Source organism: Mauremys mutica, chromosome 24, assembly GCF_020497125.1.
Source record: "Mauremys mutica isolate MM-2020 ecotype Southern chromosome 24, ASM2049712v1, whole genome shotgun sequence".
Taxonomy (NCBI): Eukaryota; Metazoa; Chordata; order Testudines; family Geoemydidae; genus Mauremys; species Mauremys mutica.
Genome location: NC_059095.1, coordinates 17,496,099 through 17,640,277, shown reverse-complemented (window position 1 = coordinate 17,640,277; position 144,179 = coordinate 17,496,099). Strand labels below are relative to the sequence as shown.

Genomic DNA, 144,179 nt, shown 5'->3' with positions numbered 1-144,179 from the left:
TTTTTCCATTTGCAGACCCCTAAAAAAATTTGAATGGAGGTGTGGACTCCTTTGGAAATCTTTTAGACAGAGTCTGCGGAGCACAGGGTTGAAAACCACTGCCCTCAGTAATACTGATCTCCTGGGGAAGAACAATACTGAGGAGGTAAAGTAGGGGGAGATTTCTAGGTCTGCAGCCAGCATGGTCACTCCCAAGCAGGAAGGTGCTCCTGTGAATGCAGCATCCAGCTGCTCCAAGGGCCGTGGGCTCTAACCCACTCTGCTGTGGCTAGAGGCAGGACAAATCCACCCAAGCAGGGTTTAATTGCTGTGTGGGTTCTGCAGTCCCTCCCTCTGCCAAAGCAAGAGACTGAGTTTCTATGTTCAGATCTGACAAAGATTAATTCCCGCCCCCACTCCCCATGAGTTCTGCAGTGAGTGTCAGAGGAGCTAAGGCTGTACTTCAGCTCCAGATAGTGATAGCGCTCGTCCTTCACAACTCACTCTAGCCAGAGGAAGAAATGAGGGGAGGCCTAGCAGCCAAATGGAAACTCTCAGGGGCTGGATACGTTCTCTATTTGCAGTCCCCACAGCTAGGGAACGCTGTCTCTTAAGGGTAAAGCCCTTAAGCCTCTCTGTGGCTACACAGCTGAGCCACATAGACAGCTTCAAAGGATTTAAATGATGGCTTACAAAGCAGATTTTCTGGCAGAAACACATCTAAGCAAAGCCTACTTCTGCAATTGCAGGCTTCCCAGGTACAGGAAATTGCTACAGCTCTCTTGGCAAGGCCACATTATTAGTGGAGGGTAATAGTGTGTGCCCAGGTTTTTTAACTATGATCATGAGGACAGTTGTTTATTTTGTAAGGTCTCTCTGAGTGAAAAGCTTATTTGCATAGATGATAGCTGGTATGAAGCAGAGTTAGAGGTCTCAGGACTGAATATCACAGCCCCATTCCAGCTGTTAAGGGCAGTGGAACTTAGAAATATCATAATGTCCTTCTTGTTGCTGAGAATCTCTGTGAATCCCAGATGCCACGTCTTTGATCCTAACAGTTCTTGGGCCCAAAAGGGAATTCATAGCAAACTTGTCAGGAAGGGCTGTTTGCCGTGTCTGTCACCTGGTGGTATTTAGCAAAGCTGCTGGGCTCTGGGATTGTCTGGCCTTTCCTATGGCCATGCTCTATTACAGAGACATTCATAAGTTCTCACTGGATGTAAGGAAAAAGGCAAACAACCGAGGAGCAAATTTGTGCCTGTGGCAGGCTGTGTAGTTAGAGCTAATGCCACAGATGAGGAACTTAAGAGTTTCAGAGCTACCCTTTCTTGTCTGATCTGCCTGTTGAAGAGATTATAGATAGATACATTGAAGCCAGGCAGTTGCACATCTTTGCTGACCAGAGCATAATGTGGCTGTGGAACTCGTCAGAGGGCTTGGCTACACTTAAAAATTTGCAGCGCTGCAGCAGGGTGTGAAAACACACCCTCTCCAGCGCTGCAAATTGCGGCGCTGCAAAGCGCCAGTGTGGTCAAAGCACCAGCGCTGGGAGCGCGGCTCCCAGCGCTGTACGTTATTCCCCACAGGGAGGTGGAGTACGGACAGCGCTGGGAGAGCTTTCTCCCAGCGCTGGCGCTTTGACTACACTTAGCGCTTCAAAGCGCTGCCGTGGCAGCGGTACCGCAGCAGCGCTTTGAAGTGCTAAGTGTAGCCACAGCTAGAGTAAATGTCTCTGTAGAGCTGTTCACAGTCTGCAGAGCTCTGAACAGGTTAAGAGCCCTCAGGGCACCATGTGCAGGTTGTGTCAAGTGGCACTGTAGAGAGAAGCAAGGAGAAGTATGTGGCCTGGCTGGCCATAAAAACCTGGACTTTTTGACAGCTGGAAACTCTGACAACTCAACAGATCCTAGGGTCAGAGAAGCCTGAAGGAAGAGCATGTGTTTGGACCCAGCGCAATCTCTAGAGCTGTCTCTTTGGAGGGCTCTTTACCGGCCCGCCAAGTCATAAGACAGACTCTCTCTGAGAGCTCCATGCAGAGTTGCAGCAGGGGAAGCTGCACTCTCTGTTCCCTGGACAGGGTCATCATTTCTTTGTCTGTTTTTCCCCTTCACATTCCTCCAGAAAGTACCAGCACAGGAAGTAATGGTCAGGCTGAGAGGATGATTCTTGACCCTCTCCTGCCACATAAGAACGGCTGTACTGGGTCAGACCAAAGGTCCATCCAGCCCAGTATCCTCTCTACCGACAGTGGCCAATGCCAGGTGCCCCAGAGGGAGTGAACCTAACAGGCAATGATCAAGTGATCTCTCTCCTGCCATCCATCTCCATCCTCTGACAAACAGAGGCTAGGGATACCATTCCTTACCCATCCTGGATAATAGCCAGGGCCGGCTCCAGGGGTTTTGCCGCCCCAAGCAGCGCACACACACACACAAAAAAAGCCGCGATCGCGATCTGTGGCAATTCAACGGGAAGTCCTTCACTCCAACCGGGAGTGAGGGACCCGCTGCCGAATACCTGGACCTGCCACCTCTCTCCGGAGTGGCCGCCCCAAGCACCTGCTTGATAAGCTGGTGCCTGGAGCCGGCCCTGCTAATAGCCATTTATGGACTTAACCACCATGAATTTATCCAGTTCTCTTTTAAACACTGTTATAGTCCTATCCTTCACAACGTCCTCAGGCAAGGAGTTCCACCAGTTGACTGTGCGCTGCGTGAAGAAGAACTTCCTTTTATTTGTTTTAAACCTGCTGCCTATTAATTTCATTTGGTGACCTATAGTTCTTATATTATGGGAATAAGTAAATAACTTTTCCTTATCCACTTTCTCCTCATCACTCATGATTTTATATACCTCTGTCATATCCCCCCTTAGTCTCCTCTTTTCCAAGCTGAAGAGTCCTAGCCTCTTTAATCTTTCCTCATATGGGACCCTCTCCAAACCCCTAATCATTTTAGTTGCCATTTTCTGAACCTTTTCTAGTGCCAGTATATCTTTTTTGAGCTGAGGAGACCACATGTGTACACAGTATTCGAGATGTGGGCGTACCATGGATTTATATAAGGGCAATAAGATATTCTCAGTCTTATTCTCTATCCCCTGTCTGAACTGTGGTTTTGCTCTGTTCCTGATTGTTTACCAGGACCATGGGGAAGCCTGAGAGCAGAAGAGGTACTATATTGCCATGGATCTGCTGGTGCTTGCATGGCTGCTGATGGAGCGCGCATGTTAAAGCAGAATTTCATGAACATGCTACCAAACTCCTGCTTTAAAATGGAAAATCAGTTATTATTTCAGAAGTTGTTATTGCTTATTATTTAGTGCCTAAGCTGTGCTAAGCACCTTTGAAAACAGACAGAAGAGATGATCCCTCCCCTGAGTACCTTGCAAACTGAATTGGACATAATGTGACAAAGGAGGAACAGACAGCAGCGGGGTAGTTCGGTAAGAAAGGGGGTGCTGGGGATATGATATCAGGGAGAGCTCACACTCAGGGAAGAGTAGCATGTGGCATGAGGCAGCGCTGAAAAGTATGTTTTGTTGAGGGGTGAGTAGATGTTTTATTTGGCTGGTTTCTTGTAGGCCTTGTGGCAGAAGCGGAGGAACTTGAGTGAGGAACATCTGGGGCCTTGCTGATCAGCTCAGAGAGGTTGCTGCACGTGTAGTGGGTGGGCTGGGAGAAAGTGCCACCATGTATGTAGGAGAAGCAGATAAATGGAGATCTACGGTGGTACCGAGAGCAGAGCGGGTGGGAGGGCAGTGTGAAAGGAGATGAGATTAGCTAAATATGGGGGTCAGAGTTGTGGGAAACCTTGACAGTGCGGACAGAAAACGTATACCTGAGGTAGTGGAGAAGGTAGGGGGTCAATAGAGTAGTTCAGAGGAGTGATCTGACCAGAGCAGTAGGCAAGGAATATTGTCTTGGCAGCAGTACTGTGAGTGGGTGGAAAGGAGGGTGCATGTTGGGGGTGTTGGGGTGAGGAGGTAACAATAACCAAGGTAAGAGATCCGGGGGCCTGCAGAACAGTGTTCGCACAGAAGGTCGAATCATTTTTAATAGTGAGAGTAATTAACAATTTACCAACTGTCATAGTGGATTCTCCATCACTGGCCATTTTTAAATCAAGACTGGATGCTTTTTTAAAAGATCTGTGGTAGTTCAAGAGGAATTATTGGGGAGAAGTTCTCTGGCCTGTGTAATAGAAGAGATGCGACTAGATGATCACAAGGGTCCCATCTGGCTTTGAAATCTCTAAATCATGGAGATGCGGTGGATGAAGTGGCAGGATCTGGTCACAGCCTGGATAAGGGGAATGAAGGAGAAAGAGGGGTCAGGGTGACTCTTAGGTTATAGCAGGAGTCGGCAATCTTTCAGAAGTACCGTGCCGAGTCTTCATTTATTCACTCTAATTTAAGGTTTCGCGTGCCAGTAATACATTTTAATATTTTTAGAAGGTCTCTTTCTATAAGTCTATAATATATAACTAAACTATTGTTGTATGTAAAGTAAACAAGGTTTTTAAAAATGTTTAAGAAGCTTAATTTAAAATTAAATTAAAATGCAGAGCCCCTCAGACCCGTGGCCAGGACCTGGGCAGTGTGAGTGCCACTGAAAAACAGCTTGCGTGCCGCCTTCGGCACACGTGCCATAGGTTGCCTACCCCTGGGTTATAGGCTTGATGGACAGGGGAATAGCAGTGGGGTTCATAGGAACAGAAAATGATGGGGCAGGCATGGGAGAGAAGATCAGTTTGTTTTTGGCCATGTTATGTTGATGGTGAGATATCCAGAAGGAGACATCAGAGGGCAGGACAAGATTTGGAAATGAATGAAGGGAGGCTGTAGGGGAGAGGTTCATCTGTGATCTTGATTCCCTGATATGAGTGATTTCCCAGAGGGATGCACTCTAGGATGGCTTCATTGAACCACAAAGTACCAATATCATTTAACAGAGAGGAAAAAGCATGTGTTATCTGCTGTGTGCTGAATGCCCACTGCAGCATGGTTTGCAGGGATGTCCTGCACACAAATCCATCTTCATCATGTTGCATTCACATCTGCCATCAAGCAGAGAGGGGGATTGTTTAGTGCGGCCCAGGAAGGGGAAACAGGAAGTTAGGAAAGGAAAATTAGGCTGAAGATCTGCATACGTTTCACAGCAATGTGACTCATTCAGCTGCAGATTAATCTCCCAAGGGAAGTGATGGAAGCCTTATAGCTTGAGACTTCTAAAGCTGTACTGGACAAGGCACTAAAACGCATGCAATGAAATGGCACAGAATTTGATTAATGCAAGTTGAGGTTGCCAGGTGATAAGTATCAGAGAGGTAGCCGTGTTAGTCTGGATCTGTAAAAGCAGTAAAGAATCCTGTGGCACCTTATAGACTAACAGACGTTTTGCAGCATGAGCTTTCGTGGGTGAATACCCACTTCGTCGGATGCAAGTAGTGGAAATTTCCACCACCCACGAAAGCTCATGCTGCAAAACGTCTGTTAGTCTATAAGGTGCCACAGGATTCTTTACTGCTTTTGCCAGGTGATAGCTCTTACCCTTCCAGAAGGTCAGTTTGGCAAAACTCAGACTTCTGATACCAGGAAATACAGAGTTAAGGTATTTAACCACTTTAACTCTGCCCTATCTGAGCAATGCCCAGAAAACCTGTACTCCCATTCCTTTTCACTGTAATGGGCAGGGGCGGCACCAGCGCTCCAAGCGCGTGCCTGGGGCGGCAAGCCGCGGGGGGCGCGCTGCCGGTCGCCGCTAGGGCGGCAGGCAGGCTGCCTTTGGCGGCTTGCCTGCGGGAGGTCCGCCGAAGCCGCAAGACCAGCGGAGCCTCCCTGCTTGGGGCGGCAAAATGTCTAGCGCCGCCCCTGGTAATGGACCTGCACCTGCCCTGTGCTTAAGCCCTGAGCCTACTCCCCCAAAAGAAATACCATGTTTGTAAAATTTAACAGTTACTTCATTCTGTTTACAGTCCCTTCACACCTGCACCCAGGATACCACCTAACCCTGTACTTTCCCCTACCCATCATCAAACCCACAGCTTGCTCTTCTATCCCACCTCACTACTGACAATACCCCAGCACCCTGCTACTGACAAAATCTATGCAAGTCTGTATTGAAGCGGGCACTGAAGACCCCACTGCCCTGCTACTGACAGAGTTCTTTATTGAAACAGATATTGTCCATAGTGAGGTGGGATCTTCAGCTGGGATTCCTGCCCCGCTTCAGCCAGGCTTCCTCAGCCATGCCCAGGTCCGCCCAGTCCACCCCTCCTTCAAACCGGGCCTCTCCCCACACACTTAGGCTAGTCCCGCCTCCCCGCTGGGGTTACTTTATTTATCTTCTGAATTTCAGGTGTTTAAAATTGCAGTACTTTCAGCCCCCCATCCAGATCCTAGCTCACATGGGGGACAAGGAGAGGGGCTCAGACAGCCCAGAAGGAACAGGGTCCCCCCCAGATTCCAGAACATGCAGCGGGCAGGGAGACAGGCCCAGACCCCTGCAGTGGGGTAGGGCTTCCTTAGATTCCAGCACACACACGGAAGGAGAGAATTCAGGCCCCTCCCCCCAACTTCCTCTTCTACCTCTTACATTCTCCAACCCTTCCTGTCCTCTCCCTTCCCACTCCCCCTTACCTGAGCCTCTAACCCCTCTTCCTTCCCCTACTACGCATTCCCATTTATCCCCTTCCCCGCTCTACCCCCATCTCCCACTGCAGACCCACACCCCTCTCTCGCTGTCCCCACCTACGCTATCCTCCCAGTGAGCATTTGCATGTGTCATTTATTTTCTTTTCAAAAATAGTTTGAGAGCCTTCTTACTTATCTGCTGTACTTGCATTCCATTTTTAAAAATACTCACCAAACAAACAAAAAACCCAACACATCTCACCTTGACAGAGGCAAATTTTCCCCAGATGTTTATAATTCAGTCTCAGATTGCTGCCCAGGGTGGGCTTCAAACTTCAAAGTTGCTAGAATCTGTGAACTTAATGAAATGCTGTTTTTTTTCCCCTGGGGGCTGTGTCTTGGGAACCCCTTGCTCAAATGACCCCACATTTGGATCACTAACCCTACCCTATGCTCCCACGAGGCAAAGCAAATGTCAAGCCAATCTGTATAAGCAGGTGGATTGTAGAGTAAGTGCTCTAAAATCCACATGCTTACACAGATTGTCCTGAATAATCATCCTTTAAATAGGAAGGGCTCGCGAACCTTAGCTGGAGAGCAGAGCTGGTGCTCCGCTCTAATATTTTATGACTCTAGAGGAAGAATGGAGGGTTCTACTCATCCATGAGCCGCAGAGCAGGCTCAGAGAGATGTGAAGTGGCCCATTCATCTCAATAAGATGTTCTCAGCTGAAATATACTAACCAGTGGTGCTGAATATAGCCTGAAACCCTAGCGCTGAGATGTGAGTGGAGGTTCAGTTCCTCCCCCCCCCCAGTGCAGGAGAGTTTCTGAATTCTGCCAGTTCTCAGCTCCTCACCCCAGGCTCAGCAGTGTGTTCTTGGTGCAGACTCTGAGATGCTGGTTTTATGCTCCCCCCAGAGGGGCAGGGCTTCCCAGAGCCCCCCAGAGGGGCAGAGGCAAGTCCCCTAGATCCTGGCTCACATGAAGAGGGGCATGGAGGGGCTTAGATGGGCAGGGGGCCCCAGATACTGGCACACACACGGGGGGCTGGGATTAGGGCTCAGATACCCCTAGAGAGGCAAGGCCCCCATGTCCCAGCTCATATGGGAACACAGGAAGAGGTGCTCAGATTCCCTTCGCAGGGTAGGGCCTCCCAGATCATGGCACACACACAGAAAGGAAAAATGTGGGGCTGACAGATGGCCATGCCACTCACCCCTATGTCCCCCCCACCCCCCCTCAGTCCCTCTGGCCTCCTCTGTCACCCATCTCCATGATCCTCTCTGCAGCCCAAAGCCCTCTCATCCCTATTCCCCCTACTCCTAGAGGCACAGAATGCCCCTCCCTTGTTAGCAAGCATTCCCCTCTAATCTTTTTACAAAAATAATTTGATTACGTTCCCCCCAAATAAAAATAATAAATAATACAAAAGGAACCCAATAGTGACAGATTTCAGCAGTATGCCACCTGGCCTTTCCAGATTTTTGCCCAAGGTGGGACTTAAACATCATTGTCTGGGTGAATTGGGCAGCAAAGGCTTACCGCTTATTCCCCTGAGCTCTCCAGCTGCAGTGAACGCTTTCCACCTACAGATCCTTCTAGCCTCACTCTCTGCACATGCTCCCTGTGATCTGTTCGGTGCGTGACCCTCACTGGAGAGCCAAACTAGTGCTAATAACATTCTGAATTTTGCTCCCCGAAAGGGCTTGCTGGTGCCAGGTACTCTCTGCGGGCAGCCCTCAAGTGAGTGAGACTCTTGTGCCTGGATCAGAGTGGTGGTTTGTTTGATCTCTTGGTCTGAGCAAAATATCTTGACCAGAATATCCCTTTAGAAAGCTGTTTATTGCAGGGGTGGAGGGTGTATCTCAGAAACCCCTAGGTCAAATGACCCCAAATTTGGATCACACCAGATTTCAAGGCAATCTGATAAGCATGCAGATTTTAGAGCATTAAGAGTCTCATCCTTTAAACAGAAAGGGATTCTCAGCCTTAACTCCTAGTAGAGCTAGTTCTCTATTATTACAGACAGCAGCCCTGCATTGGCTGGGAGGTCAACTGACTGCTTTATTCGGTCTTTTCTCTTCTCATTCCTCTGTGATTGTCTGTGCCAGAAGATCCTGTCATAGGGTTTATGTGTGTTTTGCTTTGCAGGCAGAATCAAATTGGAAAAAAAAAATCCCACTTGTGAAATGATTCTAGTAATTGGTTATTTAGAAAATAAAGTGGCAGATGGTAAGTCTACAGCCATTATCCAAACACATGCCTCTGTGCTTTGCATCTGTTTCTCTTGGGGTAGCTAGAATCCGTTTTGCTGATCAGAGCTGCCTTCTTAGCCAACCCAAGGGAGCTCGTTTTGTGACATCAGTGCTTTGCTAAATGACTTTGCAGCATCCGATCATTAGCTGATAGACTGGCACGTCTCTTTCTCCTGTGATGACTTGTCAGGGTGTTGGAACTGGCACTCTTTAAAACCAAAGATCTCTGGAGGAATTACAATCCTAACGGGCATGCATTTCTCACCTAGAGTTTCACAGGTCACAGATGAGCAAGACTCACGGTAGGTCACACTGCAGCTGGGAGGTGCGATTCCTGCATGGGTAGACGTAGACATAGACATGCTAGCTCTACTCGAGCTAGTGTGGCCCTTCGGCTAGCCACTCCTGTACAATCCCACCTGACCCTCAGGTAGCTCGAGCAGAGCTAGTGTGTGTAACCGTGGGAATCACACTTCCTGACTGCTGCGTCTTAGCTCACACAAGGCCAAAGCCTAGTCTGGGCAAGGCAGTTAGCATGTCTAGGTAACGATAGAGAGGAGCCTAATGAAGACAAGGCCTTACTGGAATTCCCAGTTTTCTGCTATTTATTGCATTGTGTCTATTATCTGCTGCTTGCTCAGTAAGATCTAGGGGAGACAGCTTCCCTCCCCACATACTTTAACTCAAGTTAAAGGCTTGCTTCACGGTTCTGTAGGACCCTGGCACCCTGCTTACAAGCCTTTCAGTTCTTTGCATCTTTATATTTCATTCCAAAACGGCTCCCCTTAGAACAGTGGTTCTCAAACTTTTGTACTGGTGAACGCTTTCACATAGCAAGCCTCTGAGTGCGACCCTCCCTTATAAAGTAAAAACACATTTTTATACATTAAACACCATTATAAATGCTGGAGGAAAAATGGGGTTTGGGGTGGAGGCTGACAGCTTGCGACCCCCCATGTAGTAACCTCGCGACCCCCTGAAGGGTCCCGACCCCCAGTTTGAGAACCCCTGCCTTAGGAGAAATATTTATCCTAGAGAAGAGCACAAGGGACTAAGAGCCCTCACCTGATGCTAGGATTTACATGTGAAGTGGTAGGTTCTTACTCAAGGGCAACAGTGGCATTCTCCTCTAACCTGAATGACCCGTCATTCTTAAATCTGAATCAGAGATGCCGGAGTTGGGCTGCAGATTATGTGGTTCAGGCTCCTATCCAAAGACTGTCTGGGGCCTGCAGTTGTTCAGGTGATACAGTCTTTTGGAAGACATCCATGGCACTGTGTCATCTTTGGAGGGAGCTTGTAGTTTTTATCATGTAGTGGCAGCCAGAAGTGGGTTTGGGTGATGGTGTCAGTTTGCAAGGCGAGGAGCTCGAGTTAGGCTGTTTCAGGCAGAGCTCTCCACGAATCCCCTCTTAGCTGTTCTTCACTCAAGGGCTGCATTGGGGGTGGGTGGGGGGAAGCGTAGTGGTACTCTGTTAGGCCCTGCTCACTTGGGATGCCACGCACTGGAGATTGAGCAGCCTCTGTAATGTGATCTTCTGTCTTCTTTCATGGGTGGTCCTAGAAACAGGCAACGATGTTGGTACTCAGATGATTTTGAGATGGGTTGGGGCAGTTTACACCGTCTCTGAGCTGTTGTTCCAGGCTGCCTACACACTCAGTCAGACTTTGCTCACGGTTTGAAGGTACCTTCTTGCTATAGGGAGTAGAGCCCATGGTGTTGTCTAGGCCAGTGGTCTCCAAAGTGGGGTGTGCAAGACGATCCACTGGGGGGCGCGGCAGGAGGAGCACTGCCGGGGGCGGGGGGAGGAAGGGTGGCCGGAGGAGGGAGGGAACAGGCGAGCGGGGAAGCTGGCCCCCTTCCCCGCAGGCAGGGCCACCCAGAACGCAGGGGCTTTAGAGGCTGCAGGGCCCTGGGCTAAGGGGGCCCCAGGGCCCTGGCCTGCAGCTCTAAAGCCCCTTTCGGAATGCGGCCCTGAGTCCTCCGGCCCGTGGAGGAGCAGGGCAGCCGCACGGCCAGTGGCTGGAGAGAAGCGGCGCTTTCCCCTTCAAAGCCGGCTGGAGAGAAGTGGCACTTGGAAAGGGAAAGCGGCGCTTCTCTCTGGCCGCTGGCTGCGCGGCTGCCCCTGCTCCTCCTGAGTCCTCCGGCCCGTGCTCGCAGGGCTGCCTTCTGAAAGGGGCTTTAGAGCTGCAGGCCAGGGCCCCGGGACCCCCTTAGCCCAGGGCCCTGCAGCCCCTAAAGTCCCTGTGTTCCAGGTGGCGCTGCCTGGGGGTGGGGGGAAGGGCAGCTCCCAGACTCATGGCTCCCAGAATCGTGACCATGGGGGCGGTGCCGCGCTGCACAGAGCCCCTGCACACTTCCTGCACCAAACAGGAGCTACCTCAGGTAAGTGCTCTGCACCTCCTGTCTGCCCCAGCCCTGAGCCTCCTCCTGCACCCCCACCCTGAGCGCCCTCCAGCACGCACCCTAACTCCCTCCCAGATCCCGCACCTCCACCCTGAGCCCCCTCCCGCACCCTAACCCAGACCTTCGAATCGCTGTATCACAAAGTATCAAACCAAGATTTTTAGAAATAATGAAGCATATTCAATCACATTGCTCTCACTAAAAATATTATTAATTATTTTTGTACCATTAATAATTAAATGCAATAAACAATATTTTTTAAATAATTTTTATTTCATCTTTATCTCATCCTTTTTTAATTTCTATTTTTTGTATGTTTTATAATGCACATAATATATTAGTATAGTAGTACATGTATATAATTTATACATAAATAAATATACATATATTGGGGGTGCGTGCTCAGAAATTTTTTACTGATAGGGGTGCACAATCAAAGAAGTTTGGAGACCACTGGTGTAGGCTTGGGAACAGCACCATGTCAGCAGTCGGTTCTAGCAATCCATGCAGCTGCATTGGTTCTGAGCCATGTTTGTCCTTACAGCTAACCCATGGCCAGCACTGCTTCAGCTCCAGTGATCGCTGGAAGTGTGTGCAGAAACAGAACCATTAAGTGCTGACAGGGCCTTCATTTTATTCTTTTTTAAAAGAAAGCTTCGATTCTGGAGTATAAGATGGCAGCTCTAGAAAAGAGGCTCGGCTGGGAAGTTGCTCCCTAACCTCACTGCTGGGTCCTCTGTCCTCCCCACTGTGTGCTCTGTTGAGTAGGGCCTGGGCGGCAGTGTTGCACCTGTGCTCAGCACAGCAGCTGGGGAAGGGGTCTGGGATACTTATCCCCAAAGCCTGAAATATAGGCACTGACACACACACACAACTGGAGATGCTCTAGAATTTTGGCCACACTCCAGTTTTCTGAAGTTTACTGCAGCTCCCTGTCCCGTGTATAAAAGCAGTTCACAAATAATTTTGTCCTTGGCTTCCTCCTCTAGAGCGAGGGATTTTACTTTGCCATATGGCTGTATTAGGGGATTTCTCTACAGATGCCTCAGGTGCAGTCAGGTCACAGGCAAGTAGCCAGGGAATATCTTAAAGATAAAGGGAAGCATCATCATTGAGTGACACACTCGACCATGAGTCTGGACTGCCTTCCCCCAGCTCTCTTCTGCTTATGAAATCCCCTCTTGAGCGAGGCCTTTCAAGAATGACCTCTTCCTGAACTTCTCTGGTTGTGCACCCAGTCAGTGTTGCTTTAGCATGAGCTCAGCTATTTCAGATTTGCTTATCTCCATCTTCCGTGAAACTGGAAGAATCTGCACTTTGCTCAAGTTCCACTCCAAAGAATGAGGTAGGTTCATTTTAGTAATGGCTTAAACCCACCCAGGAGCAAAGGTCCACTGGTACATCCCCTCCCCCAGTGCCCTCCTCCAGAGGACAGGCACCACAGCACTGTTCAGATCAGGAACTGGCAGTGTGGGTTTCACTTTAAGGGCTTTATTTCCTGGGCTTGTAGGTTTACACTCGACCTGTAATTCAAAAGAAAATTAACTTTCTTCTCGCATGTTTAGAATCCGTTGCTTGCTGTTCGCCCCTTACAGAGTCGGCTCCATACTCTCTGTAACGTCAGCTGGGTGTAGGAATGTTACCTTACAGTGTAACTGACAAATGGGTAAATGTGGACAGATTGCGAAGGAGGAGCACAAAAGAATAGCAAAGGTGTGTAAGGAAAAAATCAGAAAGGCTAAGGCACCAATGAGTTTCACATAGCAAGGAACATAAAAAGAGAATAAGATGAGGTTCTATAAATACATTAGGAGCAAGAGAAAGACAAAAGAAGGAATAGTCCACTACTTAGCAGAGAAGGAGAGTAATAACAGACAACTCCAAAAAGCCTGTGGTGTTTAATGCCTATTTTGTTTCAGTCTTCACTAAGAAAGTTAATTGTGACAGGATGCATAATGCAGATAACAACAAGAGGGAAGGAACACAGGCCAGAAAAGGGAAATAATGTGTTAGAGACTATTTAGATAAGTTAGATATATTCTAGTAAGCAGGTCCTGACAGAATGCACTCTAGGATACTTTAAGAACTAGCTGAGCAATCTCGGAACCAGTGGTAATTATCCTGGAGAATATATGGAGGATGGGTGAGGTCCCGGAGGACTGGAGAAGGGCAAACATAGTACCTATTTTTAAAAAGGAGAACAGAGGATGTGGGGAATTATAGGCCCGTTGGCCTAACTTTGATAACTGGAAAGTTTCTGGAACATATTATTAAACAATTAATTTGTAAACACCTAGAGGCTAATAGAGTGATAAATAATAGCCAGCATGGATTTGTCAAGAACAAACCATGCCAAATAACCAAATTTCCTTCTTTGACATGGTTACTGGCCTAGTGCATAGGGGGAAGTAGTAGGCATGATGTATCTTGATTTTAGCAAGGCTTTTGACACAGTGCCACATGACAGTCTCATAAGCAAACTAGGGCAATTACTATAAGATAGATGCATGTCTGGTCGGAGACCTATACTCAGAGAATAGTTATCCATGATTTGCTGCCAAACTGGGAGGACATCTCTAGTGGCATCCTATATGGGCCAGTCCTGAGTCCGGTACTATTCAACATTTTCAAGGTGGGAGGGGTTGCAAGCACTTTGGAGGACAGAATTAGAATTCAAAATGACCTTGATAAATTGGAGAATTAGTCTGAAGTCAACAAGATGAAATTCAATAAAGGCAAGTGCAAAGTATTGCACATAGGAAGAAAAAATCCAAGGCACAAATACAAATTGAGGAGTAACTAGCTAGGTGGAAGTACTGCTGAAAAGGATCTGGGGTTATAGTGGATCACAAACTGAATATGAATAAACAATTTGATGCAGTTGTGGAAAAGGGTAAAATTGTTCTGAGGTTTATTAATAGGAGTGTGATATGTAAGACCTAGGGAGGTAACTGTTCGGCTCTCCTTAGCACTGGTGAAGCCTCAGCTGAGGTACTGTGTGCAGGTCTGGGCGCTACACTTTAAGAAAGCTGTGGACAAAATGGAGAGTCCAGAAGAGAGCATTTCGAAAACCTGGCCTATGAGAGAGGCTAAAAAACTAGGCAAGTTTAGCCCGAGAAGAGTACACTGAGGGGAGACCTGAGCGTCTTTAAATATGTGAGGTAGGTAAGTAATGTTTACAGATGGGTAAATCCAGATATAATTCACCCCAGGTCACACATTGAGTCAGCGGCATAGTTGGGTATAGACCCCTGGAGTCCTGATTATTATTATTTATTATTTACATCCTACTCACACTACATTGGTGCACAGGGCTTCCATCCCTCTCTTTCATTAAGTAGGAGACCTGAGTCTCCAGTTCTAACCACTAGAAGATACTTCTCTTGATAAGCTTTAACTTCAGTTACTATAATTTATTTGTAAGTTATTTTAGTTGAAATAAACAGAAAATGGGTTCTGTGATTTGATATGATTTAAGTTAGTTTCTAGAAAATGGAGTGATTCGACTTCAGAGAGGTGTTGGGATTTTTTATATGTTGAGTCGTGGGTTTATTAGGCCCACTTCTAAAACATGAGGAAATTCTTCTTCCTTTTTGCCTTGCAGAGTTATTGTACTTCCTCAGTAAAGAAATGACCAGACACAGGAACGGCATGTGCCTTGCAGATTAAGTAGTCTCCATGCACCCAGTCAGAATAATAAATGACAAAACTAGTTCTGAAAGAGGGGGTTGTTGGCTGGACTCAGGATGTAGCACTACCTTCCCCAGCCAGGGCCCTGGCAGACTTTTCCTTTGGGAACTGCCTCTTGATTGTCTGGCTATCTCTTCCAGCTGCCTTTCTCCATGTATATGAAAACTGCCCTTTCAGAAGGGCTCAGAGGCTGTGAAGTCAGAGGCTGTGTTTAATGTCCTTAAGGGAAAGATGGATACAATTTCAGCATTGTCTTCAAACTGCAAAGTAGAAATGTGAAAGTAGAGTTCCCACAATAATCACTGGGCACGTGATAAAGATTTTCTCATAATGTTATTTTGCCCTGGTAATTGAATCAGTTTGCGGCGAATTGATGTGAGGAGAAAGTGTCCCTCAGCTGCCTCAGTAGCTGTGTTTTAAAAATAAACTGTGAGCTCAGCCAGCATGAATCAGGGATGTGCTGTGAGAACGAGGGATCGGAGCTTTGTATATGGAGATTCAAATGGTTGTGGCTGACATTGTGGCTTGTGTTCAAGGGTGGTTCCTCTCCTGTTCATAAATTATTATAGGTGTAATGGTCTTATCTCAGGCAACAATGGACAGGTAATCCCCCACTTCGAGTGTGTCAAGGTTCCTCCCCCACTCTGAACTTTAGGGTACAGATGTGGGGACCTGCATAAACAATTCTAAGCTTAACTACCAGCCTAGATCTGGGTTCGCTACCACCATCCAGATTCCTCAGTGTCTGGAACACCCTCTTTCCCCCCAAAACCTTCCCCTCCCTGGGTAGCCTTGAGAGGCTTTTTCACCAAGTTCCTGGTGAACACCGATCCAACCCCTTGGATCTTAACACAAGGAGAATTTAACCATCCCCCCTCCTTTCCCCCACCAATTCCGGGTGAGTCCAGATCCAATCCCCTTGGATCTTAAAACAAGGAAAAAATCAATCAGGTTCTTAAAAATAAAGCTTTTAATTAAAGAAAGAAAGGTAAAAATCATCTCTGTAAAATCAGGATGGAAAATACTTTACAGGGTAATCAGATTCATATAGCCCAGAGGAACCCCCACTAGCCTTAGGTTCAAAGTTACAGCAAACAGAGGTAAAATCCTCTCAGCAAAAAGGAACATTTACAAGTTGAGAAAACAAAAATAAGACTAACACGCCTTGCCTGGCTGTTACGTACAACTTTGAAATATGAGAGACTGGTTCAGAAAGATTTGGAGAGCCTGGATTGATGTCTGGTCCCTCTTAGTCCCAAGAGCGAACAACCCCCAAAAAAAGAGCACAAACAAAAGACTTCCCCCCACCAAGATTTGAAAGTATCTTGTTCCCTTATTGGTCCTTTGGGTCAGTTGTCAGCCTGGTTACCTGAGCTTCTTAACCCTTTACAGGTAAAAGGATTTTGGTGTCTCTGGCCATGAGGGATTTTGTAGTATTGTACACAGGAGAGCTGTTCCCTTCCCTTTATAGTTATGACAGAGTGTAAACAGACTGGCTCCATGCGGAAGCTTCAGGTGTATAGTGGAATTCTGGGTTGGTTGTGTAGGGACAGAAAAGACTCCCTGGTTCAGTGAGTCTGACCCACACATACACCCTCCCCGGGCTGTACTCTGCAGGGCTGCTCACTAACATCCTAGATGAAATGCAGTGCTAAGGCTGCAGGATGGTGTGTATGGACACATACGGATTGGTTTGGCACTATGCTATTTAATGTTTTTATCAATGACCTGGAAGAAAACATAAAGTCATCACTGATAAAGTTTGCAGATGACACAACAGTTGGGAGGTGGTAAATAATAAAGAGGACAGGTCACTGCTACTGAGCGAGCTGGATCACTAGGAAACTGGGCAGAAGCGAACAATACATATTTGAATACAGCTACATGTAAATGTATCCATCTAGGGACAAAGCATGTAGGCCACACTTACAGGATGAGAGACTGTATCCTGGGAAGCAGTGACTAGATTTGGGGGTTGTCATGGAGAATCAGCTGAACCGGAGTTGTGGCGCAAAAGAGCCAATGTGAACCTGAGATGCATAAACGGGAATCTTGAGTAGGAGCAGAGAGGTTATTTTATCTCTGTATTTGGCACTGGTGTGACCACTGCAGGAATCCTGTGTCCAGTTCTGTTGCCTGCAATTCAAGAAGGGTGTTGATAAATTGGAGAGGATTGAGAGATGAGCCATGAGAATGAATGAAGGATTAGAAAACCTGTCGTCTTGTGACAGACTCAAGGAGCTCCATCTGTTTAGTTTAACAAAGAGAAAGTTAGTGACTATGTGGGGTACAAATATTGAATAACAGGCTTTTCAGTCTAGCAGAGAAAGGTCTAACAGTGGCTGAAAGTTGAAGCTAGAAAATTCAGACTGGAAATAAGGGGTAAACTATTAACAATGAGGATAATGAACCACTGGAACAGTTTACCCTGGGTTGTGGTAGATTCTCCATCATGGACAATTTTTAAATCAAGATTGGATGGTTTTCTAACAGGAATTATTTTGGGGAAGTGCTCTGGGCTGTTACATAGGAGCTCAGAGTAGGTGATCACAATGGTTCCTTCTGGCCTTGGAATCTAGGGAATGATGGGACTGTTCGCAGTAATAAGTACTGTGACTAATGCTTAATGTTTCAGGGATAGTCCCAGTGTCAATAATATATTGGGCCATAATGATGATGATATTTACTACTATGGTAGTGCCTAGGGACCCCAATCTTGGACAAGGACCTCATTGTGCTGGATTCTGTACAAACAGAGAACAAAAAGAGCTGCAAAGAGCTGGCAGTCTAATTGTTTTGCCCATCCATATCCTTTCGAGATATTCTTAAGTTACCGGCACCTCATTAAGAATTAATTCAAATACTTTCAGCCCTACATTTCTATGATTCTATGATCACATTCAAAGTATTGATCATGACTTTTTTACATAAATTTCCTCACATCGCAAATTACACCAGTAATTAAACAGGAATAATTTTAAAAAGCTAATTGAGTCCTGGTCTACTCTAGAAAATTAGGTGGGTTTACCTGAGCAGTAGTTAAGCCAACCTAAGTCCCTGTGTAGACAGTGCTAAGTCAGTGGAAGAATTCTTCCATCGATCTAGCTACCACCTCTCTGGGAGATGGATTCCCTACACCAACAGAAGAAGTGTCTACACTGAAGTGCTGCTGCTGTACCGCTGCACTATTTCAAGTGAAGACAAGTCCTCACTTTCCAGTCTCCTGATTTATGCTGTTTTCATTTTTCTCAGCTTGGACAGTGAAAATTTAGTAGCCAGTTTCTTTTGTTTCTGGTCCTTTTCACTTTGTCATGAGGCTAAACGACCAAGGGGAGCTAGCGAACAGGGCTGTTTGAGAGGGAGTTTGTGGGAGGGAGATGTAATATAGTTGCTATGGTTAGGAAGGGCCGCATCACCAGTGCCAGTGCTGCTCCTGTCTCCTCCACCTGCACCTGTATCCAGACAGAGAACCTAACCATGGATGCCTCTACCCAGATCCTGCTGTGGATTTGCGGACTGTGGCCTGCATTTCCCACTCACAGAAAGCCAGGCTGGGGCGGACCATCCAGTGTGAGAAGTGCCTGCTGGTGGAATCTCTCAGGAAGCAGGTGGGAGAGCTACAGGAGGAGGTGGCTAGGCTGAGGAGCATCCGTGCACGTGAGGAATTCATTGACAGTTTTCATATGGAGACATCCAAGGCTGAGGAGGCTATCAAGCTACAGATGACTGCTGTCATGTCCCTGGGGGAGGAGGACATGGCTCTGTCACAGGGAGGACTCTGGCAGCTGGTTACTTCTGGCAGCAAGCAGTGCTCCACCGCTACTCCCAACCCACCCACCATGGTGATGAAGAACCATTATGCTGCCCTGGCAATGAGCGATGAGGGATTACCTCCAAAGGAGGAGGTGGAGAAGCCAAGTACCCCCAAGGCTGGGGGGATCACAGACATCACTCCCAGGAGGAATCGTAGTATGGTGGTGGTTGGTGACTCTCTTCTGAGGGGGATGGAGGGACCCATCTGTCACCCTGACATGGCATCCCAAGAGGTACACTGCCTGCCAGGGGCCATATCTGAGACGTTACGGCGGGATTCTCGTGGCTCATCAGGCCCTCTGACTACTACCCCCTGCTACTCATCCATGTGGGCACTAAAGATACTGTGAGGTATGACCCTCAGCAGATCAGAAGTGACTGCAGGGCTCTGGGGGTAAAGGTGAGGGAGTTGGGAGTACAGGTGGTGTTCTTTTCGATCCTTCTTGTCAAGGGTAGGGGCCCTGGCAGAGACAGTTGCCTCCTGGAGGTGAATGCCTGGCTGCAAAGATGGCGTCACCAGGAAGGCTTCGGCTTCCTTGACCATGGGATGCTGTTCCAGGAAGGACTGGTAAGCAGAAATGGGGTCCACCTATTGAGGAAGTGGAAGAACATAAATGGATACAGACTGGCTAACCTAGTGAGGAGGGCTTTAAACTAGGTTCGAAGGGAGCAGGTGACCAAAGACCACAGGAAAGTAAAAAACATGGAGACTTGGGAGAAGGGTTGGAATTTGGGGGGAGCATGTGCTGTTATAGCCAGGATAAGGGAGAGACAAGACAGAACTGGGGAGAGGGGGGAATCAAATCAGTATCTTAGATGTCTGTATACTAATGCGAGAAGTATGGGGAATAAGCAGGAAGAATGAGTAATGCTAGTAAATAAACACAACTATGACATACTTGGCATCACAGAGACTTAGTGGGATAATACGCATGACTGGAATATTGATATAGAAGGATACAGCTTGCTCAGGAAGAACAGGCAGGAAAAAAGGGAGGAGGTGTTGCCTTCTATATTAAAAAATGTATACACTTGGACTGAGGTTGAGATGGAAATAGGAGACAGATTTCTTGAAAGTCTCTGGGTAATGATAAAAGGAGTAAAAACAAGGGTGATGTCATGGTGATGTCATGTCCACTACAGACCACCTAACCAGGAAGAAGAGGTGGATGAGGCTTTTTTTAAACAGCTAACAAAATCATCCAAAGCACAGGACTTGGTGGTGATGGGAGACTTCAACTACCCAGACATCTGTTGAGAAAATAACACAGCAGCAGGGCACACATTATCCAAAAAGTTCTTGGAATGTATTGGAGACCAATTTTATTTCACAAGGTTGAGAAAGCCACTAGGGGGGAGGCTGTTCTAGATTTGATTTTGACAAATAGGGAGGAACTGGTTGAGGATTTGAAAGTGGAAGGCAGCTTGATTGAAAGTGGTCATGAAATGGTAGAGTTCATGATTCTAAGGAATGGTAGGAGAGAGAACAGCACAATAAAGACAATGGATTTCAAGGAGGCAGACTTTAGCAAACTCAGGCAGATGGTAGGTAAGATCCCATAGGAAGCAAGTCTAAGGGGGAAAACAACTGAAGACTGTTGGCAGTTTTTCAAAGAGACATTATTAAGGGCACAAGAGCAAACTATCCCACTGTGTAGGAAAGATAGGCAGTATGGCAAGAATCATAGAATCTCAGGGTTGGAAGGGACCTCAGGAGGTCATCTAGTCCAACCCCCTGCTCAAAGCAGGACCAAACCCAACTAAATCATCCCAGCCAGGGCTTTGTCAAGCCTGACCTTAAAAACCTCTAAGGAAGGAGATTCCACCACCTCCCTAGGTAACCCATTCCAGTGCTTCACCACCCTACTACTGAAAAAGTTTTTCCTAATGTCCAACCTAAACCTCCCCTTCTGCAACTTGAGACCATTACTCCTTGTTCTGTCATCTTCTACCACTGAGAACAGTCTAGATCCATCCTCTTTGGAACCCCCTTTCAGGTAGTTGAAAGCAGCTATCAAATCCCCCCTCATTCTTCTCTTCTGCAGGCTAAACAATCCCAGTTCCCTCAGCCTCTCCTCATAAGTCATGTGCTCCAGCCCCCTAATCATTTTTGTTGCCCTCCGCTGGACTCTCTCCAATTTATCCACATCCTTCTTGTAGTGTGGGGCCCAAAACTGGACACAGTACTCCAGATGATGCCTCACCAGTACTGAATAGAGGGGAATGATCACGTCCCTCGATCTGCTGGAAATGCCCCTATTTATACAACCCAAAATGCCATTAGCCTTCTTGGCAACAAGGGCACACTGTTGACTCATATTCAGCTTTTTGTCCACCGTAACCCCTAGGTCCTTTTCTGCAGAACTGCTGCCCAGCCATTCGGTCCCTAGTCTGTAGCAGTGCATGGGATTCCTCCGTCCTAAGTGCAGGACTCTGCACTTGTCCTTGTTGAACCTCATCATATTTCTTTTGGCCCAATCCTCTAATTTGTCTAGGTCCCTCTGTATCCTATCCCTACCCTCCAGCGTATCAACCACTCCTCCCAGTTTAGTGTCATCTGCAAACTTGCTAAGGGTGCAGTCCACACCATCCTCCAGATCGTTAATGAAGATATTGAACAAAACCGGCCCCAGCACCGACCCTTGGGGCACTCCACTTGATACCGGCTGCCAACTAGACATGGAACCATTGATCACTACCCGTTGAGCCCGACCATCTAGCCAGTTTTCTATCCACCTTACCGTCCATTCATCCAGCCCATACTTCTTTAACTTGCTGGCAAGAATACTGTGGGAGACTGTATCAAAAGCTTTGCTAAAGTCCAGAAATAGCACATCCACTGCTTTCCCCTCATCCACAGAGCCGATTATCTCATCATAGAAGGCAATTAGGTTAGTCAGGCATGATTTGCCCTTGGTGAATCCATGCTGACTGTTCCTGATCACTTTCCCCTCCTTTAAGTGGTTCAGAATTGATTCCTTGAGGACCTGTTCCATGATTTAAGCCAAGAGACCACCTTGGCTTAACTAGGAGATCTTCAGCAAACATTCCACAAATACACTAAAAGCAAGAGGAAGACTGGAGGACAGGATAGGCTCGCTACTCAATAAGAGGTGGGGATAGGGTGACCAGTTGAGAGGAGAAAAATATCGGGACACATGGTGGGGGGGACACCGAGTGCTGCCGGTGGAGGAAAAAAACACCGAGTGCTGCTGGCGGAGCAAACTATCAGGACAAACACCTAAATATTGGGACGGTCCCTATTTTATCGGGACGTCTGGTCACCCTAGGCGGGGGAAACATTAACAGAAAATGTGGAAATGGCATAGGTGCTTAATGACTTTGTAGTGAGGCGGCCTGGCTCCCGGCGGCCCCTGAGAGAGAGGAACCAGAGCAGCCACCCCAGTGGGCGGGGCTGCTGCCACCTGTTCCCGCCCCCCGGAAGTCAAGGGGCGGGACAGGAAGTATAAAAGCCTGGCCCCAGCGCTCAGTTGGAGCCCAGCGGCCGGAGAGGACAGACGCTCCTACTCGGGCTCCTGCCGGACCGAGCCTGCCCCGAGCCAGGTACCCTGACACAGACGGACCGAGCCTCCCTCGAGCCAGGTATCCGGACGTGGACCGCCCAAGCCTCCCTCGAGCCAGGTACCCCGAGGTGGACTGGCCGAGCTTGCCCCGAGCCCGGTACCCCGAGGAGCGGCCCGAGCGGCCCCTTGACCCGAGTCCGGAGGAGCGGCCCGACCAAGACAGCCCTCAGCACGCCGAGGAGCCCATGGTGTGGGACCCCGCTGCCGAGCCCCGCGATGAGCAGGTACCCATGGAGGGGGAGACGGGAAGTAGCCCGGGGGTAGCTGACCCCAGTCTGGCTACGACAGAGGAAGAGCCGATGTCGGTGTGTTTCGGTCAGGACCCCACCGACACAGCAGCAGACTGACTGCCGCTGGTAGGGCCCCGGGCTGGGACACAGTGGAGTGGGTGGGCCTGTGTCCCCCCTGCCACCCCACTTACGGGTGGCAGTCTCCCCTTCACACCAGCGTTCAGGCATAGAAGCCTGCACGCACCTGCTGTTGCTCAGCTCCTGCCCGAGGACCTGAGCCCCTTGAACTATTGGTTGCTGCCCCGCCCTGACCTAGGGCTTGGGTTTACAGATTATCATTGCTGCTCAGCCCCTGCTGTAAGGGCCTGAGCCCTGAACTATCATTGCTGCTCAGTCCCTGCTGTAAGGACCTGAGCCCTGAACTATCATTGCTGCTCAGCCCCTGCTGTAAGGGCCTGAGCCCTGAACTATCATTGCTGCTCAGCCCCTGCTGTAAGGACCTGAGCCTAGAACTGCTGTGTTGCTGCCCCGCCCTGACTAAGGGCCTGGGCTTCCTGACTTTGTTAGGGCTCAGCTCCTGCTGCAAGGACCTGAGCCCCCTGGACTCTTGTGTGTTGCCCCGCCCTGACTAAGGGCCTGGGCTTCCTGACTTGGTTATTACTGCTCAGCTCCTAAAGTAAGGACCTGAGCTCTGAGACTAGTGCTACTGCCCCGCCCCTGGGGCAAGGACCGGAGCCCTAAACCTAGCACTAAGTGTTTGGTGCCCCGCCCTGATTGAGGGCCGGGGCTTAGCGTATTGACTGTATGGGTGCTCAGCCTGCAGACAGGATCTGAGCCCCTGGACTCTTGTGTGTTGCCCCGCCCGGAGCTAGGGTTAGGGCTTATTGACTTGGTGTTTGCTCAGCTCCGGCTGCAAGAACCGGAGCTTAGAACTGGTTTGCTGCCCAGCCCTGACCGAGGGCTGGGGCATTGCAGTGACCGTGTGCCTTTTGTTTAGCCCCTGCCTGAGGGGCAGAACCCGAGACCTTCAGAACCCGAGGACTGATTTGGGGCCGTGTAGTGAGGCGGCCTGGCTCCCGGCGGCCCCTGAGAGGGCACGGCCCCCGTACCGGACTATTACAGACTTCTTTTGTTTCGGTTTTCACCAAGAAGGTTGGTAGTGATTGGACGTCTAACACAGTGAATGCCAGTGAAAATGAAGTAGGATCAGAGGCTAAAATAGGGAAAGAACAAGTTAAAAATTACTTAGACAAGCTAGATGTCTTCAAGTCACCAGGGCCTGATGAAATACATCCTAGAATACTCAAGGAGCTGACTGAGGAGATATCTGAGCCATTAGCAATTATCTTTGAAAAGTCATGGAAGATGGGAGAGATTCCAGAAGACTGGAAAAGGGCAAATATAGTGCCAAGCTATAAAAAGGGAAATAAGGACAAGCCAGGGAATTACAGACCAGTCAGCGTAACTTCTGTATCTGGAAAGATAATGGAGCAAATAATTAAGCAATCAATTTGCAAACATCTAGAAGATATGGTGATAAGTAACAGTCAGCATGGATTTGTCAAGAACAGATCTTGTCAAACCAACCTGATAACTTTCTTTGACAGGATAACAAGCTTTGTGGATGGGGGGGGGGGGGGGAAGTGGTAGATGTGATACATCTTGACTTTAGTAAAGCTTTAGGTCTTTCTCTAGTAAAGGTCTTTCATGACCTTCTCATAAACAAATTAGGGACAGGCAACCTAGATGGAGCCACTACAAAGTGGGTGCATAACTGGTTGGAAAACCATTCCCAGAGAGTAGTTATCAATGGTTCACATTCATGCTGGAAGGGCATAACGAGTGTGGTCCCGCAGGGATCAGTTCTGGTTCCGGTTCTATTCAATATCTTCATCAATGATTTAGATAATGGTATAGAGAGTACACTGAGCTGCCCCAGAACCTTCATGGGGCATAATAATAAGCAAAAACTTCCTCTGCAAACCCCGTAACCGGCATCCAGCGTCTGCAACTCCACCGGAGCAGGCTGGCCTATTATACCCGCCATCTGGTCTAATCCCCTGCTAAAAGTCAGGGTTTGTTGTGTCTAACCCATCCCAGACAGATGGCTCCAGCCTCCGGCAAAGGAGCTTCCACAGCCTCCCTAGCCAGTCTGTTCCATTGTCCTGCTGTTCTTACAGTTAATAAGTTTTTCCTGAGATTTAATCTAAATCTGCTGGGCTGTAGTTTGAACCCACTGCCTCTTGTCCTGCCCTGTGTGGCAAGAGAGAACAATTTTTCTCCATCTTTTTTATGGCAGCCTTTCAAGTATTTGAAGACCGCTACCATGCCCCCCCTCAATTACCTCTTTCCTAAACTAAACATATCCACTTCCTTCAGCCTTTGCTCATATGGCTGCATTCCATCCCTTTGATTGTCTTTGTCACTCACCTCTGGATCCTTTCCAATGTCTCCACATCCTTTCTATACATTGGTGACCAAAATTCGACACAGTATTCCAGCTGAGATCTAACCAGCCCCAAGTAGAACGGTACGATCACCTCCTCTGCTTTCATGCTATGCTTCTGTTCAAGCAACCTAAAATTTCATTTGCTTTTTTTGCAACAGCATCTCATTGCTGACTCATCATGAGGTAGTGATCTACCACAACTCCCAGATCCTTCTCAACAGTACTGCTGCCAAGCCAGTTATCCCCCACTCTGTATTTGGGCATTTGTTTTTTCTTCCCTAAGTGTAGCATGTTACATTTGTCTTTGCTGAATTTCATTCTGTTGCCTAAAGCCCAGTTCTCCAATTTATCAAGATTGCGCTGAATCTTAGATCTATCCTCCAAAGTGTTGGCAGCCCTCCTAGCTTTGTGTCATCCGCAAATCTGATAGTATGCTCTCTATTCCTACATCCAGGTCGTTAATAAATATGTTAAACATCACCAGAGCCAGAACAGATCCCTGTAGAGCCCCACTTGAGACCTTGCTCCAATCTGATTCCATTAATAGTTGCTCTTTGTTTTAGGTTAACTAATTATGTATCCACTTAATGTTACTTCTGTCGAGCCTGCCTTTCTCCAGCTTACCTATCAGAATGTCAGGTGGGACTGTGTCAAAGGCTGAATTCCAGGTGTATTATATTCATCTGTCCCTTTGAACTTTGGAAATGCCTGTGGAGTTGCTGGAGCTAAATACCTAGAAAGCCTCCTAAAGCCATCAACATTATAATTCAAAAAAGGCAGCTGGTGCAAGCTTGCCAAAGCCTTTCTGCTCCATGCTCAGCATCAGGGCCGACGAGGAGGGGGAAGCCGGTACAAATTACTGGGGTCCGGCAGTCCAGAAGGGGGCCTGGCTTCGTCGGCCCTGTTTAGCCAGTCCGCCTGTAATGACTGTCTCAGCTTAATGCAAGCAACTCGAAGGCCTGTGGGAAGCAGTTTCCTGGGATGCTTGGGGGCTCCCACTTATTCCTCCTCCACCTCCTTTTTCCTACCTTCAAGATGCTCCATTTCCATTTCTGTGCCATGTATTTGCTGTATCTTTAGAGTGCAAGTCATGCATGCCTGCTCCTTCGTGTTCCTGTTGTCTCACTCACCAGGGTTCATTCTCTCCTTCTCATTTAAGGTTAGCAATTCAGGAATCTGCTGCTTCACTTAACTGGCATTGCCCTGATTTTCAGCTGATGGACGTTTTCAGCATCTGAGTTTGGTATTGCCAACTCTCATTTATTGTGAGTGACACAATATTTGGGTTTTCCTGAAAAGCGCAGCACCTATAGTCACATGATTGTATGAAAGTCTCAGCTTTCACCTTAACAAAAAACTAAATTTCTAGCCCTTGTGGTTGCAGAGAAAAGCTTGAACATTTGCCCCAAGGACAATGTAAAGGCTCAGAAACAAGGGGAAAAGAACCCCCCTCCAGGCCCCAATATTTGATTAAAAAATCTAATGATTTTTGAGGCCTGACTCCTGTTTTTTGAATACTAGAGTTGGTGATACTGAGTACCCTCCTCCCCCATCCAGATGTGGGCACAGAAGAGGCTTCTGTGTCTTTGCTCCTGCTCTCTGTTTCCTAGGCCTCAGCATAGTCTGCTGCGCTAAGGACAGAACTTGCCTTTAGAAGAGGCATCAGTGTCTCAGGCAGTTGTTGTGCCAAGGACTAAAGTTCTGATCCCTGCTCTTCCAGTGCCTGGTCATTATAGTGCTTTGTGGACCTGCCTCCCCTCCCCACAATCTCTGAACAAACTTCCCCATCAATGTGGCAGAGAGCTTCTGAGTTGGTCTTAGTCAAATTCCATGTGGACAGTATTCACATGCCATTTCACATTATTCAGCCCCTGTGATGGGGCTACCCCACAAGGCAGATCAGGTTAAATGTAGGCCAGTTAACCTGAAAGGCTGCACCTGCGGGATGATGAAGCCCAACTGGACAGGGATAGGTTGAGCTTGTGTAAAGCCAGCAAGCTGAGAGCAGAAGGGCGCTGCAGGAGAAGTAGTTTGCGGTCACTCCGTGTGGGAAGGGTGTGTGTTTGGGGCTACAGAGCTAAGTAGTCTGCAGTTACTCCCTGGAAGGAGGGAGTTGGGGCTGGTAAACCCCCGGGGTGGAGGGGCGGAAGATAGAGCAGAGAAGTAGGAAGGAAGGAAGTAGCAACAGGGTCTGGGAGCAAGCAGACCGTTGTTTCTGGACATAGGATCCCTAAACTGGAATCTGGAATAGTGGACAGGCAGGCGGGCGGGAGGGCCCGGGTTCCCCTACTAGCCACTGGAAAGTGGCCCAGGACCTAGTCTTGGGTTGGAAGCCTGTCTGGAGTAGATGAGTTCAGCTTATCGAGTGGGACTTCGATACCTCAGAAGGGAAGGACTACATAGTGACCTGGCTGGAGGGCTGAGTCATGAAGGAGCACTGCTAGTCCTGGAGAGTGAGAGGGCCCGCTGTGAGCAACCAGTGGAAGGGGGCATCGGCTGTAGCCACAAGGAAGTGCCCCATCAGTGAGCGAACACGGTGACCGCCCTATTGTTGGCAGTGTCAGTAGAGGCCATTGGTCTCCTTGGGCCCATTCTATCGACTCAGTGCTAGAGGTGGCCCTGCTGTGGCAGGGTGTTGGGATATAGGTCAGGGGCCTTTCCCGAGTAAGGGAGGCTGGTACTGCAGCTGCTCGGGGATAAATAGTGCAGTTTATAGGGATGTCAGTTTGGCAGATTTCACTGGCTCTAAATTCACTGTAAAGAAAAAGTCTTGCAAAGAGCTGCTGGGCTGCTGCTGCTTTGTTCAGTAGTGAGGAGCTGGGAGGCACGGAGAGCAGCAGCCAAATACAGAGCCATGAAACACAAGGCATTAACCAAGGAAGTAATTACCGTATTTTCCGGCGTATAAGACGACTTTTGAAACTAAAAAACAACCCCCAAAAATTGGGGGTCGTCTTATACGCCGGGTATAAACGGGCTTCGGCTGAGCCAATCCTGGAAGGCGTCTCTCTGGTGTATGCCATTAATGCATACAAAGCCTGCTCGGATTGGCAAAGGTTGTAATAGCCTGCCTCTCTGACCCAGCCAGTCCGAGCAGGCTTAATAGATGACACCGCTCCCCTGAACGCTCCGCCCTCCTTCTCCTCCCCTTCCCCGGCTTCCCGCGAATCAGATGTTCGCGGCGCCGGTCCCGGTGTCAGCCCGGGGAGCCGGGCCCCGCGGCTGCGGCTCCGGTGTCGGCCGGGCCTGGGGAGCCGGGCCCCACGGCTGCGGCTCCAGTGTCGGCCGGGCCCGGGGAGCCGGGCCCCGCGGCTGCGGCTCCATCTCCGGTGTCGGCCCGGGGAGCCGGGCCCCGCGGCTGCGGCTCCATCTCCGGTGTCGGCCCGGGGAGCCGGGCCCCGCGGCTGCGGCTCCGTCTCCGGTGTCGGCTCGGGGAGCCGGGCCCCGCGGCTGCGGCTCCGTCTCCGGTGTCGGCCCGGGGAGCCGGGCGCTGCGGCTCCGTCTCCGGTGTCGGCCCGGGGAGCCGGGCCCCGCGGCTGCGGCGCCGTCTCCGGTGTCGGCCCGGGGAGCCGGGCCCCGCGGCTGCGGCGCCGGCTCCGGTGTCGGCCCGGGGAGCCGGGCCCCGCGGCTGCGGCGCCGGCTCCGGTGTCGGCCCGGGGAGCCGGGCCCCGCGGCTGCGGCGCCGGCTCCGGTGTCGGCCGGGCCCGGGGAGCCGGGCCCCGCGGCTGCGGCGCCGGCTCCGGTGTCGGCCGGGCCCGGGGAGCCGGGCCCCGCGGCTGCGGCGCCGGCTCCGGTGTCGGCCGGGCCCGGGGAGCCGGGCCCCGCGGCTGCGGCGCCGGCTCCGGTGTCGGCCCGGGGAGCCGGGCCCCGCGGCTGCGGCGCCGGTGTCGGCCCGGGGAGCCGGGCCCCGCGGCTGCGGCTGCGGCTCCGGTGTCGGCCCGGGGAGCCGGGCCCCGCGGCTGCGGCTCCGTCTACGGTGTCGGCCCGGGGAGCCGGGCCCCGCGGCTGCGGAGCCGTCTCCGGCGCCGGCCCGGGCACCCGCGCCCCGCGCCGGCGTCTACATCTCCCGCGTCGGCCCGGGGACCCGGGCCCCGCGTCTGCGGCTCCGGTGTCGGCCCGGGGAGCCGGGCCCCGCGGCTGCGGCTGCGGCTCCGGTGTCGGCCCGGGGAGCCGGGCCCCGCGGCTGAGGCTGCGGCTCCGGTGTCGGCCCGGGGAGCCGGGCCCCGCGGCTGTGGCTCCGGTGTCGGCCCGGGGAGCCGGGCCCCGCGGCTGCGGAAGCGGCACCGGAGTCGTCCAGGGGAGACCCGCCCCGCGGCTGCGGCTCCGTCTCAGGTGTCGGCCCGGGGAGCCGGGCCCCGCGGCTGCGGCTCCGTCTCCGGTGTCGGCCCGGGGAGCCGGGCCCCGCGGCTGCGGCTCCGTATCCGGTGTCGGCCCGGGGAGCCGGGCCCCGCGGCTGCGGCGCCGGCTCCGGTGTCGGCCCGGGAAGCCGGGCCCCGCGGCTGCGGCGCCGGCTCCGGTGTCGGCCCGGGGAGCCGGGCCCCGCGGCTGCGGCGCCGGCTCCGGTGTCGGCCCGGGGAGCCGGGCCCCGCGGCTGCGGCGCCGGCTCCGGTGTCGGCCGGGCCCGGGGAGCCGGGCCCCGCGGCTGCGGCGCCGGCTCCGGTGTCGGCCGGGCCCGGGGAGCCGGGCCCCGCGGCTGCGGCGCCGGCTCCGGTGTCGGCCGGGCCCGGGGAGCCGGGCCCCGTGGCTGCGGCGCCGGCTCCGGTGTCGGCCCGGGGAGCCGGGCCCCGCGGCTGCGGCTCCGGTGTCGGCCCGGGGAGCCGGGCCCCGCGGCTGCGGCTGCGGCTCCGGTGTCGGCCCGGGGAGCCGGGCCCCGCGGCTGCGGCTCCGTCTCCGGTGTCGGCCCGGGGAGCCGGGCCCCGCGGCTGCGGAGCCGTCTCCGGTGTCGGCCCGGGGAGCCGGGCCCCGCGCCTGCGGCTCCATCTCCGGTGTCGGCCCGGGGAGCCGGGCCCCGCGCCTGCGGCTCCGGTGTCGGCCCGGGGAGCCGGGCCCCGCGCCTGCGGCTCCGGTGTCGGCCCGGGGAGCCGGGCCCCGCGCCTGCGGCTGCGGCTCCGGTGTCGGCCCGGGGAGCCGGGCCCCGCGGCTGCGGCTCCGTCTCCGGTGTCGGCCCGGGGAGCCGGGCCCGCGGCTGTGGCTCCGGTGTCGGCCCGGGGAGCCGGGCCCCGCGGCTGCGGCTGCGGCTCCGGTGTCGGCCCGGGGAGCCGGGCTCCGCGGCTGCGGCTCCGTCTCCGGTGTCGGCCCGGGGAGCCGGGCCCTGCGGCTCCGTCTCCGGTGTCGGCCCGGGGAGCCGGGCCCCGCGGCTGCGGCTCCGTCTCCGGTGTCGGCCCGGGGAACCGGGCCCCGCGGCTGCGGCGCCGTCTCCGGTGTCGGCCCGGGGAGCCGGGCCCCGCGGCTGCGGCGCCGGCTCCGGTGTCGGCCCGGGGAGCCGGGCCCCGCGGCTGCGGCGCCGGCTCCGGTGTCGGCCGGGCCCGGGGAGCCGGGCCCCGCGGCTGCGGCGCCGGCTCCGGTGTCGGCCGGGCCCGGGGAGCCGGGCCCCGCGGCTGCGGCGCCGGCTCCGGTGTCGGCCCGGGGAGCCGGGCCCCGCGGCTGCGGCGCCGGCTCCGGTGTCGGCCGGGCCCGGGGAGCCGGGCCCCGCGGCTGCGGCGCCGGCTCCGGTGTCGGCCCGGGGAGCCGGGCCCCGCGGCTGCGGCGCCGGCTCCGGTGTCGGCCCGGGGAGCCGGGCCCCGCGGCTGCGGCTCCGTCTCCGGTGTCGGCCCGGGGAGCCGGGCCCCGCGGCTGCGGCTGCGGCTCCGGTGTCGGCCCGGGGAGCCGGGCCCCGCGGCTGCGGCTCCGTCTCCGGTGTCGGCCCGGGGAGCCGGGCCCCGCGGCTGCGGCGCCGTCTCCGGTGTCGGCCCGGGGAGCCGGGCCCCGCGCCTGCGGCGCCGGCTCTGGTGTCGGCCCGGGGAGCCGGGCCCCGCGCCTGCGGCGCCGGCTCCGGTGTCGGCCGGGCCCGGGGTGCCGGGTCCCGCGGCTGCGGCGCCGGCTCCGGTGTCGGCCGGCCCGGGGAGCCGGGCCCCGCGGCTGCGGCTCCGGCTCCGGCCGGGCCCGGGGAGCCGGGCCCCGCGGCTGCGGCGCCGGCTCCGGGGACGGCCGGGCCCGGGGAGCCAGGCCCCGCGGCTGCGGCTCCAGTGTCGGCCCGGCCCGGGGAGTCGGGCCCCGCGGCTGCGGCGCCGGCTCCCGGTGTCGGCCGGGCCCGGGGAGCCGGGCCCCGTGGCTGCGGCTCCGGCTCCGGTGTCGTCCGGGCCCGGGGAGCCGGGCCCCGCGGCTGCGGCTGCGGCTCCGACCCTGGCCCCCGGCAGGGGTAAGAGGCCAGGGCTGGGACTTGGGCGGGGGAGGCGGGGTTGGATCGGGCAGAGGTTCTGGGGGGGCAGACAGGGGATGGCGATGGGGAAGGGGGGGTTGGGTAGGCACCGCGTGGGAATTCCTGGGGTCTGTTGGGATGGTGGTGGATGGAGTCGGGGCAGTCAGGGGACAGGGAGCGGGGCAAGTTTGGCAGGGGGTGGGGTCCTGGGGGGGAGTTAGGGTTGGGGGTCTTGGGAAGGAGTGGTCAGGGGACAAGGAGCAGGACAGGGGGGGTTATGGGTTTTGGTTTCTGAGGGGGGGCAGGACATGGTTGGGGGGTGTACTCACTGGACGGTTCCCTACCGGGTCTTCGGTGGTGGGTCCTTCAGCCTCGGAAGGGGGGGTAGTCTTATACGGCGAGTATAGGCCAAAACCTATATTTTAAGTGGAAACTTAGGGGGTCGTCTTATACGCCCAGTCATCTTATACGCCGGAAAATACGGTAGCCTTTAGTCATCAGGGATGTTGAGTTGAACAAAGAATTCACAGTGAATAATTCAACCACCCTTGCTGCCCCACAAACAACTGTTGAATCTCAGATCTTGTGATCTTGTTATCCTAATTATTGGCAGATTTCTCCAGCAGCCTGCAGATTGTTTAAATTGCAAGTATTGTGCTGCAACCTATGGAATTAATTTATTAAAGTTCACTGAAGCCAGTGTTTTAATTCCTGTGCATTTTATAAGATGTATTGTTTATGAAACAAGGTCTATGGTCACTGGGCATCTTCACTGGCTGTTTCAGGGCACATCTGAGTTAGTGTCTGTCATGCAAAAGGTTTTCCTTTTTGAGATTGTAAAAAAAAAAAAAATGCAAAATATACTGGGCATCTGCTATATTTGGTTTGAAAGGCTCATAACATTGTCAGATCAAAACCATTCTTTACCAGAGCACTCAAGGGACTTCTCAGCATCCCATTTCGGCCTCCAATGCAGAGCTGTTTCAGAACTACAGCTGATCAAGTAAAGGTTGCAAGAATGTTTAGGTAAATGGGAAAGTACGTTTTTCTCCTACCCAGAATCGGCTGAGCTATGTTTATTCACACTTGCTAACAGGCTACCCTGGGAAGGCGGGGTGGGGAGGAAACAAGCTAAGAGAGTTCAGAAACAGATGAGTGACTGAAAATGGGATTAGCCAGGCAGCCCTAACTGGGGGCATTTAATGCTTGGATGGTGCCCTTTGCATTAGTAAGACTTTTGATACTTTCTCGCATGACCTTCTAATAAACAAACCAGGGAAATACAACCTAGATGGAGCTACTACAAGGTAGGTGCATAACTGGTTGGAAATCCGTTCCAAGAGAATAGTTATCAATGGTTCACAGTCATGCTGGATGGGCATAATGAATAGGGTCCCGGAGGGATTGGTTCTGTTCAATATCTTCATCAATGATTTAGATAATGGCATAGCGAGGACACTTATAACGTTTACAGACGATACCAAGCTGGGAGGGGTTGCAAGTGCTTTGGAGGATAAGATTATAATTCTAAATGATCTGGACAAATTGGAAAAATGGTCTGAAGTAAATAGGATGAAATTCAATAAGGACAAATGCAAAGTACCCCACTTAGGAATGAACAATCAGTTGCACACATACAAAATGGGCAATGACTGCCTAGGAAGGAGTACTGCTAAAAGGGATCTAGAGGTCATAGTAGATCACAAGCTAAATATGAGTCAGTAGTGTAACACTGTTGCAAAAAAAAGTAAACATCCTGGGATGTATTAGCAGGAGTGTTGTAAGCAAGACACGAGAAGTAATTCTTCCGCTCTACTCTGCTGATTAGGCCTTAACTGGAGTATTGTGTCCAGTTCTGGGTGCCACATTTCAGGAAAGATGTGGACAAATTAGAGAAAGTCAGAGAAGAGCAACAAAAGTGATTAAAGGTCTAGAAAATATGACCTATGAGGGAAGATTGAAAAAAAAAAAAAGGGTTTGTTTAGTCTGGACAAGAGTGAGAGGGGACATAACAGTTTTCAAGTACATAAAAGGTTGTTACAAGGAGGAGGGAGAAAAATTGTTCTTCTTAACCTCTGAGGATAGGACAAGAAGCAGTGGGCTTACATTGTAGCAAGGGTGGTTTTGGTTGGACATTAGGAAAAACTTCCTAACTGTCAGGGTGGTTAAGCACTGGAATAAATTACCTAGGGAGGTTGTGGAATCTTCATCATTGGGGATTTTTAAGAGCAGGTTAGACAAACGCCTGTCGGGGATGGTCTAGATAATACTTAGTCCTGACATGAGTGCAGGGGACTGGACTAGATGACCTCTTGAGATCCCTTCTAGTTCTATGATTCTATGGGGGACTCAGAGCACTTCACAATCACTCTAAGTATACAGTGCAAAGATATGCTTGGTGCTTAAAGAATTAAGCCCCTCAACCTCTCTGCAGGAAGAAAGTTACTCTAATGAGCATGTTTCAAATGGGCAGACTATGGCTTAGAGTTTAAATGTTTTACACAGAGAGCACATGGCAGATCTGGGATTAGAACCGTAGGAAACAGTTCCTCAGTGCCTTGCTTTAACCACTAGCCAGCAGTGCCCCCCTCATTAGTTCAGGACTGTAAGGATGTGCTGGAACAGCTTTCAAACATTCATAGAGTTGAAGGCCAAAAAGGACCTTTAGATAATCTAGTCCAGGGGTCGGCAAGCTTTCAGCAGTGCTGTGCCGAGTCTTCATTTATTCATTCTTATTTAAGGTTTTGCGTGCCAGTAATACATCTTAACGTTTTTAGAAGGTCTCTTTCTATAAGTCTATAATATAAAACTAAACTGTTGTCATATGTAAAGTAAATAAGTTTTTTAAAATGTTTAAGAAGCTTAAAAATTAAATTAAAATGCAGAGCCCCCTGGACCAGTGGCCAGGACCCGGGCAATGTTGAGTGTCACTGCAAATCAGCTCGCATGCCGCCTTTGGCACGCGTGCCATAGGTTGCCTACCCCTGATCTAGTCTGATCTCCTGCACATCACAGGCCATTCAGTTTCCCTCAGTTGCCCCTGTATTGATCCCAATAACTAGTGGTTTTCATTCTTTGTCAAGTAGCAGGTGGGAGCAGCTGAAAATTTCACTCAGGGGATCATGAACATAGAGGACAACAGAAACAAGAATGAAGGATCTAACCATGCCAGGCAGCTGGGTTGAATTTGACAGGTGCCCTGGTCCCTGCCTGGTGTGTTTCTGTGGACAAACCTATGTACCCTAAAGTCTCCACCAGGTACAGGGGATCAGCCTCCTCATGTATTCCCTGAGGCCACATGCCAGCACCTGTGTCCCTCAAGCTGGTGAGACATAAGAGGGAACCCAGATGGTTTAGCCATGTCTAGTTCCCAGTCCCAGCTTTTGGTATTGTTGCTGGCTTGATGGCATCACCTGTGATTTTCTGCACAATCTTTTTATAGAGCATGGATTACACATGCCCCTATTATAGCAACAAAGCCCAGTGCCAAGCATTGTTTGGCAAGACTTGCATGGCTTATTTATTAAGTAAACATTAAGGAGAATAATATTGACTGTCACAAAATGCTGTGAGCACAAGGCATTGCTGCCTCTCCCCAGCGTGCAGACGGTGAGCGAAGTTTGTTACATATAACAATGAGGCCATGACCTTGGTGCCAAGCACCACTTAGACTGAGGCATTGGCCGTGATCTTTGTTGCTTTTGTCCTGTGTAGGTAACGTGTAGCTCCTTTTAGTAACATTGCTGTCCAATTAGCTATGCTGTTAGTGCTCATAACTACAGGTCAGCACAGGGGACCCCCTCGGTACCAGCAAACGAAGTTCACATGGATTCTCTGATGGAGGAAGAAAGCAGAAGCAGCCTGGGTTACACCCAAAGGGGAGGGAGCTGACTTGGAGTCTGATCCGGACTGCTAAGACCTTGATGACACTTGTGTTGCCAGCTCTCGTAATCTCAAGGCTAGTAATGGGATTTAGGCCCTAGTCTTGCCATAAGAAATGCTGCAGCCCTATCACCTAGCCCTGCTTGGGAGAAAATGCCCTCTGATTGGCTGCCTACCTCTCTGCCCCACCTCCTGGGGAAGAGCAGCCAGTCAGGGCTGCTGCCAGAGGCAAGCCGAGCTCCCCTCTCAGCTTCCCAGAGAAGTTTTTGGGTAGAGGAAGGGGAGAGGGAGCAGCTGACTCCACCCCACAGGAGGGCTGGGATGAGGAGGGAGCGGGAAGAGCCCATCAGCTCAGGACAGTGCCACTCCCTTGTGTGACCAGGGAGTCAGTCTGCTCCCTGCTGCCCCCTCCTTGCTGCAGCACCAGGCCTGGGGATTGAAGGGCCTGTGGGTGCATAATTAATTGCTGGCTGAGGGACAAGCAGATGTGGGGGGGATGGACACAAGATTAATGAGGGTTTTGGGGTGTGAGGAGAAGCTGAAAGTGCTGCACCATCAGGCAGCCATGAGAGCTCCTGCACTAGGGACCAGAATCACCACTGCAGGTGCTGGGAACAGTGTGGGACTAAAATTGGTCTCCCCCATGCTGGGGATGGGCAGTGGGAGGTCAGAAGACAGCCCAGGCAACGCAGCATGATCCTTTGTGAAATGTCACTCTGATGGCGGAGACAGGGCCGGCTCTAGGTTTTTTGCCACCCCAAGCGAAAAAAAAACAACCTCCCAGCTTGGCTTGCTGGTGCCTAGAGCTGGTCCTGGGCGGAGGGGCCTGACTCATTATTTTTGAACTTTTGGCATTGGCAAGACTGACATGTTCCCGCTGTTGCTCTGTCAGGGATGAGAATGGGGTATCCCAGCCATCTCTTTTACCCAGCAGTGAGTGCGATTAGTGCACTGAGCTGTGTACACTGCTGGAGTACAATGTCAGGGGCAGAACTCAAGGAAAGAGTTTAGTGTAGACACAGATTCAATGACTGCATAGGTCCAAGGGCAGTTGCTGTGGAGGCTGGGATTTTGGCGTAGTGACTGTACATCCTAGATTGAGTTCCCTAGGTTGAGAGACAGCAAAAGCCCAGCTCTTCACTAAAGCATCTGATTCCTCCTCTCCCCCTTTGCCTCACACAGACGTTTATAAATGAAGACAGGTACACACCGGTGCGCGCGCACTCATTCTCTCTCTGGTGTTAGCTTGGGAGCAGATGAAAACCTCTCCAGATCCTCATGCTCATAACTTTCTGAAATGCTCCCCTTTGGGGATGTAGCCACAAGTGATATTGGATGGGGGGAGGGAAATTTGGACAAACCCTTTTGGCCATTTGAGCTGGGAGGGGAAATAACCTTTCTAGCTAGCTGCCACACTTCCTTTCTCTTAGAGCCCTCAGAACAGCTGTGCTTTGAAAACTGATGCTCAGCATGCAAATAAGCATGGCCACAGGCACTTGGTGAGGATGGTGTCATTCTGGTTCCCTAGTCCCACCACAAGGCTGCAGGGAGCCCAGCTGAGCTGTTCTCTACTGCAGGACACAGTGCTTATAGAATCCTTGGAGCAGTTCAGCAGGATTGTTAGCACTTTCTTTCCTTTTCTGTAGAAGAAAATGAGAGAAGCTTTTTGCATTTAATCCACAAAGATGAGCAAGTAAATTAAAAAAAAAAGTGAAGAAATACAAAAATTAAGGCTCCTTCAGCAATCTAAGGGCTCCCCTAGGAACGATGGACCATCACAGACCTCACTTTGTACTCCAAATGCAAGACATTCCTTTGACTGGCCTTCTCTAACATAAATACAGAGCAACAGGTATATTTATTTTAAAGAAAGCAAAACAAATAACCTACCGAAACAAGACACCCCGCTGCATGTGCTTCTCCCCCTGAGGAGAGGAGGAGAGAACAAATAACCCATGACAGATGTGTGGGCACATTGCTTAATGCATGACAGGCAGGTGCTCAGATATGACGGTCATATGTGTGGTAGGAAAACCTATATAGAATGGAATAGTGCCAGCAAGTGCTCGCTGCACAGCGCGGTGACCGTAGCAGTGGGTGATCTCTAGCTGCTGTGAATCTCCCTAGCTCTATTACTGCAGTGGAGCTGTGCCAATTTACACCAGCAGAAGCTCTGTCCCAGTGAGGCTTCTCGCAGCAGACAGCTGGTATTGCTGGCAAAGTTTGGCCCTCCCTTGGCCATGTGCTGCATCCCTCATGCTTTCTATTCCAGTTTCTCTCTTCATAATTTTATATCATATAACCAGGCTAATGTTACTGTTGCAACCTTCATTTTTGCATTTCCTGACTGACTTTTAAATCCTAACTGTGAAACTCTGGCCCGATGTTAACCCTTTATGTTATTTTTGTTAGACTATAAGGTCTTTGGGGACTGTCCTTTTATCACGTGTACGGTGCCTATACCATGGGACTCTGTTCCTTGAATAATAAATATATAATAAATACAGATAACAGTAATCCTAGAATATTTTCTGTAAGGCATTGAGGGCTCTTTAAAGAGCAAGGTAACCTTGTCCTTTGGGTGGCAGAAGGTCATTTTAGAGACACTGCCATCAGCCTCAGCTTTCCAAGCTTCCCTAACTCCAGGATTTGTTCTATCTGAATTGCAAAGGGTAGAGCAGTTGCTTTGGTTTGTACCCTTTTCTGTTACATAAAGAAGGCCTCGAAGGTGCTGGAATCACTGGGTGGCATTCTCTAGCCAGTGTGATGTAGGCATGCAGACTAGATGTTCATAACAGGCCCTTCAGAGCTTGAGAGCTTGGGGGAGGGATAGCTCAGTGGTTTGAGCATTGGCCTGCTAAACCCAGGGTTGAGTTCAATCCTTGAGGCGGCCATTTAGGGAACTGGGGTAAAAATCTGTCTGGGGATTGGTCCTGCTTTGAGCAGCAGGTTGGACTAGATGATCTCCTGAGGTCCCTTCCAACCCTGATATTCTATGATTCCAGAATTTTTACCTTCAGAGAATTATCTATGTTTTGCATTAGAAGTATGAGAGAGTGAGAGTGTGTGTGTGTGTGTATTTGGCCCCAGGACCTAGTGACTGAATCCTGAACTGGAACCTCTCTGCCCTCCCCTGTGAGGACGCTGCCTCATTCACACTCAGCTTTTTCACTCACTCTTTGTTAGGAAGTGGAGTGAGACAGGTTTTAAAACAATTATACAAGCAGAAAATAGAGCTGCTTGGTTACTCATGTTATTGAGTCATTTTAAAAAAATGCTGTTTTTAATACCTGCAGAATAACTTAACCCAATAAATATCTGAACAAATTTACTGATACCAGATAGGCCTAAACATCATAGCAAAAATAGAATACTGATCCCTGGGGCAAAACCCAGAGTATATAATAGAACCAAGAATGATAGGCTATTGCATTGAAACACCCAGTTTAAACATCACCTGCAAGGAAAAGGGGAACGTGGGGGTTACTTCCCTTTGTTGTTGCTGTTTCTGGTGGATGGAGAAGGCCTGAACATTTTTTATTTTTAATGTTCTGCTTGGTTTTTATATTTAGGAATGTTGGGGATTGGGGAAGTCTGCTCCTCCTTGGTTATGCTGGGGGCCCCACACAAGTGGCCTGGAAGCTTCTTCTTGCATCCGAAGAAGTGGGTATTCACCCACGAAAGCTCATGCTGCAAAACGTCTGTTAGTCTATAAGGTGCCACAGGATTATTTGCTGCTTCTACAGAACCAGACTAACACGGCTACCCCTCTGATACTGGAAGCTCTGTTGTCTCTTAACTGCAGGGGATGGCTGTTGAATCTTTCACTTGGAAAGCTTTTCTCCCTACTGTTGTTCAGGTATTTGATTGCTGTTAAAAGCTAGCTATCTGAATTATATTCTCAATCCTTTCAGTTCATCAGGTTTCACTTCCCTGGTACTTGTGATGTCACAAACCTCCTCCTAATGCTCCAAGTGTCCGTACAGTCTGCCAGAGAGAACCTGAATTTCTCCCAGGGGAAAAAATATTTTTCTGTTTGTAAACCCATTCAGGCCCCTTTCTCCACCAGGCAAAACCTCAAGAAAGGCCAAGTCTCTGAACTGCTGCTGGCAGGCCATCTTCAGCCTGGCTGGGTTTCCCTGCCCTCTCAGTTGAGTTCTGTGATGGCTGCAGCTCAGGGTTGGTCTGTTGTGATGTCACTGTTCCACTTATTCTTAGTTCACTGGTGGAAGGGGACAGTCAAGTCCTAATATCTGTAATGAAGTAAACCAGAAAGAAAACAAACAAACTGACCCCCCCGCCAATCTGCCCTGCTCCCACACCCTTTAACGGTATCTGTGTGCAACCGAGTGTAACTTCCTGAGCAGTGACCTCACTGTGGTCAGCCAGGGTGTGGAGTCTGGTGTTTCTCTTGCTAGTCATCACCTTTATTGCCCATGTGCATCTTCTTGTGCCCCTGTTCTCCCCTGAAGCTCCCCCCTCGGGTGTGTAACATCCTGCAGAGGGGCTGTCCCATTCAGGGCTCAGCGCACCAGAAGCATGACACTTTTCCTGGCACACCAGCCATCTGTGTGCAGTGACCTGACCCCGCTGTGCACGGGCCCTGGGTGACACTGCAGAGCGGGAGCAGCGTTCTTCTCCAGGGCTGCCTGGGCAGCTCCTTTTGTTAGAGCCGGTATCTCTCCAGGCATTGGGAGCAGGCCGGCTGTGCAGCCGAGCAGTGACAGGATGCCTTGGTTGCTCCACTCCCCCCCCAACAGGAAGTTGCAGAGAGGGAGGCTCCCCTGCTGCCTGAAACCAGCTCAGCACTGCATGCTCTAAAGCCCTAACCCAGGCAGCAGCTCCCCACTCTCCCCCTCCTGCCTTCCCTGCGGGAAGCAGATTGGGGCTAAACCCTGCCATGGGAGCCACATCCCCAAACAACCTGCCTCCTGCCCGGCTCTCCACTCTGGAGGGAGATCTCACCAGCTTTACTCCTGGCCAGCACAGTGCTGGCGTGTCAGGCAGATTTCACCTTGAGCCTGTGCGGCGGGCCTGGCTCGTCCCTGCAGTGCCCCAGCTTATCACACCCAGTGCTTATCCCCACCCCAAGCAGCCCTGGGAAATGTAGCCCACCCAGAGCACAGGTCACAAGACGCCTGCAGCCAGCCTGGCTCAGTCCTGTGCTAGGCACCCCACACACAGTCTGCAAGAGGCAAACACCAGACCTGACCACAATGAGATCGTTGGTCAGGAGGCCTTTTATCATCCGCAGCCTCATCACCGAGTGCTGCTGGCTGGTGCTGCAGGCTCAGTGCTAGTTCCTCTCCTCCCTCAGGCCACTCCTTACACCACAGACCTAGGCTAGGAGAGAAGGTGGAGGGAGATTACTGGCTTGTTCCAGTCCAGGCACCAATTCAAGCTAGGCCACCTGGAGACAGACTCCTCTGAGGGCATCCGACCTCTGTGAATAGAGACAAGTCCAACATGAGCACCCTGTTAACTTACAGACCTCCGAAAGCCAAAGGTCCCTTGAGGCCCTGACAGATGCTGTGTGACATGGGGATGACGTGTGCCTGTCTTGAGAGCAGAGAGCATCATCCTGCTTTTGCTCTGCTACCATTGTGAAGAGAGCTCCTAGGTAGTCCTGGAAGGAACACCCTTCTAAGCCTGTTGAGTCTCACTTCCATAACTCAGTGCTGTGATGTTACTGAGCTGTGCGTACTAGCAACAGAATTGCAGATCTGTTAGGGACAGAGAGAAATCTCTCTCCAGCTGGGTAACATCCCTCATAGTGAGGGTTAATCCGTGGGTAGAATGTGTCCTGACAAGGCAACAGGGAGTCCGGTGGCACCTTAAAGACTAACAGATTTATTTGGGCATAAGTTTCATGGGTAAAAAACCCACTTCTTCAGATGCATCATGTTCTGCTCTCCTGAGTGTTGTACATACACAGCCCAGCAGCTCCTCTAGTGTAGGCATGCAAACAGCAGCAGCCACCACAAAATCTTTCCAGCAGAGCTGTAGACATTGTGTGGGAGGGCCACACGCTGGGTGGTCCATTGGAAATAGCCCTAGAGGCCTGCTGGCAAAAACCAGCAGAGAATCGGAGTAAAATAATGACCAGAAAAGAAAGCACTGACCTGCGGCCTGAGCAAGGAGACGGCTGAGGTGGCCTCAGTGTACACAGGCTCCCAACAAGAACAGATAATGTTATTAGCAATGAGGTGAAGATGGGTATGATGGGAGTTGGATTCTGTCATGGTCAGCATCATTACCCTGTTTGCCACGTGACCTGGATAAAGGGATCCTGTACCCAAATGCAAAGAGCCAATACAGTCACAGCATATCAAGCAGTTTAGCCCTGAAAGGTGGTTCCTGCCTTAGAGGCTGTGGCTACCAGAAGTCCCATCCTCCCGCTCATCAAGGAAAGCCCTTATTGATGGAGCACATGGTGGCAGGGTCTGCCTAATCTGTTTGTAGCCAGCCTCCCTCATAGTCCACACTGGGCTGTGCCATGAATGCTCCAGGAAAAACAGGAAAGTCATGACTGGAATTAACAAGATCCTGGTTTTACAGTCATGGCCAGGCCCAAGGAGTTGAATGAGCTGAATGGTAATTTCCAGACCAAGAGGAACAGTCAGATCCTGCACACTTCCAGAATCAGCCATGTCCTCGCACTAAGAAGGAAACATCTGGTGAAAATTGCCTCTAAAAGCAAATTTCTCTTCGGTACTTGATCTACTCTGCACTGCTGCTGGCAGGAAGTGGGCTAGGGTTTAGGTCCTTTCTGGTTGGGAGTCCTGTACTGCCGTTGCTCATGCTTGGGTTGCTTCCACCTTCCCTTGGGTTTCTGTAAAACAGTGTTTGCTGTATGGCTGGGCATGGTAATTCCAGTGATCTGAGTGTACCTTGCTTCCCTACCCCTTCCCTACCCGCCTGTGTGATGATTGGCTGTACTTAGACCAGTGAACCACCTACGGTGAAATGCATGTTCTAGAGCAGGGGTCTCAAACTCCAATGACCACAAGAGCCACATGAGGACTAGTACATTGGCCTGAGGGCCACATCACTGACACCTCCCCACCCCCGCCGCCCTCGGCCCCGCCCCCACTCCACCCCTTCCATGAGGCCAAGCCCCTGCCCCCACCTCTTCCCACCCCTTCCCCGAAATCCCCACCCCAACTCCGCCCCCTCCCTGCCCCCAGGGGGTGCAGGAGGGCTGTGAGGTGTGGCAGGGGCTCTAGAGAGTTGGGGTATGGGGTGCAGGAGGTATGAGGGATGTGGCAGGGGTCTCAGGGCAGTGGGTTGGGGTGTGGGGTGCGGCAGGGGTCTCAGGGCAGGAGGTCGGGTGCAGGGTGCGGCAGGCCACTCAGGGAAGGGGGTTGGGGGTGCAGCAGGGGTCTCAGGGCAGTGGGTTGGGGTACAGGAGGGGTGTGGCAGGGGTTCGGGGTGCAGAGTGTGGCAAGGGGCAGGGGGTTCAATTGCAGGAGGGGCTCGGGGCGCGGGCTCTGGTCCAGCAGACACCGGGGGCAGGGCAGGCTCCCTGCCTGCCGGCCTTGTCCCCGTGACGCTCTGGGAAGTGGCTGGACTGTGGTGGAGGAGAGGCACTGGGGTGTGTGTGTCGATGTCGCTTCAGGCACCTCCCCCAGCAGCTCCCATTGGCCGCGGTTCCCCATTCCCGGCCAATGGGAGATGCTGAGGGCGGTGCCTGAAGCGACATCGACACACACCCCCCAGCGCCTCTCTTCCCCCAGGTTCTTTCTGCTTCCCGGAGTGGCACGGGGGCAGGGCAGGCAGGCAGGGAGCCTGCCCTGCCCCCGGTGCGTGCCGGGCCAGAGCTGCTCTAGGTAAACGCTGGGGGAGGTGCGCAGAAAATAACCTCATGGGCTGCCTGCGGACCGCGTGTTTGAGACCCCTGTTCTAGAGGGTGACAGTTCACAGGTCTCCGTGCACTAGAGGGATGGAATAATAGCCTTCATCGTTTTCTTTAAAATTGTATAGAAAATTCAGTCTTTCCTGGAAGAATTCCTGTGCCAAATGTGGGGATTCAATTTAATCATTAAAGCACAAAATAGATTTCTTCCTGTTTTAAGGGCAAATTTAGAGCAGCTTTAATTAGTCTTGGTACTGGCACCTCCATTGTGTGTGTAAAATGAGAGTGCTAATAAAACATAATGATGAGGCTTTTTAAAAACAACTAACAAAATCATCCAAAGCACAGGACTTGTCAGGGGGGTGAAGCACTGGAATAAATTGCCTAGGGAGGGTGTGGAATCTCCATCATTGGGGATTTTTAAGAGCAGGGTGGACAACACCTATCAGGGATGGTCTAACTCTAGATAATCCTTAGTCCTCCCTTGAGTGCAGGGGACTGGACTAGACGACCTCTCGAGGTTCCTTCCAGTCCTATGATTCTATGATAAAAGAAATGAGAGATCAAAAGGCCCAGGAGGGAGGAAGTATACAGATAAAAGGAGATCTGTTGGCAGGCACTGCAGTGGGATGGACACTGGGGATGGGGCACCTCACTGCCTGGTGGAGGGAAAGCCTCTCCAAATGTGTTTGGAATCATGGATTCAGTGTTAAAATATAAAATGACTGGTGCTTCATGCTGGGAATAATGACAGCCCTTGTTCTGCTGAGTTTTAAGGCATTTGATTTCATTTCAGCATTTTAGGCCTTCTGCCAGTAACCAGTGCTTGCAAAATGTCTGATTGAAAATGTGCTAGTGGATTACAAATATCTTGTGTCGGTATGTCCCCGCCCCTCTCCTCCTTTCATAGCCAGGTGCATGCTCAGCTCTGATGTAATCCTTGCCTGCTTCACTGGCCTGTGCTGACTGGTTTGCTGTCTGCTAGAATATCCTCAAACTCACTCTGGTCTCCTTCTCTTCCAGGATGATGCACTCTTTGAATGAATGGTTATGGTGGCATGAGTACTGGCTTCCCCCAGGAATCACCTGGGAAGACATGAAGGAATCTGAGGACATCCATTACCCTCAGCCTCAAGACCTCCTGCTCAGCATCCCCTGTGCCCTGCTCTTGATTATTATCCGGTACCTCTTTGAAAGGTGAGTCTGTTTCCCCTGTTGGCAATTTGGGCCCCGCAACTGGGAGCCAACATGTGGCCAGTGGACGTTCCCGGTGTGGCTCACAGAGACTTTAGTTTTGAGCATGTGCTGAGACAGTTGTATCATTGTTCTCCCAGTAGTGCCTGGCACTTCACAATCTAGAAAGTGCCAAACAGAGAACGCAAACTCTGCCTCAAAGGTCTAACACTCATCAGCATTCCCAACCCTCTTCAAAAGCCTCTAAAAGCTTTTTTTCCCCTTGTTGTGTTTGTAGAATAAGCACTGTTGGTCCTGGATTAGTTTTTATGCTTGTGGTTTAGAAGCAGGTATAATATCATGTGTTTGTTCTTTGCACCTTATCGCCTACTTCTGGGCCCAGAGCACTATAGACGTAATGTTAGATTATCCAGGTAGCATCTGCTCTAATTAAGGCTGTAAAACAAACAGTTTCCCTTTTCAGATTCTCAGAACTTTTTGAAACACTGTTCTTTGGGATGAAACTTTCTATCCCTGGTCTCTATCCCAAGATGAATTAATTCTTTTTAGTTAGTTTGATCAAAAAACATGCAGCTGTTTTTTAAGCTTAAAGAGGGTAGGGAAGAAAATTTGGTATTTTTAAGAATTGTTGTGACCTCTTGAGTGAGGTTGGGAAAGAAATCTCAAAAACAGATACCTCTCTAGGCATCTATAGTCCCTGAGGTCTAAGGGGAGCTTGGCTGAGTGTAGAGCATTCTGAACTGTGCTGTAGCTGTGTGTTAAGTTTTAAGCGGGGATGTGAGCCCCAGTGTGTCTGTGCATGTATGTGCAGCTATTTAACTGTGTGGGTGAATGACTAGTCCTCTCAATTGCTCCCAACCAGCCTAAAACACCTACAGCAAAAGGGTTCTTTTCCTTCTCGTCAAAATACCTGCTTGGTCTGGGGGTTGATACAGGGCTGGAAGCTACTTATTCTGTGCCCACCATTCCCACGCGCTGGCCTTAACGCAACTGTGAGCTCAACAAGTGAACTCATTGCTTATTTAGTGAGGCTTTTACCCACCTCTTGAGAGAAGATCATGTCAAGATAATGACAGGCAAAGAGGGGTTAAGCCCAAGGCAGATCTGGGACTAGACTCCAGCTCTGTAGTCAGCTGAGCCCATGTCTTTCCATCACTGTGGTGCCCCCAGGCGAATTGCAAATTAACTGTCTAGGCCTTAGTCTTGGTTCCCTGCCTAACCCTGTGCAATCATTTATACAGCGCAAACTGAAAGTGAAATCTTTCTGTTCTAATTCAGTAGTGTTTCACTTCCTACTGGTGCACATCACTGCCCAAGGTGCATGGCAAGCCCACATCTGATCCTCTGAACAGGATTAGTAACGTTTAACCACATTTGCGAAAAGATTTCAGACCTGCAGATGGAAAAATGCTATTATAACTGCACAATGAAGGTGTCATGTCTTCCCCTCTGTGTCAATCCACAGAGCATATGAGCTGTTTGAGCCCCCCAGTAGGCAACCTTGTCTCTCTAGCTCAAGCTGTAAAGACTCGGTCTGTTAGTTCTGAAGGTCCCCAGTTCAGTCCCCCGGCATATCAGCCAACATGGTGTAAGCGTAAAGTACTATTCTGATTCTCCCCATTTTACAAGTTGGGAAAACTGAACCACATGGACCATGAGGTTCTTGCCTAGCAGACTCTGTGCCCTGGTTTCCAAACTGTACTCCATGAAGCCCTTGGCAGAGGCCTGTGTAGAATCAACTGTTCATATGGTGCTGGCTTCTCCTCCTGATTTCTAGCTGCTAAATCCTACTGAAAGAAGATAAAATGTTTTTCTAGTATTACTTCTCCACGTAAAGAATGCTGGAATTGCCTCAAGGATGTTTGTGATTGAGTCACAGGGGTTGGGAAGCTGGCATGTGAGCATGAACAGGAGAGAAGATACTTGAAAGGTACGCTCCATGTTGAGAGATAATTTGAGAACCTTTGATCTAGGGAACTAGGCAGTAGCTTCCTCGATAGAACGCCTTGGTTCTAGTCCTGTGTCACCTTGGGCAAATCAATTATTTTCTCCATTTACCCCAGTGATAAAATAGCAGGCACTGTCTTTTTGGGGTGCGTGTGCATAGCAGTGTAGACTCACCCCTGCGGTGCCTCCTGCTGGTTTCTTCCAGGAATTAGCTCATTCCAGCTCTGGAGCGCCCTCTTCAGGCTGGTGATCCCTCCCTGTACCCAGTGCCCTTTTACATGGGGTGCTGCTCCCTGGCAGTAACCCCTTTTTCTCAGGGTCTCCTCTCCCCAGGGAACCCCCACCCACTATTCCCACCTTGCCTCAGTTTTGGCTACTGCCCAGTCTCTATCTAGCCCGCATTCACTGGAGCAGACTGCAGTATCAGCCACTCATCATAGGCAAAGGGGTTTGGACCTGCTGCCTTTGCCTACCTGTGGGCTGCCCCCTGCAACTCCCAGTACCTCTTGGCCTTATGCTAGGCCGCAGCCTGGGGCTTTCCAGGATGGAGCTCCCTAGCTCCTCTGCCTTTCCCCAGCCCTGCTTCCTCAGGTACCCTGTCTCTAGCTCCCTGCAGCCAGGCCCATCTCCCTCTACAGGCAGAGGAAGACTCCTGTCTGCCCCTGGCTTCTCTGCCTTTATAGGGCCAGCTGAGTCTGTTTGGGGCATGGCCCCAGGCCCCCAGCTGCAGCCACTTCCCCCAATCAGCCCAGCCTAAAAGCTGCTTTCTCCAGCCACAGCCCCCTTCCAGGGCTCTTTTTAACCCTTCAGGACAGGAGCAGGGGACCATCCTACTACAAGCAGCTAGCGCCATGGGATCCTGGTTCTGGACTAGTGCTCCTAAGTGCTATGGTTATACAAATAATAATTAATGGCAGTGTTAGTTCCTCCTGGAGACTGTGAGGAATAATATACCATGTTTGTACAGTCCTCAGAAAAGCCCTGTGTTGTTGTTCGTTATTTATCACATGCCGCCTATAGTTTGGAGGAGCAGAGAGCAGCACTAAACCTCAAAGGATCTGGTCTTGGTCTGCTGCCTTCCACAGAGCCTAGAAGGGGGGAAAGGTGCTGGTTATATACATAGGGAAGGAAAAAACTACATTAGAGCAAAACCAAACATTCATAAGTTAGGAAATACCAGTATTAAGGTCACCTGTGCAACCTTAACTCTACCTCCTTGTGCGTGTGCACTGGGATATGGTCTTTAATTATATGGCCACAGATTGTGTTTTCCACATGACCCCCACCTTATTCAGTGCACATGATGGATGATGCTCTGAGAATGACATTGTGACGGGTTGGATCACAGAAACCTCCTTGGGAGCTGCCACCTGATGTGCCAAGACTACTTCTGCCCCTGCTTTTCCTGCCAGCCTGGGATCCCAGTGCCCTGGTTTGCTGAGCCAGACATGACCATCTGCTCCGGCATAGACCCAGGGGGAGAGGGATAGTTCAGTGGTTTGAGCATTGGCCTGCTAAACCCAGGGTTGTGAGTTCAATCCTTGAAGGGGCCACTTAGGGATCTGGGGCAAAATCAGTACTTGGTCCTGCTAGTGAAGGCAGGGGGCTGGACTCAATGACCTTTCAAGGTTCCTTCCACACCTATGAGATAGGTATATCTCCATATATTTTATATTTATTTAATTACTTGCCCCAAAGCTGCAGACTTAACTGAAAGCAGCTTACAGAAGTGCTCTCATCTATAACACTCAGATGCCCAACTCCCAATGCGGTCTAAACCCAAATAAATCCATTTTACCCTGTATAAAGCTTATATTTTGTTCTCCCTCTATAACACTGATAGAAATATGCACAGCTGTTTGCCCCCCCCCCCCAGGTATTAATACATACTCTGGGTTAATTAATAAGTAAGAAGCAATTTTATCAAATACAGAAGCTCCTCACCAGTTCCAGAACGGTTCCTTTTACAGACTAATCTTCTTTTAGTCTGGGTCCAGCAATCACTTACACCCCTCGCAGTCACTGTCCTTTGTTCCAGTTTCTTTCAGGTATCTTTGGGGGTGGAGAGGCTTTCTCTTTAGCGAGCTGAAGACAAAGTGGAGGGGGTCTCCGCCCAGCCAAGCCACATTCCTGGGAAAGCCCGGATGTGGATTGGTGTCTCTAAATTCATTGTTGGCTTAAGTGTTTTTTGACTGGGCACTTACTGAGAATAGCTTTTTTCTCGGGAAGCTGACTGTAAAAAAAAAAAAAAAAAAATCATTAATCTCCTGGAATGGACTTTGAAAGGTCATCAAGTCCAGCCTCCTGCCTTCACTAGCAGGACCAAGTACTGATTTTTGCCCCAGATCCCTAAGTGGCCCCATCAAGGAATGAACTCACAACCCTGGGTTTAGCAAGCCAATGCTCAAACCACTGAGCTATCCCCCTAGGAAGCTGACTGTAGCGGGGTGGTTACCTGCTCCTGCCCTGCGGGACTTGAAACAGCCCAGGAGAGGGCTGGGGCTGGGAGCAAAGCCCCCCCCACCCCTGACTGGGGGAAGTGGCTGCTGCTGGGGCCACGCCCCAAGCAGATTAACTGGGCCTTATAAGAAGGCCAGGGCAGCTAGAAGTTCCGGACTCTCTCTACAAGCAGAGGGAGAAGGGCCTAGCTGCTAGGGAGCTGAGCGGGGTACTGGGAGTGGTGCAGGGCTGGGGGAAGGCTAGAGGAGCTGGGGAGCTCTGGCCTAGGAAAGCCCCAGGCTGTGAGCCTAGCTGAGGGCCTAAGACCAGTACCGGGGCAGCCCAGCTATAGAAAGAGGCAGCAGGTCCAACCCACCCTTGCCTGTGATGAGTGGCTGACACTGCAGTCTGCCCCAGGGAGTGGGGCTAGATGGTGACTGGCAGTAGCCTTACACAGAGGCGAGGTGGGGTTAGTGGGTGGGGGTTCCCCTGGGTGGAGAGACCCAGAGTGTGGCGGTACTGCCAGGGGGACAGCAACCCAGAGAAAGGGGCACCGGGGTCCTGGGAGGGATACGGGGGCCAGCGGTAAGGTGGATCACCAGCCTGCAGGGGGCGCTCCAGGACTCTGGGAGAGCTAATTCCCATGGATGACTAGCAGGAGGCGCTGCAGAAGTGAGTCCACTCCTTTACACTGACCAACTGCTTCACTACAGCCTACTTAAAATCAAACAAGTATGCAGTCAATATTCATAACTTCAAATACAAAAATAATACATGCATACAAATAGGATTAATAGATTCAGTAGATCATAACCTTTACAGAGATGTTACACAGCATATGTACACATTTCCATAAAGCCTTATGGGTGGCACTGTCGCAGATGTCACTGTTCTTTATTTCTTATCAATCAGCATGTGGCCCCTGTCTTGTTTATTGCCACCATCCAAACCCTGTACTCAGTGTGGAATGATTTATTTCCTCCTGGGTTTTTCCATACTGCTCATAACTGCACTGTCTGAGCACCTGTAGTGAATTTCTCCTCTTGGCTTCCCTGTATGCTCACAGATCTACCTCTACCTACCGCACAAGAACGGGAGTCCAAGTGTTCACGTATTTGGATGACTGGCTGTTTTGCAGGAGCTCCTTTCTACAAGTAGCAAACAGCATTCAGCAGATCTTTTTTCTCTTCCCAGGCTTGGGAGTGTTAATAAATGAAGAAAAGTCAGTACAAACCCCAGCATAGAGAATAGAGTTTATAGAAGCCTGTGATGGGGTGTCCATCCCACGCAGACTGGAAGGGTGTAAAATGGCCACATGGGCTAATTAACTCCACAGGCTGCACCTGGAGGAGGAGCCAGGGAGCAGGGAATTGATTGGAAGCAGGCTTAGCTGTGGGGGCCTATATTAGCCAGGAAGCTGGCTACAGAAGGGGCTGCAGGAGGCAGGCTGCAGTCACTCCCTGGGAGGAGGAAGGTGTGTTCTGGACTATCAAGAGTAGTCCACAGTTACTCCCTGAGAGGAGGGAGTTGGGAAGCTGGTGAGCCCAGAGAGAGGTGAAGATAGGAAAGGCTCTGGAGAAAGCAGCAAGGTAGAACAGTGCAGGCCTTGGCTGCTGACCAGAGGGCCCCTGAGCTGGAACCCAGAGTAGAGGGCATGCCCTGGTTCCCCTACTAGCCACTGGGGATGTGGCACCGCTGAGGCAGAGGACAGTGGACTGCCTGATTTGTTCTGGAAAGACTTTGCTATGCACCCTCCGCCCCACAGAAGGGGGAACCATGCAGTGGCCTGGCTGGAGGACTGAGTTGCGAAGAGGAGGCTGTGGTTCCTGGAGAGAGAGGGGGTCCGTAGGATGGGAGGACAGCGGGAGAGACTGCCAGAGGAGGTCACAATGGCTGGCCAGAGCTAATTCCCAGGACTGCCAGGAAGAGGCACCACCAGCAGTGAGTGGACCCTGTGACAAAGCCATTCTGGACTCCATGACAACAATGACCTACCTATCCAGAAAGGTTTGGAATGATGTTTAACCTTTGTACCCACTAGCAGCCTTAATGTGATGTTACCCAGGGTACAATCTGGACTGTTGAACAGCTGTGTTCCTGTAACTCTCTAGCTGGGGATGCCTTTGACACTGCTTTGCTGTTAGAACTGCCACACCTGGCCTGCTTACACAGACTTTAGCATGCAAATTCACTCCCAGCTAAACACATGAGCGCACTGACCAATCACTCATGAATTACATACAGGGCGACAGGAGTATTCTAAGCAAGACACAAGAAGTAATTCTTCTGCTCTACTCCCTGCTGATTAGGCCTCATCTGGAGTATTGTGTCCAGTTCTAGAAAACATGACCTGTGAGGGAAGATTGGAAAAAATTGGGTTTGTTTAGTCTGCAGAAGAGAAGACTGAGAATGGACATAAGTTTTCAAGTACATAAAAGGTTGTTACAAGAAGGAGGGAGAAAAATTGTTCTTCTTAACCTCTGAGGATAGGACAAGAAGCAATGGGCTTAAACTGCAGCAAGGGTGGTTTAGTTTGGACATTAGGAAAAACTTCCTAACTGTCAGAGTGGTTAAGCACTGAAATAAATTGCCTAGAGAAGTTGTGGAATCATCATCATTGGGGATTTTTAAGAGCAGGTTGGACAAAGACCTGTCAGGGATGGTCTAGAATACCCACTTCGTTGGATGCATCCAAAGCTCATGCTCCAATACGTCTGTTAGTCTATAAGGTGCCACAGGACTCTTTGCTGCTTTTACAGTAATAGAAATGTGACTTTTCCCCAGTATTGACTGGTTGGGGGCCCAGGTGGGCATGACACGGAGGATCACTGTGTTGGTACCATGCTTGTAAAGCTCTTGAAGGTGTAAAGTGCTGTGTAAACGCTAAGCAGCAGCATTATTATTATTATTATAACCACCATACATCACTATGGTAGATTGTTTTGGCACCGCCGGAGAGGAGATGATATGTAATTAAAACTGTGAAGTAGCAGAGGAATTAATAGCTACAAAGCTACCTTGGCAGCGGGTGCAACCGATTTGTTCTTCTGGAATTAATAGGGTGATGGGGAAATTCCTGCCCCAAGAGCTTTGTACACCTCCACCCTGATACAACGCGACCCGATAGAACACGAATTCGGCTATAACGCGGTAAAGCAGTGCTCCGGGGGAGGCAGGGCTGCGCGCTCCAGTGGATCAAAGCAAGTTCGATATAACGCGGTTTCACCTATAATGTGGTAAGATTTTTTGGCTCCCGATGACAGCATTATATCAGGGTGGAGGTATTTGTGGTCTGTTAGCAGAGGGTCAGGTCTCTGATGAAGACGTTATAGAGCAACAAGAGAATCTCCAGTACAGCAAACCACTGGGACAGGAAGTTACTCAGCTGAGGGAATTGAAGAGTGAGTTAACAAAGATGCTTGTGAAGCCACCCAGTCCATCCTTAAAACAACTGCTTCCAAGGGCCCTGGGAACGGCAGTTAGGACTGGAGGCAGCATGGTAGGCTGGACAGGGCACTGGGCTGGGAGTCACCTCTATTCCACCTCCAGCACTGACCTGTTGTGTGACCCTGAGCCCGTCACTCCCTCTCCATGTCTGTGCTTCCTCTCCCTCCCTGTGTCTGCCTTGTGCCACGTGCCTGCTGTGAGGGGCTGTCTGCGGGGAGACTCATGGCTCCTCCATACAATTTGCTAGACTCCCCTGTCTAATGTCCTGGGACTTTCCACAGTCCCTCCATAACGACTGGATTGCTTGTGCTCAGTGGCTGTGATTCTGCATCTCCAAACTTCGTCGCTGCTGTCTGCATCTGTCACATGCAACTTCCTAGCAGCAAGCCCAGTGCAAGGTGCTCGATCTCTGCATGCACTGTGCCATGAGGCGACGCATGCTCTGGGAGTCCAGGATTGCTGCTGTGCGGCAGCATCACCAGACCCTGCTAGAAATCCAGTCAAATGCTGGGAGGAGACAATAAAGCCCACTTGGGAGGGAGCCAGGCTCCCCGAGTTGCGTGTCCCTGCTGGTACCGCATGGTGGTGACCATGGGAAGGAACGCATCCCGCAGCTAGCTGGGGGCCGGGGAGGCAGCACATTTGTCTCTGGAGAAAGAGTAGCTGTGCTGCAGCCCCACTGCTCCCCCTGGCCTGGTAGTGCTGGGGCCCTGGGCTCAGCCCCGTGGGAGGGCAGACGGCCTCTCATCACTTTGCAGTAACCGCCTCAGCATACTATGGAAGCAAAGTGCTGGAGGGGACAGCCCTTCCCTGGCCAAGAGATGGACTAGACCTAGGGGGCCTCTCCTGCCCATCTGTGATTCTGTGTGGCTGCTTCCCTGCACCGCAGTGGGGCTGCACCTGTGACGGTGAGCAGTGTCTGGCCCTCCATTGCTGGGGGAGAAGTGAGCTGAGGCAGCCAAGGCACTGGCAGGCCTGGTCCTCAGCAGCCTGGCTTTGATCACAGCCACCTTCCCCTCAAGCCGTGTCCTGTGAAATCTGGCATCTCTTGCAATTTCATCATCAGTTACACAATGTTTGGTGGTTTTGTAAAGCCTCTGCGCCTGGAGTCCTGGGATCATGGTGAAATCTCAGCTTTCATTAAGAAGTGTGTCTAGCCCTTGTTGGGGTGGAGAACAATTGGAAAAGGCGACCCCCTAAAAACTTAGGAGCTGGAAGGTGAATAAACAGAATCCACACTTGTTATTTTAGTAATATCATGATTTTGGGAGGCTGACTGATGATTTTTGAGTGCTTGGGGTTACCGCTATTGCAGAAATCTCCCTAGTGGGGCCCATCCTCCCCATCCCTTGGTGACATCTGTAAGCCTTTGTGAGGTGCCTACGAAGTGCTGTGAGCTGCCTCTAGGTCTCCATTCTGCTGGTAGCGTTTACCTGCCCTTCCTCAGCCCAGCATCACATGCTCTCACACTAGTCAGTGGCTATTACAGTGGCGGCACAATAAGCAAGAGCAATCTCAGTCCAGTGCGGGTAGGGTTGCCAGGCATTCAGTTTTTGACTGGAACGCCTGGCTGAATAGGGATGCTGGTGGCTCCAGTCAGCACTGTTGACCAGGTGCTAAAAGTCCAGTTGATGGTGCAGCAGGGCTGGCAGGCTCCCGGCCTGCCCTGGCTCTGCGTGGCTCCTGGAATGGGCCAACATGTCCATCTCTTAGGCGCAGGGGTGGCCATGGGGGCTCCGCGGGTTGCCCCTGCCCCAAGTGCCGGCTCCGCAGTTCCTATTGGCCAGGGATTACGGCCAATGGGAACTGCGGGGGAGATGCCAGTGGGTGCTGGCAGCACACAGAGCCCCCTGGTCCCTCCGCCTAGGAGTTGGACATGCCAGCCATTTCTGGGAGCTGCCTGAGGTAATCACCGCCCAGCCAGAGCCCAAACCCCAAACTCCCTCCTGCACCCCACAGACAAGATCTGGATCCTGTCCTAGTTGGCTGCTTTCCTGTAGCTGCACTCAGAGACCAGAGTCTGGGGAGTAGAGTGCACTGTGCATTGGTGGGCATTACCTCAGCCTTGGCATGTCTCAGCTGCTCATTTCTGAGCTCACTGTGTGACAAGAGCAGTGCAAATGCACAGCTTGCAAAATCAAAGCAAGCTTTCACAGGAATATCCTTGTGCCCCTCTTTGGGGAGGTGTCTGTGTCCAAGCCAAATTCCACCTCCGCTCCAGCTGGGATGGTGGAAGTGCTGCTCAAATAAATATTGTAAGATTTTTTTTTTTTAATTATTTCAGGAAGCATAATTTTTTCTCTCCTACTCAAAGAAGGCGGAACTATTTCTGCTCAAACTTCCCAGTAGAATCCGTCTTCAGGCACAGAAAAGTTTCAGACAGTTAAACAAATCTTCAGAAAGTCATGAGTGAATGGATACTGTTACGCAACCTAAACTACAGGGGCCATTCCTACACTGATTCCTCAGCCTCTTGCCCACCGCCGTCCATGCAGCCTTTCATCTGCACATTCTCTACGTGGATTATAAACTCTGAGTTAGGGAGCTGTCTCCAAACATGTTCCAAAAGCACCAACCACACAGTGATAATGTAGCATAATCAAAACCAATACCAGAAGGGGTTCTGTGGCCTGCAATGTGCAGGAGGTTAGACTACATTATCATGGTGGTCTAGGGTTGCCAACCTTCCAGGATTGACCTGGAGTCTCTCAGAATCTCCATTGATCTCCTGGTGCCTATTGAAAGCAATCCAGGAGATTTTAATAGGATATTTTAAGAGAATGACATTACATCATGTTGGGGGCGGGAATCTCCCAGGATAGCTTCAGTCAGAGTTGGCAACTCTGTGTCCCTTCTGACCACAAAGCCTATGAGTCTAAAAGGAAAATTGCAACATCACTCTGTGATGAGCTTGAGTGGGTGTAAAGAGGAGATATTAGCAAGAGGTGGGGGTTGTTACCAGATCTGTGTGGGAAACTCAGTCCTTGTCTGTTTTCATAGTTACACCAGATTAAAATCAGTTTAGCTAATGCGGTGCAAACCCCTTTGTGGGCACTCTTAAATGGACTTAAACCTGGATTATCTGGAGTGTGATTACTAACTGATTTAAACTAACTGGCAATAAACCAGGTTAAAATCTCTTTGTGACCACACAGGGCTTTCCAATGGGTTCCCTAAATCAATTTTAAAAATGAGTTTTGCTAAATTGATGCAACAATGACTGTAGGTAAGGCCCTAGCAATGCTGCAGCATTGTGGGGCAGGGTGATTAGGGCTTTGTGACAGGTTTGGTCACAGAGATCCCCTTGGGACTGTCACCTGATGTGCTGAAATTACCTCTGAGCCCGTTTTCCCTGCCAGCTTGGGATTCCAGAACCCTGTCTTGTTGAGCCAGACACGCTAGCCTGCTGCAGTGCAGACCCAGGATCCAGGCCACGTCCCCAAAGCTGCAGACTTTAGCCCAAAACAGCTCAGCAGATCACCTGTCTCCAGCACCCAGACACCCAGTTCCCAATGAGATCCAAACCCCAAATAAATCCGTTTTACTCTGTATAAAGCTTATACAGGGTAAACTCATAAATTGTCCGCCCTCTGATAGAGCGAGATGCACAGCTGTTTGCTCCCTCAGGTATTAATCACTTACTCTGGGTTCATTAATAAACAAAAGTGATTTTTATAAGTATAAAAAGTAGGATTTAAGTGGATTCAAGTAATAACAGATAGAACAAAGTAAGTCACCAAGCAAAAGAAAGCAAAACATGCAAGTCTAAGCCTAATACATTAAGAAACTGATTACAGGTAGTATCTCACCCTCAGAGATGTTCCAATAAGCTTATTTCACAGACTAGACTCCTTCCTAGTCTGGGCCCAATCTTTTCCTCTAGTACAGTCCTTGTTAGTTCCAACAGCCATCTCAGGTGATAACTAGGGGTTTTCTCATGACTGACCTCCTTTTGTTCTGCTCCGCCCGCTTTTATACCTGTGGCCCAAGGCGGGAATCTTTTGTCTCTCTGGGTCCCCACCCTCCTCCTAAATGGAAAAGTACCAGATTTAAGATGGATTTCATTATCAGGTGACATGGTCACATGTACTGTGAGACCCCAGCCTCCAGTCTTCCTGGGCTGGCCCACATGTACACAGGAAGGTTTTCAAGTAAACAGAGTCATTTACAGTTCATTGATTCTGAAGCACCCTTAATGGCTTCCACTTAATGTTTACATCAGTAATACAAGTTTATATCTTATTCTCCTAACTCCAGACAGAAAAATAATACATGCAAACAAACAGGATGAACACACTCAGTAGATTATAAACTTTGTAATGATACCTTACAAGAGACCTTTTGCATGAAGCATATTCCAATTACATCATATTCACATAAGCATATTTTCATAAAGCATATGGAGTGCAACGTCACAGGCTTGCAGCATCTTGTAATAGGTCGTAAAAGCAGAACGCAAGGGAACCATAGTCTGTTCTCTGGGTCCCCTGCTGTGCCTCTGTGTGTCTGTCTGCACCACAACAGTGCCCCCTTAAAGGAATAATGTATGGAGGAAGCTGTATTTTGTTCTTGTACCACTTAGGAGTAAGGATTTAATAATAATGCACTCTGCTTTCTTAGCATGGGGGACAGAAAAGAGTGAGAGAGCCAGCAGCTGCCGACACCAGAGCTAGTCTTTGATTGAATGGAGCTCGGGTTGTGCCAAGGATATTCCAGGGAAGGAAATTGAAATACTATTTATAATTTGGTGGAAAAGTTTTCAACGGATTCTGATCTCTAATCTCCTTTGCTGCTTCACTGAGTGTGATGCATCACCCTGCCCTGTTTGGATGGAAACATAATGATGCTAGATTAACCTGATCTGTTGAAGCCCTGGTAAAAGTCATTAACACTGGCTCTGATCCCCTCAAAAAGTGGCACAGAGCAGGGCTAGCAAGTGAGGCTGCTGGGCATGTGTGGAGGGACCACACTCGTATCTCCAGGGGAAGGAGGAGAGACTGAAACAGAATGACATCAAACCAGAGCAGCATCTGGAGGGGAAAGATAGGAGGAGAGAGACCAAGGGAACGGCTGCGCCGGAATACTTCTACAAGAAAGAGTCTTCGGGTATGGCTACACTTGCAGCCGTACAGCGCTCCCGCGGCAGCGCTTTGAAGTGCGAGTGTGGTCGCGGCTCCCAGCGCTGCAGGTACTTCACCTCCCCGTGGGAATTGGCTTACAGCACTGGGAGCTGCGCTCCCAGCGCTGGGGCACTGTTTACACTGGTGCTTTGCACGCTGTAACTTGCTGTGCTCAGGGGGGTGTTTTTTCACACCCCTGAGTGAGAAAGCTGCAGCGCTGTAAAGCGCCAGTGTAGCCAAGGCCTTAGATTGTGTCAGGTTTCCCTGGCAAATGTGATATCCTTGATATGCAGATGATGTGTTGGTATATGGCAGAGATAAAAATGAACCAGTGACTACATGCAGTTTTGAGAGGCTTCCAACAGGCTGGCCTCACTCTGAATGAGAAATGTGAATTTGGAAAGCAGCAGATAAAATGTGTAGGAGACCTATTTAGCAAACAGGGAATTCAACGAGATTCAGAGAAACTGAAGGGATGACTCACCATACCCAAATCCCAACATGTTTCTGCTGTAACAAGATTTCTGGGCAAGACAAATTTGGAAAATTCTTACAAATTTTGTTCACCTAACAAAATCCTTAAGATATCTCCTTAATGCTCACAATGTGTGGGTCTGGGGTAGCCCACAACAAAACACATTAAATAAAAACAAACAGACATCTCCTGTGAACAGCTCAATGCATATCTGTTTCTCTTGGATTTTAACATAGAAACAGACCACCAGCCCCTAGTGAGATTACTCATACAAGACCTCTGGATGACCTTCCTCTTAGGAGTCAAAGATTTCAATTATGACTGATGCTGGGGATTTTTTTGTTTTTTTTTCAACATTGAACCAGGGAACATACCAGGGAAAGCATTCATGGCAGCAGATGCTCTATCTAGAGCCATAATTAAGCAGGCACCAACAGAAGAAGAAAAGGCTTTATAGAAAGATGTCAAAGTCTGCATTGACCTTGTTCTGGTAGCAATTTCCAGCATCTGCCGGCTGACTTCAGTACATTAGAGATGAACTACTAAAGGATAAGACTTGCCAGAAACTGACTCAACTCTGCCAAAGAGGGCAGGGTCAAAGGAGTAACTTCCAACAGACTACTAGCACATTGGCAGGACCAGAATGACCTTTACATGGCTGATGTCCTGCTTCTGAAAGGACAGCACATTTTTATCCTTGCAGTACTTCAGAAAGAGATGCTCTGCAGTTCAATGATGGACACCAAGGCATAAGCAAGTGCAGGGCATGAGCACAACATATGGTGGCCAGTCTGAGTAGGCAAATTCGGACCTTAGCAGAGGGCTGCGAGGTATGCAACAATTTAAAACCAATCACCCAGAACCACCTCTCTACAAAGCTACCTGACAGAACTTGGCAGCAGGTGCAACCGATTTGTTTTTCCGGAAAGGATACACATACCGTATAAAAAACAGGAGTACTTGTGGCACCTTAAAGACTAACAAATTTATTGTAGCATGAGCTTTCGTGAGCTAAAGCTCACTTCTTCGGATGCATAGAATGGAACACACAGACAGGAGATATTTATACATACAGAGAACATGAAAAGGTGGAAGTATGCATACCAACAGGCAGAGTCTAATCAATTGAGATGAGCTATCGTTAGCAGGAGGAAAAAAAAAACTTTTTGAAGTGATAATTAAGATGGCCCATAGAAGGATAAATGGACACAAATCTGACATCAGGAATCATAACATTCAAAAACCAGTGGGAGAACACTTCAACCTTCCTAACCACTCAGTGACAGACTTGAAGGTGGCAATTTTGCAACAAAAAAACTTCAAAAACAGACTCCAAAGAGAGACTGCTGAACTTGAATTAATATGCAAACTAGATACCATTAACTGTGGTCTAAATAAAGACTGGGAATGGTTGGGTCATTACACCAATTGAATCTATTTCCCTATGTTAAGTTCTCCTCACACCTTCTATGGGCCATCTTAATTATCACTTCAAAAAGTTTTTTTTTTTCCTCCTGCTAACGATAGCTCATCTCAATTGATTAGACTCTGCCTGTTGGTATGCATACTTCCACCTTTTCATGTTCTCTGTATGTATAAATATCTCCTGTCTGTGTGTTCCATTCTATGCATCCGAAGAAGTGAGCTTTAGCTCACGAAAGCTCATGCTACAATAAATTTGTTAGTCTTTAAGGTGCCACAAGTACTCCTGTTTTTTTTGCGGATACAGACTAACACGGCTGCTACTCTGAAACATACCGTATAGTCATCTGTTACTTCTCTAGATATATTGACTTGGCTGTACTTACACAAACTTCATTGGCACAGGTCATCCAGAAACTGAAGTCAGTATTTGCAAGACATTGAGTTCCTGAAGTTCTCTTATCTGATAATAGACCTCAGTTTATCTCTGAAACATTCCTAGCATTTGCACAGGATTTTGATTTTACAGTCCACATTATTCCCAAAGCAACAGGGAGGTGGAGACAGCAGTGCATACTTTAAAAAGACTTCTGCAAAAATCAGTGTGCCCATATAAAGCATTCCTGGCATGTTGGTCAGCACTGCTTGCGTTGCGACTATCTCCAGAAAAACTTCTAATGGAACAAAGACTAAGGACGCCTTCACCTACGGCACCAATACAGCTTACACTGAAGTGGCCCGACCTGAAGGAATTTTGAGACTGGGATGCTGAAATAAACATTTGATGGCAACAAAACTTCCAGGTTTGGCACAGAACAAAAACAGGGCCTGGACTGAGAACAGGGAACAAAGTGTGGATCAAGAGCCCCCAGCCTTTTAGAACAGTTCAGAACTTGGCAGAAACACCCAGGTCCCACCTAGTGGAGACTCCAAAAAGACTTCTCTGGAGGTATCAGGTTCATCTTCAGTATTTCCCAACACAACAGAGAGAGGATCTGGGACCTGCACGTCCTCTGTCAGGCGGAGCCGCCTCCACAGGGACCGTCACATGGAAACTCAACAGAAGTGAGAACATGACCTGAAAGACTGATCCGGCCCCCTCAAGGGTTTATTCTACTGCTCAGGACCATTTAAATTCAATTTCAAGAGGACATAGTAGTGTCAATAGCTTTAAGGAATTTGAACTTTATTTTGAATTATGTATATTTATTAGTTGTGAATTTAAGTTTTAACTTTTTATGATAAAGAAAAAGGAGATGTGGAGTGGTTCTAGAATTCCTTGTCCCCCATAGTTACCAGAGAGGACCAGAATGTGTGTGGGGAGCTTAATAAACATGGGAACTTCCTTGTCAGTGCTTAAAGCATGTCTGTTTGTGTTTGTCTTCACGCTACCATTCCTAGTCCCCACATGAGGGGGCTCTGCAAGGGTTGGAACAGCTGTATTTTTTGCCCCTAACACTCCCTCCTCCCCATATGCGTTGGCTGGGCAGAAACCTTTAGCTTAAGAGCTAGGCATTACAAAAGATGATCAAACACAGGAACAAACTGCCAAGGGAAGTGGTGGAGTCTCCATCTGTTGATGTCTTCAAATCCACACTGGCTGCCTTTCTGAAAGATACATGTTTTCAACAAACGTGTTATTGGCCCAGTACAGGGGTAATTGGGTGAAATGTAATGACCTGTGATATACAGAAGATTAGATGATATAATGGTTCCTGCTTGTTTTAAAATCGGAATCTATGCGTTAATTCTATTACTGTTGTTGTTAGGTAAAAAGCAAGTCCTACTCACCTCTCCAGCACCCGAGTTTGTGCGGAGTTGGTATAGGGCTCAGAAATCTGTCAGAGACCAGACAACAATTCGTTGATCAACGGGCTCACACCATCCTTAGCTTAAAAGCAGAGCTTCGGAGTAAGTGTGGCAAGTTTATTAGGGGTGAGCATCAATGTTTATACACAGAAGTAAACAAAGTGATTAACAGATCATAATGGTCTTGCATAATCAATCAAGATTCTACAGGATAAAACAGGTTAAAATGCAAATTGGAGAAGACAAAGGAGGAGATGGCTACTTATGGCTACTTATTGGGAGGGGAAGGGTCATGAGTAGTTCGCAGGTCAAAACTTTTGATTAAAAGTTTCAGACAGAGACATGTAGTCTGAGTTAAGTTTCAGTTCATAAAGAGTTCAGACTCAACATTCCTCCATTTGTAGCTTTGGGATAACTATTTACCAAAGCTACACCATATTTTAAGGAGCCAAAGGTTGCTTGGCAATTTCAGCCTGGGCCAACTCGAAGAGAGTAAGGCCTTTGGCTGAAGTAGAAAAAGAATAAACTGACCCACATGAGTTTGAGGGAGGGGACACATTGAATACAGCAACACAGTATTATAAGGATTACTATGGCCCCAACAACACCCACCAAGAGTTTTTTAACCCACCCAAATTCAGGCAGCCAATTCCATAAGGCTCCCCACCAATCATAAGGTGGCTGGCCAGAGGAGTAGTTCTTAGCCATTTCCCTTAGATGTTTGGTACGTTGAAAAGTGTCAGGGTAGGTGTCGTTTACAAAAACACAGCATTCTTCATTTATGAGGGCGCAAGTTCCTCCTTGGGCTGCTAACATTATGTCTAAAGCCATTCGGTTTTGCAAAGCTAACTGGCGCAGCTGGGACATTTCCCCGGCCTGATTCTCAAATAGGGTCGCAGTTTCATTGGTTAAAGATACTAGTAGTCCCTGTAGACGGATGACACCACCCCTCAAGCTAATAAGACCAGCCCACCGTTGCCACGACAAACCATCACGGATATTGATATCTCTGAAGGTTTCACGGATGTTACGAACGTGGGGAAAATGGGGGGGGGTGAGGGAGATGCGAGAAGGCGGTGTGAGCCACGCTAAATAACATGACCCTGCCCAATCAGGGGAGAGAAAGTAATAAGCTTTGGGCCCGCACACCCAGTATGTTCCATACATTGCGTTTCGGGTATTCCATTTCTCAAAGTAGGAGGTAACCCACCACCCGTTGGACCACTGTTCCCCTGGTAATGCAGAGGGGTCGTTGTGCGAACCGCAGAGGCACAATTTGGTAGTGGTGTTTTCAAAGTGCAGTGTAGTACTGCTTGAGCAGTTGTAGAAGGCAATCGTATATCCCTTAGCAATTAGTTGGACACCCTCGTGATCTGAGCAGGGTTTCTTAAAAGCTGACTCTGAAGGCTTGTGGGGGATCCACATATGGGATAAGTGGGATGCGCAAGGCTTGAAGCCAAGGTTTTTACTAAAGGCGGTGCCATTAAAATACATGGTGCATTTACTGGTTCCCACAAAAGTTGACCTTTTTTCTTTAACAAAACACAGTGATCCTGTCTGATTTGTTACCCTGAGATATCTGTTAATTGGTACTCCTGTTTTGTCCCATGTAAGATTGTGTTGGACTGGATCTTTTATTCTAGCCGGTGGCATCCAAGTCATATTAGCAGTGGTCAGGGGAATGGGTGTGAAGGGGAGTCCCTGTTCTGCATTTACTGGAAATTGAGTACATACCCAGCAATTACTTCTATTTCCTAAGATACGAGTTTTAACCTCGTGGGAATATCTAATAAAAGCATTATCTTCATAAGCAGAAAATAAACTAAAAAGGCATAATAAAAAACATACAGTTGTCAGAATAAAAGGTCCTCTCATTTTTTTCGAGTCAATTTAAGTCTGATGTCTGAAAGAGGTAAGCTGGTCCACTGGTCAGAGGCAGTGTCCTCAGTGGTGGCAAGGGCTGCTGGTCCGTCACTGTGGTCCACTACGGCTGGCTTGACGTGGGAGTGGTGGATCCAGGATTTGCGTCCTTCCAGGAACACTGCAGTCTGGGTTGTTAAAAGAACCTGGTGGGGTCCAGTAAACCTCGGCTGGAGGGCGTCGCCACGAACGAACTTTTTGGCCCAGACGAAGTCCCCTGGTTGGAATGGGTGGATCTGTTCTTCCAGCGGCACGGTCTGGGAAAACTGCGAGGCTTTCCAAAGGGTACGGAGGCGAGCCTGTAGGGAGAGAAACTGGCACGCGGTCATATGATCCCCTCCCAATAGTGAAACATCAGCACGTGGTAGCGCACCGCCTTTGAAAGGGGGGTGTCCATAGAGCAGTTCAAAGGGGGATAATCCCAATACACGGGTTGGGCGAGTACGAAGGTGAAACAGGACCAAGGGAAGTACCTGAGGCCACTTTAACCCTGTTTCCTGACAGTATTTAGCCAATGTAAGCTTAAGCTCCCTATTCATATGCTCAACTTTCCCGCTAGACTGGGGGTGGTAGGGTGTATGAAAGGAGTGTGAAATGCCCAGTCCTTGTTCTAAACGGCCAAGGACATTACCAGTAAAGTGGGGTCCGCGATCTGAATCAAGTATGAGAGGGATGCCAAAACGGGGTACAATGTCTCTAAGGAGGATCTTCGCCACTGTGGCAGCAGTACAATTAGCAGTAGGAAAAGCTTCGACCCATGAAGTCAGAGGGCAAACCAAAACAAGGAGGTGCTTTTTCCCAAAAGCCTTTGGCATATCTGCATAGTCAATTTGAAGATGTTGAAATGGAACAGCAGGCGGCGGTCTTCCACCCTTAATTTTGTTAAGAGGCGGAGCAGGTCCATTTCGCTGACATGTGCTGCATGCTTTCACTATTGACAGGCAGTAGGGTTGAATGCCTGGAGAATACCAAAAGCGAGCGATGGTGTCCACAAGGGCGTGCGTGCCGTAGTGACCCCCCTTATCATGGTGCCAGCGAACTGCCACGGGGTATGTGGAGCGAGGGAGGCAGGCTCGGCCATCCGGCATAAGCCAGGTCCCTTTGACCAGAGTGGCTCCGAGGCTCTCCCATGACTGTAGTTCAGCAGCGGGTACCGGTACGGGGTGTGGTGGAGTAAAGGAGGAGATCACAATAGCCAAAGTGGGCATGGCTAAGGGTAAGACGGCAGCCGCCTTGGCGGAGGCGTCAGCCAGGACATTCCCACGGGTGATGGGGCTATCATCTTTAGTATGGGCCCGGCAGTGAACTACAGCCAGGACCGAGGGTTCTTGGAGGGCGTCCAAAAGCTTGTGGATGAGGGGGAGGTGCTGAATGGGTTTACCGGCAGCTGTCTGGAAACCCGAAACTTCCAGAGGTGGATGTGACAATGCACGACTCCAAAAGCATACTTGCTATCAGTAAAAATGGTAACGGTCTTACCAGCGGCCAACTGGCAAGCTCGGACCAGGGCATAGAGTTCGGCGGCTTGGGCTCCCCAGTTGCCTGGCAGTGAGGCGGCCTCTTGAATGTCCCATTCAGAGGTGACTGCATAACCGGTGAAACGCTTGCCATCAACATAGAAGGAGCTTCCGTCCGAGAAGAGGATGCAATCAGGGTTGTCCAGTGGCACGTCAAACAGGTTGTTCCTTATCTGTAAGATGCTATGAACTACTTCCACACAGTCGTGCTGATCCTGGAGGACTGGCAGATCAGGAAGCAAGGTAGCTGGATTAAGGGGCCCACACCTTTCAAAAATTAGGTTAGTGTCTTCTAGGAGTTCGGCCTCTAGCTGCTGCTGACGATGGGCCGAAAAGACTTGGGTCGTGCCCCTACGCAGAAGGGCTGACAAGGCATGAGAGGTCCAGACCGTGGTAAAATGACCCAGGGTCAGGCTCTTTGCCTTTGTGATCAGCAGGGCAGCTGCTGCCAGAGTCCGGGTGCAGGATGGGGTTCCCTGAGCGACAGGGTCGATCTGCTGGGAGTAAAAAGCAAGCGGGAAATGGTGGGGCCCGCTCAGCTGGGTAAGGACGCCACTAGCAATTCCGCCCCTCTCGTGGACAAAAAGGTGAAAGGGTTTGCTGTAATTGGGGGGGCGGAGAGACATGGAGGAGGCCACACTGTCCTTGAGTAACTGAAAGGCTTGGATCGTGTCTGGGGACCACTGCAAAGGGTCAGGAGCAAGGTTAGCAGTGAGTCGGTGGAGTGGTTTGCTCAGCTCCCCGCAGGACGGCAACCAAGGTCGACAGAAGCCAATTAATCCTAAGAAACCTCGAAGTTGTTTCTTGGTGTTTGGCAGAGGGCAGTTTTGGATAGTCTTTATGCGGGCTGGGTCCATTTGTCTCCCCTCTGGGGTTAACAGGAAACCCAGATATCGAACCTTCTGTGAGACCCACTGAATCTTGTTAGGGTCTACCTTGTGGCCTCTGGTGTGTAGGTATAATAAAAGTGCCTTACCATCGATGCGGAGGGCGGCTTCTTCGCGGTTACCTAGTAGGATGTCATCTACGTATAGGACTAACGTGGATCCCTGCGGACTGGTGAAGCCTTCCAAGTCGTGGCGGAGGCATTGGCTGAAAATCGTGGGGCTGTCTCTGTAGCCTTGAGGAAGTCGTTGCCAGACATAACTTTGTCCCTCCCAGGTGAAACCAAAGAGATATTGAGAGTCTGGGTGCACAGGAATGCTGAAAAAGGCTGATTTTAAGTCAATAACGGTGAACCACTCAGCATCCCAGGGGATTTGGCTGATGATAGTAGCTGGATCAGGAACTACTGCATGAAGAGGGACCACATAGTTATTAATAACCCGTAGATCCTGTACAAAGCGCCAACGAATAGGGTCTCCGTCCTTTTTAGGAGGCTTTTTGACAGGCAGTATAGGGGTATTACAGGGAGTGCACTGAGGGCGGACTAGCTTTTGTGCAATGAATCCCTCGACAATGGGGCGGATGCCTTCCCGGGCTTCCAGCGACAGGGGGTATTGGGGGACTGACGGGGGGGCTAAGGAGGGCTTCACTTGAATCCTTACTGGCTCTGCCGAAAGGAGCAGGCCAACATCAGTGTCAGAAATTCCCCAGAGGGTTGAAGGCAAGTCAGTGAGGTCAGGGGAGAGAGGGGGGGGTTCCCAATTACCCTGAGCTGGGGCCGAATCTCCTAACACTGTCATCAATAATCCTACCCCTTCAGGAGTGCAGGTTAAAGTAGCCTCAAGCTTACAGAGTAAATCCTGGCCCATCAAAGGGATCGGACAAGCTGGGGAAAAAAGAAAACGGTGAGAAAAACATTTATCAGCATAAATAACATTTAGAGGCAAAGTGAGTCCCAGAGACTGTGGGTTGCCCTCCACCCCAGTTGCAGTTTTAACCTCAGAGGATAGCCAGGGAGAGGGGGCATGATTTAAAAGAGAGAAAGTAGCTCCAGTATTAATGAGGAAAGAGACAGGCAGTCCCTGGACTGAAAGGGTTAGACGAGGCTCTTTGCTGGGAGGGGAGAAAGTGAGGAAAGAGCCGGCTAAAGACATTAAGGAAATAAGACCATCACATTGTTTGCCTTGGCCCCCGGGGTACCGTCATTGAGAAGGCTGAGTTTGCTGCAGCTGCTGCTGTTGCCCGTAGTTGATCCAGGCCTGAGGAACGGGCTGGGCTGGTGGTGCAGCGGTGTATTCGTCCCTGGTGTAAGTATCTGCGGATGCGACCGGACCCTCTGGGCGTTCCCAGGGGCATTCACGTTTAAAGTGACCGGGCTGTCCGCACTGAAAACAATTTCCTGATGGCTGGGGTTGCCAGGACCCTCTTCCCCGAGCACCCTGAAATCCCCTGCCACGGCCACGGCTTCTGCCTCGAATACCACCGCGAAAAGCTAAAGCCATCAACTTATATTCTTCCTTTTTCTCTTTCTTTCTGCTACTTTCCCTTCCTTTCTCCCATGCAAAATCAGCTACGTCCAACACTGAAGTGACTGACTCACCTCCCCAACCAGGGCGAAACTGTAAGAAATAATCCCTTACAGGGGGTACTGACTGATTCACAAAAAACGAAATAAGAGTAGGGTGGTCTGCTTCTCTCTCAGGATCCATCTGAGTGAACATTCGGGCCCCCTCCAATAGCCTCGACCAGAACTTTCTGGGTGGCTCATCAGATTCCTGCCAAATCTGCATGAACTTAGCCTGATTAGGCGAGCGGCGAGCCATTTCTTTGAGTCTTTCTAACAATCGCTCTCGATCTACCCGCAGCTGAGTCAGCCTTGGCTGACTCCAGTCTGGGGGATTCCAGCCAGCGGCTTGATCCCGCCTATCCATCCAAGTGGTATTAACCGCATCGCTATCCCCCCATGTCCTTTCTGCCATCCACAATCTACTACGTTCCTCTCCGGTCAAAACTCTACTTAACAACTGATCTACATCCGTATAAGTAGGATTATGACTTGAAAACAATCTTTCTAAAAGTTCAATGATCTTTCAGGGATTTTCCCCAAAGGACCCTGACAACCGTCCCCATTCTTTCAAGTCCCATTCTAGCCATCCTTTATATTCCACAATATTAGTATGTTGTATCTGGCCATTATTGTTCACAAAAGGTTGGTCGTGCACCTGTAAAGGCATTTCTCTACTCACAAAAGGTTTGGCAGAGGCAGCCTCTGGGCTATCCTCAGGAGAGGGGTGTGCACCCTGCTGCATCTGCTTGATCTTTTGCCTAGTAACTACTCCTCCCGAGGTGTGCCCCTCCATTTCCTCCTTATCACTCTGCAGAGATTCCAATTTGGAGTCCTGCAGATTCCCCTCTGCGCTCTGGAGAGAGTCCCCTTGCTGAGGAATAGGGGCAGGTGCAGTGGGGACCAACTGACGAGTTAAAACACGCCGTGGTTTACACCCTTCATCGAAATAACATGGAGGGGGTTCACTCCCGGAAGAATACCTGACTGCCATAATTTTTAAAGATTTCCACAGCTCTGCTGCTGTGTCCCAACAAAACCAGTAACATAACTGTCCTGGATGGTCTTTTTCGATCTGGCTCCTTACTCCTCTTAAGGCAGCCTGTTCGAAAGAGCCATACGAAGGCCACCTCATCTCCGGGTCGGCCAATACCGCGGTATACCCAGTCCAATTCCTTACACACAGTGTGTACAACTTCCTCCTAGACATTCCTGTCTGTACTGGGAGTTTCCCTTCAATCCATAACTTATTTACAATCCCCAGCGGACTCTCAAGAGGCACGCTAGTCCCTTGACCCATGGTGTCTGACAGGAGCCCTCCAACTGGCGTTTATCCTGCTGTCCAGTACACGACCCCTCAATATTGAATTGGCTGGGAGAAATCTCCCGTGGCGCCTGCCAATTCGTATATGAGTGGTCTGACCACTGGACAGAGGCACCGCACTAGAAGGAATCCCGGACGAGCCCCCAAATTGTTAGGTAAAAAGCAAGTCCTACTCACCTCTCCAGCACCCGAGTTTGTGCGGAGTTGGTATAGGGCTCAGAAATCTGTCAGAGACCAGACAACAATTCGTTGATCAACGGGCTCACACCATCCTTAGCTTAAAAGCAGAGCTTCGGAGTAAGTGTGGCAAGTTTATTAGGGGTGAGCATCAATGTTTATACACAGAAGTAAACAAAGTGATTAACAGATCATAATGGTCATGCATAATCAATCAAGATTCTACAGGATAAAACAGGTTAAAATGCAAATTGGAGAAGACAAAGGAGGAGATGGCTACTTATGGCTACTTATTGGGAGGGGAAGAGTCATGAGTAGTTCGCAGGTCAAAACTTTTGATTAAAAGTTTCAGACAGAGACATGTAGTCTGAGTTAAGTTTCAGTTCATAAAGAGTTCAGACTCAACATTGTTATAGTACCAGGCCAAGCAGTGGTAGGAGATCCACTTCCCTTCAGGCAAGAGTGTAGGCTGTCAGGCCATTTGTCCAGTTTTAAGCTGGACAGACCTGCTTTTTTCTAAAGTCTGTCCCCTATCTAGTACTGAGACAGACAAAATCAGACATGGTTTTGTCCAGTATTGGATGGGGGGCACTATTTTGAAGAGTGCGCCTGCCCCTCCTGGCATGATGTCATGTACACAGTGCACATGAGGTCACACTGGCAGGGGACGAGCACTCTTCAAAATGGCATCCCCCATGTAAAGTGACTGGGGTCACTCAGGTAGAGGCAGTCCTTTGCCATTTCTGGAAGTACCGGAATCTCAGGAATTCTGGGGATGCACAAGCAATTACCCAAGTGTGGGCCACCAGCCGCTCCTGGCTTGTGGCCTTTACTTTAGCCAATGCCAAGCAAATAGAGCATGCTGTATTAATTGAAAATGCCCTCATGGTACCTGCACTGCTCAGGCTCCTTCCCTCTCCCATAGAGTGGGTAAGTGGTTATCACTGACTGCAGTGCATGAAGTGATCCCTTTGGGAAGGGAGCTTGGTGAACATGGGGAGGGGTCTGTTCCGAAGGAGCTAGGGAGTGGGATGGTCACAGGGAGATGGAAGACACTCTCTGGGATTGTTGTAGTTGGGTCCATTGGAATAGGATTAAAGACAGAACGTTTCTCACCCTGAGATGTTTCACACGCTGCCCAGGTGCAGTCGGGGCCTCTTCTCCCATTCCATTGATTTCTGTCTTTAAATGTCAGAGTCGAACCCTGTGTGCCTTGTCCTCGTTTGCTCTACGCACCCTTCCGCAGCTCTGGCAGCGAATAAGGGATTTGGGTGGCTGCAGATCATAGAATCATAGAATTCAAGATCAGAAGGGACCATTATGATCATCTAGTCTGACCTCCTGCAAGATGCAGGCCACATAAGCCGATCCACCCACTCCTTAAGCAAGCAACCCCTGCCCCGTGCTTCGGAGGAAGGCGAAAAACCTCCAGGGCCACTGCCATCTACCCTGGAGGAAAATTCCTTCCCGACCCCATATATGGCGGTCAGCTGAACCCCGAGCATGCGGGCAAGACTCTCCAGCTATACCCTCTGGAAAAAGGCTAACAATATCCTATCATTGACCCATTGTACTAATTACCAGTGTGGCACTTAATTGACCTATTGACTAAGCCCGTTATCCTATCATACCATCTCCTCCATAAACGTATCCAGCTTAATCTTAAAGTCATGGAGGTCCTTCGCCCCCACTGTTTCCCTCGGTAGGCTGTTCCAGAATTGCACTCCTCTGATGGTTAGAAACCTTCGTCTAATTTCAAGCCTAAATTTCCTGACTGACAATTTGTATCCGTTTGTCCTCGTGTCCACATTAGCACTGAGCTGAAATAATTCCTCTCCTTCCCTGGTATTTATCCCTCTGATATATTTAAAGAGTGCAATCATATCTCCTCTTATCCTTCTTTTGGTTAAGGAAAACAAACCGAACTCCTCAAGTTTCCTTTCATATGACAGGCTTTCCATTCCTCGGATCATTCTAGTGGCCCTTCTTTGTACCCGTTCCAGTTTGAGTTCATCCTTCTTAAACATGGGAGACCAAAACTGCACACAATACTCCAAATGAGGTCTCACCAACGCCTTATATAACGGGACTAGCACCTCCTTATCTCTACTAGAAATACCTCGCCTAATGCATCCCAAGACCGCATTAGCTTTTTTAATGGCCACATCACATTGCCTACTCATAGTCATCCTACGATCAACCAGGACTCCTAGGTCCTTCTCCTCCTCCGTTACTTCCAACTGGTGCGTCCCCAGCTTATAACTAAAATTCTTGTTAGTCATCCCTAAATGCATAACCTTACACTTCTCACTATTGAATTTCATCCTGTTACTAATACACCAGTTTACAAGGTCATCCAAGTCTCCCTGGAGGATATCCCGATCCTTTTCTGAATTGGCAATACCTCCCAACTTCGTGTCATCCGCAAACTTTATCAGCCCACTCCTATTTTTGGTTCCGAGGTCAGCGATAAATAGATTAAATAAAATCGGACCCAAAACCGAACCTTGAGGAACTCCACTGGTAACCCCCCTCCAACCCGACAGTTCACCCTTCAATACGACCCTCTGCAGTCTCCCCTTTAACCAGCTCCTTATCCACCTCTGGATTTTCATTTCGATCCCCATCTTTTCCAATTTAACCAGTAATTCCTCATGCGGTACCGTATCAAACGCCTTACTGAAATCAAGATATATTAGATCCACCGCATTTCCCTTGTCTAAAAAGTCTGTTACTTTCTCAAAGAAGGAGATCAGGTTGGTTTGGCACGATCTACCTTTCGTAAAACCATGCTGTAATTTGTCCCAGTTGCCATCGGCCTCAAGGTCCATAACCACTCTCTCCTTTAAAATTTTTTCCATGACTTTGCATACTACAGATGTTAAACTAACAGGCCTGTAGTTACCCGGGTCACTTTTTTTCCCCTTCTTGAATATAGGAACTATATTAGCTAATCTCCAGTCAAATGGTACAACCCCCGAGTTTAGAGATTTATTAAAAATCATCGCTAACGGGCTTGCAATTTCACTCGCCAATTCCCTTAATATTCTAGGATGAAGATTATCCGGGCCCCCCGATTTACTTCCGTTTAGCTGTTCAAGTTTGGCTTCTACCTCAGATACCATAATGTCTACCCCCATATCTTCATTCCCATCAGTCCCTCTACCACTATTCCTTAGCCCTTCATTAGCCTCATTAAAGACCGAGGCAAAATATTCGTTCACATATTGTGCCATTCCAAGATTATCCCTAATCTCCACTCCATTTAAAGTTTTAAGCGGTCCCACTTCTTCCTTCTTGGTTTTCTTCCTATTTACATGGCTAAAAAACCTTTTGCTATTGGTTTTAATCCCCTTCGCTAGGTCCATCTCCACCCGGCTCTTTGCCTTTCTCACTGCTTCCCTACACCCTCTGACCTCAATAAGGTAGGTTTCTTTGCTGATCCCTCCCATTTTCCACTCCTTGTACGCTTTCTGTTTTTTCTTAATCACCCCTCTAAGACGCTTGCTCATCCAGCTCGGCCTAAAACTGCTACCTACGAGCCGTTTTCCCTTTCTCGGGATACATGCCTCTGACAACTCCTGCAACTTCAACCTGAAGTAACCCCAGGCGTCATCTGCCTTTAAATCCCTAAATATGTTAGTCCAATCCACTTCCCTAACTAGTCGCCTTAATTTAGTAAAGTTAGATGTAAAGGAGCATTAGTGTAAATGAGACCTGGGTCCCACGTGTGTTCTAAAAACATCAGATTTGCCAAAGATACTAAATCGGAGAAATTTGGTCGGAAGCCTGTTGGAGAAGGGAGCCAGCCTGCAACAGGAGCTGGAGCAGCTGGGGCAGGGGGTGCTGTAACAAAGGGAGAGTCCTCCTAATATGGATGAAGCCCAACAACCAGGAAGGGAATTAGCCAGCACACCTACGTATTAGGTAACAGTTATTTTTTACCCTCAGCAGCACATCACCCGTGAGGGCTCAAGGCTGGCATGAGACTAAGTTTTCCGTGCTCAGTGAGAGTCAGGGTTTCTGTACTAGCCTGATGCTCCTGGAGTTGTTCATTCGTCCTGTGCTGTAAATAAGACTTTGGAAATGCCAAGCTAGCGAGCACCCTGAATGAGCCCACAGGGTGTGATACTGACTGCAGCAGCCCCATGCATGGACCGGGTTCTTTGGAGCAGATCCACCAAGCAAAGTCTTTACATTACAGGGAGGGGCTGACCCTGGTCCCAGGGAACCTAGGGTAGTTTTGCCATTAATCCCAGGAGCGTTTGGGGTACTGAGCTTGTTTGAAAATCTGCCCCCAGCTGTGGGGGCTGATCACTCAGCAGTCTGCCAGCTAGTCGGGTGCCTACAGCACTGAGGGGGGAGGAGAAACAAGCTCAGTAGTCTGGGGATGGTGGCAGCATTTTAAGGAAATAAGATTGAGGCAGGAACTGAACTGTTGCCCCTTGTGTGATTGATTTGAGCGGGGGGTTGGGCTAGATGACCTCCTGAGATCCCTTCCAACCCTGATATTCTATGATTTGAAACCTGCCAAGCAGAACTGGACTACAAGGAGCCAGGCTTGGGGGTGGCGGCAGGGATGCCATTTTCTGGAGGTCTGGCCTCTGTCCCATGCATCTGACAGGACACAGGCTAACATGAGCCTAACTGATAACCCTTCTAGCTACTGTTTGTGGCTAAGATGTCTTGCAAGATCCCACCAGCTCGCAGCAGCGTCACACAAAATCACGTCTTTCTCTGTAAAGTGTTTCTGCCGGAGCTTAAAATAAATGCCCCTCTTGCTGCCTCTGATTGAAGGGCAATGCGCCGTTCAGGCCTGTCCTCTGCCCTGGGGGCAATGCCCTCATTTAGGAAAAGGCCGTTTTTCTTTTTTTTTATGATTTAACCTCATTTCTGGAAGAAGGCAATAGAGGGAGGAGGAAATTAACCGTTAAGCTGCTAGTCTAACAACTGTTAGGGAGGACCAACCCTGCAAAAATGTTTCTTGCTACAGCTGAAGTTTAACTCTTCACACCCAAGATCTGGCATCAGCCTCTTCAACTTTGTGTTGGGCGTGAGTTGTCCATTATGGCCGAAGCCCGGCATGGTATTGCCTGGCTCCCTGTGGTCATTTTGCCCTTTTTTGTACCCAGACAAGCCCCACTAATCCCTCAGTGGCTCCTAGCAGGACCAACAAATTCAGGATTCTCTGCACTCAAACTGTAACTTCCCCATTCACCCCCTCCCCGAAGAAGACAGCAGTGATGCTGTCTATATCCCCTGGTGTAGCTACAGAGCTAATTCAGCTTAGCTAAAACCTGAGTGATTTTACTGGAAGTTACTGTAGACAAAACTGGAAATAAAAGATGCTCAGTCCTCAAAGCTTGGGGCCAGGCTGCAAGCTGGTACTAAACCTCAGCTGCAGAGTATGGCTTGTTAACAGCTCCAGCATAATCTGCTGTTTGCTTCTGGGAGGGATGCCACAGACCCCGCATTGCCCCTTGGTCCCCAGGTGACTCGGTAAACAAGTGCACTAGATCCTTGAGCACATATTAGCTATTGATTACACAACATCCTCCATTTCAAGTTAGGGGAATACCTAAAAATGAGCATTTCCTTGGTTCTGGTTTTTGTGGGCCTAGATTTAGGCCCTTACATCAGGGTCCTGTTTTTCAAAAGTGCTGAGCTCTTGAACAGTTGCACAGCAATTCTGCGACCAGGCCTCTCCTGGGGTGACTAAATGTGAGGGTAGGGCTGGGATGTTCATACGAGCCTAGAGACAAGTAGGCTCCTCACACCTTTGAAGAGCCCACCCTACCGCCTGCTTTGGGGCACCCAAGTTTGGGAAGTTTTGCCGTGATAACTAATTACTAGAATATGTTACTAATTACTAGACTGTTTTCGATACTGTTTCCCCAAGTAATTCCCAGAGTTATTTTCATTTCATATGGGTCTTTGGTTGGAATTGGGAAGTGTCATCAGTGCTCAAGATGTGCGCAGTCGTCCTGAGCCACTGGTCCATGTCTGGCTCTGGATGTTCCCCAAGTCGAGTGGGGAAGGGCTCTTTAGAGCCGGAACTCCAGCTTGGCCCCTTTGCCTTATTTTCCCCTCAACCTCTCAGTTATTCACATTTTTATAGTTCCTTCCAGTGGGAGGTCTGACAGTGATTTACAGATCTTATCCTCACCACAGGCCTGTGACACAGGGAAATCTTATCCCCATTTCACAGATGTGGAAACTGAGGCACCAGAAGGATAACTTAGATGGACAAGATCATAAATGAAATCTGTAGCAGAGAATGGAACAGGACCCAGCTCTGACTCCCAGCCCTGTGGTTTAACATAAAGCCATTCTTCCAGCTGTGTATGCGCATCCTGCTGATTGCTGCACTTCCCCTGGTTGTCTGTAGAACTGTGTGAGGTGTCTGGGCTGACACCTCACACAACCCTGCTCATTTCCATAGGATCACAGCGGAGAATTGGGGCCAGTCAGTCTTTGCAGACCTTCTCCCAGTCTTGGGAGCTGTTTGATATTTCCTAATGTATTTTCTCTTTGTTTTGCCAAGCAAGTCTATGTAACACCTCTCATTACCACTCAGATGACACTTTAGGGCTGCTCTAGCTTCCATTGGTGCTGGAAGAACTACAGGTTGTGGGTGTGTAGTAGAGAAATGCAAAATTAAATCCAAAGTACTGAGAGTGAAAAGATCAAGATGGGCTGATTACACCTGGCTCATCACAGGGGAACGGAGACTAGTCTCTCCCCAGTGGCACGTGCCCCAATGGCTCATTCCAGCCAGTGCAAGCAAGATCAACTACCACCTGCATAGGCCAGCAGTTGCCTGCACCTCATGAAAGAAGCAGATTTCAGATTGCTGATCTCAGGAGTGATGGCCAATTCCTGCATTGGCAACACGTGGCGTGCAGGCAGCTTTCACCCGGTGTTGCTCTTTCCAGCCTGAGCCAGGAGACCGGGGGTGTTTGCCATTAGCACAGCATAACATGTCTTCAAAACTCTTGTAGCCGTATCTCCCTATCACTTGGCAGAGGTACAGTGGAAAGTCAGCATAACTGGGACGGGGAAAAACAGCCACTGTAGCATAGCAGTCTGGCCAGCCCCACAAATTCAAAATCATGGGTCAGGACCCCCAAATCATTAGATTTTAAAAATATCATACATTTGGGATCGTTGTCTTTGCCTTCTGGTTTCTGAGCCTTTAGGTCACGTTCAGGCCACGTTTAAGCTTTTCTCTGCAACCACAAGGGCTAGAATCTTATTTTTCAAGGAAAGATGAAATTCTCGGTCCATACAGTGATTTCAGCAGCAGACACCAAATATTGTGAGAGTTGGCAACACCTCTCTGTACTCCCACAACAAGGAGCCCATTGTTCCTTATGTATTTTGTGGAGGGGGGAAGTCTGAGACTGTGGAATTAACTCCCCCAGGGGCTAGGGACCATCCCAAGCCTCCCTGCCTTCAGCTGTAAGGGCCACATTTCTTTGACCATGCCTTCCCTAACAAATACACAGCACCGTATAGTTTAAAAAAACAAAGCAAAACCAGGCACTCCCCTGCACATGCTTCTCCCACTGGGGAGAGGCAGGAGAGCAAAGAACACATGCCATACGTTGAGCATGTTTAATGCACGACTGGAAGGTGCCCAGATACTATGGTGATGAGAACCTATAGACTAGAACAGAGCTCAGCCAAGAGCTCTGCTCTGCCACTTGCACCCAGACGCAGTCCACAAGCACCCAGAGAGTGGCCAGGCCCAGCTGTAGTGCTCCATGTTACACTCACAGCCCTCTGACCCGCTCTTCTCCAGCTCTCCTCTCCACAGAGCCAGTGGAGGGCTTAGAGATGAGACACTTGTATTCTCACTGGTGCTTGTCACCTTCAGTCCTCTCTGATGGAGAATCCAGCTGGTCTGCACTTGCCTCGCAGGGCGTTCTGGTCCTTGCTGAGGAGCAGCAAATACCTGTCCCTGCTCCCGTTCTCAACACTGGGCAGCACAAATGGGAGTGACTGAGAGAGAAGGCCAGCGATGAACTGGCCCATCTCGGAGCTGAATGGCAGCTTTTATCCACCACTCACTGACCCTGGGAGACTGATTGGGTCAGCGCCTTCCTGGCAACAAGTTAAAATTATGCCGGGGACTAAGGTTTAATAATTCATCCAATACACTGTGCAGCAGCCGGAATAAACCGTGTGACGAAGGGCTCTTTGGCTGTATGTGCTCGTTGAAAGGTCCATCCACACTCGGGGCTGCAGGAGTTCATTCCCGTGCTGTCTGGCTCACCCCAGCTGTGGGTGCAGACTGCATAGCTAGACATTTGTTTTCTTCCTCTAATACCTTCCTTTTTCTCCTTCAGCCCAGGCCCTGTGCTTGGGGTATCACCCAAGCAGGCACAAACGAACTAGGGGAAAGTTCCCTTAGCTGGAGTGTGCGTTTCCTGTAGCTCTGTGAATTGAACCTGTCCAGTCTCTCAAGACAAGCTGTTTGCCTGGGTCACTGCCTGGCTGGGAGCCCTCAGAGGGCACTCGAGACAGCAGGGTTGGTAGGAGTGCCCAGCCTCGCTCCTCAGCCGGCCCTTAGCTCAGAAAACAAAAAGTCTGTGAGGTGCTGGGGGAGGAACGATGGCTCCGGAGTGGAGGGTTTGGGGTGCCCAGCACAGCTCCTCGCGTTGTAGGAGACTTTAGGCAAAACCAGCACAATGCCTGACAGCCACCTCCTCTGTCATGGGGGCAGAGTGTGTGTGTGGGGGTATTGGTTCTACCCTGCTGTGCCCTATGGGGTTCTTACCTGAGCTGTCAGCAGCAAATCCTGGGCTGTTCAAAGGGACACCCACTGAACACTGCATCCCACTCCTGCCTAGCCTGCTCCCACGTGCCCCCATGACCCAGCAGGGGAGCAGCTGGAATGGCTCTTGCTCCTCCCCTCCTGTTTCTCCTTAAGAGATGGTCACCACCCGGTGGGGATGTTACTGAGAAACCCGTCAGGGCAGACACAGCTGCTGCTCAGAGTGTCCCTGGCTGGCACAGGTGGCAGGGGCAGGAAGAAAGGTGGGGCATGGAATGACACTGGAATAAATTGCCTGGGGAGGTTGTGGAATCTCCGTCCTTGGAGATTTTTAAGAGCAGGTTGGACAAACACCTGTCAGGGATGGTCTAGATAATACTTAAGTGCCTATACACAAATGCAAGAAGCATGGGAAACAAGCAGGGAGAACTGGAAGTCCTGGCACAGTCAAGGAATTATGATATGATTGGAATAACAGAGACTTGGTGGGATAACTCAGATGACTGGAGTACTGTCATGGATGGATATAAACTGTTCAGGAAGGACAGGCAGGGCAGAAAAGGTGGGGGAGTTGCATTGTATGTAAGAGAGCAGTATGACTGCTCAGAGCTCCGGTATGAAACTGCAGAAAAACCTGAGAGTCCCTGGATTAAGTTTAGAAGTGTGAGCAACAAGGGTGATGTCGTGGTGGGAATCTGCTATAGACCACCAGACCAGGGGGATGAGGTGGACGAGGCTTTCTTCTGGCAACTAGCAGAAGTTACTAGATCGCAGACCCTGGTTCTCATGGGAGACATTAATCACCCTGATATCTGCTGGGAGAGCAATACAGCAGTGCACAGACAATCCAGGAAGTTTTTGTAAAATGTAAGGGACAATTTTCTGGTGCGAGTGCTGGAGGAACCAACTAGGGGAAAAGCTCTTCTTGACCAGCTGCTCACAAACAGGGAAGAATTAGTAGGGGAAGCAAAAGTGGATGGGAACCTGGAAGGCAGTGACCATGAGATGGTCGAGTTCAGGATCCTGACACAAGGAAGAAAGGAGAGCAGTAGAATACAGACCCTGGACTTCAGAAAAGCAGACTTTGACTCCCTCAGGAAACTGATGGGCAGGATCCTCTGGGAGAATAACATGAGGGGGAAAGGAATCCAGGAGAGCTGGCTGTATTTTAAAGAATCCTTATTGAGGTTGCAGGAAAAAAACATCCCGATGTGTAGGAAGAATAGTAAATATGGCAGGTGACCAGCTTGGCTTAACAGTGAAATCCTTGCTGATCTTAAATGCAAAAAAGAAGCTTACAAGAAGTGGAAGATTGGACAAATGACCAGGGAGGAGTATAAAAATATTGCTCAGGCATGCAGGAGTGAAACCAGGGAGGCCAAATCACACTTGGGGTTGCAGCTAGCAAGAGATGTTAAGAGTAACAAGAAGGGTTTCTACAGGTATGTTAGCAACAAGAAGAAGGTGAAGAACACGGAAAGTGTGGGCCCCTTACTGAATGAGGGAGGCAACCTAGTGACAGAGAATGTGGAAAAAGCTAATGTACTCAATGATTTTTTTGCCTCTGTCTTCACAAACAAGGTCAGCTCCCAGACTGCTACACTGGGCAGCATAGCATGGGGAGGAGGTGACCAGCCCTCTGTGGAGAAAGAAGTGGTTCGGGACTATTTAGAAAAACTGGATGAGCACAAGCCCATGGGGCCGGATGCGCTGCATCCGAGGGTGCTAAAGGAATTGGCGGGTGTGATTGCAGAGCCATTGGCCGTTATCTTTGAAAACTCATGGTGAACAGGGGAGGTCCCAGATGACTGGAAAAAGGCTAATGTCGTGCCCATCTTTAAAAAAGGGAAGAAGGAGGATCCGGGGAACTGCAGGTCAGTCAGCCTCACCTCAGTCCCTGAAAAATCATGGAGCAAGTCCTCAAGGAATCAATTCTGAAGCACTTAGAGGAGAGGAAAGTGATCAGGAACAGTCAGCATGGATTCACCAAGGGCAAGTCATGCCTGACTAACCTAATTGCCCTCCATGACGAGATAACTGGCTCTGTGGATGAGGGGAAAGCAGTGGACGTGTTATTCCTTGACTTTAGCAAAGCTTTTGATACTGTCTCCCACAGTATTCTTACCAGCAAGTTAAAGAAGTATGAGCTGGATGAATGGACTATAAGGTGGATAGAAAGCTGGCTAGATCGCCGAGTTCAACGGATAGTGATCAACGGCTCCATGTCTAGTTGGCAGCCGGTTTCAAGTGGAGTGCCCCAAGGGTCAGTCCTGAGGCTGGTTTTGTTCAATATCTTCATTAATGATCTGGAGGATAGCATGGACTGCACTATCAGCAAGTTTGTAGATGACACTAAACTGGGAGGAACGGTAGACGCGCTGGAGGGTAGGGGTAGGATACAGAGGAACCTAGACAAATTAGAGGATTGTGCCAAAATTAACCTGATGAGGTTCAACAAGGACAAGTGCAGAGTCCTGCACTTAGGACGGAAGAATCCCATGCACTGCTACAGACTAGGGACTGAATGGCTGGGCAGCAGTTCTGCAGAAAAGGACCTTGGGGTTACAGTGGACGAGAAGCTGGATATGAGTCAACAGTGTGCCCTTGTTGCCAAGAAGGCTTATGGCATTTTGGGCTGTATAGGTAGGGGCATTGCCAGCAGATCGAGGGATGTGATCATTCCCCTCTATTCGACATTGGTGAGGCCTCATCTGGAGTACTGTGTCCAGTTTTGGGCCCCACACTACAAGAAGGATGTGGAAAAATTGGAAAGAGTCCAGCGGAGGGCAACAAAAATGATTAGGGGGCTGGAGCACATGACTTCTGAGGAGAGGCTGAGGGAACTGGGATTGTTTAGTCTGCAGAAGGGAAGAATGAGGGGGGATTTGATAGCTGCTTTCAACTACCTGAAAGGGGGTTCCAGAGAGGATGGATCTGGACTGGTCTCAGTGGTAGCAGATGACAGAACAAGGAGTAATGGTCTCAAGTTGCAGTGGGGGAGGTTTATGTTGGATATTAGGAAAAACTTTTTCACTAAGAGGGTGGTGAAGCACTGGAATGGGAGGTGGTGGATTCTCCTTCCTTAGAGGTTTTTAAGGTCAGGCTTGACAAAGCCCAGGCTGGGATGATTTAGTTGGGATTGGTCCTGCTTTGAGCAGGGGACTGAACTAGATGACCTCTCGAGGTCCCTTCCAGTCGTATGATTCTATGGTGGTCCTGAACCACTGTGCCAGCATGCTGTCGGGAGCACTGTTGCTGGAAGCGTCTCTCCCTCTAATGGAATGGCTGGCTGTTTTCTCCTATGTCTCTCATCCATGTGGTGTCCGTGAGGAGTGCTCCTAGGCCGTTCTGCAGGGCGTTGTGCATGCTGAGAGCGAACCAGCCCCAAGTTCCATCAGCTGCAGTTCCCAGTGGGCTGTAGGAGGGAGAGACAGTGTCTGGCAGAGCCAGGCTCTAGCTCAAGGGGACTATTTGACTTTTTACAGGACCTTTGGGGGAGCCTTAGAGCAGAGGTCCTGGCTTCTTGCGTTCATTAAGCATCCCATGGCACTTCCTCCCTGCCCCGCAGAGTCAGGGTCTTTGCTATGGTGTCCAGCCAGGGCAAGGCCACGATCTCTGTGTAAATGCCCCTGCAGTTTAGTAGGGTATGATCTCCACTTCCTGCCCTGACATGTTGTGTCGTGACTGTGAATTGTGAAACACTTTCGGGGGATGTGCAGCCATTTGTGTATCACTTTAAATGAGTAAAGCGCCTTGGGACACTGCTGAGGCAGGGCATTCTGGAGATGGGAGATGTTATCCCTCTCAGCTCAGATCCTGCCCTGCACTCTCCAGCGGTGCATGTTTTAACAGAGAGACTCTCCACGTGGTGTCTGCTATTCCTGCATTGACATGCTGGGATATTTTTATATATGAAGATAAAGAACTGCACTGCGTCCTACATTCAAGCAATACTCACCAAACACTGTATCACGTTACTGGGTCAGTGTCTGCTGGAGCTAAAAGCCAGGTCCCTAGCGCCCTGGATCAAAGCATGGGAGACTGGTTTTTCTTTCAGGGACAAGTTTATTCCCTCTTACTCTAGGCTTGGCCCAGGGTTTCCACACCCAACTGGGCACCAGCTGGAGAGCCGTGATGCAGACCAAATGCTACGGGGTTTTATCAGCAGCAGTCTCCATTGGCAGGACTTGAGCTCATGTCTCAGCCAGATTTCCAGAGACGTTCTCTGTCATGGTGAAACTCAAGCCAGCAATGACTGACACGATCCAGCGGCTGGAAGATGACGCTAAAATCAGGTGCACATTTAACAGGGAGGATAACTAACCATTGAAAAAACTCTCCAAGGGATGTGGTGAATTCTCCATCACATGGGGTCTCGAAGTCAAGACTGGGAACTCTTGTATCCCGCTCAGCCGGAAGTTACTATGCTTGATACAGCAATTACTGGCTGAGTCTGTGGCCTGGTTATGCGGGAGGTCAGACTTCAGGGCAAGAAGTCTGACCTGACAAAGATCACAAAGATCTGGCCTGCCCTTAAAATCCTTGAATCTGTGCTTGGTGTTCTTCCCACGCTCCCTTGCAGTGCCCATGCCGAGGAGCAGCCTCGCAGAGCAGGTGAGCCACATCATAAGTGTGCTGGGCGGCTGTTCTGCTTTGGATTCTCAGTTCCCACCCAGCTCGGTCCATCCTGCTTCGGGGTTTCCTATATACATCGTGTCACAAGGACGGAAGGATCCGTTCCCCTTTCTCAGCCTTTACTAGAAGGTAATGTCTGCCTTTCAGTAAAGCGGGATTATGCCCCCAAGATCAGTGTGGAGAGGGGACCCTCCCTGGGTGAATCTTGTCCCTCCATGTTTCAGGGAGATGGGTGGTGTTATCCAGGGTTCTTTCAACCTAAAGCTCTTGGTAACTTTACTCTGTGCAGGGAGGTGTCAGGAAATAAATCAGGGGAGACACAGCTGTCCGACCGATAGATGGCTGGCACAAACAGGACAACACGAGAGTGCTTTCACTTAAAGCTAAACTTTACTTAGTCTCAAGCACTTACACACGTCCGCAAGAAGTTAGTAAAACACCCCCAACCCTTGATAATTACCAAAGCTGAGTGTGGCTTTCAAGTGATACAGCGGCAGCCTGTCTGCCACCGGGGAACACAAGATGCATCCAGAGGGAGAGGCCAGTCCCGAAACGAGTCCCACCTGTCTCAAGCTTTTTCCCCTTATTTATACATTAGTAATTAAAGAAACCTTGTTAAGTAAGCAGTTTCAAGCAAGAGGTTCCTTCTGATTATTGATAAACCAGGTGTGGGTTTTTCCAGAACTTGCAGCCTTGAGACCTCAATAGACATTCCTGGGGCATATCCTACTTTTTTAAAACACATGTATCAGCAATTTCAACCCAATTCTTATCAGGAAGGACGCGGGGTCAAGCCGCCCTTTCAGTGGCACCCTAAACCCCCCTCCCCTCCTGCCTTGGTCAAGCTGAGACTTGCTTTTAACAGCTTGCTGACTAGGCTGTCTTTAACAATAAGCCATAGTGGTTTCAGGCACTTTACTGGTTTGCCAAAGTCTCCCCGTACAGGTGTCATCAGCCTCCTCCACTGCTGGACATGAGTAGTAGTGCGGTGTGGGTGCCTCTGCGTTGCCTCAGTTAATAGAGCCCAGGCAGTGGCTGAATTTACTTGCAGACCCCCTGTGCACCAGGGAGGTATGTGCAGAGCTGCAGGTGTTCAGGGGCCAGTGGAAAAGCACAGAACCTCTGTGTGGTCTTGTGCTTCTGGAGGAACCTCATAACTCAGTGCAGACCCTGCAGCGCTACATTGCTGGAAGTCAGTTTGCCCCTCCGAACGGCCAAGTCGAGCACTTGTGTTCTGCAGTGCACTTGAGCAGTGTGACAGCTCTACCCCTGGGGCACAGGCTGCCCACCAGGGTGCTCTGGGGTAGATCAGCCAATGTCATGTCCTTGGCAGGTCACTGTTTGAGAAGGGTGACTGCAGTCTCCTGTGTCCATTCCCTTGTGCTGGGACTGTCTCCCACAAATTTTCATCCTTCAGAGTTCAGTTTTTGTTCCAGGTGCCTGCACTGACTTTCCTCATCTGGCTGTATTTGTGACTGGATCCCACTGTCTGATGAAAACAGTGCACTGGCATCTTCCAGAACTAGAGGGAGAGAGAAAACCATGAAAACAAAGGGTAGGTCCAAACTCCAGGGAGAGTCAAGTGCTTTAGGGGAAAGCTTTGCTGTGCTGTAAGCTCAAGCTACAAAATAAGCTGAAAACCTTGTGTGAAAGAAAACTCCTCTCCTAGCTTGAAGCCGTATGTGGCCCACCCAGCTCAAAGACTATTGGCCCCATCTTCATTGGCCAAAACCCTTCCTCCTTTATGGGAAGCACATTTCTTTGTTCTAACCAAAAGCCAAGGAGACGAGTTACCAAATACATTATCTACAGAAACCATTTTCGTCACTCATGCTTCATCTCAACTCCCAATGGACATGGACATTGGGTATTGTCCTCTTCAAGTGCATACCTCCTTCACAGTCTTATGTTCAGCTTAATAACTTGAGCCACCACATCCTTGAAGAAAGAAGTCTGGTCAAGTTAAGAAGGCGAACCTTAGAGCTCAGTGCTCAAGGCCACAGCACAATTTATTCATAGAAATAATTGAAGTAGCCTCTGAATGTGAATGGAAAGCTGTACCACTCATTATACACGTGGAAGTTATGGAGAGAACACAAAGACCACATCCAGAGATGTAAGAGGTCCATTGTTTCACTCTTTTTAATTCAGCTTTCAAAGATTGATATTGAATATAACTTACCTGAAACTATACTTAGTACATCCCTCTCCCTCATTTATGGGCATAGATCAGTGTGTTGATCTCTATCAGACAAAGTGCTCAGCCTTCACTGATATTCTAGAAGCAAAAACCATTGGGGAAAAAAACAAACAGTTATGCTTGCTAAGTGACAACACTGAAATTGATGAACTATTTTTGCAAAACCCAGGCCCTTAAATGGCAGGAAATGAGTACTTAAAGGAATAAAAAATCTTACCCTGCTTGCATAATAAGAATATCCTTATCAAATAGAGAAAATGCATATTCCATTACAACACAACAACCTTAACTCTGATCCAATGGGTTTTTTGTATTATTTTTATATTTATTTTTAAATTATTATTTTAAAATGATTTTAATGTAACGTTATTCATCTGACAGTAAATTTGTTTGGTAAAGTACTTAGAACTGCTATTGCCTGGGAACATTTGTTTTCTATGTAATAATAGGAAAGTCTATAATTTATCAACTTGAATGTATGTGGACACATGTTTAAGGTTAACCCGTATATCATTAATGAGTGTGTGTGCACGTTCGTGTGCGTAATTTGTTTCTTTTGCAGAAAGCCGTTGTGTGTGTTTATATTTTGCAGTTGCTCGTGAGAGGACAGCATTTATTTTGTGTCAGAGCTGAGGCTGCCATGATGAAACATGCACTTCTTTCTATTAAAATTAATGTAGTTCTACTCTGGCTATGTAGATTTATGACAGTCTTGACTATTCGTTTCCTTATGAGTTAGTTCTTGGGTTTTGTAACAGATGCAATAGGTAATTGGCAGATGCAGGGACAGTCTCTGGAAAAGAAAGAGCATCCTCCTGGCTACATTATCTTACAGCCAGCTGCCTCTGACCTCCCTGGGAAGTCCAGCCAGTCGGGAATCAGCCAGAGGTTGAGGCTCCCGGCAGTGCCCTTCCTCAGGAAAGAGGAGCTGTATGGAAAGGTGACATGGAACTGGCTACACTGGCCCTCCGGCACCAGGGATTTCCCCCTGCCAGGGGATCTCCAGAAAGTCAGCTCTGGCAGCTTTAAGAATGATTTGCACCACGGCAGGGGAAGAAGTCAGCCTCAGTGGGATGGAGAAGCATGTACAGTGCTGCCCCCGCTGCAGTGAATGACCGAAAATGTCCATTAACATTTATGAGAGCCCAGGACTCCTATTGAGATTCGCTGGAACAGAATTGTATGCCATAATTATTCACAACAAAAATTGCTACCAACTTTGCTTCATTTCAAACAGTTTTTCTCACATGTCACTAATGCCCAAGTCTCCATGGAGATGCAGCCCTGTGGAAAATGTGAAGGGGTCATGACAAGCCGTCACTGAGCTAAAGGGAGACAAAGTCCCAGTGTCCAATCGGGGAGTTGTGAATGGCTTGTGAAGCTCTGCAGGCACAGTCGGGCAGGGCAGAGCTTTTCTTCAGAAGGACTGTGTCAGGAGAGCCATTTGGTCTGAGGCTCAGCAGGCCTTGTGCAGAAGGCCGTGGAGGGTCTGTGGCATGCACTGATCCACAGTTGCCTGGGTGACCTTTTTCCTGCATGGTGGCAGGTCTGAGTAGCTGTCTCAGCATCTCTCTTGTGCAGGAGCAGTTGCGTGGCGATGCTAAGCAGCTCTTCCCGTTGTCTCCTCTTGCTGTAGGAACCTACCCAGTTTATTCCGGGGGCTCCCTCCTTTCCTCCTCCATGGAGCTGGTGACTTAGACCCAGGACTCCAGAGTCGATGGTGCAATCTGTGAGGTTGTAATTAGCACAGAAAATGAGCTAGGAGGAGGAAACGGGACAGGATTTAATTTTCAATTAAACAACGAGTCAGTCTGCATCCAGCATGTGCAACCTTCCTGACTCGGAGGAGGAAAGAAACCCCAGGCCTGAATCCCCATTCATGTTAGTGAGAGCAGGACTGGGCTCAAAAGCATCTACAGCAAAAGACACTGTAACTTTGCTTAGTTACCATCTATTTTCTTCAGTCCCAGCCAGTGCCTGAGGTAGTGAGATTTCACCATCTGGTCATAACGTGCCAGAGGTAGATGGAGACAGGAGAACATCAAAGCAGCATTAAAAGATCACTCAGCGGGGCAGCAGAGCTGAGGCGGGGGCAAGCTAGTGCCACCTCCGTGGAAATATTGGGGGGCTGATCTTTTGTCCCTCACCCCTTGTATCGGCGACAGTCAGTCTGAGATGTAAACTGCTGAGAGCCCTCTTCTCAGCATTCAGCCAGCTGCCCTCCACCCAGCCCTAGTAGCTCCCCTCGCTCCCTATGCGGAGCACCCATCCTGACACCCCAATCTCCCCTACTTCCCACACAGAGCACATGCCCTGCCCCCTAACCTCCCCACTCCCCACACAGAGCACACACCCTGCCCCCTCCTATCCCTGACACCCCAACCTCCCCACTCCCCATACAGAGCACACGTCCTGCCCCCTCCTATCCCTGACACCCCAATCTCCCCATTCCCCATACAGAGCACACACCCTGCCCCCTCCTATCCCTGACACCCCAACCTCCCCACTCCCCATACAGAGCACACACCCTGCCCCCTCCTATCCCTGACACCCCAATCTCCCCATTCCCCATACAGAGCACACGTCCTGCCCCCTCCTATCCCTGACACCCCAACCTCCCCACTCCCCACACAGAGCACACACCCTGCCCCCTCCTATCCCTGACACCCCAACCTCCCCACTCCCCACTCAGAGCACTGGCCCTGCCCCCTCCTATCCCTGACACCCCACCACCCACCTCCCCACACAGAGCACACGTCCTGCCCCCTCCTATCCCTGACACCCCAACCTCCCCACTCCCCATACAGAGCACACACCCTGCCCCCTCCTATCCCTGACACCCCAACCTCCCCACTCCCCATACAGAGCACACGTCCTGCCCCCTCCTATCCCTGACACCCCAATCTCCCCATTCCCCATACAGAGCACACACCCTGCCCCCTCCTATCCCTGACACCCCAACCTCCCCACTCCCCATACAGAGCACACACCCTGCCCCTCCTATCCCTGACACCCAACCTCCCCACCCCATACAGAGCACACACCCTGCCCCCTCCTATCCCTGACACCCCAATCTCCCCACTCCCCACACAGAGCACACGTCCTGCCCCCTCCTATCCCTGACACCCCAACCTCCCCACTCCCCATACAGAGCACACACCCTGCCCCCTCCTATCCCTGACACCCCAACCACCCCAATCCCCAAACAGAGCACACACCCTGCCCCCTCCTATCCCTGACACCCCAATCTCCCCACTCCCATACAGAGCACACACCCCCCCCCCTCCTATCCCTGACACCCCAATATCCCCACTCCCCATACAGAGCACACACCCTGCCCCCTCCTATCCCTGACACCCCAACCACCCCACTCCCCATACAGAGCACACACCCTGCCCCCTCCTATCCCTGACACCCCAACCTACCCACTCCCACACAGAGCACACCCTGCCCCTCCTATCCCTTTCACCCCAACCTCCCCACTCCCCATACAGAGCACACACCCTGCCCCCTCCTATCCCTGACACCCCAACCACCCCACTCCCCACACAGAGCACACGTCCTGCCCCCTCCTATCCCTGACACCCCAACCTCCCCAACCTCCCCACTCTCCTTACAGAGCATACACCCTGCCCCCTCCTATCCCTGACACCCCAACCTCTCCACTCCCCATACAGAGCACACACCCTGCCCCCTTCTATCCCTGTCACCCCAACCTCCCCACTCCCCATACAGAGCATACACCCTGCCCCCTCCTATCCCTGACACCCCAACCTCCCCACTCCCCATACAGAGCACACGTCCTGCCCCCTCCTATCCCTGACACCCCAATCTCCCCATTCCCCATACAGAGCACACACCCTGCCCCCTCCTATCCCAGACACCCCTACCTCCCCACTCGCCATACAGAGCACACTTAGTTCCCCCTCCTATCCCTGACACCCCAACCTCCCCACTCCCCACACAGAGCACACACCCTGCCCCCTCCTATCCCTGACACCCCAATCTCCCCCCTCCCCATACAGAGCACACACCCTGCCCCCTCGTATCCCTGACACCCCAATCTCCCCATTCCCCATACAGAGCACACGTCCTGCCCCCTCCTATCCCTGACACCCCAACCTTCCCACTCCCCATACAGAGCACACGTCCTGCCCCCTCCTATCCCTGACACCCCAACCTCCCCACTCCCCATACAGAGCACACACCCTGCCCCCTCATATCCCTGACACCCCAACCTCCCCACTCCCCATACAGAGCACACACCCTGCCCCCTCCTATCCCTGACACCCCAATCTCCCCATTCCCCATACAGAGCACACGTCCTGCCCCCTCCTATCCCTGACACCCCAACCTCCCCACTCCCCACACAGAGCACACACCCTGCCCCCTCCTATCCCTGACACCCCAACCTCCCCACTCCCCATACAGAGCACACACCCTGCCCCCTCCTATCCCTGACACCCCAACCACCCCACTCCCCACACAGAGCACACGTCCTGCCCCCTCCTATCCCTGACACCCCAACCTCCCCACTCCCCATACAGAGCACACACCCTGCCCCCTCCTATCCCTGACACCCCAACCTCCCCACTCCCCATACAGAGCACACACCCTGCCCCCTCCTATCCCTGACACCCCAATCTCCCCATTCCCCATACAGAGCACACACCCTGCCCCCTCCTATCCCTGACACCCCAACCTCCCCACTCCCCATACAGAGCACACACCCTGCCCCCTCCTATCCCTGACACCCCAACCTCCCCACTCCCCATACAGAGCACACACCCTGCCCCCTCCTATCCCTGACACCCCAATCTCCCCACTCCCCACACAGAGCACACTTCCTGCCCCCTCCTATCCCTGACACCCCAACCTCCCCACTCCCCATACAGAGCACAGACCCTGCCCCCTCCTATCCCTGACACCCCAACCTCCCCATTCCCCATACAGAGCACACACCCTGCCCCCTCCTATCCCTAACACCCCAACCTCCCCACTCCCCATACAGAGCACACACCCTGCCCCCGCCTATCCCTGACACCCCAAAATCCCCACCCCCATACAGAGCACACACCCTGCCCCCTCCTATCCCTGACACCCCAACCACCCCACTCCCCATACAGAGCACACACCCTGCCCCCTCCTATCCCTGACACCCCAACCTTCCCACTCCCACACAGAGCACACACCCTGCCCCCTCCTATCCCTAACACCCCAACCTCCCCACTCCCCATACAGAGCACACACCCTGCCCCCTCCTATCCCTGACACCCCAACCACCCCACTCCCCACACAGAGCACACGTCCTGCCCCCTCCTATCCCTGACACCCCAACCTCCCCAACCTCCCCACTCTCCATACAGAGCATACACCCTGCCCCCTCCTATCCCTGACACCCCAACCTCTCCACTCCCCATACAGAGCACACACCCTGCCCCCTTCTATCCCTGACACCCCAACCTCCCCACTCCCCATACAGAGCATACACCCTGCCCCCTCCTATCCCTGACACCCCAACCTCCCCACTCCCCATACAGAGCACACGTCCTGCCCCCTCCTATCCCTGACACCCCACCCTCCCCATTCCCCATACAGAGCACACACCCTGCCCCCTCCTATCCCTGACACCCCAACCTCCCCACTCCCCATACAGAGCACACACCCTGCCCCCTCCTATCCCTGACACCCCAACCTCCCCACTCCCCACACAGAGCACACACCCTGCCCCCTCCTATCCCTGACACCCCAATCTCCCCACTCCCCATACAGAGCACACACCCTGCCCCCTCGTATCCCTGACACCCCAATCTCCCCATTCCCCATACAGAGCACACGTCCTGCCCCCTCCTATCCCTGACACCCCACCTTCCCACTCCCCATACAGAGCACACGTCCTGCCCCCTCCTATCCCTGACACCCCAACCTCCCCACTCCCCAAACAGAGCACACCCTGCCCCCTCATATCCCTGACACCCCAACCTCCCCACTCCCCATACAGAGCACACCCCCTGCCCCCTCCTATCCCTGACCCCCCAATCGCCCCCGTCCCCATACAGAGCACACTCACTGCCCCCTCCTATCCCTGACACCCCAACCTCCCCACTCCCCATACAGAGCACACACCCTGCCCCCTCCTATCCCTGACACCCCACCCTCCCCACTCCCCATACAGAGCACACACCCTGCCCCCTCCTATCCCTGACACCCCCACCTCCCCACTCCCCATACAGAGCACACGTCCTGCCCCCTCCTATCCCTGACACCCCAACCTCCCCACTCCCCACACAGAGCACACACCCTGCCCCCTCCTAACCCTGACCCCCCACTCCCCACTCCCCATACAGAGCACACGTCCTGCCCCCTCCTATCCCTGACACCCCAACCTCCCCACACAGAGCACACGTCCTGCCCCCTCCTATCCCTGACACCCCAACCTCCCCACTCCCCACTCAGAGCACACACCCTGCCCCCTCCTATCCCTGACACCCCAACCTCCCCACTCCCACAGAGCACACACCCTGCCCCCTCCTATCCCTGACACCCCAACCTCCCCACTCCCCATACAGAGCACACACCCTGCCCCCTCCTATCCCTGACACCCCAACCTCCCCACTCCCCATACAGAGCACACTCCCTGCCCCCTCCTATCCCTGACACCCCAATCTCCCCACTCCCCATACAGAGCACACACCCTGCCCCCTCCTATCCCTGACACCCCAATCTCCCCACTCCCCACACAGAGCACACGCCCTGCCCCCTCCTATCCCTGACACCCCAACCTCCCCACTCCCCATACAGAGCACACACCCTGCCCCCTCCTATCCCTGACACCCCAACCTCCCCATTCCCCATACAGAGCACACACCCTGCCCCCTCCTATCCCTGACACCCCAATCTCCCCACTCCCCATACAGAGCACTCACCCTGCCCCCTCCTATCCCTGACACCCCAATATCCCCACTCCCCATACAGAGCACACACCCTGCCCCCTCCTATCCCTGACACCCCAACCACCCCACTCCCCATACAGAGCACACGCCCTGCCCCCTCCTATCCCTGACACCCCAACCTCCCCACTCCCCATACAGAGCACACACCCTGCCCCCTCCTATCCCTGACACCCCAATCTCCCCACTCCCCATACAGAGCACACGTCCTGCCCCCTCCTATCCCTGACACCCCAACCTCCCCACTCCCCATACAGAGCACACACCCTGCCCCCTCATATCCCTGACACCCCAACCTACCCATACAGGGCACACGTCCTGCCCCCTCCTATCCCTGACACCCCAACCTCCCCACTCCCCATACAGAGCACACACCCTGCCCCCTCCTATCCCTGACACCCCAACCTCCCCACTCCCCACACAGAGCACACGTCCTGCCCCCTCCTATCCCTGACACCCCAACCTCCCCACTCCCCATACAGAGCACACACCCTGCCCCCTCCTATCCCTGACACCCCAACCTTCCCACTCAGAGCACACGTCCTGCCCCCTCCTATCCCTGACACCCCAATCTCCCCACTCCCCATCCAGAGCACACGTCCTGCCCCCTCCTATCCCTGACACCCCAACCTCCCCACTCCCCATACAGAGCACACGTCCTGCCCCCTCCTATCCCTGACACCCCAACCTCCCCACTCCCCATACAGAGCACACGTCCTGCCCCCTCCTATCCCTGACACCCCAACCTTCCCACACAGAGCACACGTCCTGCCCCCTCCTATCCCTGACACCCCAACCTTCCCACACAGAGCACTGGCCCTGCCCCCTCCTATCCCTGATACCCCAATCTCCCCACTCCCCACACAGAGCACACACCCTGCCCCCTCCTATCCCTGACACCCCAACCTTCCCACTCAGAGCACACGTCCTGCCCCCTAACCTCCCCACTCCCCACACAGAGCACACGTCCTGCCCCCTCCTATCCCTGACACCCCAATCTCCCCACTCCCCATACAGAGCACACGTCCTGCCCCCACCTATCCCTGACACCCCAATCTCCCCACTCCCCATACAGAGCACACGTCCTGCCCCCTCCTATCCCTGACACCCCAACCTTCCCACACAGAGCACACACCCTGCCCCCTCCTATCCCTGACACCCCAACCTTCCCACACAGAGCACACACCCTGCCCCCTCCTATCCCTGTCACCCCAACCTCCCCACTCCCCATACAGAGCACACACCCTGCCCCCTCCTATCCCTGACACCCCAACCTTCCCACTCAGAGCACACGTCCTGCCCCCTCCTATCCCTGACACCCCAACCTCCCCACTCCCCATACAGAGCACACACCCTGCCCCCTCCTATCCCTGACACCCCAACCTCCCCACTCCCCACACAGAGCACTGGCCCTGCCCCCTCCTATCCCTGACACCCCAACCTCCCCATACAGAGCACACGTCCTGCCCCCTAACCTCCCCACTCCCCACACAGAGCACACACCCTGCCCCCTTCTATCCCTGACACCCCAACCTTCCCACACAGAGCACACACCCTGCCCCCTTCTATCCCTGACACCCCAACCTCCCCATACAGGGCACACGTCCTGCCCCCTCCTATCCCTGACACCCCAACCTTCCCACTCCCCACACAGAGCACTGGCCCTGCCCCCTCCTATCCCTGACACCCCAACCTCCCCACTCCCCACACAGAGCACATGTCCTGCCCCCTCCTATCCCTGACACCCCAACCTCCCCACTCCCCATACAGAGCACACACCCTGCCCCCTCCTATCCCTGAGACCCCAACCTCCCCACTCCCCATACAGAGCACACGTCCTGCCCCCTCCTATCCCTGACACCCCAACCTTCCCACACAGAGCACACACCCTGCCCCCTCCTATCCCTGACACCCCAACCTTCCCACTCAGAGCACACGTCCTGCCCCCTAACCTCCCCACTCCCCACACAGAGCACATGCCCTGCCCCCTAACCTCCCCACTCCCCACACAGAGCACACACCCTGCCCCCTCCTATCCCTGACACCCCAACCTCCCCATACAGGGCACACGTCCTGCCCCCTCCTATCCCTGACACCCCAACCTCCCCACTCCCCATACAGAGCACTGGCCCTGCCCCCTCCTATCCCTGACACCCCAATCTCCCCACACAGAGCACACTCCCTGCCCCCTCCTATCCCTGACACCCTAATTTCCCCCACTCCCCATACAAAGCACCTGCCCTGCCCCATCCCTGACACCCCGTTGCCCATGCACAGCAATCACCCTGGGGATGGGAGGGTTACTGTTGGGGTGGCTATGCACAGAGGAGGTAGAGGCTTATCTATCACCCTCCAAACCCGCTGGTGTGTGACATGAGTAATACAATTGTGTGACACATGATCAGGACGTAGAACACTGAGGTTTTGGTTGCTCTGCCCAGGGGCGGCTCTACAAATTTGGCCGCCCCAAGCAGTCATGCCCGGGAGGCGCCCCGGAGCCGCGGGAGCAGCGGACCTCCCGCGGGCATGACTGCGGAGGGTCCCCTGGTCGCGCGGCTCGGCTGGACCTCCCGCAGCTGCGGACGGTTCGCTGGTCCGCCGGCTCCGGTTGAGCTGCCGCAGTCATGCCTGCGGGAGGTCCAGCCGAGCCGCGGGACCAGCGAACCGTCCGCAGTCATGCTTGCGGGAGGTCCACTGGAGCCGCCGGCCGAGCGTCCCCTCCGCAGTCATGCCTGCGGCTGGTCCGCTGCTCCCGGGGCTCCGGTGGACCTCCCGCAGGCATGACTGCGGCAGGTCCGCCGGCCCAGCCTGCCGCCCCCCCCGGGAAAGGGCCGCCCCAGACGGGTGCTTGCCCCGCTGGGCTCTGGACCCGGCCCTGGCTCTGCCTCTCTCTAAGTGTCTGTTGGAAGGACACTTTCACTCTGTTTTTTGAAAAGGACTCTAGAAAAACAGCCCCTTACATGGGTACTCAGCAGGATTTGTACCTGGACTTTCAGCTCCACCACACAGTCCTCTACCACTTGAGCTAAAGGAGTGGCTGTTAACCTCTGTATGGAACAGCCACTAGGAGAAATGTCAGCGGTTTGCTAGACACCAGTGGAGTTTTGGAGATCAGGAATCCTGGGTGGTTTAGCCAGGGGGGTACAGACAAGAGAGGCAAACACAGAGATGGGTCACATTCCAGAAGGCAGTGGGGCTGGATAGATGAGCTTTATGTATGCCATATTGGAGACAGGAGCTCTACTCCCAGACCTTCCTGAAGTGACTTTGTGCAACCTCTCTGTTAACACATGTGTGAAGTAGAAGTGTGACTGCCTCCTAAGATAGAGGTCTGAGGCTCTGAAGTGCCCAGATATAGAAACAGCCAGCAGAGGTAAGATTTGAATTCATGTAAAAGCAGCAAAGAGTCCTGTGGCACCTTATAGACTAACAGACGTATTGGTCCTGTGGCACCTTAGTCTATAAGGTGCCACGGGACTCTTTGCTGCTTTTACAGATCCAGACTAACACGGCTCCCTCTCTGATATTTGAATTCGTGGCTCCTGCTTCCAAGCTCAGTGCACTGTCCCCTAGACTATAGGATACTTGAATAAGCTTATTCTTTCTTCTCCACCATGGACTGTCACCTGGTTTAGGCAGAAGAGGCTGAGCTGCAGAACATTGCAAAGTCTGGTAAAGTTGAGAAACCTGGCTGCAGGGCAGCCATGCACCAGGCCCTTTCTCTGGTTTGGTAAGAAGCAAGCACACTATCCAGTGTCTGTCTCATGTCAGGAAAACCTGGTGCAAAGATCCCCCTGTAGAGGATCAAGGAGAAGTTGGCTCTGTCAAGCCAGATGAGAGCTCCTGACAGTTTGCTGTTTAGACCAGACCTGTCTGTTCTCTGCTCTAACCACCATCCTGCATTGCTCCTGGGTTTTGCAACTGTTTGCTTAACACTGATTACAAATCATCTCTGATCTGACAGATAATCTAGAGGCGCTGTTATCACTCTGGGCACAAACTTCCTGCTGCTTCTGCTGCATGTGCAGATCAAGTTCTCCTGAGAACTTGATATTGCAGCATTAGTGATAAGCCCTCAGGCAGGGACTCTGCCTTTTTTCCCCCCGGGAGGCACATGCGCACCTGGGAAAATGTATGACTATACAGTGCTAATTACCTGGGAACACATCATCCTTTGGGAGGGAGGGGCAGTTCATTTAGTGCCCCTGGGGTTTTCAATGCCTTATTAAAGAAAAGGGGTTGTCTGTACTTGATATCTAGTCAGTGTCTCATGTCCCCTGTTTGTTCATCATTTGCTCGTGTTTATGAGGGTCTTTCCAGCTGCAAAAAGAGAGAAAGAATTTAAAAAATGGGGACATTGAATTCTCAACCCCCTGCCTGTGGCCTCACAAACATATTTTCCTGTTTAAAAAGATGTTTTTCTCTCGCATGTTTCAATGTGAGACCTGCACAGGGACTCCAGGACTGGGGTATTACCCCAAACTCCTTGTTACTAGCTATCAGATTGATAGTGTCCCTGGCACGAAGACCAGGGCTGGGAAGAATGTTTCTGTTGTGCCCCGGGCCTACGTTCTCCCTCCCCACCTGCATGCTATGTGCTGTCTTTGGTTGGATTGTAAACTTTTTGGGGGGTGCCTTGGAGAACAGCTAAGACATTCTGGGAGCTGTAAGGCAATAATAATCATCTCTTGACTGAACCCTGCTGGGGTCTCTTGCAGATTCATAGCCCGGCCCCTGAGCAGAAAGCTGGGTTTGAGGGACAAGGTGAGATTGAACGCTCCACCCAATCCTGCGCTGGAAAGCTTCTACGCTACTCGCAGCAAGGATCCAAAGGAGGTGAGTTCCTTCTCCCTCTGCCAGCCCCTTGTCCCTGGGCTCCTTCTTATCACTGTCTAGCTGGAATTTCATTGAACTAAACTTTCTGGCCAAAGTTCTCAAATTTGGCAGCATAAAGTTCAGCAATTCCATCTATGTTTAGAGCCTCAGCCAAGCAGCCAGGTCCCCAGAGGTGCTGAGTATCTCCCTGACTGCAGTAGGAGCTGGGAGCACCCAGCACCTCTAAAAGCATCATCAGAAGCAGCTCCCAGTTCCACACAAGAGGCGACTGCTCTGGTGCATTAGGCAGCTGGAGCTTAGGGGAGTTATGAGGAGGATGCCAGACTCTCTCCAAAACTCCAGGGGCAAGGGCACTGCTTCCCCAAAAAGAAAAATGTCCTGTTCAGATGTCAACTCCTGACTCCTTGTTCATCTGCCTTTAAACATGGCCTCTTTGTGTGTATTTCTACATTACTTGTCAGACACCGCAAGACAAGGCAGGCTCTCTTAGACTCTGACAGTTACTGCAGCCCAGCTAGTTCAGCCTGCAGACTCCGCTCGACAGCTACACTGCTCAGTGGTGTCGTGTGCTGCTATGAAGCCTGTGAGTTTGGAATCGGTCTTACTGGCAGGTACCACAAGCCTGTGTCCTCGGCATCATCACACACCCAATATGAAACTGTGGGATTTCCCGGCAGGAGATGAGGAGACAGTGCTCTTGGCATGGGTTTTACTGCTGGGCAGAGTTCTCCAACAGCTGAAGGTTCTGACAGAGTATCCAGAGTTCTAGTTGTTCCTGCTCTCAAGGAGAGAATTGGAAGGGAGTTGAAACCTCATGCTTTGGGGTTTAAATCAATCTATGAGGGATTAGCATGTGACCTGTGTAGAATGCGATTATCCCACACCTGCCTGTTGTGGGGTTTCTTCTGTGTTCCTCAAGATCTGGCCATTCTCAGATGCAAGATACTGAACTAGATGAACCCGGGGACTGATTCAATCTGGCATTTCCTATGAGAAAGCACACCACCCACATGGATGTGTTTTACCTCCTGGTACCCTAGCATGATCCCCACCATGCCGCAGGTGCTCAGAGGACTGAGCGACCAGGACAAAGTCATGCAGCAAGCCAGTGACAAAGTCCAGAACAGAATGCAGAACTCCTGATCCACAGTAACCTGGCCAGCCTTCCCCTGCTAGCAATTGGAAGTGCTGAGGTTTCATTTCAGATGCAGAATGAAAAAGGCCCTTTGTAACAGATTGGGTCCAAAATAAACAGCCAGAAGAGAGCCTCAGAGGCATAGAGACCCTGAACAAGAAAAGAAACAGGAAAGCAAAAGGTAAACAATGGGAGAAATCCTGGCTCTCCTGAAGTCAGCAGCAAAACTCCCTTTGCCTTCAGTATGCCTGGATTCCCCCCAGTGTGGTTAAATGGCAGGACTCAGAAGGTTATCTGACACAACAATGGAAATCCAGCCAATAGAAAGGAATCAGCTATGGCAGATGAAATATATAGTGGAGAGGAGGAGGCTAAGAATGAATTTGAAGAGCAAATAGCTAAAGGTATCAACACAAATATGTTCATTAGGTTTATCAGAAGCAGAAAACCTGCAGGTGAATCGATGAGCTCAAGGGACCATGAGGGAGAAGGACATCGCAGAGACGCTAATGGTGGCTTTGCATGTCAGGAAGGCATTAAAGAGCAACCTTGTGCATCTGTGAGGCGTATCCAGCCTGGAGATGGGTGGGCCCAGCGCAGGGCTGGGTGGCACTGTGATGGGGCAGGACTGCAACACAGAGCTCCCCAGTTCCTGGAAGAAGGGGTTGCTGATCAAGGAAACAGCTTGAGAGCCCTGGCAGGCCAGGCCCTTTCAGAAAGGTGTACTGATTGTTCACACTTGCTATCTGGTCAGCCTCCTTTACCCCTCTGCAAGGGGGCAGATACCCTGAACAGCACAGCCACGGGGCCCTGCCCTGGTAGACAGGTGCAGCACCCACCCTCTGCCCCAGGCTCACTAGGGAAAGAGAGCCTACCACCTCAACGCAATTGAGTTTGGAGGTATGCTTGTGTCAGTTATAAAGATGAAGTGCTGCCAGGGATTGAGGGGTGCTGTAAAGAGGTGCTGAAACAAATTAGAGAATTAGAAAGCAATAACATGGCCCAGAGGCTGGAAATTGAAGCTAGACAAATAGAAATAAGGCATAAATTTTCAATGGAGGGTAAGTAACCACTGGGTGACCTAAGATGTGGTGGATTCTCTATTACTTGAAGCCTTTAAACCAAGCCTGGATGTATTTCTAAAAGATACACTTCAGCACAGACAGAGGTATGGGCTTGATGCCGAGCTTACAGGGTGAGGGTCTGTGGCTTGGGGGTTGGACTAGATCAATGGTTTCAACTTTCTTTCATTTATGAACCCTAAAGAATTTCGAATGGAGGTGCAGACCCCTTTGGAAATCTTAGACATAGTCTGTGACTCCCCTGGGGTCTGCAGAGCACAAGTTGAAAACCACTGAACTAGATGATCACAGCAGTCCCTCTAACCTTAAAATCTGTGACGCTACAAGTCTGAATCCAGATTCCTTGGCTGTTTTCCAGGGGGAACTGATCAGCTTATCCAAGCAGTGTGACTTGCCCACCAGAAAGGTGGAGAGGTGGTTCCGATACCGGCGGAACCAGGACAAACCCAGCCTGACTACAAAATTCTGTGAGGCCAGGTGAGTGCTATGGCCAGAGGCCTTGGATCACTTCAACCTTCCAGCAGGGTCTGAGCTCTGCAGTCTGTGCACAGCCTCCCAGCACCTCCGGGTCCCAGCTGGAATGTGCCCTACCTGCTGCCCCTCTGCTTCGCCTCCCCCCTCCTGTGCTGCCTCCCTACCCTAAATCAGAGGCCTCACTTTTCCCTCCACCTTCAGCCCCTGGACTGTCTCCTTGGCCTTGTCTCCTCCTGCACCTGCCCTCCTCACTCCTTCTGATCCCTATCTGCCCTTACATTCCTCACCTTTAAACGGGCTTGTTACCCGGGGTTCTCAGAACCCAAAGCAGGGGTAACTAACTGTTCCACTCCAGGCAGTTTCAGGAATAAATTAGTGGGAGCACAGCAATTTCCATCTGATAAATGGTTAATACAAGCAAGCGTGCTCTTATCTAAAACGACAGGTTGTTGGATTTAAGCCCTACACATAAGCAGCAGGGCTAGGACATCCCAGATATAGTTACCCACAGTCTGAGATGGTTTTAAGTAATCACCGGCCTGGCTTCCAGGGGCCGTCTTTCCATCCAGCTGATGGGGAGTTTAGATGTCAGCTCCTTGCGCAGAGAAAAGCTCCCTCGGGCTGCTCCGAGGTATTCACTTTCACCTAATCTTTTATAGCTAACTCCTCTAACAAAGCACACAGCCTATAGTGACTCCTAGTGGGTCAGCATAACAACCTCCACTGGGTCACCAATTCTCCTAATTTCAACAAACTGCTCGGTATCTCAAAACACTTCTAGTATTTCCATCCATAACGGCGACATGTCAGGGCACCTAAAACCAAGGTTGCTTTCCACTCACTCTTCCATAACTTTCTGGCCCATCCTCCCAGTCTGATTAGCAAGTACGCAGCTCTCTGACCTTGTCTGACAAAGGCCTAAGATTATTCCCAGTGATGTGATGTTTGGTTTTCAGCTGGCAGTGGCTGAACGTACAAAATGGCCAGGGCCGCCCAGAGAATTCAGGGGGCCTGGGGCAAAGAAATTTTGGGGGCCCCTTCTATAAAAAAATTGCAATACTACATTCTCCTGGGGGCCCTTGCGGGGCCCACGGCAAATTGCCCCACTTGCTCCCCTCCACAGGCGCCCCTGGGAAAAATAAACCTTCCGCATTTTGGCACAAACCCAGTTTTGAGAAAACTTCTTTACAAGGTATCACTGGTTCTCAGCATCAGCTAGTGCTAAAAGGCACTAAAGCTCATTAAAAGGGTTGGACAAATATTTTCCATCAAAACTTTTTCTGGATCGAAAACTAGGGGTTTTTAAAAAGCAGAAAAAAATCACGGACAATGTGTGCTTTCCTTCAAAATTTGTTGTGTTTTTTTTAATTGAAAAGCTGAAATTAGTCTGCCAAAACCTCAACATGGTTTGAGGTTTCAGAAGTGTGTAGCCAAATATTTGCTGCTTGCTGTGTTTGATTGTTTAAAGAAACAATAAAAAAATTCTGATTAAAAAAAAAATCCAAAACTTTTGAACCACCTCAGCTTGTAACCAAACACCTGAGCCCATCCAGGCAGAGATTTTTCCAGGCTTCTGATACTCTACTGGCTTCCTTGACTCATATCTGTCTCCATAACTTTGGGTTCATTTAGGTTAGAATATAAGAACAGCCATACTGGGTCAAACCAAAGGCCATCCTGCCCAGTATCCTGTCTACTGACAATGGCCAATGCCAAGTGCCCCAGAGGGAGTGAACCTATCAGGTAATGATCAAGTGATCTTGCTCCTGCCATCCATCTCCACTCTCTGAGAAACAGAGGCTAGGGACACCATTCCTTACCCAGCCTAGCTAATAGCCATTAATGGACTTAACCTCCATGCAGTTATCTGTTTCCTAGAGACTGGCTCCATGGGGTCCCTCACAAACTGGAGACGGTTACTGTGGGTTTTTCTTTACTATAGCTTATGTACATACTCCACGAACTGAGCATTTGAGCTTGTTCCAGAATCTGGGATGAGCCTATGTTGTCAAACCTGAAATGCTCAAAATAGCACATGCATGTGAATGGACACAGGGTGCTAAAATTAAATTAATCCAGGGGTTCTCAAACTGGAGGTCAGGACCCCTCAGGGGGTCACGAGGTTATTACTGGGGGTCGTGAGCTGTCAGGCTCCACCTCAAACCCCGCTTTTCCTCCAGCATTTATAATAGTGTTAAAAAAAAGAGTTTTCAATTTATAAAGGGGGAGGTCGCATCAGAGGTTTGCTATGTGAAAGGGTCACCAGGACAAAAGTTTGAGAACCAATGAATTAACCCTTCTGGAGCCTCAGGGAATGCAGGGGAGGGGGGTCTCCCTTGGTAGGGTTGGGAAGGATATTGCTCTTCTCATGTGATCCTTCCCCCCAGTGGCTAATTTTAAATGAAGCTACCCTCCCCTGACATGAATCTCCCTATGGCACTGAAATTACATGTAGACTATAATTTAGCATTTGAGAAGTGAAAGGGATGGTAGCACTAATGGAAAACCTAACAGCTTGGCTCTTCTGCAAGCCTCAAACTGCTGAATGAGCTTTAGGGTGGGGAAGGCTGTGCCTCCCAAACAGCCTGGCCCTGACCCCTATCTGACCCCCACTCACTTCCTGCCCCCGACAGCCCCCCTCAGAATCCCTGACCCATCCTGCTCCTTGTCCCCTCACCATCCCCCAGAGACCGCACCCCCCCAACCACCACCCTGGGATCCCACCCCTGCTCCCTGTCTGCCCCAACCCCTATCCACCCCACCCCGCTGAGTCCTGACAGACCCCCCCCAGAACGCCCACAATCCAACCCCCCCCATTCCCTGCCCCCTGACCGCCCCCCCCAACCTCTGCCCCCTCCCTGTGCCCCGACTGTCCCCAGGACTCCCTGCCCCTTAGCCAACCCCAGCCTCTTACCCCCGGCTCCCTCCTCACCCGGAGCCTCAGCGCGTCACAGAACAGCTGCAGCGTGTGGCCGGCGGGGCCTGAGCTCCGCCCTGCTCCGAGCCGTGTGGGGAGGGGGCGGGGCTGCGAGCTCCCCGCCGAGCGGAGGGAGCTGAGCTCAGCCTGGAGCTCGCAGCCCCGCCCCCTCCCCACGCCGCTCTGAGCGGGGCGGGGCTCAGGGGCCCCACCGGAGACACGCCCCTTGATGTGCTAGGGCTCCAGGAGAGGGGCGGAGGCGGGAGCCTCAGCTGTTCTCTTGGGGGCCCCTGCGGATCCCGGGGCCCGGGGCAAATTGCCCCCTTTGCCCCCCCCCCTCTGGGCAGCCCTGAAAATGGCTGACTGCAGCACTGTCAAGTTCTGGGGTACACGCAGGAATGTCAAATTCCAGGGCAACAGGCTCCATCACCTCTGCTTTCAAACATGACGTCTCCTGAAAAATCTGTTGACACCCCTCCCCGTCCTTCTCCTGCCTTCAGAACCCTCGAGGCTGCTTCCCCTCCTCCGGACCTCCCCTGCCCCCTTTAAACTGACTCCTGCTACTGAACCCTTACTGTGGTGCTGCTCATCCCCCTCCGCAGTGATGACCCTAGACGGTGCTGTGCAGAGGCTAGGCCAGCTCCTCTGCTGGTGTCAGGTGGCCCCACCAGTTTACATCAGCAGAGCTCAGCTCCTGCATCCCTTTGGTTCAGTGTGTTTGGTGGGTGCTCAGCAATTGTAATTCCCCCAACACCCCTCTGAAACTGCTATGTATAAATCAGCTCAATTACAGAGATGACAAAGCTGAGGCACAGGGAGGTCAAGGCAAAAGCTGGGTTCTCAGAAATGCTCCCAGTTCACGCGCAGGGCCAGGTAGGCAGGCAGAGCTTCAGAGTCTCAATGCGTGGATGAGACGATGGTGTAGAGAGGAGGGGTTCACGTTCATTAGGAACTGGGGAAACTTCTGGGATGGGAGGAGCCTATACAGGAGAGATGGGCTCCACCTAAACCAAAGTGGAACCAGACTGCTGGCACTAAACATTAAAAAGGTTGTAGAGCAGTTTTTAAACTAGGAGATGGGGGAAAGCCGACTGCTGCAGAGGAGCGTGTGGATCGGACACAGACTTCTCTTATAGGAGAGTCTAATGATGGAGAATCTCCAGGTTATAGTCAGGAGCAGAGGATGGAAGAGGATAATGTAAGGGCCGGATCAGATGATAAACAGTCACATAAAAAAGAATCTGGCACATCAGAAAAAGGCAGGCTAATAAACAGGGACAAGTTTTTAAAGTGCTTGTACACAAATGCCAGAAGTCTAAATAATAAGATGGGTGAACTAGAGTGCCTTGTGATAAAGGAGGATATAGATATAATAGGCATCACAGAAACCTGGTGGACTGAGAGCAATCAATGGGACACAATCATTCCGGGGTACAAAATATATCGGAAGGACAGAACAGGTCGTGCAGGGGGAGGAGTGGCACTATATGTGAAAGAAAGTGTAGATTCTAATGAAGTAAAAATCTTAAGCGAATTCACAGGTTCCATAGAATCTCTATGGATAGAAATTTCATGCTCTAGTAAAAATATAACAGTAGGGATCTATTATCGACCACCTGACCAGGACAGTAATAGTGATGATGAAATGCTAAGGGAAATTAGAGAGGCTATCAAAATTAAGAACCCAATAATAGTGGGGGATTTCAATTATCCCCATATTGACTGGGAACATTTCACTTCAGGACGAAATGCAGAGATAAAATTTCTTGATACTTTAAATGACTGCTTCATGGAGCAGCTGGTACGGGAACCCACAAGGGGAGAGCCGACTCTAGATTTAATCCTGAGTGGAGCGCAGGAGCTGGTCCAAGAGGTAACTATAGCAGGAACGCTTGGAAATAGTGACCATAATACAATAGCATTCAACATCCCTGTGGTGGGAAGAACACCTCAACTGCCCAACACTGTGGCATTTAATTTCAAAAGGGGGAACTATACAAAAATGAGGGGGTTAGTTAGACAAAAGTTAAAAGGTACAGTGACTAAAGTGAAATCCCTGCAAGTTGCATGGGCCCTTTTTAAAGACACCATAATAGAGGCCCAACTTCAATGTATACCCCAAACTAAGAAAAACAGTAGAAGAACTAAAAAAGAGCCACGGTGGCTTAACAACCATGTAAAAGAAGCAGTGAGAGATAAAAAGACTTCCTTTAAAAAGTGGAAGTCAAATCCTAGTGAGGCAAATAGAAAGGAGCACAAACACTGCCAACTTAAGTGCAAGAGTGTAATAAGAAAAGCCAAAGAGGAGTTTGAAGAACGGCTAGCCAAAAACTCTAAAGGTAATAACAAAATGTTTTTTAAGTACATCAGAAGCAGGAAGCCTGCTAAACAACCAATGGGGCCCCTTGACGATCAAAATACAAAAGGAGCGCTTAAAGATGATAAAGTCATTGCGGAGAAACTAAATGGATTCTTTGCTTCAGTCTTCACGGCTGAGGATGTTAGGGAGATTCCCAAACCTGAGCTGGCTTTTGTAGGTGACAAATCTGAGGAACTGTCACAGATTGAAGTGTCACTAGAGGAGGTTTTGGAATTAATTGATAAACTCAACATTAACAAGTCACCGGGACCAGATGACATTCACCCAAGAGTTCTGAAAGAACTCAAATGTGAAGTTGCGAAACTATTAACTAAGGTTTGTAACTTGTCCTTTAAATCGGCTTCGGTACCCAATGACTGGAAGTTAGCTAATGTAACGCCAATATTTAAAAAGGGCTCTAGAGGTGATCCCGGCAATTACAGACCGGTAAGTCTAACGTTGGTACCGGGCAAATTAGTTGAAACAATAGTTAAGAATAAAATTGTCAGACACATAGAAAAACATAAACTGTTGAGCAATAGTCAACATGGTTTCTGTAAAGGGAAATCGTGTCTTACTAATCTATTAGAGTTCTTTGAAGGGGTCAACAAACATGTGGACAAGGGGGATCCGGTGGACATAGTGTACTTAGATTTCCAGAAAGCCTTTGACAAGGTCCCTCACCAAAGGCTCTTACGTAAATTAAGCTGTCATGGGATAAAAGGGAAGGTCCTTTCATGGATTGAGAACTGGTTAAAGGACAGGGAACAAAGGGTAGGAATTAATGGTAAATTCTCAGAATGGAGAGGGGTAACTAGTGGTGTTCCCCAAGGGTCAGTCCTAGGACCAATCCTATTCAATTTATTCATAAATGATCTGGAGAAAGGGGTAAACAGTGAGGTGGCAAAGTTTGCAGATGATACTAAACTACTCAAGATAGTTAAGACCTAAGCAGATTGTGAAGAACTTCAAAAAGATCTCACAAAACTAAGTGATGGGGCAACAAAATGGCAAATGAAATTTAATGTGGATAAATGTAAAGTAATGCACATTGGAAAAAATAACCCCAACTATACATACAACATGATGGGGGCTAATTTAGCTACAACGAGTCAGGAAAAAGATCTTGGAGTCGTCGTGGATAGTTCTGTGAAGATGTCCACACAGTGTGCAGAGGCAGTCAAAAAAGCAAACAGGATGTTAGGAATCATTAAAAAGGGGATAGAAAATAAGACTGAGAATATATTATTGCCCTTATATAAATCCATGGTACGCCCACATCTCAAATGCTGTGTACAGATGTGGTCTCCTCACCTCAAAAAAGATATTCTAGCACTAGAAAAGGTTCAGAAAAGGGCAACTAAAATGATTAGGGGTTTAGAGAGGGTCCCATACGAGGAAAGATTAAAGAGGCTAGGACTCTTCAGCTTGGAAAAGAGAAGACTAAGACAGGACATGATAGAGGTATGTAAAATCATGAGTGATGTTGATAAAGTGGATAAGGAAAAGTTATTTACTTATTCCCATAATACAAGAACTAGGGGTCACCAAATGAAATTAATAGACAGCAGGTTTAAAACAAATAAAAGGAAGTTCTTCTTCACGCAGCGCACAGTCAACTTGTGGAACTCCTTACCTGAGGAGGTTGTGAAGGCTAGGACTATAACAATGTTTAAAAGGGGACTGGATAAATTCATGGTGGCTAAGTCCATAAATGTCTATTAGCTAGGATGGGTAAGAATGGTGTCCCTAGCCTCTGTTCGTCAGAGGATGGAGATGGATGGCAGGAGAGAGATCACTTGATCATCGCCTGTTAGGTTCACTCCCTCTGGGGCACCTGGCATTGGCCACTGTCGGTAGACAGATACTGGGCTAGATGGACCTTTGGTCTGACCCGGTACGGCCATTCTTATGTTCTTATGTTCCTCGGGTTTTGGGTGCCCAAGTTTAGACAGCAAAGATGTCTCAAGCTGGGCATGCAAAAATGTAAGTCCCCAAAATCAGAGGTTCTGGGCAGCAACCACTGCCACTGGCTTCAGCTGGAAGGAGGCTAGAGATGGAATGTCACAGCGCCGGTCTTGCGTGTGATGCCTCTCACCCCGTGTCTGCATTGCTCGGTGACATTCTCTGGGGGTCAGACTAGATGATCAGAAAGGTCCCTGGCCATCGCTGACTCCATGAAACATTCTGTAGGTGCCCAGGAAGAGGGACTAGAGGACCTAGTGGGCTGTTGCCATGTCTAACGTCTCTGATGCACTGACCAGTCTGAATATGTTCAGTGTACTTGCCCAGGGGCTGAGGCATTCTATGCCCTGGGGTGCCCATCTCTTGCAGGCAGGGCCTGGGAGCTGAAGCTCTTGTACATAACAGTGGACCTCTACCACCACGCAGGGGCTGATGCAAGCAGCAATTTCCATACATAGGAGGAATAGAAAAATAAGGGATCAAAAATAAAGGAACAGGTCCAGTGAAATCCCCATAGTCTCTGCTAATCCCATTCCACTGAGCCCAGCTGACGTGCCAGGAGTCACACGCTGCTGAAAGTCTGCTTTGGCCAGGGATCACAGCTGCTGAGCGGGTGTGGCCCTTAGAATCATAGAATCTCAGGGTTGGAAGGGACCTCAGGAGGTCATCTAGTCCAACCCCCTGCTCAAAGCAGGACCAAACCCAACTAAATCATCCCAGCCAGGGCTTTGTCAAGCCTGACCTTAAAAACCTCTAAGGAAGGAGATTCCACCACCTCCCTAGGTAACCCATTCCAGTTCTTCACCACCCTACTAGTGAAAAAGTTTTTCCTAATGTCCAACCTAAACCTCCCCCTCTGCAACTTGAGACCATTACTCCTTGTTCTGTCATCTTCTACCACTGAGAACAGTCTAGATCCATCCTCTTTGGAACCCTCTTTCAGGTAGTTGAAAGCAGCTATCAAATCCCCCCTCATTCTTCTTTTCTGCAGACTAAACAATCCCAGTTCCCTCAGCCTCTCCTCATAAGTCATGTGCTCCAGCCCCCTAATCATTTTTGTTGCCCTCCGCTGGACTCTCTCCAATTTATCCACATCCTTCTTGTAGTGTGGGGCCCAAAACTGGACACAGTACTCCAAATGAGGCCTCACCAGTGCTGAGTAGAGGGGAATGATCACATCCCTCGATCTGCTGGAAATGCCCCTACTTATACAACCCAAAATGCCATTAGCCTTCTTGGCAACAAGGGCACACTGTTGACTCATATTCAGCTTTTCGTTCACTGTAACCCCTAGGTCCCTTTCTGCAGAACTGCTGCCCAGCCATTCGGTCCCTAGTCTGTAGCAGTGCATGGGATTCTTCCGTCCTAAGTGCAGGACTCTGCACTTGTCCTTGTTGAACCTCATCATATTTCTTTTGGCCCAATCCTCTAATTTGTCTAGGTCCCTCTGTATCCTATCCCTACCCTCCAGCGTATCAACCACTCCTCCCAGTTTAGTGTCATCTGCAAACTTGCTAAGGGTGCAGTCCACACCATCCTCCAGATCGTTAATGAAGATATTGAACAAAACCGGCCCCATCACCGACCCTTGGGGCACTCCAATTGATACCGGCTGCCAACTAGACATGGAACCATTGATCACTACCCGTTGAGCCCGACCATCTAGCCAGTTTTCTATCCACCTTACCGTCCATTCATCCAGCCCAGACTTCTTTAACTTGCTGGCAAGAATACTGTGGGATACTGTATCAAAAGCTTTGCTAAAGTCCAGAAATAGCACATCCACTGCTTTCCCTTCATCCACAGAGCCGATTATCTCATCATAGAAGGCAATTAGGTTAGTCAGGCATGACTTGCCCTTGGTGAATCCATGCTGACTGTTCCTGATCACTTTCCCCTCCTTTAAGTGGTTCAGGATTGATTCCTTGAGGACCTGTTCCATGATTTTTCCAGGGACTGAGGTGAGTCTGACTGGCCTGTAGTTCCCTGGATCTTCCTTCTTCCCTTTTTTAAAGATGGGCACTACATTAGCTTTTTTCCAGTCGTCCTTGCGTATGTCAGGGTCAGAGCGAGGGAAAAGCCATGGTTTGAAGCCTGTTGCTCCTGGCATAAAAATATCCCAGTTCCCTTATACTCATTCCCTCCACCAATCCCAGAGATGTGTTAGACTGGGCTAGTTACCATATAGAGGAACAGGATTCTGGGAAGTGATAAGGGATTGGAATGGAGGCATCTTGACAAACACTTAGCACCTGAATATTTGGGATGAGAGAATTAAATGTACCTGTGTCACTGTAAGAGGTGGGTGAAATCCAAGCTCTAATTACATCAATGGGAGTTTTACCATGGACTTCACTGGGGCCAGGATTTCTCCCTGGGACTGGGACTCAGGAGAGATGAGTTGTATTCCCAGCGCTTATTCTCTGGGTGATAATGGGCAAGGCATTTACCCACTCTGTGCCTCAGTTTCCTCATCTGTACCGTGGAGATGTTACTTTCCTATCTCCTACGAGGCTGAGCAATTACTGTTTGTAAAGTTCTTGGAGATCCTGGAATCGAAAGTGCTAGAGACATGCAAAGTGTTACTATAATTTATTATCATCTGGATGAGCATTTGATACCACCACAGCCCATGTGCCTTTGACAATGTCACTGTTTGAATGAATGTCTGGCTGACACTGAGCACAGAGTTGTAGCCTGACCTCTGATGGAGTTTTAATGTGCTTTGTTTTGTTTGTTTTAGCTGGAGGTTTACATTTTACTTCATTTCTTTCTTCACTGGACTTGCTGTCCTGTATGATGTGAGTATATAAGCAGTGCCTACTCGGGTCAGCTGAAATGGTAGATTTTATAATTCAAACACATGTCCACTTGGACCTGAGCTTACACACCCTCTGCAACGCACATCAGCCACTAGATGGTAAACACGTTTGGTCTTGATTAATTTAGGTTGGAGCTCAACCTCCATCTTGGATGTGAAAGGATCCCTAGCAGATTGTCAACCCCCGAACCACTCATTCCCCTCTGTGATCATTTAGTGATATAGAAGGATGTGCACAGACAAGCTTCACTCTAGCATCTCCTAACTTTTGAGTGCTTGACTTTGCAACCTTAATGTTCTGTTCATGTGGTTTTTGTGGATGAAATGTCCTATGTTTTTAAAACCATATTGAGCCCCACATGGGTCAGCAGCAGGGTTGGGACTTCTAGATCCATAGCACACACCTCTGCCACGGGAGCTAATGGACAGCAGTAGCAGATTGTCATCCTCTACTTGGACTACACTAGAGGGGGATGAGACACACACTTGGCCAGTGGGAGTCAGAGAGATTTGCTGACAGCAGAAGAATGGTGAGACTCAGGAATCCTGGGTTCATTTTCAGGTTCTAGAGGGGAATGTCCTCTAATGTTTACAGAATCTTCTGCTTCCTCCAAGCCTGTGCCTGATCCTACCCCGCACCTCCATAGCTCTAGTCCATGTCCCTTTCTGCTCCTATACACACACACAGACTCTTATTGCTGCTTCTCACCATCCCCTCTGCAGGTTCTCAACCCCCTGCTGTCTCTAACTCTTACCAGCTTAGGTCCTCCCTCCTCACCCTTCTCAAGCTGCTTCCTCCATCTCCTTTGCATTAGCATTAGCAGGGGCCACCGCACCAGCACCATGAAGAGCAACTATGGAGAAAGTCTTGCTTAGCTCTCCTGCCTGGGATGAAGCATGTCTGTCACTCTGTGGGATGATGCACTGGCACATTCTCAGTCTGGGCAGCATTAGGAGCATGCTCGGTCCAGATGGATTCTTAGGAGAATTTAGCTGCCAACGTAACTAGTCTCAACTGAGGATGTGCAACCTGAGATTTTTCACAGACTCTTTGCTTGGCCAAGTCCGGTGTGATTTTTCACGGAGACAGCAAAAGCCATCTTCCTGACACCAGGACAACCCCTCGCTGTCTAATTTCAAGACCTGCTCTAGAGCACAGAAGTGCTAGAGCATCTCAATAAAATGGTTATAAGAATATTTTTCAGATGTGAAAAACATTGTATTTCCCCATTACCTCATTCTGGACTTTTTTAGCAGAAACTTTCCCAAAATATTCCGCCTGAGGAAGAAACTTGTCATGGGAAATTTCAGCTGGAACAGTTAACAATTGGCAAAGTTACAAGCAACTGAAAAAATTCTTAAAATGAAAAGTGCCAGACAACCTGGTGGTGCAACCAGCTCAGCCCATAATAAAACATGACAATGTATAATGGAAACAGGCCCAATTGTCACATTCTGGGTGTAATCCAGACCAGTGATGGGTTGTCTCGCCATCTGCCCCACTATGCTTTGCTCTTGTAGCTCCCACCCTGAGCGCCTCACAAATAGCTACCAGCATGGAGGTCACACCCTGAGTGTCTGTGTGTAGCTGCAGCCCTGGTCCAGCAGCTCTGACCCCAGCAGCCTGTCAGCAACACACCAGCCCCACTCTGGCTTCCAGCAGCCTTGGTTCCTACCTGCAGGGTGACCCCAGCACACTCCCAGTCCCAGATTTTCCCAAAAATGTGTGTTCGGCACTGTCCATCCCTCTCCTGGACAGTACAGATATTAAGATCTGTTGCCTCTTGAAGGGGTCAATATTCAACAGTTTGCTAATTTAACTGGAGTTACCAAACAGCTCAGTTTAAACACAGCACTGGATTGGTTTATATTAAAAAATAAAACAGGTTTAATAACGAAAGATGATAGAGTTTTAGGTGAATTCAAGTATAAGAAAGGGTTACAAGCAAATAAAAGTGAAAACACACATCTAAAAGTCTAAAACTTCAACTTAATCTAGCAAGGTTTGGTTCAAGGCTTTGTTCAAGATGGTCTTTCTCACCCACAGTCTTCCAACAAGATGGCGACTGTCCCTTTCCTTGGTCAGGATCTCTCCCCAGGCTCAAAGGTGCTGGTTCCTTTGTCATCTTAGGTGAAAGAGAGAGAGAGAGAACTTGAGGTTCTCTGCCCCTTTCTTTGATAGTCCAGTGAACCGTTGAGGTGGATTCTTCTCAAGATTTCCCCTCAAAGCAAAGTTTATTCAAACAATAAAGAAGGTGAGATGAAGTCTGGTGGAGGAGGCTCCATGCTCCTTCTTCTTACCTGTGTTTGTTGAAATGCAATTTTGCTTTGTCTCCTGCCATCTCCTCCCCTGCTGCCTGGAGGAGCCTGTTTACTGCTTATATGTAAATTGAGGTAAACATGGATTCCTTTGTTTAGGAGAGATCCCATTTAACAACCTTTGCCTAGGCTGGGCTGTGTGGTTTTGACCATGTGCTAATAACATCATACAGGGGGATTTCGTAACTTTACATATACTGTTGCTTCATATATTTCACCATGATATTATTGATGAGCAAGTTTTCAAATGACACCTCACAAGGCATATTCTGTACAGAGATTAGTACAATAGAGTGTAGGGTATGAATACAGGGGTGCTTAGTGTATCTCCTATTCATTAGGCAGCTGGGATTCTCATAGTTAAATTACACTTTGTTTCTTTACAGAAGCCCTGGTTTTGGGACCATAGAAAATGCTGGGTGGGGTATCCACAACAGGTGAGTCACTCAGGTGCAAAGATCCATATCACAAGTCATCTCTTATCCCTGGCTCATATGCAAACATCCAGTTACACCCCTTCACTTGCGCTACCAGCATTAGAAATGGGCCTGAATGAAAACCCCAGACCCACATGCAGCCAGAATCCAAACCCTGATCCCAAACCAATCTCCAGGTTATTACCACACCATCTTCTTGTAAGGGAAACTCCAACTGCTGAGATACAGTGTGAAGGGGATACCTATCGATGGCCTAGGTTTGATTCCAGAGACATCAGTCACCTCTGGACAGGCTTGTTACCCCTTCCCTCCTGTAGTGCTGTGAATTATGATTATTTTAGAGTTGGGGAGAAGGAGCCAACAGAGATGAGTGGGCAATTGGAGAAGTAGAAGGAAAATGAAGAGAGTCCTTGGTCGTGGCAGCCAAAGCATAGTGGAGAATCAAGGAGGATGAGGGAGTGCTCCCAGGTATCAAGGTTTGAAGATGAGCTTGAGGATGGGGAGGGGCCCTTGGTCAGCAAGCAGACATTGGAGAATGTGGTGGAAGACGTTTCCATGCATGTCTATAACAGAAGGTACATTCAGGTTGCTGTCTCATACCTAGTGGTGCTGAAGAATCACCTCTCAGGCAATGTGCTTCCTCACGAGGATGGCAGCAGCAGGGTCTCACACCTATTGAGCACAGTGGGTGTTCTCCTATAGCTTTACACGGTCCAGGCCCAACCCTCGTCAGCTAAGAGCTGCAATGAGGGTCAGACCACTGCCTGCCAGTCTCCTGTGGACCCAGCCCAGGAGAACAGAAATGAACATTTACCAGCCAACGCACAAAATCCCTGCTCTTTATCTGGGTACTGATGACAATGACAAAAAGGCAAGATATTTTGCTTGTCAGTCAAGTCCCCCCCACCACCACTCTCCACAGTCGAGGGGCCAAGAGCAATGTGGGGAGGCTGTAGCCATGCATCTCCTATTGTGCATGAGCTGGTGATGACAATGCCTTTCTCCTTATCCTGGGACACACTCTGCCTCCTCTGGAGAAGACAGCACTAGCTGGCTGAATAGCAGCAACCTCCCCGCGCAGTAAAGGCAGCAGGCTGGTGTTCCAGCCGCTCTCAGAGAGGGCGTGTGAGGAGCTGAGCTGAGGTCCATCAGATGTGAACAAGCTAATTTTAATTTCTGAAGAATTCTTTCCATAAAAACCTGGAGCAGCTGCCTCCCCCAGGCTTGGTGAGAAATGCTGGGAGTCCGTGTAAAGCCCTGAGCTGTCATTCTAGCTCCTCTCAGGAGAGCAGCTGTCAGTCTGTAGATTCTGCATGAGGTTGCATGCTTGGCAGCAGCAGGCAACAACTAAGGAGATTTGTGGCGCTGCTACAGCAGATGGGTCATTGTGGCCCCTGCAAGCCTCCTTGACAACTGGAATTTTAGCCCCTCAGAGTTGGAATTCTGCCTCTCCCTTTAGCTCCTCCTGAGCGTTTCTCAGGGCATGCTGGGAAGGCGAGGTAAGTCTGAGCTTGGGAAGGATTTCCCATTGCAGTTCTCAGCAGGGAATTGTAAAATCCATGAGAAGGGGAGTGGGAAACTCGGTTCACTGTCATCACCAGTTTCAAACCCAGCCCTTATCAAGGCTTGCTGCTGCTTTCTCATCTGATAGAACATTACATAAGAACGGCCATACTGGGTCAGACCAATGGTCCATCTAGCCCAATATCCTGTCTTCCAACAGTGGCTGGTGCCAGGTGCTTCAGAGGGAATGAACAGAACAGGCAGTTTATCAAGTGATCCCTCCCCTGTCATCCTGTATCAGCTTATGGGAGTCACAGGTTAGGGACACCCAGAGCATATAGCCGCGTCCCTGACCATCTTGGCTAATAGCCATTCACGGACCTATCCTCCATGAACTTATCTAGTTCTTTTTTAACCCAGTTAATACCTTTGGCTTTCCTAATGTCCCCTGGCAATGAGTTCCACAGGTTGTCTGTGTGTTGTATATTTCCTTATGTTTGTTTTAAACCTGCTGCCTATTAATTTCATTGTATGACTCTGGTTCCTGTACTATGTGAAGGGGCAAACAACACTTCCCTATTCACTTTCTCCACACCAGTCATGATTTTATAAACCTTTATCATATCCCCCCTTAGTTGTCTCTTTTCCAAGCTGAACAGAGCTAGTCTTTTTACCCTCTCTTCATGTGGAAGCTGTTCCATACCCCTAATCATTGCCCTTCTCTGCCCAATCTATTGCCCTTCTCTTCACTTTTTCCAATTCTAATATATCTTTTTTTCAGATGGGGATACCAGATCTGCACCCAGCATTCATGATGTGGGCGTGCCATGGATTTATATAGAGGCAATATGATATTTTCTGTCTTATTATCTATCCCTTTCCTAATGGTTTCTAACATTGTTAGCTTTTTTTACCTGCTGCTGCACACTGAAAAGATGTTTTCAGAGAATTATCCATGGTGACTCCAAGATCTCTTTCTTGAGTGGTAACAGCTAATTTAGATTCCATCATTTTGTATATATAGTTGGGATTAGGTTTTCCAATGTGCATTACTTTGCATTTATCAACATTGATTTTATTTGCCGTTTTGTTACCCAGTCACCCAGTTTTGTGAGATCCCTTTGTAACTCTTGTGGTAAATGGCTGATGCTACTGTGGTGGGTCCCGCGCTTTTTCTTGGTGTGGTGGGTGCCACCCCTTGCCCCTATTCTTGGGCATTGTGGGCTCTGCTAGTGCCCTGGTGGAAGAGAGAGAGGAGCAGGGAACGGACCCAGGTCTGCTCTCCTACTCCGGGTACCAGCCCCTTCAGCTTTGCTGGCTGCTTACCCTCACTCCCTTTGGGTAGAGTTTCCCTCAGTCCTCTGCGCTGGGGGAGTCCCTCTGCTCTGCTTGGGCAGCGTTTCCCTTCCCCTTGTCCTCTGGCTAATAGCACTACTCCTCCAAACTCTAGTCAGCTCTCCTTCTCTCTCTCTCTCTGACTGAAGGGGGGAAGGGTTAGTAGGTCTTGGGCGGGGCCTTAATTGGCTGCAGGTGCGCCAGTTACCCAGTAGTAACCTTTCCCCCCTAGTCCACAGGGAATAAGGCCTTGATCATTCTAGGGTTTATATACCTCCCATCTACCACGCGCCTACTGCTCTCTGGCCCTGTTATATCACATTCTTCATAGTCAATCTGGACTTAATTATCTCGAGTAGTTTTGTATCATCTACAGACTTTGCTATCTCACTGTTTACCCCTTATTCCAGATAATGTATGAATATGTTGGCTATCACTGGTCCAAGTACAGAACCCTGGGGGACACCACTATTTACTTCTCTCCATTGTTAAAACTGACCATTTATTTCTACCCTTTGTTTCCTGTCTTTTAACCAATTACTGATCCATGAGAGGACCTTTCCTTGTATCCCATGACTGCTTACTTTGCTTAAGAGCCTTTGGGGTGGCACCTTGTCAAAGGTTTTCTGAAAGTCCAGATACAATATATCCACTGGTCACCCTTGTCCACATGCTTGTTGACACCCTCAGAGAATTCTAATAGATTAGTGAGGCAAGATTTTCCTTTAAAAAAGTGATATTGACTTTTCCCCAACATACTGTGTTCATCTACATATCTGATAATTCTGTTCTTTACTATAGTTTCAACCAACTTGCTTGATACTGAAGTTAGGCTTACCAGCCTGTAATTTCCAGGATCACCTCTGGAGCATTTTTAAAGTAAGCAATCATGGGATAAGACAGAAGGTTCTCTCACGGATCAGTAACTGGTTAAAGATAGGAAAAAAAGGGTTGAATAAATGGTTTTCACAATGGAGAGGTAAATAGTGGTGTCCCCCAGGTTCTGTACTTGGACCAGTGATGTTCAACATATTCATACATTATCTGGAAAAAGGGGTAAATAGCAAGGTAGCAAAGTTTATAGATGATACAAAACTGCTCGAGATAATTAAGTCCAGAGTTGACTGTGAAAAATGTGATACAACAGGGCCAGAGATAGTTAAGTCCAAAGCAGACTGAAGAGTTACAAAGGGATCTCACAAAACTGGGTGAATGGGCAACAAAATGGCAGATGAAATTCAATGTTGATAAGTGCAAAGTAATGCACATTGGAAAACATAATCCCAAGTATACATACAAAATGATGGGGTCTGAATTAGCTGTTAACACTCAAGAAAGAGATCTTGGAGTCATTGTGGATAGTTCTCTGAAAACATCCCCGCAGTGTGCAGCGGCAGTCAAAAAAGCGAACAGAGTGTTATTATCCATTAGGAAAGGGATAGATAATAAGACAGTTAATATCATACTGCCAATATATTAATCCATGGTACTCCCACGTCTTGAATACTGCATGCAATTCTGGTTGCCCCGTCTCAAAAAGGATATATTAGAAATGGAAAAGGAACAGAGAAGGGGAAGAAAAATGATTAGGGGTATGAAACAGCTTCAGTATGAGGAGAGATCAAAAAGACCTGGACTGTTCAGCTTGGAAAAGAGACGACTAAGGTGAGGGATAAGATAGAAGTCTACAAAATCGTGAGTGGTGTGGAGAAAGTGCATAGAGAAGTGTTACTTACCTTTTTAACATAACATAAGAACCAAGGGCCACCCAAAGAAATTAATAGGCAGCAGGTTTAAAACAAACAAAAGGAAGTTCTTCTTAACACAGCGTACAGTCAATTTGTGGAACTCATCATCAAGGGGTGTTGTGACAGCCAAAACTATAAATGGGTTAAAAATGAATTAGATAAGTTCCTGGAGGATAAGGTCCATCAATGGCTAATAGGCTAGATGGTCAGAGATGCAATCCCATTCTCTGGGTGTCCCTAAGCCTCTGTCTGCCAGAAGCTGGGACTGGATAACAGGATAGATCACTTGAAAATTGCCCTGTTCTGTTCTCTTGGTACTAGAATTTGTTGGTTCATAAATCAGACTCCTTGCTGAATGAAGAAAAGGTTAAGAGGTGACTGGATCACGATCTGTAGGTCCCAACACAGGCAGAGAATGTCTGATACCAGGCTGTTGCTTCTAGCAGACACATGCAGGACAATATCCTGCGGGTCCACAATGAAGTCAGGAACATTCAAAACAGAATACGTTGCCCATGTGTAATAGTGGGAGTAATTAACCATTGCAACAGATCAGCAAGAGATTTGCAAATCCTCCCTCATTTAGTCTCCTCATCAAGACTGGGCATCTCTTGTCAAAAGATCTGCTTTAGCAGAACCTGTGGGCACATCCTCTTGCCTGTGTAATGCAGGAGGTCAGAATGAAGGTTCAGAATGGGCCCTCCTGGCCTTAAAATCTCTTAAACCTTGGGATAAAGGATGTTTGAATAAGTGAAGTGAAAACATACAATCAAACCTACATTTAGGGGAAACAGAAGCAAAGGTGTACGTCCAATAATCCATGGCTATGTTGGTTGCAGTGGCTCAGAAATCATAATGTTAAGCTGGTAAATTCTAGTTTAAGGAAGCCCTGTGGTGCCCGCAGAAGATACAATTGCTAATTAAAATGTATGCGTCCTTCAGAGCTGGGCTAGAACTTGGTCTTTTCAGCTGCGAAACCACAGGCTATTGCCTGGTGAGCGAACGGAGATTTTTTGATAGCTGGTAGTAATAGCTGGTTCCTTGACTGCATCATGGAACATCCTCTAGAGGGCAACATTACACTTAAAACCAGCACTTCCCACTGGAGCCAAAGGGCAATATCCCTCCATTCCACAGCATTCTTGTAAGGCCTTTCCCCTGAAATGCAGAGACCTGATCACTACCCAAAACTGTTTGTTGGTGGTTTTTCCCCCTTTCCCCCAGCCCATGGCGCTTGTGTGTGGGGTATAACACAACCTCTCCCTCTGGTGTTGCAGCCCTTACTGCCCTCGGTGTTCTGGTACTACATGCTGGAACTCTCCTTCTACTCCTCGCTGGTCTGCACGCTGCCCTTTGATGTGAAAAGGAAGGTGAGTGGCAGCACCATGGGGATGGGGATGGGGACGCAAACATCTGGAAGCCTGGAAGGGGGTCAGTTTGGTGAATGTGCCATGCCGCAATCTAACAAATTCGATTTGCCAATTGTACAAGTGTTACAGCCAATGTTAAAAGGTAATAAAGGTAATAATTGGAGATATACCAATCTCACTCCTCACTGGTTAGACTGGGTTCCTCTTCACAACAACAGGGTTTCCCTCCCCGCTGGGAAGGTGGAGAACACACGGCCAAACTTCCAAAGGTGCTGGCTTCTTTAGGGCGTCCAGCCTCGGGGTTGTGAGCTGGGAACCCCCAAAGTTGTAAATGTTTTTGTAAATTCTGCCCTTCATCTGCCATGCCACATGGGAATAGAAACAGCCGATTGCCATGCAGGCTGTACATGTCCATGTGGCCAGGGCTCCAGGAGACATGGGGCTCTGTGTGGTTGAATAGGCTTAAGGCTGCCATATAAGGCGTTATGTGCAGAGGGGAGGGTGTGTGCATTGCAGGCATTAGGTGAGTTGCAGGTATAGGGTTGGTGAGGGTGTAGGCACGCACGTGGGCACAGAGCAGAGGTGGGAGCCAGTGTTGCTCTATGGCAGAGGGGAGGTTTCTCTTTGCCTCCTCACTGTAGAGGCATAGGTCTGTGTTTTCAGCTGGGTGCGTGTGTGCTTTCTCCAGGTGCTGTCCCAGCCCTGCACAGATAGGGGGTGCAGCAGACCTCAGTAGTGCTACCTAGAAAGACAGACCACAGGCTCGGTCAGGTTTATTGTCGATGAAGCACGGTCCTAGCGCCCCAAAGGAGATACAGGCTCACTAACACGTGTGTGCCCTGGACAGTGGACCAGCTCAGTCAGCAGCGGGACTTTCTGCTGCCCCCTCAGCTGGATGAATGTGCCCCTCCTATGATTTCTCTTTCATACATTGATACAAACAAGCTACCTATCTAGGGTGACCAGAAGCAAGTGTGAAAAATCAGGACGGGTTGGGGGGTAATAGGCACCTAGATAAGAAAAAACCCTGAATATCAGGACTGTCTCTATAAAATCGGGACATCTGGTCACCCTATACATATCACACTCCTGACGTGGTTAGTTACCAGCCCTACACCTGGTTCCTGCTGGCTCAAACAAAACATCCCCATTGATTATTCTGTCCTCCTGTCCTTGCCGTACCATCTCCCAGGAATGTGTTAAAATGTCTGTCTGGTACCTAATACTTGGGAGTGCCTGTGTCTTACCCATGCACGCCGTACCTCTGCCAAGTTCACGTGCCGGACAGTGAACTTGTGAGCAAGCGTCAGCCCTATGCCAGGGGCCTGACTTTGGCTCCTACCATGGCCTGGCTTTGCTGACTGGTTCAGGCCTCAGGTCCAGCCCCAGACCCGTGCTCCAGGCCCTCTCGCTCTACTACAGTTTGTAAGAGTTTGAGTTTGCCCAGATCAGACTGTGTTTGCCACCATTGACTCTTTTTTTCCCCATTTTTCTGGTTGTGGGTCATCCAAGAGCCATGGGTACCTCAGCCTTTCACAGCCACCAGGGAGTAGACAAAGTTCTCTTGGCTGCTGAGAGCTTTAGAATGTGGCCAGGTTAGAGAGCTGCTGTGGGAGGGCCAGGCTGGGAGCTGCTTTGTGCCTCATAGCGGGAAGAGATTTTATTTCTGCTCAGGAGGAGAACATGCTCTGCCCAGGAGAGAGGGTGTCTCTTGCGTTTTAAGTATCAGAGGGGGAGCCGTGTTAGTCTGGATCTGTAAAAGCAGAAAAGAGTCCTGTGGCACCTTATAGACTAACAGACGTATTGGAGCAGGAGCTTTCGTGGGTGAATACCCACTTCGTCGGATGCATCTGTAAGGTGCCACCGGACTCTTTTCTACTCTTGCGTTTAAATCTCTTCTGTACATGCTCATACCCTTTTCTCATCAGGACCTTAGTCAGCAGATTGTCCACCATGCGGCTACCATCTTCCTGATCTGTTTCTCCTACTGTGCCAATTACCTCCGCATTGGGACACTGGTGATGGTGATCCATGATGCTTCAGACTGTATCCTAGAGGTGAGCACCACAGGCTATGGGAGGGGGAAATCGCTGTGCAGCCCACGAGGACCTGCACTTAGTTTTCCAATAAATCCAGGGCAAGTCCAGTGAGTCAATGCAGAAGCTTACAGCTGTGGAGACTTGTGCTGGAGCCTGGCTAAATCCACATGTGAAATGAGCTACATGGTCTCAGACTTGTCTCTAGTGGACATTTCTCCATACTCCAGTTCTGCAGTCTGGGCGGTGTCTGCCTGCGGTCATGGCAAGTCAGTGCTGAACGGGAGGAGCTGGGTGGGCTGTGGCCTGGCACACCCCTCGGTGATGCAATCGAGTTGAAGAGCGCTGGCTGAGCTAGTGGAGCCCAGGATTGGAAAAGCAGGTGCTGCAGCTCAGGACGATGGGCCATTGGCAGAGAACTGTGGAGGCTACACACACCCAGCCTCGTGCCTCACCCCTGTCTGGGCTGGGAGATCAGCCTTCCCAGCCCTGTCTATCCGAGACTCCCTGCTGAGGGGGCCAACATGGGACTTGCGTGCTGCCCCCTGCCCCTCTCCCCGTGTCTTCCCACCATGCGGTCGCTGCTGGGGCACCCTCCCAGACTGCTCTCTTTTACTTTTCTTTTCAGCCAACCAAGATATTCAATTACATGAAGTGGAGACGAATTTGTGATGGGCTCTTCGTCATCTTCTCAGCTGTTTTCCTCATCACCCGTCTGCTCATTTTCCCCTACAAGTGAGTCTGCGCTGGAGTATGGCTCTTCGAATGGGCGTCCTGGGGAATCACTTCAGAGTCAGGAGTAGCCGGCCTGGCCCCAAATCCACAGCTACAGCCTCTGCTTCCTCGGTCCCCAGGCACCTGCCCCTCCTTAGCAGGGCTGCAGCACATGCATATGTGACCAGCCTCGCTCCAGGGGTGAGCTGGGCACACATGGCTTTGGAGCCTGGCAGACTAGAGCGATTCCCTGGCACAGGGTGTTTCCATGAGTTACCATCTCACAGAGGCCTGTGAGTGATCATTTCCCACCCCCACTGGGCTGCTCACCTGCCACCAGGTCTCCTCGTGGTCATTGCCTCAGCTCTGTCATCTCTCTACCCCGGCGTGTGAGCACACCCGTCTGAGACAAATTGCTTCCAAGTCTCTCCCAGACACACCCCTGTGCCTGAGCCTGTAGAAAAGCCTGAAGCATGACGCAGACGAGAGAACCCTCCTGCCTCCATTCATCAGACTGGAGAATCAACTTTGGTGTCATCATTAAGGCCTTGGCTACACTTGCAAATTTGCAGCGCTGCAGCAGGGTGTGAAAACACACCCTCTCCAGCGCTGCAAATTGCGGCGCTGCAAAGCGCCAGTGTGGTCAAAGACCCAGCGCTGGGAGCGCGGCTCCCAGCGCTGTACGTTATTCCCCACAGGGAGGTGGAGTACGGACAGCGCTGGGAGAGCTTTCTCCCAGCGCTGGCGCTTTGACTACACTTAGCGCTTCAAAGCGCTGCGGCGGCAGCGCTTTGAAGTGCAAGTGTAGCCATAGCCTAACTGTTGAGGCATTGATGGGTTCAGGAGAGGGAAGCAGGTGTGAATGAAGCCTGCGGGGATGGGAACTAGGAGATGTTGCAGCAAAGGACATGCAGAGGGAGGAGCACAGGAGGCTCCCAGGGACCCAGAAGATGGGGAGAAAGGGAAAAGGGCATGAGGAAAGAAGGGGCAGGAACCGCGGTGGCCTGAAGGGGAGCATATCCCCCCCATGGAGTGACAAATGTGACAGTAAGACAGCGGGCCAATAATAACTAAATATGTAGTTACTGCAGAAAGGTCAGATTCTTCCCTTGGTCTCTGTGCAGCACACCCAGGGGGAGGACTTTGCATCGCGAGGGGTCTGTAGTTCTGCATGTAGCTCTGGCCACCGGCCATCATTAAAGGTGGAATCCAGCCACTCTCCCAGGTGCGGTGACACCCAGTGCTGGGGTATGGTTGTACTTCACTTTTCATACAGATATGGGAAAATCAGTCCAGAAAAACAGACAATAGACAAACAACCAAGTTACAATCGGGGACAGTTTTTAAAATAACCCTCTGGCTGTTCTCAGCCCTGCTGAGCCCATCAGATGGATACACAGAAACAATGTGTTTGTAGCTCACTCAGAGCCAGAAGTGTGATTAGGCTCCAGGCAGCACTTAAGGAGCCCTAGAAATAATTGGGGAGCTGTGACGCAGCACAGCCTGCATGGGTTGGGACTGGTAGGCTGAGCACGGAGGATCTCAGGCCCCGGGAGAAGGGCGTGAAGGTACAAACAATGCTGCAGGGTCAGATAGCAGCCAGTTCCTTTCCCACATGGCCAGGTCAGTCCGAATCCCTTCTCTCCCCACCTGTCACATTTACTCCTTTCCAGTGAAGCCAGATGAAGCTTTCAGCAGCTGCCAGCCAGAGCCAGGGGCAGCTGCTCACTCAGCTGCACAGCAAAAAACAGAAAGGGGAGAAGCAGTTCTCGGCCAGGGCACTGACGTTGTCTGTAGATCAAAGGGTATGAGCCAGTCAGTCAGCCCCCGCAGTTTGGTCTTGGAAAACATAAGGGGAGGATGGGGCCGTGACAAAACCAGGTGTGTTGGACTTGGAGTTTAGAAGGTGGGCGGTCTGGGGAATGTGCAAATTAGGCAGCAGCAGATCCTGTGGCTGGCCCAGAGAAACTTGAGAGAAAAGCCCAAAGCCCCACAGTGCACCTGGCCAATTGTACAATGCTGTATGTGGGGATGGAGCGGAGCACAGGGGCAGATTTCAAGCAGCACATTCCTTCTGTGATCCCCTTACGCCCTGGGGCCTGCTCCCCCATAGCCCTCCCCTGCCTGCACAGGTTGTTATTGCTCACCAGATGGTCAACGCCCTTTAAAGCTCTAGCTGCAGTATTTGCGTCTCCTGTGGCTGGGAGTCCTGCAGGCTGTGACTATGGCTGGTGTGAGCAACTATTTCCTTTTATTGGTCCTGGACATACCGGCCAGTCCCCAAGTTGGGTTACAGTCTGCTCGTGGACAGGGAAGCCAGGCTTTCAAACGTGGCCTCTTGCTTTGGATGCCCACTTGAGATGCACTAGCGGCTGATGCGGAGCACCCACAACTCCACCTGCACTCAGAGTCCTGGTCACCTCAGGCTCTAAATCCCATTCGCTGTAATGGCCCCCAGGGATAGTGAGAGCACAGCCGCACTCTGCTCACAGCCCAGTGTGACCCCTGCACTGGGAGCTACACTGGCTCGCCACCACTGGGGATCTTCCCACCCAACTAGCTGGCGCCAGTGACCTTGTGGCTGCTCTGTGCCACCAGATGGGTGCAAAGCAGTGGGGGGGAGGGGAGGGCTGGAGGATCTGGCCAAAAAATGCAGTCTGCCACCATGCCCCAGAGGCAGCTGCCCCTGCTGCCTTGTAGCCCTGCTGAGCACAGGCCAAAGCTTTGGCAGGCATCTGAGAGAGATGTAGAACCAGCCGTGAGAGATGCAGTGCTAAGGCCTGGAGCGTACCCTGGAGAGGAAGAGCTCCTGCTGCCTGTGCTCAGCAAAGGAGAGCCAAGTACTGCTCATCCCTGGGCGGGGCTGGCTCCCAAGTGTCCTTTGCAGGGACCGATGTGCACTCATGGCTAGAGCTGAACCTTGTGGGGCTGGCTTGTGAGTCCTGCGAAGATCTCGCCTGTGACTCACGGGGGCTCTCTCTTCTGCAGGGTGCTCTACAACACATACTACTACTCCATGGAGCTCTACCAGCCCTTCTTCGGGTACTATTTCATGAACGCTCTCCTGATGATTCTGCAGCTGCTGCACGTCTTCTGGTCCTGTCTAATCATTCACATGGTCTACAGATTCATCCTGTGTGGCACGGTATGGATCCGCTAACAGTCTCCTGTACCCTCCCAGGATTCTCAATTATCCATCCGTGGTGGAGTCTGCATCCTACTAGAATCCAAGGGCTTATATTCCTTGCAGTGCAGAGGTGGGGCCAGGCTCATAGCCAGTGTTGGCTCTAAAGGTGAAACTTCCATGGAAGTTAATAATGGGCCCAAACCTGACGTCTTTATTCAGGGGGGATCCATGCTGGAGTCAAAGGAAGCTTTGCCTGAGTAAAACGTGCACAAAGACAGAGTCAGGACCTCCAGATTGGGGCCAATGTGGTTGGGAAAAGGGGAACTCTGTCATGTCACTGACGGTCCCCTGCAGCATCTTCCCCAGGGCTCTTCCAGTCCTGCCATTTCCCATGTAAGTGTTATTGATACACCTTGTGACCCTAATCTACAGCATATTCCATCACACTGAGCTTCTGCACAGAAGGAAATGTTCTCCCAAAGGCAAAGACACAGTCTTAGCAATGTTAGATTGCCGGAAGCCAGGCTGTAGGATGGGGCAGTGGGGTATGCCCATTAGCAATAGCAGAGAGGGCCAGCATAGTGACAGATGGGAGCAGATCTCACAGCTAAACTATCTTTTATTGGCCTCTGATTGTGACACTGTCCTGCAGGAACCAAGAATGAGCAGTAACCATGCCCTGTTCCAGTCCAAATACTGTGCTGCCTTTCCTAAGAGCCACACAGAGCAACCCCAACTTACTAGATGAAAAATAACCCTCATGCACATTACCCATAGTTTCCCCTGGGGTGGAGAGTGGAGAAGAACTGAATTTGACAGACAGGAAAGTGCTCAGATACCACGGTGATGGGCACAATGTGTAAGAAGATGAACAGAATAAAAGAAAGCCTTATTAGAAGAGGAATGGGCCATGAGGAAAACTACACTCAGTTATATCCAGAATTAATTCATGTTCCATCTAAAAATACTTCACCTTGTGGTACCTGCAAAAATATATTTCAGAGACTTTCAAATTCAGCAGAGCTCAGCAGGGAATAATAGTGCCGCATCCGCAGCCAGGTGTGTAAACTCTGCTTTTAATGATAAAGACTCTGAGTGGCCCAAGCAGCATTAGGAAAGATGTGGAACGATCTCCCCTGCTTAGAGAAGATCAGCCAGAGAATTCACACAGTTCACTCCAAGACTCCAGTTCCTTTAGTGGGTCTAGTTTCCTGCTCCTTTTCCCTCCTTTTCGCCTTCTCCTTTTTATTCTCCCACAAAAGTTCTTTCCTATCAGGAAAAGGTCTTTCCTATCACGTGTCCTTGCACAGATGTTCAAATGTCCTGTTAAGGAGAAAAAAAATTAAGTCACTTAAAAATAGTCTCTGCTCTTTAGCTTGCTTGTCTGTGGAGCTTCAGAGTTGGTCAGGAACTGCAGTTTGGGGAAACCAGGCAGTGTCTTCTGGCTCAAATACCATCATGCTAGCAGATGTTGTTCTTAGATCATCTGACTGGTCTGTGATGTCTTTGCCTCTCCTTTCCCTGGAAGGGGAAGTAGGAGTATCAGCCATCAAGTTGTTGTCATGGTGACCTTGAGAGGAACACGCTTCTTCCTCATTTATGTGGTTTTTTATTTGTGAAACTCAGGGTGGTATTGTCCCACAGGACTTCTCCTCTGATCTTCTGACCAAATCAGTGGATCACAAGTTTCACCCCAACTGCATTGTCCAATTCCAACTGAGTTAGGTCAGTTTGACTCTTGGCCCACTTTGGGGTTCTTCTTCTAGGACATGATTTTTTAGTCAAGTCCACAAGTCTGTGTCCTTCCCAAATAAGCAACACTGAGGTAATAACAGGGATTATGATTGTCTTGAGATTATTTCAACTCTCTGTGTTTAGGTGAACAGCTAAGACTCTTCAGGGTTCTCTTGACTATTGCGGCCTGTTGTTTTCCTGGTCATAACTTGTGACTTCTTGTCCTTTGACTTACGAAAGTACAGCAATACATAGTTATTCCTTTCCCATTCGCGTGTCTCCTGCTCATGCTGCCTCAAGCTGACAAGGCCCTATAAACACAATAAGAATGTGCAGAACTGTCACCACATCTGTAATACTGGGGGAAGGGTTACTTCAATCCATCAAGGCTCAAAGTCAAGCTGCTTTCAACCTACTTATTAAAATCTATTAACGTAAACTTATTAAAAATGTAACAATTAAGGTTCAGACACAGTGTCTACATGTCCTTTGTAGTTTAAAACCCCCACCCCCCACTAGACTCTGCTAAGTGTACTTGGGCCAGAGCTGTGCTGGGTCTTGCTGGTGAGGGGTCTGAATGTCACACAGATAGAGGCCTGAGACCAGTGGAGCACCTCACTGAGGGTCACCACCAGACTGCCTAACAAACTTGGATCTCATGTGCAATATGCTAGCACTCCATGTCCTTTCTATTTGCATTATCGGGCTTTCTCTCTCCCATTAGCTACCTGCTGCAGATTGCTTTCCCCAGATGGGTTAGATTGTATTTCTCCAGCTCAGCAGTTTGAGTCAAGAACAGAAAGATGATGCCATAGGACCGCACAGTACGCCATCCTTATTAATGATCTGGAAGGAAATAGAAGATAATTACTGATAGCGGTAAATAATGATAAGGACAGGTCAGTCCTACTGAGTGATCTGGATCACGTGGTAAACAGGCTCACTCAAATAACCTGCATTTCACCTATCTAAATGCAAGGTCATGCCTCTGGCAACCAAGGATGTGGGGCACACTTATAGAATGAGGGAGGGATCCTGAAAATCAGTGAACGTGACAAAAACTTGGGGGTCATGGTGGAAACCCATTGACCATGATCTCTTAGTGCAATTTGGTGGCTAAGAGAGCAAATGCTTTGGAGAGTAATCCTCTGGATGTATAAGTAGAATATTGCAAAGAAGTTGGGAGGTGGTATTACCTTTCTGTACAGCACGGCATTAGTGAGCCCACTGCTGGATAATGTGGTCCCTTGCAGGTGTCCACACTTTGAAAAGGAAATTAACAAATTGGAAGGGTTCAGAAACCAGCCATGGGAATTATTTGAGGTCTGGAATCCCTGTCTTAGAATGAGAGGTTAGTTTACCCAGCAGGAGGTTAAGATGTGGCTGAGAATGTCCAAGAAACTGAATATTCGTTTCAGGTGCAGGTCCAAAAATATATTTTAAAAAATCATCTCATGTCGACTCAAAATGAAAATGTTTCAAATTTTCCACAAAACAAAACATCAAAAAATTTTCATTTTGGGCCGACTGAAACGTTTAGGTCGACCCCAACTAAATGATTTGTTTCAGTTTTGAGGTTTTAAAAATATCTTTATATGCTTTTTAAAACAAAATTGAGGGATCTACTGAAACAAAATATCTCGCCCAAAGTTTCATTTTGGAAATGCCCAAACCATTTTGACATTTCCCCCTTTTTTTTTTTTTTTACTAAAATGATTCACCAACAAAATCAGCCCGAATTCATAGATTGTTGTGGTTGACCCGAATTGGCATTTTTCGGGGGGGAAGGGGAAGAAAAAGTATTTACACAGTTTTTTTACTGCAGCTCTAGAGATGACTTGATCACAGTCTGTCAGTGCAGCGGGGGGTGGAATTTTCTGATACTAGAAAGATCTGTACTGTAGCAGGCAAAGACACAATAAACTGGAAACTGAAGCTAGACAAATGGAGACTAGGAATGAGGTGCAGATTTTTAACAGTGAGGGTAACTAACCATCAGAACAACTTACCTAGGATGTGGCAATTTCTCCATCATTTGAAGTCTTGGGCATCTCTTTCTAAAAGATTTGCTCTAGTTCAAGCAGAAGCTACAGATCTGACTCATTGTTGTGCAGGGGTCAGACTGGATGATTGAAAGGGATTGTAATGGATTTGGCTATGAACCTGCCCACTGTGCATTTAATTCCTTACAGTTACAGTCACCAGAAATTCAGTGCTGTCCATTGTAAAGCCACCATGGGCCAAGTTACCACCCAGTGAGATAGGAGACACCACAGTTCTTCTTCGAGCACCTGCAGATGTGCATTCCAGTCAGCTGCACGCAAGCCCAGCGCACTGATGCTGTAGAATTTTGCTTAGCAGTACCACAGTGGCGGCGCTCCCATAGCCTTTGCCATGGCTGTATCCCCAACTTCCCTCAGTTCCTTCTCACTGCCCTCAGCTTGAATTGAAGCATTTTGTGTGGCATTTTCCTCACACAGTTTCCTATCTCAGTCTTCTGAGACTTTGCTGTCAATAGTTGACAGTTAGTGGTAATACCCATACTGTTAGTTGGAAATAGTTCGTTAGGGTAAGTACGGTAGTTGCCCTGGAGGGATGTGCTCACTGGGGTTCAAGCACTGTCCATCGCGTGGGGTGGCTATTCCCAATCGTGATCCCCACACATGGTGTCTATTGTGCCTAGGAGAAGGGCACATTGAAGAGAGATGCTCCGTCTGCAGTCTCTTAAGACAAGAACACAGGTGGTGGCAAGGGACTGGAGACGTGCAGCACCTTATGGAACAGGGCATGAGGCCACATCAGCAATGGGGACCTCCACAAAACATCCTGCCCCTCAGACAACTTGGGGCCTCAGTGAGCCAGTGTTCCTCAGCCAGATTCTGCTGCCTAACCCAGGTGGAGGAGAGATCGCTTTCCCCCCTTGGGTTTCCACTCCAGAGCTCGGGGAGAGTCTTCCTCCTTTGCCAGGAAGTGTGCAGACTGGCTCTGGGATTCTTTTGGTACATGAGGTAGAGCTGGCCATCTACCTACTCTCCAGTGCCAAGGCAGCATCAGGTCGGTGCTGTACCATCGACTCCAATATCTGTGGGACACCTATTGAGTCCGGTACCAACAACATCGGCACGAGCTGTTTCCACACCATTAGCGTTCCAGGCAGAATCAGACTTCTTTAGCCTCCCTATTCCTGATTTCCCAGTTAGTCAGGAGCATTCAGCTGCCAGGTCCTCATCAGTACAGACGGTGCTGCCTGGAGCAATTGTTTATGTGTCCCAATTGTCGGCACCATCTTCAGCACCACCTAACACTCAGAGTGCACAGCCAAAGTCGGTCTCCTGATCGGTACCCAGGACTCCATCGGCACAGTTGCTATCTTCGGTACCAGTAATGACTGTGGTGCAGGCCACATCTTCAGGATCAGTACCAACCCCGGCACCAGCCCATGTGAGAGTGTGATGCCCCTGCCTGGCCTCAGGGCGCCAATTTCCTTCGCCACAATGCTGATGCTGTCAGTGTTTGGGTTCTGGACGAGGCTGGACACTTGTTCATTCCACCTGGGGTAGCTCCCCCCGTTACCTTCTGAAGACTCTGAGGGTTCATTGAGATCAAGCTTGGAGACATCCTCCCCTTCTCCCTTACCAGCCAGCCAGTGTTCTAGGAGATGGTTGAGACCACAATCAGTACCAGGATTGGCACAGTTCCCACAGCAGAGACCAGCATTCTTGGCCCAGTTCCTACTGGCCAGCAATGCCATATCCGTATCCTCCGTGGGACGTTTCATGTTTGGTAAAGTTCCAACCCTCGACTCACTCCATGGCCAAGTCACCCAACCAACCTGTGATACCACCTGCTTGGCCCCCTACATTACAGACTCACATGGAGGCTGCTTCCTCAGAGCAGGTTCAGACTGAGCCACTTATACAGGGACCTGTACTGCAGCAGGAGAGTCCAGTGTCTCCACTTCCATCTTCAGCCTAATCCCCCGATGACTCCATGGTACTGGAATGTTCCTCCAGTGCCTGACGATTTTAAGGCACATCAGGAACTGCTCAGACGAATGGCTTCAGCCTCGGTATTCAGGCTGAGTTTGTGCACCGTCTGGTAGACATTCTTCAGGCCTCGGCCCTGGGGAGGGCCACTCGCCCTACAAATGAAGCACTGTTAGAACCCAAGCTCCTTGCTATCTCCAGCAAATTGTACAGACCAGCGTTATTACATTCCTATGCAGGGGGTCAAGCGCTTTTATTCGCATCCTGCTCTTAACTCTCTTGTTGTAGCAGCAGCTAATGAGAGGTCGCGATGAAGGAGATACAAATCCACACCCTGGGACAAAGAGGCTGGATCTCAAAGGAAGAAAAATCTACTCAACTTTGCCCTTTCAAATGCACATTGAAAATCAGCATGCACTGCTGTCCAAATATGATTTGTAGCTGATGAGAAAGACCCTTTCTTTTAAGATGTTATTAAAGATGGAAATAGCTCCTTCTGGGAGAAGAGAAAAGGCAATCCGAGCCAGACTGGAGCTGCTGCTGTTAAAGTCTGATCCTGTTTTCTTTAAGACAAACACACACCAAAGGGGAGAGAAAGGACCAGCAAAGACAGAGAATGCAGCTTCTGTCTCTAGAGCTGACTCTTACTTGCAGGCTCCCTGCTAGAGAAACACAGGCCCAACCCATGGTTCGACCTGGCAAACTTGTACCAGCACTGGGATGTCTACAGCAGTGCTTTTAGCTGCCTCACTGGGCATGGTCTGACAGGAGTGCTGCAAAAGAGAAAGTCTTGGCTGGCTACACCAGGGGCTTTTATTAGACAGAAATGGAAAGAAGCAAGCGCGAGAGGGAAGAGGAGAAGAAAGGTGGGGCGGGGGGATGACACACAAGGGAGGCGATGGGAACAGGAACCCACATCTCCCGTCCCAGCTGTTCAGAAGCTAGCGGAAGCCAGAGGAGGTGGCGAGAGGTGAGCACGTCTCTCAGGATCAGGGCGCCGAAGATAGAATAGTCCCCCGTGGATTCCGGGGCCCCAGGACACGGCGAGGTGGCAGCCATGATGGTGAACTCGCTCCTTTCAATCCATCTGGTGTCTCGCAGACATTTTGATCTTTTCCCTGAAGTCTCTTTCTAAGGGCCCCAAAAGGGGGTTGGCCGGAACAGCCCATTCCCTTGTTATTTTGTCCACCAATTAGGCCTAATCTCTGACATATGGATATTGGTCCATCAATTTCTGGCATCATTCTCCTTTGTATACCAGTCACAGTCTTACCTCAGTCCTTCGCTGGTACCCCGGACCTTTTTGTTTGGACTATTTCAGTGTCAGTCTCCCTTCGTGCCTCTTTCTAAACAATTTTATGTAACAGGCTGAGCTGGAATTTTATTGCCTTGTATAACTTATAGTCCAGGTCCCTGCACAACAGAACTTGGCGTAAGCCCTGAAGCATGAGGTTTAATATCTCTTCCAAAATGTTTATGAATGACTTTGATAACTTGAGAATGTTCCCAAGGCAGTGACACCTAGTGGATAGAGCACTGGACTGGGACTGTTCCTGGCTTTGCCATTGGCCTGCTGCAAGTCAGTTCCTTGCTTCTTGACTCAGTTTCCCTATCTGTATAATGGGGATAGTGATATTGACTTGCTTTGAGATTGACAGTTGAAAAGTGCTTGGTAAGAGCTGGGTGGTGGTGGTGTTATTATCCATATAAACATCCAGCCCTTTTCTGACTCTTGCTCGGTTTCTGCTGTGAGTGATATGCTGAGCCACGAGTGTCACAGCTGGGTGGAGAAGTATGCCCTGGGTTCAGTGTTTAAGGTTCCACCTTTCCATTTCGTTGCTTGCCTGGCTGCCTTGCCCTGACTAGTCATTGTTTAATAGACTTTTATCATGTGTCTCTCATTCATCTCCTGTCTTGGGCTGTTGGGCAATGGGTTGGAGCCAAGGCATTTCTTTAGAGAATGTTAAACTGCTGAGAAGCTTCTCCATAATTTGTGTTCAACTTAATGAAACTGGTGAATGCCAACAGCGATTTAAATCAGCTCCCGCTGATTGCTGTCTGGCTCTTCCCCCCATACCCACAATCCATTTCACCCTCCACCCAACCACTCCCATTGCTGCATGGATTTAACAGTCTGTGCAGAGCAGCGATTCTAGCTAGGATGGTCCCTGAGGTCACTCACAGCAGGGCAACCCAAGCAAAACCACAGGTCAGCACAAGTCAGCATGCCTTCAGCTCCCTCGGGGAGTGTAGCCCAGCTGTGAGTGTTTGGAAGGTAAATCCTCCCCCACCCAGGAACTTGGACTTTGTCTACACTGGTACTTTGTCAGCGAAACTTTTGTCGTTCAGGAGTGTTAAAAAACATCCCCTCCGAACGACAAAAATGTCACCAACGAAAAGCACCAGTGTGAACAGCGCTTTGTCGGCAGGCGCACTCTCCCGCCGACAAAGCTGCTGCCACTCATGGTAGGTGAAAGTTTTTTGTTGGCAGGAGAGGAACAGCTGTGTTGCAAAAAGCTGCGTAGTGTAGACAAAGCCTTAATGCTTTGGCTTCAGGCTGCTTCATGACCATACAGCAATTCCTGGCATTGACCGGGATTGTCCCTGGGTCGCCCCTAGAGTGAGACAGAGGGAGGGACAGTCAGAGCCCATTTCAAGGGGATGCTCCTAAGGGCACCCCAGTAGGACACATGGGAAAGGATTTGCTAAAGCCCACAGGCAGAAATGGCAGCTGGAATCTAGGGCAGCAGAATTGGGGGGGCAGGAGGCTCGCATCTCCACCATGGAAATATTGGGTTAGCTTCACTCCCAGGTAAACGCTCACCCCCGGGGGAGGGGGAGCTGGAGCAGCTGCCACAGGGCCTTGGATCAGGCCATGGAGCAGGGAGCGAGACCCAAGGCGCTGGACTAGGCCCAGGAGCCCGTAGGAACCGCCAGAACCCTCCTTCCCAGCCTGGCGCTGGCTGCCTCCCTGCAGCCTCTGAGTCTCAGTACCTGCCTACACTCCCCCTCCTATCCCTCTGCTCCACTCGCCTCCCCCTGCAGGAACCCATCCAGTGACTCAGACACTAATGCTTATTCTGCAGCCTTCACTCTGTGTATTGCCTCTCTCCTGCAGATGGAAAGGGACTTGAGAAGTGACACAGAAGAAAGTGACATGGCTGAAGAGGAGAGAGAACAAATGAGGGAGAAAGAGAAAAATGGGACCATGCATTTCAGCAACATCACAAACAACAATTGCATCCGGAATAGTGGGGTCCAGCAGCTAAACAGCAGAGCCCATCTCAGCAACGGCCATGCCAAAGACAGATAGCCTGGGCCAGGCCTGTTGACTGATCCAGCTAGACCGAACACAGCCTAACGTCCTTAGGAATTGTCTTACTCATTGTGTAGACCAGGAGGGAAGCCATTTTAATTTCATAGCTGAATTCCTGCTTCTGATAACAGAATTGTGTGTTGTCACTTAATATGTAAAGGATGCTTCTGCTCTTTTTGCCAATAGAAGCTTTGCACAGGTTGTAGCCTTGAAGGGATCAAACTGGCTTGGCTTTAGCAATACTGTAGGTGTTGTTAACTATCTTGAACAATACTCTAAGCAGCTGATAAATGTTTAGCAATTGTAACTTACAATGTCATCTGCCTAGCAGCATTTGACAGGAGTCTGCTAGCTCTGTCCAGCACTTTAGTGAAGATCCGGGCATGTGGCTATTAGTGATTAAGGCTAGCAGATAAATTCCAGTGTCTTTAGATTATATGTGCCTGTTCGGGCAGATAGTGTGCTCCACCAAGCTGCGCATCAGTGAAAGTCAGGGAGATTTCCTCCGCACACAAAGTGATTAACTGCTGGAGAAATGTGGGAGTGTCCAACACAATCAGTTTGTTGTTGATGGGATGGACCTCAGTCCTTCCCATGGTCTGGGTGAGGTTCTCTGCTGTGCTCAGCCATCAGAAAAGGTTGTTAGATGATGGGGAGGGGAGCTCAGTGCTTGGGTTAAGTCCTGGGTAGTTTCTGCCTAGATCACAGGTTCAAAGAGTCGGACAATTCATGCAGCTGTTTACCAGCTGTCAATATTTATCCTTTAAACCAGTTTCTCTAGCGAACACGGTGTTAAAAGGGAAAGGGGGCAGGAGACTGGACAGTCTAGGTGACAGTGCTGCACCAAAGGTGTTTGTGATTTCACCTCCCCGTGAATGGTGCAGGGGGATCTCTGCAGAGTTGGCTTTTGAGAAGCAGGGAATTGCTGCCCTGCTTTCTCCCTCCAGGGAAAGGGGATCCAGAGAGAAACTGCTGAACCTCATGGCATGATGTTTTAATCAAGAGCTGTAGTTCAGGACTCTGCCTAAACTCCTACAAGATTGAAGCATTAGTCCATGAAGTTATGATGCAGCTCTGATTTCTGTTTATTTATGAGCCTCTTTGCACGTCATGTGCTGTATATTCTTAGAGTCTGGATACAATCAAATCATTTCAAAAGAGCTCAATTAGCACAAATTGAATCTCCATCATGTCAATGTATATTTGAAATACAAAGCCACGAAAGCATGGAGCTTGGTCTAATGGTGGGATGAACTGCTGTGCTCCCAGCTTCAGTACTAGGAGACCCAGAGCAATATCCCCCTGGACCAGGTGCTGAATTGAAAAGTGAAATTGGACAGAGTAAGGCCCTGAATTTATGCTTCGTTTTAAGCATGTGCTTATGTGCTTTCTGGGATGGGGATGTAAAAGAGCATGTTGGGGCAGGCTTGGGATGGTTCTCAGAAACACACTCAGCTCACCGGAAGGGGTTGGCTGGAGAGATGGCGGTGATCTGAGTCCATTTTTTGGGGGTTGGTTTGTTTTCTTCAGATTAAAAAATTACTGTGTGGTTCCAGAAGGAAAAACTTTGTCTAACATGGGGGCATTAGAGGGATAGCATAACACTGTTGGGAACCAGTGAAGCCCAGATGCTGATAACAGGATTTGAATTTATTAGTGCTACTGGAGATAATTGTCCCTGAATGTTGGGACTAAGTTCGAAGTTCAAATTAAATGTACTGTAAACAGTTGTCTGTCCGCTAACTACAGTGTGAAATCTTCCCATGCGAATGCAAGTGACAAGTGATGGGTTTGGGAGAGAAGGTTGCAGTTCAAGTTCACTTTGCATTGCTAATAGTAAAAGTTCCCTATAAATAACTGTCGCAAGGTTCGGTTCTCTAAGCTCGTTGCCATCTGTTCAGCGAAAGCAGGAGGTGGCATTGTCACCTCCACTCAGATTAGCAGAGGTTTAATTTGGAGATTTATTTTTAAAAATAGTTTAATCACTTCCTCTCCCGCTGTGTGTCCAAAGTAGGGAGGGGTGGGGGCAGGCTGTGTTCTCTGTCCCTGACAGGGGTTTCCTGGGGCAAGGGGAGGAGCCACAGAATGGTTCAACCTTCAGGGGAGCAGTGGGTGGCTGTATCTGCACTCTGGGGGTACATTACACAGCAGCTGGGAGGTTCGTTATTGGGGGAGTCATTTTTATATTACTTGTATGTCAGTAGCTGTGGTGACTAATCATGCATGAGGGGAACATTTCTAGAAGAAAGTAGTTCCTGCTTGGGACAGTGAAACAGTTACAATGTGTCAAACTGGTTCATGACAACACAAACAGGAGACCCTTGGGTCTAAAATATCAGATGTTTCGATCAGCACTAAGGATTATTATTATTTTATTGTTTATTTGTATTACTGGAGCAGCTGCTAGCCTTACTGATTTTTAAAATAAGTAAATAAAATACATAATCAGTTACATAAATAAGTAAAAATGACTATTTCAACTGTTATGTCCTATTATAATGTGCCAGTGGTAGTGCATATAATGCATCGCTGCTACTAACATTTCAAGAAATAATGTAAAAATAAAAACAATCTTGTTGCCCCTTTTGACCCAAGCGTTAATCAAAGTTTAGGGCCCTGTGCACGCTCACGATGGAAGCAGAAATGGATGGAGTCTGGTATTTTCTTTGATGCCATCTTGTTTATTTTCAAGGAACGTGCAAAGTGCTGTTCTCTGAATGCAGGAGGAACCAAGAACAAACTGAGCAGTTTCTTACTTACAGCCCGAAGCCTCTTTAGCCAGCAGACCCAAAGCTCTCGCTCTGTAGCTTTTCCCAGGGTCACACTCGGCTCACAGGCAATCAGGTGGCTTTCTTGCTTTTTTGCCTCTGCCTCTCTCTCGTCTCCGTGTTCCCAGTTTATGTGTGTTCTTACTAGGAGTGAAAGTCACATAAAACTCTTACCGGTACGGGGGCCCGGCTCCAGGCCCCAGAAGGGGTGGGGCCGAAGGGGAGGGTCTGGGGGGTCAGTTTCCCCCAGCCAGCCCTTCCATGCCACCCAGGGCTCCTGCAGCAATTTAAAGGGCCGGGGGGGGGGGGGGGAAAGGGGGATTCTAGGCAACAGTGTGGCTTGTTTGTAACTGTCATGACCATTCATGTTCACTGCTCTTGAACTCCTGGCTTGGACCTCACCTGACCTGGACCCCGAAACCTGATCCTTGGTATGAATCCTAGCCTGGAACGTGCTAGGAACTCTTCTGCTACTCAGCCTCAGCTTTAATCCTGCCCTGACACTTGGTCCCAACTGCCCTTGGCAGGGTCCTGACACACAGCTAGGGTGCTGCTGCTGTAGTAAAGATGCTTCCTACAGCAACGGGTAGCTCATCCAGCGCTTCTAGAGGTGGTAGCTAGGTTGACGGAAGAATTCTTCCATGCACACTGGGGTTTAGGTTAACCTAACTACAGAGCTCAGGCTGCAAAATTTTCCTCAACCACAAGGAAGGGGGGGGGGGGATAGCTCAGTGGTTTGAGCATTGGCCTGCTAAACCCAGGGTTGTGAGCAGTGATTTCCCTACACCCCCCCTGAATTTTCCCAACACCCAACACTAGTTTTGTGAGCTAGTTACATACCAATTTAGTGACTGTTTGGAAATCTGAATTTAAACAAACATTAATACACACTTTAAAAGCTTATACAGTGTATGATAAAATATGTGTATCTGAAAAAGTATAATAGATTTGAAAAGTATGAACATAGACTAGCTTTCTTGCTTCCTTATACAGCTGTTTTTTATGATGTCAGTGCATTCATTTCGGTGATGTTGGCCAACCTAATAATTTCAAATGATGATTTGTAAGCAAAGTCTAAATGAGTTCACCCTGACAGCTAGTGATGAGCTGGGGGCTAAGGCTTCAGGGCCAGATTATATTTACATTCACACCTAATCTACCTAGGTATCCAGCAAACAGAGCTGTGTTGTCCAAATGATAGATTTTGGCTGGGGTTGGGTTACAAACCACTTGAATGTGGGGGGAAGGGGGGATGAAATGTTGTTCTTATTGTATGAGTAAAGGGCAGTAGAACTGTACTTAGTCTGTGATTTGAAGACTTCAAGAGAGAGGGTGGGGACCTGTCCCTCTCCACTGTTTAAAGACAGAGCTGATTAGGCTCCAATAGATAGTCTTTTGTTCTCTTAAGGGGGAGGGATAGCTCAGTGGCTTGAGCATTGGCCTACTAAATCCAGGGTTGTGAATTCAATCCTTGAGGGGGCCACTTAGAGATCTGGGGCAAAAATTGGTCCTGCTAGTGAAGGCAGGGGGCTGGACTCGATGACCTTTTGAGGTCCCTTCTAGTTCTAGGAGATTGGTAGATCTCCAATTATATTATATTAAGTGACTACTGCAGCTGAAATCACTGACAGTCAGGTCTAAGTGCTTAGTCCTGTTGTGGGGACAGTGTTCCTGTGGGTACAGTGTTTTTGTATAAGAGACAGCCCAGACTGCACTAGCAGCGAGGTTCCCGCACTGAGAGCTCAGCTGAAATCACTGAGAGCTGGTGGAACCTCAAGAGACCAACTCGCAGAGGTCACAGTGGTAGGTGACAGCAGAAGGTGACTGTGCAGGGCCATTGGCAACAGAGCGGTGGAGTGAACGGTGGCACAACGAACAGCCATGGCCAGAGCAAACTGTGCCTTTTTGTCCCCCACCTGGAATGTGTACTCATGTGAAAGCACCTCTGAACTCTGAGTCTCCACTGACCAAGGACAACACCGGTGAGTGGAGTGCAGTGGAGGGAAAAGTGAGGGGCATGTTAAATAAACATTTGTTTGTTGGACTATATTTTAGTCACTTTGCTCCAGAATGCTAGATTTGTGACTGGGAATGGAGACTTATGTAAATATGTTTCCCAGTAGGCCAAGATTTTTAAAATGCATCATTTGTCAAGGTTGTTATCTCACATTGTTGCATCTTGGGAGGTCATTATGTTGGGGAGTTTCTGTACTAAACATTTTTATTATAATTAATTTTTACATAAGAATGGTCATACTGGGTCAGACCCATGGTCCATCTAGCCCAGTACCCTGTCTTCCAACAGTGGTCAAGGCCAGGTGCTTCGGAGGGAATGAATAGAACAGGGAATCATCAAGTGATCCATCCCCTGTTGCCCATTCCCAGCTTCTGGCAAACTGGCTAGGGACACTCACAGCATGGCATTGCATCCCTCTCATCCTGGCTAATAGCCACAGATGGACCTGTTCTCCAGGAATTTATCTAGTTCTTTTTAAAATCCTGTTATAGTTTTGGTCTTCACAGCATCCCCTGGCAAAGAGTTCCCTGGGTTGATTTTATATTGTGTGAAGAAATACTTCCTTTTGTTTTTTTAAAACCTGCTGCCTATTAATTTCATTGGGTGACTGCTAGTTCTTGTGTTATGTGAAGGATTAAATAAAATTTCCTTATTCACTTTCTTCGCACCAGTCAAGATTTTGTAGACCTCTATCATATCCCCATTAGTCATCTCTTTTCTAAGCTGAAAATTCCCAGTCACTTTAATCTCTCCTCCTGTTTCATACCCCTCATCATTTAGTTGCCCATCTCTGTACCTTTTCCAATTCCAATATATATTTTTTAGGATGGGTGATCAGATCTACACACACTATTCAAGGTGTGCACGTACGATTTATATAGAGGCAATATGATATTTTCTGTCTTATTATCTAACCCTTTCTTAATGATTCCCAACATTGTTTGCTTTTGTGACTGTTGCTGCACATGGAGTGGATGTTTTCAGAGATCTATCCACAATGACGCCAAGATCTCTTCCTTGAGTGTTAACAGCTAATTCAGATGCCATCATTTTGTATGTATAGTTGAGATTGCTTTCCAATGTGCATTACTTTGCATTTATCAACATTGAATTTAATTTGCCATTTTGTTGCCCAGTCACCCAGTTTTGTGAGATCCCTTTGGAGCTCTTCACAGTCTGCCTGGGACTTAACTATCTTGAATAGTTTTGTATCATCTGCAAATTTTGCCACCTCACTGTTTACCCATTTTTCCAGATGAATATGTTGAATAGGACTGGTCCCAGTAGTGACCCCTCAAGGATACCACTATTTATCTCTCTCCATTCTGAAAACTGATAATTTATTCCTACCCTTTGTTTCCCATCTTTTAACCAGTTACTGATCCATGAGAGGATCTTCCCTCTTACCCCATGATGGCTTACTTTTCAAAAGTCAATTTAAATTAAATACATTTTTTTAATTATATATTTTTTTAGAAATCTAGATCTGTTATGTATTTTGGTGTAACTTGCATTTTCCTTATGTTAAATTTGCATTATCCTAACAAAACATTTACTTTATTCACTTTCTTCACATCAGTCAAGATTTTATAGACCTTTAGCATATCCCCCCTTAGTCGTCTCTTTTCTAAGCTGAAAATTCCCAGTCATTTTAATTTCTTCTCCTGTTTCATACCCCTAATCATTTTAGTTGCCCATCGCTGTACTTTTTGCATTTCCAGTATGTCTTTTTCGGGATGGGGTAACCAGATCTGCACACAGTATTCAAGGTGTGCATGTGCCATGGATTTATATAGAGGCAATATGATATTTTCTGTCTTATTATCTATTCCTTTCTTTAAAAAGCAAAGGTTTCAGAGTAGCAGCCGTGTTAGTCTGTATTGCAAAAAGAACATAAGCTTTCGTGGGCTACATCCGATGAAGTGGACTGTAGCCCACGAAAGCTTATGCTCAGATAAATTTGTTAGTCTCTAAGGTGCCACAAGTGCTCCTGTTCTTTTTAAAAAAGCAAACAGAATGTTGGGAATCACTGACTGCCGCTGCACACTGAGTGGATGTTTTCAGAGAACTATCCACAATGACTGCAAGATCTTTCTTGATGTTAACAGCTAATTCAGACTCCTTCATTTTGTATGTATAGTTGAGATTGTTTTCCAATGTACATTACTTTGCATTTATCAACATTAAATTTCATCTGCCATTTTTTTTGCCCAGTCACCCAGTTTTATGAGATCCCTTTGTAATTCTTCGCAGTCTGCCTGGGACTTACCTATCTTGAATAGCTTTGTATCATCTGCAAATTTTGCCACCTCACTGTTTACCCATTTTCCAGATCATTTATGAATATGTTGAACAGCACTGGTCCCAGTACCGACCCCTCAGGGATACCACTATTTATCTCTCTCCGTTCTGAAAACTGATAATTTATTCCTACCCTTTGTTTCCCATCTTTTAACCAGTTACTGATCCATGAGAGGATCTTCCCTCTTACCCCATGATGGCTTACTTTTCAAAAGTCAATTTAAATTAAATACTTTTTTTTTAAATTATATATTTTTTTAGAAATCTAGACCTGTTATGTGTTTTGGTGTAACTTGCATTATTCTTATGTTAAATTTGCATAATCTTAACAAAACATTTACTTTATTCATATCTTTTTATATATCTCATTGGTCCTGACACCCCCCCTGTAATTTCGAACACCCCCCCTAATTTCAATTCCTGGGGAAACCACTGGTTGTGAGTTCAATCCTTGAGGGGGCCACTTAGGGATCTGGGGCAAAAATTGGTCCTGCTAGTGAAGGTAGGGGCTGGACTTAATGACCTTTCAAGGTCCCTTCCAATTCTAGGAGATTGGTATATCTCCAATTATAAAAAAAAATTTAAAAAAAAAGAGACATAGCTAGGTCAAAGTAATTTTTAAGTTTAGCCCAGGCCTAAGGGTGATGGTTCTTGGGGTGCCCAGGACCGTGTCCCCTTGTTATCCCCAGCCTCCAGCAAGAGAGAGGCTTGTTTGCATTTTGCTGGGCATCTGACACCTCCAGTCTGTTAGCCCAGAGGAGATTGTTTGGGTGGTTATGTCAGCCCCCCCTTTGCTGTGTAGGCTAATTATACACGCACCCAATCCCTTGCCCCTTCGAAGTGTTCCCCTGTAGTATTCAGCCCCTTACCCACTGAATGCTTGCAGAATTACCAGGCCAATTGTCCCCAAAGAGGCGAAGCTGTAAGTAGGAATTTAGCATCCTGGGCGAGCAAGGAGATTTGTGTCCATTACTGGGGGCGGGTTTTAGGTGATATGAGTTAGGATATTATAGAGTGATGATGTATTTACTTTTTCATATCGGTACAGTACATAGACAATAAAAGCTAGTGTATAATTCTTTTAGGTGCCGCATTTATTTTCACACAATTCTTTAACATCATTATAATATTCTCCTCTATAGCCTTTAAGTAAACTCATTGATAGGTACTGAAAAAATTATGGATTGAAAATAATCATAACATAAATATGGATACTGCAATGACTTAATAGCATGAAACATATTCAGAAAGACATAACACTGCATTCCTGTTTACAAAAAAAGTGATACTGGTAGTTTTCCATCACCCCCCAGTGAGACTGTGGCTAGACTAGACAGCCACCTCTCTCATTGACACATCAGAGACTAAAAGTAAACAAAGAATGAATTTACTGGGCAGGTGGATTATCCAGCAATTGAATTACTACCAGAGCATCTGACTCTGTATAAGCAGAAGCCACCCTTTCTCTGGTCTGTATATGAGGGAGACAGCCATGTGGGGGGAGGAGAGGGGGGGTGTAAGATTCCTTTGTACCTTTTGCATTGTGATTTTATTTTTCAAAGAAGAGTATTGATTGTTGTTTGCTTCCTGGTACAATATTATGGTTGGCTTATACCCGATCATTTCTCCTGCTGATTCCTGTCAAGCAAATTGTGACTATGCCCCTTTAAAGGGGCAGATTGTAGCAGCAGGCCTTGTTTGTGTAAGGATAGTATCATTCAGTGGGGGAAGCTACGTTGTGACAGCTGATAGGTGTGAGGGGGCATCCTGCCTCTTAAGTGTGGAGACAGAAGAAAGTATCTGACTGTGCTGATTGTGAAATCGGAGTTGTAGTAAGTGCAGGCCCTGATAAAGGCCCAGTTGAGGCCTGAGGCCTGAACTAAAGTATGGTCAAGCCTTAGCTAAAAGCAAAAGTCAAGCTGTGAGCTGGAAGCTGGCCCTGCTCACAGAAGCTGGCAAGGAAAGGGCTGATGTTGCATAAACATATATTCACCTAGTGTAGTATTATATAAACACGGTACCAGAACATACTGTACTGGAACATTCCACAGATAACAAGGAACAGGCCGACCCATCAATGACAGGGGCAAAAGGGTAATATGATGGATAGAGTTGTTTTGATCGAACCAACATGTACAAGGTGAGAGGCGGCACCTTAATACGTAGAGAGGTTGTACCTTGCTACGTGGAAGGGTTGCACCTCAATACGTCAGAAGTGATGTGTAACTTGTTTGTACCTGTGTATAAGAATGCATCCCTGGGGCGGTGTCTTGGTCCAGCCGAGGGGGCAGTGGAAAGTCCCGCCACCTACTGAGCTGAGTCCATTGTCAAGGAGTACACATGTACTGGTTAGCTGTATCTTAGCAGCAACTTGGACTACGTTTGCCAGGGAGCTGGAGACTGTGCTTTTCTTCGACAATAAACCTAGTCGACGTGACTTTGCATCTTACTAGACTCTGTGGTTATTGGGGGGTCTCGTCGGGTCTGCTGTGTCAGCTATCTGCACAGAGCTGGGACAGCACACAGAGGGAACACACGCACGCAGCCGAGTGATATCAACACTGGAGAAAGCAGAGCACCACACCGGTAGCACTCTGACAACAGGAGTGTGTTGGGCTTCAGTGTGTGACAATGCTGATGCCATAGTTACAATGGCTAGATGGACATATCACCAAGGTGATGGCCCCGGCTCGTGGAGAAGGGGGTCGGGAACAGACTGGCTGAGTCACAGCTCAGAATGCTACACGCACAGATCTCAGTGGCCTTGCTTCTTCGCCAGTGCATAGCTCACCCCACTGGGCTCTTCACCGGGCTGCAGTCAATGGCCAGGATTTTTAGCTGTCTGGACACAACTGGAAATTGTCCCTACCCAAAATGAGAGCGAGGCCTTTTAGAAAGAAAAGCCAGGGTGTGTTCCCTGATGTGTGAGTGCACCTCGCTGGCCAGGTAATGGAGCGTTATCTCCGTATTCTGTTCTCTGTAATAAGGGTTGAATCAGGTTAGAGCAGCAACAAGTGAGGGCCGGTCCCAGTCGCAGGAATGCAGCTGAAGGAGACAGCAAAGCCTCCCAAGTGCTGACTAAAAAGGCCTGTTTCATTTGTGCAGCGTTTTCTTTCTTTGTTTTTGCTGTGCCTTGCCCCACCTGTAAATCACCAGCAGCCCAGGGCATCTGCAATGTTCTTGTCTGAACAATTCCTGCTCAGCATAGAAGTCCCTCTGCCCCCAGCACCCTGTTTTTGCAAACAGGGCAGATGGCTCCTCCCAGCAGGGTAACCCCTCCCTGCATCCTTTAGCAGCACCTCTCCCCTGGGCTGAACCCCAGCTCCTACCTGACCCCCACACATACAATTTTGCTCCTGGGCCCCTCTCCTGCCCCTGCCTCCAGCTGCTTCACCCCCCACCCCACAGTCAGTTTCCACCCCCAGCTCAGACCCTGCCCATCCACCCCCCTTAGCCTTTTTAATCCACAGCAAGGGCAGCAGTTTCAGTAGCTGTTACTGAGCATGCTCAGTAGAAGCCAAGCCACACTCAGAACCTTGCCTCCCTGCTGCCCTGCCAGGTTCCTAGTGCCGGGGAGCCTACTCCAGCCGGGGTCACAGTCCCCACGATTCTGGGTTCCAGCTGAACGCTGCTGGGCCTGATCCTGCGTGCCGCCCCATTTTTGCACCCGCAGCAGCTCTGCAATCTGGGAGGCTGCCCCACTCCCCCTGCCCTAGTTACGGCCCTACAAAGGGACAGTTACCCACCGACTTGTTTGATTCAAGTTAGGATCAACTTCTTGTGTAACACCACTGCACTGAGCCCAACCAAATCATTGCAATGTCTCGCTTTGGCCAACCCCCTCACATGAGAGTTTAAAAAACGTGTAACCTTGTGATTTTGTAATACAAATTATTTAATAAGCTATTCTGCATTTGTGAATAACTTGTATATCATCATGAACTTCATTTTATAAAGGATGAACTGTGGTCTGTGTTGTTCACAGAGTGGGTCTCTTTAACTTCAGTCAGCAAGGAGGGCCCCTGAAAGAGACCACGCACAGGAACCACACTGGCTAAATCCTGGGCAACAAATCCAAAAATGCAGTGGTGGGAGGTAGCAGGTCCAACAAAAAGATGCCAGGAGGGGACACTGCACAAGGTGCCCCAGAAAGCACCCACTGCTCTGAGGGCAGAACAGAGGAACCAGTAAGCACTACCCAGTGCAAACCTGCTCAATGCTTCCCATGCAAAGGTGAAGAAAGCAGTCCCAGAGAGCTCCACAGTGGAGTATCACAGAATTATAGACTATGAAGGTTGGAAGGGACCTCAGGAGGTCATCCAGTCCAACCCCCTGCTCAGAGCAGGACCAATCCCTAACTAAATCATCCCAGCCAGGGCATTGTCAAGCCGGGCCTTAAAAACCTCTAAGGATGGAGATTCCACCACTTCCCTAGGGAACCCATTCCAGTGCTTCACCACCCTCCTAGTGAAAAACTTTTTCCTAATATCCAACCTAAAACTCCCCCACTGCAACTTGAAACCATTGCTCCTTGTTCTGTCATCTGGTACCACTTAGAACAGTCTAGATCCATCCTCTTTGGAACCCCCCTTCCAGGTAGTTGAAAGCAGCTATCAAATCCCCCCTCACTCTTCTCTTCTGCAGACTAAACAATCCCAGTTCCCTCAGCCTCTCCGCATAAGTCATGTGCTCCAGCCCCCTAACCATTATTTACCCTCTGCTGGACTCTCTCCAATTTGTCCACCTCCCTTCTGTAGTGGGGGCCCCAAAACTGGACACAACACTCCAAATGTGGCCTCACCAGTGCTGAATAGAGGGGAATAATCACTTCCCATGATCTGCTGGCAGTGCTCCTACTAATAGAGCCCAATATGCCATTAGCCTTCTTGGCAACAAGGG

The 144,179-nt window shown here is 49.7% G+C and overlaps 1 protein-coding gene across 1 annotated transcript; it reads left to right on the top strand.

Annotated features, from left to right (window-relative positions):
- Positions 1 to 39,103: 39,103 nt before the first annotated feature.
- On the top strand, positions 39,104 to 134,783 carry LOC123355918 (ceramide synthase 2-like). Its single transcript, XM_044998783.1, has 11 exons — positions 39,104 to 39,180; positions 44,200 to 44,373; positions 95,699 to 95,816; positions 98,392 to 98,510; positions 108,492 to 108,549; positions 111,275 to 111,325; positions 117,189 to 117,281; positions 119,210 to 119,338; positions 119,946 to 120,052; positions 123,020 to 123,176; positions 131,997 to 134,783. The coding sequence occupies exons 2-11, from the start codon at positions 44,201 to 44,203 to the stop codon at positions 132,189 to 132,191; spliced, it is 1,200 nt and encodes a 399-aa protein (XP_044854718.1). The 5' UTR covers positions 39,104 to 39,180; position 44,200; the 3' UTR covers positions 132,192 to 134,783.
- The last annotated feature ends 9,396 nt before the right edge of the window (positions 134,784 to 144,179 follow it).

What these genes read in the sequence shown, in the direction of transcription:
- LOC123355918 (XM_044998783.1), top strand. Translation starts at nt 44,201, where the DNA reads ATGATGCACTCTTTGAATGAATGGTTATGGTGGCATGAGTACTGGCTT. An exon ending in GCAGCAAGGATCCAAAGGAG is followed by an intron (nt 95,817 to 98,391) that starts GTGAGTTCCTTC and finishes GCTGTTTTCCAG; the next exon opens with GGGGAACTGATCAGCTTATC. An exon ending in GGGTGGGGTATCCACAACAG is followed by an intron (nt 111,326 to 117,188) that starts GTGAGTCACTCA and finishes CTGGTGTTGCAG; the next exon opens with CCCTTACTGCCCTCGGTGTT.